This window comes from Hemibagrus wyckioides, linkage group LG05 (genome assembly GCF_019097595.1).
Source record: "Hemibagrus wyckioides isolate EC202008001 linkage group LG05, SWU_Hwy_1.0, whole genome shotgun sequence".
In the NCBI taxonomy this organism is placed as follows: domain Eukaryota; kingdom Metazoa; phylum Chordata; class Actinopteri; order Siluriformes; family Bagridae; genus Hemibagrus; species Hemibagrus wyckioides.
In genome coordinates, this window is record NC_080714.1 from 17,508,591 (window position 1) to 17,652,769 (window position 144,179).

The 144,179-nt window shown below is 37.8% G+C and overlaps 8 protein-coding genes across 24 annotated transcripts in view; 3 read left to right on the forward strand and 5 right to left on the reverse strand.

The window, feature by feature from the left end:
* Positions 1-12,100: 12,100 nt before the first annotated feature.
* Positions 12,101-36,403, reverse strand: kcnc4 (potassium voltage-gated channel, Shaw-related subfamily, member 4). 2 transcript variants are annotated; one of them, XM_058389240.1, is made up of 5 exons: positions 36,230-36,403; positions 35,055-35,848; positions 18,955-19,891; positions 18,675-18,851; positions 12,101-13,569 (listed from the first exon to the last, which is right to left on the reverse strand). In XM_058389240.1, the coding sequence occupies exons 2-5, from the start codon at positions 35,670-35,672 to the stop codon at positions 13,502-13,504; spliced, it is 1,800 nt and encodes a 599-aa protein (XP_058245223.1). In that variant the 5' UTR covers positions 35,673-35,848; positions 36,230-36,403; the 3' UTR covers positions 12,101-13,501. The 2 variants fall into 2 exon arrangements, with proteins under 2 accessions (XP_058245223.1, XP_058245222.1); XM_058389239.1 differs by having other exon boundaries at positions 36,204-36,403.
* Positions 36,404-38,971: 2,568 nt separating this feature from the next.
* Positions 38,972-62,672, reverse strand: ahcyl1 (adenosylhomocysteinase-like 1). 6 transcript variants are annotated; one of them, XM_058389251.1, is made up of 17 exons: positions 62,165-62,671; positions 50,856-50,970; positions 49,724-49,867; positions 49,034-49,134; positions 47,903-48,005; positions 47,493-47,587; positions 47,235-47,341; positions 46,920-47,036; positions 44,827-44,890; positions 44,627-44,715; positions 43,552-43,622; positions 42,431-42,525; positions 41,646-41,744; positions 41,490-41,558; positions 41,313-41,391; positions 41,105-41,225; positions 38,972-40,189 (listed from the first exon to the last, which is right to left on the reverse strand). In XM_058389251.1, exons 1-17 carry the CDS (start codon positions 62,342-62,344, stop codon positions 40,183-40,185), a joined length of 1,656 nt encoding a protein of 551 aa, XP_058245234.1. In that variant the 5' UTR covers positions 62,345-62,671; the 3' UTR covers positions 38,972-40,182. The 6 variants fall into 6 exon arrangements, with proteins under 6 accessions (XP_058245234.1, XP_058245232.1, XP_058245236.1 ...); XM_058389249.1 differs by having other exon boundaries at positions 50,856-50,973; positions 62,165-62,670; XM_058389253.1 differs by lacking the exon at positions 62,165-62,671 and adding an exon at positions 55,230-55,365 and having other exon boundaries at positions 50,856-50,973.
* Positions 62,673-65,000: 2,328 nt separating this feature from the next.
* On the reverse strand, positions 65,001-74,359 carry nfyal (nuclear transcription factor Y, alpha, like). 8 transcript variants are annotated; one of them, XM_058388854.1, is made up of 10 exons: positions 74,232-74,359; positions 73,380-73,476; positions 70,706-70,789; positions 69,398-69,544; positions 69,109-69,240; positions 68,909-69,011; positions 68,017-68,171; positions 67,413-67,589; positions 67,159-67,266; positions 65,001-65,872 (listed from the first exon to the last, which is right to left on the reverse strand). In XM_058388854.1, exons 2-10 carry the CDS (start codon positions 73,452-73,454, stop codon positions 65,810-65,812), a joined length of 1,044 nt encoding a protein of 347 aa, XP_058244837.1. In that variant the 5' UTR covers positions 73,455-73,476; positions 74,232-74,359; the 3' UTR covers positions 65,001-65,809. The 8 variants fall into 8 exon arrangements, with proteins under 8 accessions (XP_058244837.1, XP_058244836.1, XP_058244838.1 ...); XM_058388853.1 differs by having other exon boundaries at positions 70,703-70,789; XM_058388855.1 differs by lacking the exon at positions 70,706-70,789.
* Positions 74,360-74,578: 219 nt separating this feature from the next.
* On the forward strand, positions 74,579-79,983 carry ngrn (neugrin, neurite outgrowth associated). 4 transcript variants are annotated; one of them, XM_058388862.1, is made up of 4 exons: positions 74,579-75,117; positions 75,360-75,596; positions 77,026-77,136; positions 78,513-79,983. In XM_058388862.1, the coding sequence occupies exons 2-4, from the start codon at positions 75,379-75,381 to the stop codon at positions 79,117-79,119; spliced, it is 936 nt and encodes a 311-aa protein (XP_058244845.1). In that variant the 5' UTR covers positions 74,579-75,117; positions 75,360-75,378; the 3' UTR covers positions 79,120-79,983. The 4 variants fall into 4 exon arrangements, with proteins under 4 accessions (XP_058244845.1, XP_058244846.1, XP_058244844.1 ...); XM_058388863.1 differs by having other exon boundaries at positions 74,579-75,026; XM_058388861.1 differs by having other exon boundaries at positions 74,580-75,026; positions 75,340-75,596.
* sort1b (sortilin 1b) lies at positions 79,296-97,322 on the reverse strand. Its single transcript, XM_058388850.1, has 20 exons — positions 96,750-97,322; positions 94,798-94,857; positions 94,054-94,127; positions 93,803-93,905; positions 93,389-93,550; positions 91,654-91,727; positions 90,153-90,202; positions 89,217-89,344; positions 88,900-89,044; positions 87,890-88,045; positions 87,660-87,766; positions 86,718-86,820; positions 85,109-85,277; positions 84,096-84,286; positions 83,556-83,745; positions 82,802-82,918; positions 82,504-82,612; positions 82,305-82,423; positions 82,067-82,196; positions 79,296-81,460 (listed from the first exon to the last, which is right to left on the reverse strand). Exons 1-20 carry the CDS (start codon positions 96,993-96,995, stop codon positions 81,446-81,448), a joined length of 2,448 nt encoding a protein of 815 aa, XP_058244833.1. The 5' UTR covers positions 96,996-97,322; the 3' UTR covers positions 79,296-81,445.
* Positions 97,323-103,518: 6,196 nt separating this feature from the next.
* On the forward strand, positions 103,519-110,123 carry sypl2b (synaptophysin-like 2b). The gene is made up of 6 exons (XM_058390624.1): positions 103,519-103,755; positions 103,943-104,017; positions 105,100-105,221; positions 105,365-105,575; positions 107,397-107,588; positions 108,627-110,123. The coding sequence occupies exons 1-6, from the start codon at positions 103,531-103,533 to the stop codon at positions 108,714-108,716; spliced, it is 915 nt and encodes a 304-aa protein (XP_058246607.1). The 5' UTR covers positions 103,519-103,530; the 3' UTR covers positions 108,717-110,123.
* A 1,979-nt stretch (positions 110,124-112,102) lies between these two features.
* On the reverse strand, positions 112,103-118,214 carry amigo1 (adhesion molecule with Ig-like domain 1). The gene is made up of 2 exons (XM_058390725.1): positions 117,694-118,214; positions 112,103-117,321 (listed from the first exon to the last, which is right to left on the reverse strand). Exon 2 carries the CDS (start codon positions 117,203-117,205, stop codon positions 115,724-115,726), a length of 1,482 nt encoding a protein of 493 aa, XP_058246708.1. The 5' UTR covers positions 117,206-117,321; positions 117,694-118,214; the 3' UTR covers positions 112,103-115,723.
* Positions 118,215-138,486: 20,272 nt separating this feature from the next.
* gpr61 (G protein-coupled receptor 61) overlaps positions 138,487-144,179 on the forward strand; it is a 7,907-nt gene continuing 2,214 nt past the window's right edge. Inside the window, exons 1-3 of the mRNA XM_058388979.1 lie at positions 138,487-140,932; positions 141,126-141,311; positions 143,510-144,179. The exon at positions 143,510-144,179 is cut by the window's right edge and continues 2,214 nt beyond it. Of these exons, the coding sequence (XP_058244962.1) occupies positions 143,802-144,179 (378 nt within the window). The 5' untranslated portion in view covers positions 138,487-140,932; positions 141,126-141,311; positions 143,510-143,801. The remainder of the gene's footprint in view (positions 140,933-141,125; positions 141,312-143,509) is intronic.

Genomic DNA, 144,179 nt, shown 5'->3' on the forward strand with positions numbered 1-144,179 from the left:
ACCTGTATGTCATGATTTTCTATAATCAATAAAGATCTATTATCACATCTTAATCATATAACCAAGTCAAGTGGGTTGCTATTGTCATTCCTCTGTATAACTTGTAGATAACAACGTGATTTATCCCACACTATAGTACATATAACACTACTGTTACTTACCTTAGACCAAGGGGGTCGTAGCCGGTAATAATTAGAGTAATGCTAAGCTGGATCACTATATCAGTAAAGAAAAAAGACAATGAACAGCAAAGACATAAACTCAGGCTTTGTGTCTAATGAGACTTCTTCGCTTTTTTTCCTCATTGCACAGGGGTCAGCATGCACACACCTTTCTATCAGAACCAGCATTGACTTCTTTAGGAATTTGAGTAACAGTAGCTCGTCTGTTGGATCGGATCACACGGGCCAGCCTTCTCTCCCCACGTGCATCAATAAGCCTTGGCCACCCACAATCCTGTTGCCAGTACACCACTTTTCCTTCCTTGGACCACTTTTGATAGATACTGACCACTGTGGACTGGGAACACCCCACAAGAGCTGCAGTTTTGGAGATTCTCTAATCCAGTTGTGTAGCCATCACAATTTGGCCCTTGTCAAACTCGTTCAAATCCTTACGGTTGTCCATTTTTTCTGCTTCTAACACATCAACTTTGAGGAAAAAATGTTCTCTTGCTGCCTAATATATCCACTAACAGGTGCCATGATGAGGAGATAATCAGTGTTATTCACCTCACCTGTCAGTGGTCATAATGTTATGCCTGATTGGTGTATGTGACTATTGTTTCCAACGAAAATAGGCACCACCTAGATTTATAAGTTCCATTTCTGTGACCTAATAGTTTCAAAACTTTTACTTTATACTTCTAGTAGTCTAAGGGTAGTCCTTGCTATTGTGATGTGTAATTATTATTTTTAGTAATTATATCATTATTATGACCTCCATTACACTGACAGTACGCAAGACTTTGTGACATGTGCAGGACAATAAATACACAGAAAAGAACAACAGATAAACAGGACAATAAATATACAGAGCATGGGCTGTAGTCTGTAAACTATTGGATTAAGCTGAACAATCTTCTGTATTTCAATAGTCGCATACCACTAATCAGCTGCAAAACAGGGACTTTTTTCCTTTTTCATTTTGGTGCCCAAACACAGAACATTGTCAGAAAAATGTCAGGGAAAAAAGGCAGCCTTGACTTGGTTCAGAAGTTTTTGTTTTGCACTGTAGCTGCATCAGATTTGAACTTTCACATTTTCCCCTGTGTTCTCTTTGAAGAACATCCTTCTCATTATATCCTGTAAAAAACACCTCTCTCCACACATGCACACTATCAATCACACTCCCACAAACACACATGCATATCCTCTCTCTCTCTCTCTCTCTCTCTCTCTCTCTCACACACACACACACACACACACATACAAACACACACATATATAATACACTATCAAACTACGCACATCCTTTCCAACCACACATCCTTTTACTCACACACTCACATACACAGCTGCAATTGACATCCTGGTAGACTAATTAAAGCAGGGGATGCGCTGGATTGCAGGTTCCTTTGTACATGTTTACTTGGCTAAGAGGCCAGTGGCAAAAGAGGCCACTTCCCCTTTTCCCACCATTGGAACCTGATTTAGCAACAAACATCCTTCTGATTCTCAGGCTGCCAGCCTTCACATCACAAACTAATTCAAGTATCCTGTTCCTTCAGTACTAGTACACTTTGTATACACAAGGTTATATGTCCATGTAGCATGAGGTTATATTTACCATGAGGTTCCTCAACTGTTTCAAGCCGCCTTGGCATATATTTTTAAATGGAGGGATTGATGCATCATTCTTCCGAATGCTATTCCCTCAGTTGGTGTTTAGATAATTCTAGCTGAAAGTGCTGTCTAACATGTCACTCATGTTCACCTCCGGTGAGATCTGGTAACTTATAATGGTTTACATCATTTTTATCTCATCAAATCTTTCAGTGAGCCTTCGTGTGCTGTGGATGAGGACTTTTGCTATTCTGGAAGTGACCTCACTCATCAGAATAGAAATGTTTCATCATAGGAGAAAGGTGATCAGTCAGAAGAGCTTTGCATTTATTAAAGTGAATATAAACCATGCAGCAAAATGCCTCCACAGAGCTCAGCCGTATTATTCTAAACTTTCTGAATAATATTTAATGTGTATCCCATGATACATGATAGAGTTTGAGGTCAGTTTGACTATGACACACAGTCAGAGGAGCTTGATGAAATCCATAATTAATTCTCTTGAGTATAGTGAGTAACTTTGTTGATATTGATATTATTGTTTACTGTATCTTAATCAAACTAACAAACTAAGGATAACTTACTGTACATTTGGCCACTGGATAATGAATAGCAAAAGGAGCCAACCACTAAGAAAAGCTGTAACACTCTGTATGAGTGCTAAAAAGCAGTGTAACCTACTGATGTGTCAATATTAATAGTGGCAGCATGGACCGTTTCAGACTGTATCTCCCTTATTCACCATTAGCAGGAAATCCACAATCATATCCGTCTCTCATTACAGTATTTGATATATTTAATCTTTCCTTTTAATGGTCACTTCATTCAACTAAACATTCTGTTTGAATTAGATGGTTGTCATTTTTTCATGACATGCTCTCATCAAGCTGATAATAACAGCCAGCTTGATTTTTAGGCTACCACTCACTGTCTCAGTCAGTGACATATCTAGGTCTTTCAGAAGGCATGCTATAATGTTTTGCTTACAAAATGTTCCAACCCAATGTAAATGACAATATTATTATTCTCTTGCATAAGTGAATACCTTTATGCAAAAAAAAAACAGGGATTATATTATATTATGCAGAGCTATTTAAATAATTCAGTAAGTAAGTAACTATAAAAATCTAAACTTGTTAAAGAGATTTAGTTAACCAACAGCTAGGTTTCTGATCATGCTGTGACTAGGTTAAGGATGGAGGTGAGAAACATTTAACCCTTAAACAAGGAAAACAATCAGCTCCAGCCTCATTGTAGAAATAAAATTAACTCACATGTTATGATGAGGTGGAATGTTTCTATATTGTGATAACAGAGCTGAATGTAATGTGAGGCTCAAAGGGACATGGCCAGGTAGGCAAACCAATTGTAGAAATTGTGCCAGTAAAATTATATAAATATTTTCCTGAGCTCATCATCTCAGGTGGAGCAGGAAACTTACACAAACTACACATAAGCTGGCAGACTACTGGAAGTTCGATGATCTCAGGAGCTGTTGTTTTCAATCTTGTCCCACACTCCCCTGTCATGCTGCATAGCTGAGTCCCTAAGTAGAAAAGGAAGTGAATATTCCTGACCATACCATGTGGTCACTTCCTTTTCTACTTTCTACATTAGAGTTACATATTAGCAAGACAATTTTGGCTCTACCTCACCTTAAATACAATATTTGAACCTTTTCAGCTGAAAAAAGATCTTGTTTCACAGCAAGTAATTTGATTTAAATCTACAACATTTCCACAAGCAAAAGTTACAGTAAATAAAGAGAAAGTATAAGAGCAGCCAGTTTATCTATGTTATTCAGAGCCATTTCTGTTCTAAGATAAATCCCAGTTGGGTTGAAAACCAGTTTACTGGGGATCTGGAATCTACAATTTTCTGTAGCAGTCTGATTCAGGTTTGCTCAGAGACTTTAACAAGAACATTTTGCATGTGGTCCGTCTAATATGAGTCCTCCTTGGTAGCCCTTATTAAAGTTCTTATTACATATGTTTGTGAAAGATGGTTGTATAAACTGTAGTTGACAGTTTGTTGTGTAGTACAATGGAGCAGTGTTAATTGGCCGGCTTAAAAGCCTGGTGTGTTGTCAGTGGTAGGAGGTGGGTGCTAGCAGGATAATTGGTGCACTACAATCTGTGCTCTGTAGTTTTCAGTCAGTGTAGCATACAGTTTGATGACAGTTTGATTATAAAACACAGGGAACCATAATGGTCAGGGAACCATAATGAAACGAGTCCACAGTGCATTTGGTCTTTTGGTGCATGTGCATAAACTGTGTTCATACTTATTTCTTCTGCCAACACAAAACCAGAATATAAGTATGAAAGTAAAAAAAATATTTGTTTGTGTCTTTTTTATATAAATATAATTGGTATTCTAGCATGGTGCAATAGTATTTGAGAATTGTTAAAGTGTAAATATGAGTTTAAAATTCACAAAATCCTCACAAGATGATTCTCTACCAGACATTCAAACAGGATTTCAGCTCTGTAGCTGCTTCACTAACATCCACATGCTCATGTAACGTTTCACAAATGCATCAACTGTACCGCATCTTTACCCACCTCTCCGATTTATGGCTGAAGAGGATGCATATGGAAGCAGCATAGGAGTCATATTGAAGCTGATTTAGATGTTAATCCTATGGAATAAAACCCACTCCTTCTTTAGCATCACAATCAGAGACTGATTTTATTAAACAGGTGCAAAGATAAAGACATTAATTGTGTTATAACTGCACATCATTTTATATAATTCTGTATTACTGATTATACCAAATATGTTACTATGCTGTTCTAAGAATTGTAAAAAAAAATAAAAAAAACTTTGTAAAAAAATAAAATAAATAAATAAATAAATAAATAAATAAATAAATAACACATACACATGATATTTTTTTGGAATGTAGTTTGGTGAGAAATTAACACACAGCAAGTAGTGTGTGTGTGTGTGTATGTGTGTGTGTGCGCATGTGTGTGCGTGTGTGTGTGTTCTTCACTTAAGTATGTGTTTCCATGGAAGTTCTCTTGGCTGATGGTGGCTAGATTGGAGTGGCTACTGATTAAATGATTAAAACAGAGGCAGTGTTGCTCCATTCTCTCCCTCATTGATTTTAATGCTACTGGGACTTTCCTCCCTCCTGTAGCAGAGGTCATTACTGAAAATGCTAGCTGCATTCCACACATGGCACACTGATTGAACAGTTGTTTTCTTGTGCCATCCAACAAATACTATTACCGCAGTGAAGTCTTCAGTCGAATGGGATCGAAAAGTGGTTTGTAAAGTTGATCAATGGAGAAATTATCTGTATTGTGCTGTGGAAGCATCTGGTATAGATGGGTTAACAGGGTTAAATCCCTTTTGTCATTCAAAGACTAAAAAGATATCTGTGTAAGGTTTTCTTTTTGGTATATACATCAAATTATTTGCTATACACATGTTAGGTGAAACCAAGTGCAACAGCAAGTGGAAAAACAGAATAGTATGAAGCGGGGCTGATTTTCTGTAGCTCAGACTGTAGCAGGCTTTAAAAGGCTATCATTATACTTGGAGAAATATCACCTTGATCATCATTCAGTCTGATCATTTTCAGCCTTTGCCGCCGTTGCACCACAATCATAGTCACAAAAGTACAGAAGACAGAAACACTGGTATACTGCCTTTTATACGCCACCTCAGCCCCCAAACCTCCCTCCATAAAATTATTATTTTAGCCCTTATATGTATTATAATGACCTGCCCTAATTATCTGGTGCATTTTTTCAGAGATAGTTCCTTTCTATCCAGACTTTCAATCAGATACTTATCGCACAATTTAAAGTCTTTTGTAAACCTGTGCATGATGCCCTTGTATTGTGTTGTACGTCACACCATGACCTGGGAGGCGCAATGTATTTTTCTTGGCTTGTTTCTTTGACTGAACTCAACACAGTGTTTTTAAATGATTATGTATGTCAAACACCTGCCCACTGACAAAAAGTCAAATCCGCTAAAGGCTCTCAGTTCATTTGTAAATAATTTTACTTCCAGCCATATGTGACAAACACCACTTGGACAAGGGCTGGCAAATCAAAAATGATATCAAGATATGATATAAAAAGAACAGGGCAGGGTAATAGTGTAGCAGTTGCTTGCTGACAGAGGAACCAACAGTTCGGCAATGTTTCTGGTGACTAGGGCGCACACACACACACATAGACACAGAAATAGAGAGAGAGAGAGAGAGAGAGATGCAAATAATAGCACAACAAGTATTATTCAGCTCAGGTGTGGGGTCATGTAATTGGCTTTGAAAAAAATGTCTCCTCAAATGTTAACATTTGGCAATGGTATTAACAATTCAAATCAGAAAACTGCATTTAAATTGAATTAGCTTAAAATTATGTTATTTTGCCTTATTTTCATCCTACAGTTTACAGTAAACATGATGCAGATTAAATCCAGCACATAAAAAAACAAGATGCATCAGAGCAAAGTCTGTAAGGCAGATGAATCATGTCTCTTTCTCTTAGTCATTCAGATTGTGTAGCCATTTCCATCTGAATAGATCCATTATTTTGGCTTTTGCTTGATTTATATGTGTAAAAAAATTCCTCTACACTGATATTTCTATATTGTAGACACTTTCGCTCACTTCTTTTATATCATATTCTCCCATTGCACCTGGGCCTTCAGCCAATGTAATTGGCTCAGCCACTGTCATGCCCGCAGCAGGCATGTCTTCTTGGCCAAATCAGGCACCTAGCAAAAATAAAGCACAGTTGGATTTGTTTATGGCATTCCATAATGCCCAAAAGGCCACACTATTAACGGTAATTGCAATTCATCTCCTATCAGCATTCATACTAATTAATCTAATACTAATCTTATTTTATTTTTAAACTGATTGTAATACTTTAAAAGTTTTAATGTAAGGTGGTTTATGATGTTCATTTTAGAATTGTTGTAAATTGTTGTATAGTAATAATAATAATAATAATAATAATAATAATAATAATAATAATAATAATAATAACAATAATAATAATAATAATAATATGAAGAAGAAGAAGTATTATTAGTAGTAGTAGTAGTAGTAGTAGTAGTAGTAGTAGTAGTATAATACCAGTACTCAGCAGCTATTTTTATTAATGGTTTGCAAATGTTAATTGGCTAAAAAATAAAGTTTAGTGATTCTGGGAAGTTTACAGTTAGATACCATGGAATGCATCAGATGAAATCAAATCACGTCCCATTCGTACACAAATGGTAGAATGAAAAAGAGAGACACAAGATGTGAAGGAATGTGTCCATTAGTCTTTACTGAACATGGATCATTCCCACTGGGTCTTGTTTAGCACCAGCACCACTAAAGTGCATGTTGCTCAAGCTCTTAATGTGTCTTTAATGCCTATAGCTCTAATAGATTTTCTTCAAGAAGCACACATCCATTTGAAGCTTTTCAGTCATCCATGTCTTTGGCCATGTCTAGTTGTTCAGGCGTCAAGGAGCCTGCATGGATTTGCATTTGCACATTGCGTTGTGCCAATCACAGAGACTGCACGCCTTTTAGAACATTACGAGATATCTGGAAATGACAGAAATCTTTGTTTTTGAACACAAATGCAACAAAAGAGGTCATATCTTTTATGACTGACATCTTTGCATTTTCAATGACATAAGCCATTACCTTAAAGAATCAGAAAAACACAGAACAAGTATGGCTTTTGTGGAAGGAAGGCAGGAAAAAGCACTTTATATTCAAAAAGAATGTAAAGCTGAATTGAATGTAATTCAATTAAAACTTAGGTTTTAACTGCAAAAAGCAGTGACCAATTTATGCTGAAATTTCCCCTGGATGAGATGTCAGGTAAAAGCAGGACACAAATCTCTCTCTCTCTCTCACACACAATTTTGTGGACAGTTCACATACCTGCCTGCTTCTGGACAGTGGGAAGACATCTGAGAATCCAGAAGAATCCCATGTGCACACTGAGAGACCCTGCAAAGCTCCACACAGACAGTAATCAAAGCTCAGTATTGACCCAGGGACCATGGAGCTGTGAGGTGGCAAATGCTACCCATTACACCAATGTGCCACACCTCAGTAATATTAATGAAGCATGTACAATATGTTATGTATGCTTAAATATGAAAATATTTCATTTTTGGCTTGTCTTTCATTATAAAATGATAAGTCCAGAAAAGTTCAGGCGCAATATTGTTCGGATTAATGAAGCCAAGGTTGAGATGTTTAGTCATCATGCACAGCACCATGTTTGGTGAAAACCAAACACAGCTTATCACCACAAACTCCTTATACCAACTGTCAGACATGGTGGTAGAGGGGTGATGATATGGGCTTGTTTTCCAGCCACAGGACCTGGGAAATATGCTGCATTGAGACAAATGATGAATTTTATACCACAATATTCCGGAAACAAATGTGAGGCTGTCTAGCAGCTTAAGCTGAACTAAAATTAGTTCATGTAACAGGACAATGACATAGCACATCAGAAAATCAACATCTGAAGAAAGTAAAGATCTAAAGAAGATAAATATGAAGGTGTTGGAATGGAAAAATACTGACCCCAAATCCCAGAGAGCTGTGCATAAATGAATGCCCTCAGACATCACTGATCTGATGAAATGCAAAAAAAAAAAAAAAGTGGGCCAAGATTTCTCAAAAACAATGTTAGAGACTGAAGAACAGGTCCAGAAAACATTTATTTTAAGTTATTGTTGCTAAAGGTGCTCTACATTTTACTGAATTATAGAGTGTACTCATTTTTCCTTCCTGGATTATGAACATTGGTCTACTTTTTGGGTATAAATGAATACATATTGAAATCTGTTGTTGTTGTTGTTGTTGGCACCTGAGATGATTTGGTTGTTTTATGGAAGTTGATAAAGACCACCAATTCTTATTTTGGCCCTGTTGAATAAAAACATAGACTTGATGGAGAAATTTCTTTTCAAGGTGACTATAGCTGCCAGAGTGATAATAAGAGCTAATTTAATTTAATTTTTTATTTAATTTAATTTAATTCTAAACAATATATATAGGGAAGGATGTAAATTTTCGTTTGGAAATGTCTGTCATATAAGAGAAATTAAATACTTTGTGAGGTGCAGTTTGAAAATAATCAACTTTGGGGCAGTAACCTGATGTTAGGTAGCATCCCACCACCCTGTCACTGATTATTTGCCTATAATAGCATGTCCCTAATGTTTTATTTCTTACTTAAATTAGAATTAATTGAACATAATACAGATACAAAAGTGACATGTAGAAAAAAATAATCAAGCAGGCAATAACAATCGAATCCTCCTGATGAAAGAAAGGTGCTCTATAAACAATATCAAAAGCCTAGTGTGTATAACACAAGCATGATGAAATACTGAATCCCAATAACCGAAGCTCTTCACACATAAACAGAGAAGCTAATTAAAGAAAAAGGCAAGAGCTGACACCATTGACTCAGCCAGACTCTGGGGGATTGTGGTAGGACTTGTCTTTCGTTATTCTCCGAATTCTGAAATGACAAAGGGTGAGGGAACAAGAAGGGGGGGTTCAGATGTGGTGGTGGGGGTTCGGGGGTACAAAACATTGACATTGCCATGACAACCCTTTGTGCCACATTTTTGTTCATTAGTTCTTAAGGACACAGAGCAGTGCGAATGTCTTTGATTAGCAATTAAGAGTCCAACTCTTCTACCATCAACATGCTTCATTTACAGATTATTGACATGGCAGATCATCCGTCATGTCAATATTTATCAACCCTAACCTTATGTCATTTCGGAAAGCTCATAACTATCCAATAAGCCAATAAATGCTCTAAACGGAGATTGTCTACAGACTATACAGCTGGAATGATTTAGTGTTTTGTTTTGTTTTGTTTCCTCAAATGAGACAAGTTTCATTACAGTCTATCAGTAAATATTATGCAATCTATTCGGAGCAAACACTCTTCATTAAAATAAAACATGGAAAGTGTCACACTATCTTTATTCGAAAAACACTTCTGAATAACAAACAGAAGTTACTAGGGAGCTCAAATTGTTTAGCAAGGCCTGAAACACAATGTCCTTGGCTTCAACAGAGCTGTAACTTTCCACACTCTCTCTTCAGCCGCAAATACAACTAAATAGAAATCTTTCCTGATTTTTTTTTACCTTCCAGCTGGCCATATTCGTGACCCGGTTGAAGAGGCAGATGAGCATCTCCCCATGGCAACCGTGTGCTATATTGCCATGACAACTGGGTTGGTGGGGTTAAAAAAAAAAAAGACAACAAAAGGTGGGGTGAGTGGAAGAGACAGCTGATCTAACTGATAAATTTAACCATCATGTTCTTCCTGTAAGCTTATTTTGTGCATGGCAGGGTCGAAATCCTCGGCCATACTGCATGCATGCTCTGTGTTCGTGTTATACCTTACACCTGAATAATCCTTAGAGACACTAGTGATAATTAGCCTATTAGGTAACTGTTGTGCTCCCAACAAAGTAAGTGCTAATCCGATACCTAAATAATAAGTTCTATAATTCAGGGACAAATAACACAAATATGCGATTAGGAGAAATTATATGGAATATGAACTGATGTGGGAAAATAGTTATAGTATTAATAAACTAAACAAAAGACAAAGATCATTAATTATTATAATATATTTTTTGACATCTTTCAACCCCAGTTCTAAGGCCCAACTGAACTGCATCATCTTGACAGTGAATTGAGATGCTCTTCATGGAAGCAGTGGACAGAAACTGAGAAACCCTTTCAACTGTTAAAGCTATTTGTTTTCAGAATCACTTAATTCATATATTTATTAAAGGGTTAATAATAATAGAAATAACTTAAAAATAAGTCATTTGTCATTTGTAAATGGTGTAGTCAGTTATAAATAGTTTACTATCATTTCATTGGTTTAATAAATAACATTTTGAAGGCGCTACATTCATTCCCTTCACATATTCATTGTCCACTTTATCCTGGAATTATCCTGGATACGATGGCACAGGACACCATTCACTCTCTTTCCCTCTCTCTCCCTCTCTCTCTCTCTCTCTCCCTCTCTCTCTCGCTCTCTCTCTCTCTCTTGCTCTCTCTCCCTCTCTCTCTCCCACTCTCTCTCTCTCACACACACACACACACACTCATATACCTAGGAAAAATACCTAGAACATCTCACATACCTGCATGCTTTTGGACAATGGGAAGGCATCAGAGAACCCAGAAGAAACCCATGTGCCACATGTGCCACACCTTAGTAATAACATTAAAGTATTTGCAAGTTTGCTTAAATATGAGTGGAAGTCTTTTATTATAAAACGATGAACGATGCTTTGGATGTTTGTTTATCATGCACAGCACCATGTTTGGTGAAAACCAAATACAGCTTATAATTATAAATATTAATTAATGCAAACATTAATCTCTTACCTTGTGTATTAATGCTGAAGGAAGTTTATGGTTTGGTCATTTTAGTGTAAGAGTGGAATGAAGAAGATTCAAAGTTTTGTTAATCATATTTTGTAGTTATGAATGGACTCTTGTTTTGACTGGAAAATATTCTAAGGGACTTTTATTTTTGCTGAAAATTGAGCAGAACTGGGGGGAGCATCAGTGACTTCTTGGGGGGTCGGTATTATTAAAAATAAAGAAAGAAAAAGGCTATGCATGAAGAGCTCGTCATGGTCTCCGTGTTTGATTATTGTTAAGCCTCCATTAACACCCATAACACTGTAACTATTACACTAGTAACTAATATCAGTTAATAATAATGCAACTGACTAAGAACTAGTTGAACCTTAAGTGAAATATTACCATAAAATATGATAAGTGTAGACTTTCAAATTAAATTGTATTTATTTATATTTAGATATTAAATTGCATTCTATTACACTTGAAAAGACTATCAACAATGTCGCCATTTAGTTCTCAGTTACATTGCTTTTCCTTTGGATTGCTGTAAAATGTGACAGTGTCCATAAATAGCTCATGAACCCAGTTACCATCATCTTTCACTACATGAGACAGAGAGACAGATAAAAGAGATGCAATGAGACAAAGCAGCAGAGAGTCAGAGAGAACAAGCGAGCTTAACAATAATTAGAAGGGCTTATTTATCCCGATTGCCATGGTGACGTGTGTGTATTCTGCTGCGTTGGGTGTCTGCATGTGGCCAGATAGAAGAAGGCTTTGGCATGGCCCTTGTTTTACACAAATAAACTACAATAATGTACCAAAATACACACCAAGGCCAGCTGTTCTCTTGACACTGCACAAGGAAACGCTTTATAAGGAGATTATTCTTTATAAGAAACATTCCAGCTTTGCAGATTAGGGAATATTTTATTTAATTGTATTCCAGCAGAAGTGCATAGAAACATGCCTACATGATACAAAATGTTAAACAGCTTCACCAAGACACACATTATACAGTTTTATTAAGAGTTACTGCACAGTACCATACAAGTCTATACGAGAAGCCATTTCCCAAAACACAGACAGTAAAATCATAAAAAATAAAAATAAAAAATCATAGAAAAAATAATCTCTGTTTATGGTTTATACACAGATACCATAATGTGATATAATGCATTTGTGGCATGATTATGCTAACTCTATAACATATGCAATGGCCTAATATACTGTGCTACATAGAAGTGTGCTTTTATTTACAAAGAGGTTTTTTTTTAAATGTAGGGTTGTAGGTTAAAATAAAAACTAACATTTGTTTGGTTCATAAACATAAGGCAACTATGGCAGACTAATAAGAAATAAAAGACTAAAAGACTTCTTGCACCTATTTTAAAGACTATACTTTATATACTTCTGTCCATGGGTCAAAATATTAATTTGTTTCAATGATTTTCTCCAGTACATGACAGTAGGCACAGCGGGAACAGAATACAGCACATATATAGTAAAGGAGGTTTAGGTAGTCCAGTAAGGGTGCACGCACGCACACACACACACACACACACACAGTAATGATGCTTGGTCCCCTTTCAACCAGTGACATTATAAAATGAAGCAATAAACTGTTTGCATGTTTATTAATATAAAAAATGCTATTTTTTAATTAAATTTTGATTTTATAATATCCGTAAAATAATCAGAATCAAAATGTTAAAAGGAGAACAAACACCTTGAATCAAAATAACCTGAAAATGGCTACTCAAAGTAAATGATTAAACATTTTTCCAGACAGCTTCCTATGAGCACCTTCTTTCATTTCAGTGTGCTCTGCTGTCTCTACAGCAAACCTCTGGCATGATGCTAATCAGATACAGACCTGGAAATGTTATTCTTTATTCAAAACAAATCCAACCTCCCAATATGTTTGACAAGGAGGTTGACAATTTATAGAGCTACACCTACTACAGATTTATGAAACTTTCGATTGTTATTTTGGAAAATATGCAGTTTGCTGCAGGTCAGTGAAATTATCGCTCGAATGAGAATTATGATTTCCATAATGTCGTTGACAAAGTCACTTCAGATAAGATGACACACAGTACACACAAAGTTTGAATGTGCCTAAAATATTAAGTACAGTTGTCATGCAACAACATGCTGGGGTGCAGACAGGTGTGTTGTACTTTAGTGAAGGGGAACGTGTGTTGTGTGTACAACTGGGACTGCTGGATGAATGACTGGAGTCCAACAGACACAAATGGATAGTATCTCTGATGGATAGACTCTCTCCTGTTCATCTAATCATGTCACTTCACGTCATCGTAGTCACTTCTGTCTGGCCGTAGCTGGCAGTGGTTGTGAGGGTGTCTTTGCAAGTCTCTGCAATGTTAAAAAAAAAAAAGTGAACAGTGAAATCTAAGCTTCATCTCAGCCATGTGACCATTATATATATAACCACATAATTCCAGCTCAGTTCAGCTAAACAATAAGAGCCAGGTTTTTCAGACCCCAAACAGGTACTTGCAAGTTTGGTTTTATTTTTCAAAACCAGCCAAAAGATTTTTTGTAACACTTAAATTGTTCAGCAAACTTTTACTCGACTTTATGGTGAACAAAATAACATTATACTTCAATCAATTTAATTCTTTTTACCAGAACATGGGCATTTCATTCTGCCAGCAGAATGAAAATCGACTTATGGAACATTTTCAATCAGCCTAAGCAAACGAGTTACTTTATCACCACAAGATTAATATAAAATTAGTCAAGACACTGTTGGCTTTCAGTCTGAGATGTGTTTACCTCGGTTGGGATAACCTTACACAGAATTTTAGTGTTTGAAGGTAGCAGCTTCAAATTTTAGACGTTTATGAACAAGCAGGGCATCTTAGAGAGCAGAAATGGGTTTGATATCACTATTTGCTTTAAAGATATGAACATTTGTGGGGGAAAAAAATTCTGTATTGTTGTTGTTGATGTTTTTAATACTTATGAAAACTAGAAATTCTTCAAGCCCGAGAGTCTATTTTTATATGAGCAAAAGTACAGTCTGACATGACAAAGAAATTCAATGCTGAACATGGGCACCCTAAAAACTGATTTTTTTTTTTCCTCTGGTAAAAAGAGATAAATAAATGTAAAACCGGCTACATATTTGCAGTGACATATCTAGTAAATATCTCTATGTTAATATTATCATGCTGTTTCATTCAATGAGAATATTTCACAGAGAGTCCTCTCCATTTCTTCATTGCCCCAATACACTACATAATATAACAAGCATCAATGCAACCATATCCTTAAGCTGCTTTATTCACACACATTTTAACATTGTTGTTTCCAGTGGCTTTAACTGTTATGCTGAGCCAAGCAACTCAGATGTTGAAAAGATTCAATTAATGAATTTCTGTCACAGATGCAGTGTAGCAGATTAACTCAAGCAGAGTCATAAACACAATATTTTAATGAACTTTCAGCAAAAGAATCTGTTTAGATTTGCAAAGAGGCTGCCACTGTTCACCAAAAGAGTGGACACATCACTAACTGGAACAGACAGCATAAGAATTAGCTTGTTTACTGAGTCAACACACACTTTAATGGTCCTATTATGCATAGAAATAACACTCGGATATGCACGAGTGTTATTTTTTAATAAAATATCACAGCAAGATTTTGGCTGTAAAGCTGTGCAGTGGTTTCACGCCAACCGTCCACATGTTTTGATCTAAGAGTGTACACAGAGATACACCACAGTTCTGTGATTTAAACCAGACCCCTTTGGATCTCTCACACACCCAGCAGAATCCCACCATACAGTTCTTATTAAGGAAGCCTTGAGGCTCACCAACGCTGCTTATGAAAACCTATTAGCAGCAATTAGTGTATTAGAGGGATGTCACTGGGGACCAGGAGAACATCCGTAATTCACATCTGCTTGGTGGTGATGCTGCTGCTGAATTTCAGAACTGACTGTCTGCCCTGCCACATCATTATACTTCCAGCAAAAAGCAGGCAACCTAAAACTGACAGCGCCGCTCACAGCCAGACGCTAATCAGGCAGGTTTTATATATAGTATATAAACCAGATGTGAGTTATACAGTCAGCTCTGGAATTATTGTCACCCTTGGTAAAGATGGTTACAGATAGTTATGGAAATAGTGTTAATTAGCTTAAGCTCAATCTAAGGATGTTAATTCTATTTAAAACATCAACAGACAAAAAAAATTATCAAAAGATAACAAAGCAAAAGACTCTTGAATTTACTTCTACAATAAATGTCACAGTAGCAAATCATTGCAACCCTTACACCCTGGAGACCCTGTGTGAGTGAAACTCAATAGCAAAAACAGATGGATGACCGTCCAGGGTACTGTAAGCCATCATATTGAACAGCCTAGGTCCTGCTATATGTCAACTGACCAAGGAGAATTTCAGAGGGACAAATAACTTCAGGCCATTCCTTGGGATAGCAGCTCACAACAAGATCCTTCTGATGGCACAATGGAGGCAGACAAAGGAAGACTTCCAGCAGACACCAGTGAACTTATACTGGAAGTTAAATCCAGCAGCTAAGTCCTCTCACCTACACCTGTCGCAAGTGTGTGTAATTTAAAGCCAATGTGCTATTAGGGATAACACGCTGGACTGGAAAAGAACCTTTACAATAGACCCTTGCCTCACCAAAATACTGAGTCAGGCCTGAAGCTAACCAAATATAAAACCAGATTCAACAAAACATAAGTTGCATGTAACTCTTAGTTCATTTTCATTTCTTTTGTGCATTTAACAGTGTAGCCTTGATCGAATGCAGTTGCAATATTTTGACTAATCACATTTTCAAAATTTTATAGCTTTGTTTATTTCTCCTGGAGAAGAACCAAGCTTTAAAAATGGGAGCTGTGTGATGAATACTGATTGGTTATTTCATAATAGTGTCATCCTATGCATAATGTCTCTATACGGATGTGATTCAGTAAAAACAGGTGCTTGCAGACATCTTGAGGGTATTTGTTTATGACATATTGCACAGTACATTTGATAACGAACAGGGGTTGCCAGGTCTGTTTTCTCTTCTCACTGCAACACTTTTTTGCCCAAGGGTAATAATAAAAAAAACTATTTTTACTTTTTTGTGTGAATTGCTGCCCTCATTCTCTATACACATTTACCTCTCAAACACATATGTAATAGAAAACAATATACTTTTATGTTTAGAATTAGGTGGGGTTTTTTTTTATACTGCCACAATAAAAATTGCACCCTGTTACTAGTTAGTATTAAAAAATATTTGGAGTTAAACACTGGCTTTCAGAAAGAATGGAATTGTACTGGATATTTTTGATCAGTGGACTAGTTTACATAGTCTTAAATAGCTGTGGTAACCCTGGTGATGACATGTCTACTGATAAAACAGCATACAGAGAATTGGTCATGGAGCCTTTAATCGCTGTTCATTTTCTGCCGAGGCCACAGCTGCCACAGCTGCCATTTTTACTCAGAATGCATCTTTCTCAGCACTGGCAGGGGAAATTACACAGCTTTTCTAGTAGAGAAATCATCCATCACAACACATCTGTGCAGGTTGCTTGCCCTATGCATGAGTCTAGCATGAATGCTGAGAAAATGCAGCATGAAGAACAGTGCAGCACTACGCATGTTTTCAGCAGGAACTTAAATGAGTATGCTTATGCTGCACCTTCCTCAAAGACCACTGTACAAACACCTCGATCTAGCTGAATTCGTTTCACTGGGAGAATTCAAATTGCTTTTAATTGATATGGAAGCTGGCTCTATTAGTAAATCTCGCTTTATATAATTGCTCTTTACCCTCTCTTTTTAAAACATAATACTAACTGTACTGTATAGGTGCTTTGTCTGTTTGTTTGTTGAAACGTTGAATGCTGCTTTGTATGCTGTATCTTAACCAGGTCTTTCTTGAAAAATCTTAACAAGACTTTGCCTGGTTAAATAAAGGTTAAATAAATAAAACTCAAATAAACAGACACCACAGATATTATAGAATATTATTTATTGGTTTCTTATGTTTTAAAGTTAGAGGTTAGAAGTTACAGATTCAATTTTATTCAGTTTATTTGTATAGCGCCTTTAACAAAGGACATTGTATCAAAGCAGCATTACAGGAATATAGAAACACAGAACCAAAATTATAAAGTTTAAATTAAATTGCTATTTACCCCTAATGAACAAGGCAACGGTGGCAAGGAAAAACTCCCTGAGATTCTCAATTTCTGTGTGTAAATAATTCTGTGTTACTTACAAAGGGCAAGCTACTCAGTATTTTATACACTGATTATTTGGCTCAGTTGTGATGAAAGAGAATAAGAAAATGCTGGGTTCATGCACAGGATTGGGAAACATTGGTCTCCAATATCATTGTTTATAAATGTTTGTTCTCTTTTAATTATTTTAGTTTACAAAATGAGACATCTAGGAAGCAATGTTTCCTTAAGCAACAATTGTTCAGTGCAAAAAATAATACCTTAGGAGATAAAAACTTGAATAAAGGCAAATATTTTTTAAGTTAAAAAATTATGCATGATTATTAAGCATATTTCTAGATTTTTATACACATTTGAAGCATAACATTGTTATAACATTCTATTGTTAGATAATTTTGCTTATTTTTAGTGTTCATTTCGAGAAATAAGCCAATAGAATAAGACCATTTTAAGCTTTAAACTTAATGTTTATTTATATATATATATATATATATATATATATATATATATATATATATATATATATATATATATATATATATATTAAAAAAAAGCTTCAAAAGTGCTTTTTGCACTTATCAGCACTTATCCTTTATTAAAAACCTTCAAGCATCATTTCCAGAGACAGCCTTTCTACAGCCTATCAGAGTCTAGCCGATCAAGCTGTGAGGAGTGTAATGGCTCAGACGTGAATCAGACAGGCAAAAGAGGTCGACCTGACAGCACCGGGTAATAAAGAATGTCAAGTGAATGAGATGCTTTATGCACACACTTCTTCATCCTGCTTTTGCTGCTCATTCACTATTATATTGGATGTATTATATTACTGGTAATTAGCTGTATGCAACTACAATGTAGTTAGCATTCACCATAGGTTCTCTGTTCTTGGAAACTTTTTAGGAGACTAAGCAATCATATGGAGTTTATATAGAAACTGGTCAAATTTTATTCTATGCATTTATATGCATTCATAGTAGAATTTAAAGGTATATTAACTAGGTCCAATAGAAATAAGATGAGGTAATGTTCAATGTTTATGAGAAAATATTGTTAATTTGATGATAAGACGTGTATAAAGTTATAAACGTTTTAAAAATTAACAAATACACTTCTCAGACAGCAGTTTGATGGTTTGATGTGGCTGTAGGCTCTTGAACCCATAATGTCTATGCCACTTTTTTTTAAATTTATTAAAGGTTATTTCTCTTTAAGCCTGATTGGTGGTTATGCTCTGGTTTCTGTACCTGTACAGATGGTGGGGTCAGTGCTGCAGGAAAAGTCTCCAGATGTCAGGAGGAAGGAGGTACCCTCTTTCTTGCACTTGTCTCGTTTGTGTGAGCGGCGGAGGGACCACCTCTCACTGGGAGAGAGTGGCTCATCCTCTGATAGAGCTACATTAGCATCGCCATTCTGCTTTGAGTCTAACAAAAAACAAAGCAAACAAAGGACACAATTGTCCAGTTCAGTTTCTATGAATTTTTTATGGTTTCAGTGGTTGTCGAATGCACAATACAAGTGTTTTACCTGAACGGGTCCTTGCAATGTTTTCCTCAGGTGCAAGAGGGCATGTGTCACTTTGGGTGCTATTTCTATGCGAGTTGCTCTCAGATTTTCCAAATGAGGCAGAGTCCAGCACAGTGTCAGGGTTTCTGTGGTGGCGTTTCCTCTTCTTGGGCAGCTTTTGCTTTGCCATGGCCAGGGAGTAGTACATACCAAAATTGTTCACAATAACAGGGACTGGCATGGCAATGGTTAGAACGCCTGCTAATGCACACAGTGCACCAACCATCATACCCAGCCAGGTCTGAGGATACATGTCCCCATAACCCAGTGTGGTCATAGTGACCACAGCCCACCAGAAGCTGATCGGAATGTTCTTGAAATGAGTGTGGTTGTTCGTGTATGGATCATCAGGGTGTCCGCCAATGCGCTCTGCATAGTAGATCATTGTAGCAAAGATGAGGACACCAAGAGCAAGAAAGATGATGAGGAGGCAAAACTCGTTAACACTGGCACGCAGTGTATGGCCAAGCACCCTCAGCCCTACAAAGTGACGGGTCAGCTTGAAGATCCGCAGGATCCTCACAAAACGCACCACTCGCAAGAATCCTAGCACATCTGTGGCAGCTTTGGAGGACAGTCCGCTCAGACTAATCTCCAAGTAGAAGGGCAGAATGGCCACAAAGTCAATGATATTCAGCATATTCTTGATAAAGAGCAACTTGTCAGGACAGCAGATGATGCGCACCAGGAACTCAAATGTAAACCACACTACACAGATGCCCTCCACCAGTGTTAGTGCAGGATTCGTCACCACCTCCAGACTGAACACCACTTTGGTAGCATTGCCATCAAAAATCATTTCGGTACGGTTCTGGATTTCATTGAAGGCCTCATGGGTCTCAAGGCAGAAGTTGGTGATAGACACCAAGATGAAAAAGAGAGAGACAAAGGCAACAATCTGCAAGATAAAAAAATGACCATGTTACCACAAATGTTCTCTTCTCTAAGTAAACATATTAGTTACAAGAACACTTGCGGAACTAAGAAACATTAAAAGTGACAGTGAACATCAGTCTAGATTATTCTAATCAAAAACATCCAAAAACATCATCATAGTAAGGCACTTGAAAGGAAGAGAAAAGAAGAAGAAGAAGAAGAAGAAGAAGAAGAAGAAGAAGAAGAAGAAGAAGAAATTGGAGTAGCTGAATGGGAGGGAGTACATGCACATATAGAATACTTTCAGCATAGTACATAAAGTTTTTTGTGAAATATATGGAGGTTGGCAATGTAACTTTAAAACACACGTTATACAGCTATTCAATATAAACAATTGCTTTTTCTTGTACATTACAATGTGTAATGTAATACATAAGGTTTTGTGTGTAATATAGGAGATTATAATAATTATGTATCACATAGTGTTTCAATCAAAAGCTAGAAATGTCCACCACAAGGTGGTTTTAAGATCAAATTCCAATAAAACTGAGGAAAAAATCTGGGAAATCTACTAATGACAATAAGCCATGACAAGCAACATAATAAGCCATAACAAGCAATGACAAAATACACCATGCACCCGCTGTTCTTAAGACACAATGTCATCATTCAAACTAAAGCCCAATCTTATCCTGTCAAACAATTAATATTGTTTGACCTTGAAAATAGCAAAATAAACTAATACAAATGATACAAATATGCTGTGTGGAAATAGATCTCCATTAATTGGAACAATTGTGGTTTCCTCAGCTCAATTAAGCACAGCAGGCTGGCCTTCATTTCAGCACAACTACCATGATAAATACCACAAAGGGACAGACAAGTTAATAATCATATGAACAATTTAGGCATGAGAAGCCTGGGGGACCAATAAATCATTAGGTAATTAATTATCTTACAGATTATATCAAAATTTATCATTTAGTATTACGTTGCTTTATACTTTATACATAATATGCTGTCTGTTTTCACTCCTATTAATCCATTTTTACAGAGCCTTAATCAGACCAAAATCAGTACTCCAGCTTGGCTGCTATTTGATTTGTTGGATTTTTTACTACACATAATATAAGAAAAAAAATAGGGCTGAAAATTTATTCCTTGATTTGAAATATGACATTTGCTTGTATTACATTTGCTTAGAGATCCAGGACATATCACAATTCTGTAGCACTGCCCCTGTCCTTTGCTTCACCTTGCACCTCATAGTGCAATTAATCAGCTTGCTTGCCTGCAAATAATAAGACATGTTTGGGTCACTTCTGGGTTCGCTTGAAACCATGATTGCTGTGATCTTTTGCTCAAAATGAACAGTGAGCACCAGGGTTTTACACACAGTAAATACTGCATATGTAAAAGCACCAATGCACAGCTTTTTAAGCTGGCCTTGCACACTCCAATGAAACATTACATCCTATTCAAAAGACAGCATAATGATTATATTTGATGGTAAATGCTTGCTCTGACTAAATAATTCCACTAAGCAATATATTTACAACTGTAAATGAACATACGTTATTCTGTGTTGCATAGATTAATTGCACACATTGATTTTGATAACTGTTGTTGCCTAACCTGTGTGGCAGCCTACAGTATGTAACATGTTAGCTGGCATTAGTTACCTATATAGCTAGCTATGTCACCTACCCATAGATATAAGAACTAAAAAAAAAATTCAAGACTCCTAAGCAGGATAGCAAGGGAATGGCACAAGTAAGCTTGTAAGCTAGAAATGTTGGCTCCAGAGGAAGACCAGAATGCATTGTTTACCGAGACTCCTTTAGGATTAATATGCTGCCAACAAGACAGACACAGGCTTAAGTGGCATCTGTAAATATTGTAATATGGATGAAAAGGTAAAGGAGTTTATAATGTAAAATGGATATCTGACACCTATCCAAGAAACCTTTACAGACAAAGCTATATTACTAAATAGGTTAACAAACAAGAAACAGTTGTTAGCCAATTAGGGGAATACTAAAGGAAGGCAGGGATGAATGGGATGAATGAACAAAGAAGTAAAGGAAGAGAATCTGTCTGTCTAATGAGGATGACAATCCAACAAGCCAAGCACAGGGGCTCATTGTGATTAAGTTTGTTTGTGTCCTCATAGTGGAAGAATTCCAACCTCCAACCCTGTTTATATATACTTGTTTCATATAAAATTTTAATCCCTAAAAACTTATATTTAGCTAGGCAAGGAGCTAGCACTTCAGATCACAAGGTCAGCAGAAAGATATATATATTGGAGATATACACCGATCAGGCATAACATTATGAGCACTGAGAGGTGAAGTGAATAACACTAATCTCCTCAACATGGCACCTGTTAGTGGGTGGGATATATTAGACAGCAAGTGAACATTTTGTCCTCAAAGTTGATGTGTTAGAAGCAGGAAAACTGTGAGGGCTAGACGACTGGATCAGAGCATCTCCAAAACTGCAGGTTCCAGTTAACAATTACTATATATCAGTGTAGCACTTTATGTAATTTCTATATCCCCTGAAAAATACACAGAATTTAATAAAGCCAGAATTAGAACCATACTGTGTATATTCTCAATTACTTGCATACATTTGCATTATTTATAAGCAGTGGGAGGAAAATCTACTGGGACAGAATAACCTTTATTAATTATAAGCCTACAAAATGCAATGACTGAAAATATGACACATTCATTTAACAGACTTTGCGTAATCCCCATAATCTTTGGTAGCAGGTGTTCTCATCGTTTCTTAAACTAGGTTAACTTCTAATGGGAACATAAAATGGAATCGCCTTCTTCTCGTATTTGGAGAGTACAACTATCTCTGTGTTACAATTATCTAAAACCTTTACAGGTGAAATCCAACCACTATATGTAGTTTTTAGAAGAGTTTACAAATATATGAAAATGATACACACTACATTGGGATACACTAAATATAAAATACACTTTTATATTAATCTTATATATCTGATAAGATATAATAATATAATTTACTAAGGAAATAAATAACACAAGACTGTAATATGTTGCCTAACCTTTGCAATCATTTATGTTCTCTTGTGTAAAATATATTTTTAAAAATGTTTAGCAACATTAGCAACAAATTACAGCTGTCCTGTACCGAAAGATAACCATATGCTTAACCTCAGCAACTAGAAGGAAACCTTTCAGCTCTTTTAATTTTTTGTAACTTTTTGTATTAAATAAAGTCTTAAAAAGTCTAAATAAAGCAGTTTTTAGGGGGTGAGAAACTGGTTTCCACACACAGACAAGCCGAATGTCTCGATAACTGTCATGTATTTCTACAAGTATCTGGTTCCCACAAATATATGAAGACATGTCCAAACACACCAACACACACAAACACAGACACATACACACACAATAAGGACAAGACTGACATGTCCTGGTGTATCTAATCTAGACACATCAATAGCACTACTATTGTAACATCCACAGCAGAGGCTCCAGACGTGTGTGTGTGTGTGTGTGTGTTAGTCTACAGACAAGGCTACACACTGTCTCCCATGGCAGCTGTTCATTATGCCTCACTCAGTCTTTGGAATATTACCAAGCAGGTTTAGCACCTGTTGCTCATTCTGGGATTCCTGCTCTGTTAATAAGATTGGCCCAATCTGAGTTAGACTTCTGGGAAAAACAATATCCAATATCACTCAAATGCATTAGCCCTTTCAACCCTGCTGTCTAGCCAGCAGGATAAAATTCCACTCATTTACAGCATTACTGCTTCTCAGCTCCCTGAGCAACCAGGACACAATTTGAAAACACAATTGTACAATTGTACATGATACACAATATAATACTAGTTAATTATCTTCACATTATAACAGAAAAATGGACAGGTTGTCTTACATCTTGTGCATAGCTTGCTATATCATTTTGTTTTTGAGTTTGCTTGTATGTGAAGTGCAGAATGGTGATAAAGACACCTTTAGGCCAAATTTAAGGTTATCCTTATTGGCTTATTAGTTGTATTTTGTAACCTGTGCTCCCAACATAAGCAAACTCTTGAATACTCAAACTACTGCAGTGTACACTTGTAAAACAAAGGGGGAAAAAGTTACCGGGCAAGTCATCCCATCTGCTCAGGGTTTTTATTGCTTGTATAAAAATATATCCTACAATACAGCAGATCTGCAAATCCCCAATAGACCTGTGTGTGTGTGTGTGTGTGTGTTTGGGGAAAGGGGTTGAATGGAGGTACACACAGTAAACAGCAACAGGGTAAACAGACAGCACATTTTTCAATAAAACCCTTTTACAAATCCTTTGAATAATGTCCTTTTACAAAATATTAAACGTTTTCATTGTAACTGTTAATCTGTCTGTGTCTGATGTGGGAGACCAGGAAACAAACAGCTGTTTTAATCATTTTCTAATTATCTTTGCCAATACAAGAAACCATAAATTTGGGAAGTAGGTGTGGCAGTGGGGGTTGTTTTTTTTTTTACTCTTTGTAGTCAACTAATATGCACTAAGAACTAAGCTGAATTTTTCACATTAATAGACTCAAAACATTCTCCATTTACCCTGACAAATAGTGAGGACACTGCTCCAATGCTTCTTTTTTTATTTTATAGGTGGAATCACTGAAGATGAGAAATTTGTTGATTGGCTTATATGTAATTTATTTATGATAAAAAAAAAGAAGCATCATCTTTTGCCATGGTATTGAGTGAATTGAATTGAATTGAAATGAAATGATCACTTGTTCTAGCATAGTTCAGAGCTCAAAATATGTAAAGGTCTGCTACAGTCATATAAATATTTATTTTCTGTATTCCATCTTACCCTTCAACCCCATCCCACACACACAGTTTGAATACCTCTGCTTCAGAATGTCAAGTGACTGATACCAGTCCACTTACAGATAAATATAAAGTCTAAAAGAAACAGAGTTTCATGTGGTTAAAGAGGTACTAGATGACAAGATTAAAGACAAAATCTGTGATCTGCTACTATATAACTTCTAAAAAGGTCAATTTAATAAATATCTGATCTTACCACAGCTTTATTAATAATAAAGGACTTTCATCAGTGTTCAGAGTTACTACAGAACTAATACAGTATATCTACACATGCACTACATTGCCAAATGCATGTGGACGCCTGAACATGGTATCCATATGTGCTTAATTGTGTTCCAAAAGCATGAAAATTATGCCCCTTCACACTTCTAGGAAGGTTTTCCACTAGATTTTGGAGTGTGGCTCTGGGGATTTGTGCTCATTCAGCCACATGAACATTAGTGAGATCAGGCACTGATGTATGGTTTGGAGGTCTGGGGTGCAGTTCACTATCCAATTGAGTTTTCAGGGGTTGAGGTCAGGGCTCTGCACAGGCCAGCTGATTGCTTCTAAAGCAACCTTGGAAAGCATTGTCATGCTGGAACAGGTTTGGGTTAGACTCCTTAACTGCAATCATAATACTGCAGCATAGAAAGACATTATTAGAAAATCATGTGCCTCCAACTTTAAAAGCAAAGGTTTGGGCCATATATTGGAAAACAGAAGTAAAACATATTTTTTCATTTAAAACATATCATGCACAAAAAGATTTCTTTAATGCAGCCAGCAAATCATGAAACTGTAAGAGTTATAATTAGAATTAATAATCCTATAATATACGTACTATTTCACACTTAAATGGCAATTCATTATTTTTAAAGCACATTCTATTTACAAAGTCCAAAACATACATTTCAGTGCTTACATCTGTTAGACAGTTGTGCAGGACTTAATACTGCTCCTCGCTCGAATACTGACATTAAGCCTTGGTGATAAATAGCTTGGCATCATTTCGTCATTTCTTCAAACACAATATAGGAAATAAAAATAATCTGCTGAATCAGATCTTCTATATTGTTTAAATGGCAGATAACATTGGAAGAAATTGTATTTGAAATCAATAAAGGTTTTTGTTTTTGTTTTTTCTGCTGTGGATAATGTAATGTTCTTCTCCTGCTTTTGTGAATCAATTTGCCATTTAGACCACCAAATTGTGCGCAATTATGGAAAATGTATCTGAGTGGTGAGTTAGGTGAGAGCTATTAGTCCAGATTTTATCTCAGTTATGATGTCAGTACTTTGCTTGAAATCCTATTTTGGTGTATTTTTTTATGTTTTGCAGGACTCAGTTTCAATTCTGTGGTAATGATTATTATTAGAAATGTCATTATTGTACTACAATATTTAGTATGTTGCCAAAATATAAAATATTAAACAAAACCTTCAAAATAATTTAAATGAACTAAACACACTACCATACCAATATTTTGGTTGCCTAAAAAACAGTCCACCAAATGAAATATCAGGCTCTTCACTGGGAAAAAAACATTAGTGAAACTGGGGGATTACCAGAAGAAAGGCAGGATACAACCTCAGCTTTTGGTTTACCTAAATGCTGAATGGTTTATTCCAGTGCTAAACAGTCAGGGCCAGGCCTCCCACAAGCTTTTCCAAAGTACTCTGGGATTGATGGTGACAAGCTCCTGGTATACCAAGAAGACACCAATGTGCTCATAAAAGGCCCTTCTGAGAACTAATCATAACACACTGTACACAAAGGACTTTTCAGGCATCTGTGTGTGTGTGTGTGTGTGTGAGAGAGAGAGAGAGAGAGAGAGAGGAGGGCAGGAGGTAAATGACACAGGGGATTGCTGTATGTGTAGTTACGTAATTGCCATCAATGCATCAATGCAGCTGTTCGTATCATCGTACTATTTCACATGAAAAGTTACCAGCATTCATCTTATACTTAACAATGTTGTCCTTTTATATAACTACATACAACTAATGCATTATAAGTTACATTATTTCCCTCCTCTTTAGAAGGGGAAGATACTAAGGCTTTTTTTTCCTATGAAACCACCATGCTTTTTAAACTAGCTCAATCCCATTAACACTCCTGTCCGCTGTGGGACATCATGATCGGTGCTCCAGTGGGGCTGTAATTAGCACTTGTTGCGGTTCCCATTTAGACCGCTAGGGGTGTGGACTCGAATGAACAGCAATTATGGATGAGATAGATAGATAGATAGATAGATAGATAGATAGATAGATAGATAGATAGATAGATAGATAGATAGATAGATAGATAGATAGATAGATAGATAGATAGATAGATACTTCAATTGAACATTTCTGTCAAATTACCAGCATTAGTATCTGCTTATAATGACGCACACTGCAGCTAGTATAAAACTGTTCACTATTTTTTAGCCTTCAGGGACATATGGAAATATTTTTTGTGACATCTACAATTATGGACATATGTTTGCTTACTCCATGCAGATTTTTTTATTTTTATTTTGTACTGCTATTCAGAAGTAACATAAAATAATAACATTTTCCAGAAGACAAAATAATTTACACCTATCCTGTTCAAAAGTTTACAGCGCCCTGAGTCTTAATGTATTGGGTTCCCTTCTTGAGAATCAGTGATTGTTTGCATCTTTTATAATAGTTGTGTATGAGGTCCTCAACTGGCCAAACTGTGAAAAGATGTCAAAATCATATAGCTGCTGTTGGAAAGGGGTCAAATATACCTTAGATCCTGGAAAACCAAATTAGGTACAGGAACTACAGGATATTTTCTGAAGAGCAAGAGCAGTTTAGATGATCAGGACAAACAAGTTAAGAATCAAGCAGATATCAACTTTTGAACTGGTTCATTTGGGTAGATTCTATTATTATTTTGTCTTGTTGACCATATGTGAATATCTGCTATGTGAAACAGCTTACGTACATCTACTTAATATAAATAAGCATTTTTAAAGATCCTTCTTATTTCTTTTATTATTCTCAGTTTACAGATTCTACAAGGGGTATGTAAACTTATCAACACATATATTGATATACAATGTCATGACATTGTATATCATCACCTATTATCCTATTCATAATCCAGAATAGCCAGATCAGGTGTGTTAAATTGGTGCTGAAAGCTCATATGAGTGATATCTGTTTTTCAGGATTCTTTGAACTGAGAGCTGCTGCTGCCTCTGTAAGGCCTCAGCCTGGTTTAGATGTAATCTTGCTCGTTGATTACTGAAAATGGTCTGTGAAGACAAACTAATCTACACATCAGAAGCTGCACCGCAGGGTGAATTATCACAACAGCTATCAGTTTGAACCGAGTATCAGTTTGAACACAGTAACAATTAAGGGCAGCGTTCATATGGCTTCACAATGACTACAAATGGCCCTATGGGATCAACATCCCCGAAAGCAGAAGTTATCAAATAACTCATGGAGAAATTAGACATTAGAAATGATAATGACATTTACGTGAGTTTGCAGGAAGCACTTATGTAGTTGTTGTGTTACCAAGAAAGCTTAAGCATTGACACTCAAGCATAACTCCTCAGACATTCCTCAATGCATCATCAAAACCAAAGAAACTGCAAAGTTATATTCAAGTATGCACTAATGTTTGCTATAAAGACTGTTTAAAGTGGCTGTTAGTGACCCATACTGCCTTATGGTATTGAAGACATTGTAATCTGTTCCTCTTAAGGTGATTCTTACATATGTGAGACCATTAACCTCACTTCTCCTAGGTACCTAAAGCACTCTGAGCACACAATATAGATGTGGAGAGTAAATTGCCAGCGGATATTTACATTGTGGTCATATGGATCAGTTTTAAGATCCTGTCTTCTACGCTCCAGTTCTCCAGTCTGATGTAGTAGTTTAGAAAAAGCATAAATTTAACTACTCAAAGATGCAGCAAAAGCATCTGGCATTAGTGAACACTATAGTCCTTTATAAGAACTTAAATCATGTCTCATAGGACAGTAAAGCTAGGGAAATTCAGGCCCCTTTCATAAAAGCAACCTGAAATGTTAATTTGGATTTGGATTTAGATCAGACCAAAGAGGTTTTTTTGATGCCTGCAAATGAAATGCAGCAGTCTATTCATTCCTTTATTGAATGAATTGAATGAATGAATCAAGCGCATAACTGACAGGAACAGACACCTGCAAGCAGAGAGCAGCCAAAGAGAGAACGCTCCTCGTGCCTTAGCCAATTACCCAGCTAGTGATTAATTATGGCTGAGCCACAGCAGGAACACACTAATGATGAGGTAGAGCTACAACACACACACACACACACACAAAGTAATTCTTTCAAACTGTAGCACAAGTTAACAGAGTGGATCCAGATCACTTAAATGAGTCACAGAATGGTTAAAAAAAACCAGGAAGCTCATGTCTGAGCAGTGACATTTACCATAGCTCTGCATCATAGCAAAGTGCATGTCAAGGAGAAAAAATACACTCATTTCTATAATAGATGTAGATTGTACAGCATTAACAGCACAAGTGATGTGTGGGAGTTCTGCTGTCTAGAATCACACTGAGCTCTACATGTGAAGATTCAGAATGTCAGTTTTATAGGCACTGCTTTAAGTAAAGCCTGAACTGAAATTTATCACTGCAAATCAGTTCATCCCTGGACGTGGATTGATCTGCATGTGGAAAGCTCATACCCAATAGTACCTTTTCCCTTTCCCCTCTCTCCTCAGATGCTACACTTCTTAGCGATTATCCTCCTCAATTCTGCTCCTAACAGCATTAGCCATCCTGAGAAGAAGCTATTCAGGAAACATTAGCCCTCTGGCTGATAATGCTCTGAGCAATGACGGGAGACGGCCACAGACCACAGGAGGCAAACTAGCCTAGACCATGTTAGTGTCCAAGGTCCACTGGCTCCATAACATTAGAGACATTAGAATGCATTATACAATGTTGTGTATATCATAAGAGCTTTTTAGCTAAAGCAGAGGGAGTGTATCTGCTTGACCCCTCCCTTCCTGAAAGGCTTGTTTTCAAGATGAGCCTAAAGAGAAATGTCCTGGCTTGGCCATATTTGGAGTTGCCTTAGGCATGCATAGTGAGAGGTGAGAATATGACTTTTGGGGTGACTTTCGCAGTAATCAGACAGGTGCACAGGCGTCAGGTCTGTCTCAGTTAAACACAATTTAGACTACATATTTAAGCCCATTGTTGATGTAACCTTATTATATCATACAGAAACATGTTATGGATAATGTAAAGACACTAAAAATAGTAAAAAAAAAAAAGGCATTGAAGGGCATTATGGAATATGTAGATATGACATTACAAATTAATTCATTAATTAAATGAAGTATCTAGAGGCTAAGATTTTTGGTATGCTCACAGCAGAATAGAGGAGACATCTTCTTCATCTGAGACTATACTTATCCAAGGTCTGAATTTTATATGACACATTGATAATTAGAATTAAATTAAGAACGTCACTGAGATCTAATGTGAGCTGTAGCTGAAGCAGATGACTGCAGTGTCAGCTTGTCCATTAGCCTGTTACATGGACAAAAAAAACTGTGACCAGTTTATTCACTTCAGCCTTTTTTATTCCCGCCTCATGTTCACGCTTTCTGCTGCTGTCAGTAGTAAATATTAAGCTTTGTGTGAGTTCATCAGGCAAAAAAAATAGGACGTGCTATTTCCTAGGCTGGCAGCCAATAAATGTGAGTGGAACCAATATTGTTTAATTGAGAAAATTGCAATGATCTTGTGTTTAACATTACTATTATTATCCTGAATAGGATCCTTTCCACAATTAGTCACTATATATGACTACTATTAGATATTTATTTGTATCTGTGCCTCTCACTCATATATTACCATATACTATAAATCTATATTAAACTCTGTTTATTATTTCAGTTGAAATCAAATGAGAAAAAAGCAATCTTATATAAGTCGTATATGGAGATAATACCCCCTGCCATACTGTGCATAAATACAGACTGTGTGATTCATTAATTGGTTTAAGAATGGTGAAATGATAAAGAGAGAAACAGAAAGCAACAGGGAAGATAAGACAGTAGTATGGATTGTGCTGTATTGCAAATGAATGCCATATCTAAATTAAGTTGAAAGAGATTATGTAAACTTGATATCTAAACAATTAATTATGTGAATTATCTTTGAATCAAATAAAGAAAAGATTTTAAACCGCAACTAGTAAAACTCATGCATGTTTAGTGTGCATTTACAGTTACAGAGATACATTAAAACAGATTCATAACCCACACTAAGACATGGCATTTGATCCAAATTGAGTCCTTCATGATTAATGTTAGCTTAAGCGCTATAGTCTGTAGTGCACTTTATATACAAGTGCATGTAGTATGTAAAGAGTTTATATTTATATATACAGAGTATATAAAGAGAGACTTTATATACAGAGTAACAAGCCCAGCCAGGTCACACAACTGGCCACCAAAGTTTCCACAGCTTACAGCATGAGAGAACTGAACCAGCTGTTAAACTGCAGTAATAGTTGTAAAGGTTATAATCAACAGCAGTTCTCAAGGAAAATAAATATGCACAAGCTACAATTTGGCTTCAGGAAGACTTCACATAAATCAAGTTAGCTGTCCAATCACCTCAGAAAATGTGTTCTACATCTAATACCTTAAAATGCATTAGACTCATTTGATGTAGTGCTCAGATTGGGCAATTTAATGTGGTTGAATGCATTCAGGCAGCCTCCAACCTTGTGTACAATGTGAACAAGTAAGGGTGATGTATTTGGGTTGTTTTTTTTCTTGTAAATTCTACAGCTTTTCCATGCAAACATAAACTATCCTCGACATAATAACAATATTAATATTTAAACTGATTTCACATTTGGCAATAATAACATTTTATGGATTTTTTTTTTTACAATTTAAGAATATATTGACACTTGGAGCACCAGCATAGTGCACTGGCGAGAAATGTGGGTATATCATATAGATGTACTGTACAGGCTCTGATATAATGAGAGATAATCTTAATGATTTCATGACATTACTGTATAGGGGCCATACTGTGCCCACTCAGTTTATCTTGATCTGACTCATAAGTTGAGGTGGGCAATATAACATCTGATCATTTGTACATTCAAAGTCCCAGCAAAACAGTAGCATTGTATTAAATTCTTTCTCTCTCTCTCTCTCTCTCTCTCTTTCAGTTGTGGTCAAGCAGAATTCCAAGAGTGCTTATATTAAATATAACTGCACTGGGACAGTTGTGTTAGTAACATTATCAGCAGACATGGCAAACAATACTTTACAGGAATATAACTTTTGATTTAAAATATGAAAACAGGGCAGATGAAGATGAAAAGTAAGCAGGGACACATGATTTTACTTGAAGCATCTTTAACAGGAATGTAGAAATCAATGTGACTTAGCTAGCCAGTTACCCGACAATTTATAATGTGAGTGAACTTCTTTGGGATCTATTTGTACTAGCGGAGCAAAAATAAACAGAACATTAGGCCACATTGTGTCCGGAATATCACTTACTTACTTGCTTAGTATTAATTTTTTGTGTATTGAACTGTTGTATAAAAGTAACATTACACTTGCAATCATGTGGTTATACTGGCTATAAAAACCAAATCAAAGACTGGCCAATATTCAGTACAGCCTCATGATAGTAACTGGGTTGTTGCTTAAATATCAAATCAACTGTGTTCAAGTTCCATTCAGTCTGCATTTATTTAAAAATAAAAGTTTTTAAAAATATGTATCAGCACATCACAGCAGCATGTATTGTGACATAATTTCTAACAATGTCAACATTATATCATCGTATTTCACAGCCCTGCCTCATGAGTATCCTTTAAGCTATTGCATGCCCTCACTGACTGTCGTCTTACTCCCTCCCTTCTTACGTCTTAATTTACCATGGGGAGAGCTCCATGCTCCAAAGGCCAATGTAGTGGCTTCACCAAGGGCATTTACACTCACGCAGGTCTTGTTGATCACAAACAAAAATCAGTTAACATGAATATAATTCTTCAGTAACTGACATGTATGAGTATGTTAGTCAGCATTTATAATGCAAATCCAGTTGAGTATCATTATGATAACTAATAAATAGTCATCTTATATGTTTCATTAGTTTCTGAAGCAATGTGTGCTCTGCATGTTGCAATGTTGTCTTCTCCAGGTGTTACTGTCGGTCTGTGGTGACTTCTGTATTGCGGTTGAAATCTAATATTAAACACATCTTAGTATGGTCATTTCAGACAGTGTTAGCTATTTTTCTATAGGAGCAGCTGTATCACACCACCATGGTTTGGAATATGTTCCTATAACAGCACAATGGTTACAGTTTTAATTCATTTAGGAACAAAGGGCACTTTTGATCAATTTATAGTTATATTTTAATGTTACAGAACATCTGCAAGACAAATTAGTTCATGTTATTCTGCACTCTGTCATGGTGGAAAACTTTGACTATTGCAAAGCATCGGCACAGATACTTCTTTACATAAACGTGGCCTCAGAGAAAACGGACCCTTTTTCATGATTAGGAAGACATGATGATTTTTTACTTTGTCATTCTTTTTAATCTGCTTTTAATTAAATTCTGATTGTGTGAAGCATTTGTCAACAAAATTAATAGAAAAAAAATAAATCAATAAAATGAATTTCCTGATTTGAGTATTCAACCATGCTGTGGCATTATATTTCAGCAACTGCCTGAAGGCAGAGTTACACTAACCTATCAGAACCATATTAGACCATTATTTCTATCCAGTATGAATCATTGTGAGGCAGTTTAATTGGTATAAGGTTGTTTACAATACAAATGTTTTGGAAGGTTTTGGCACATGAACACCACCTAACAGTGTATATGTTTCTGTCTTCTGTTTGTCGTCTAGTCTGACGCACACCCAGGTACAGATCATGAAAATGGTTTGTGCTAGGGTGCTACCAAAAAAATTAACCTCAGACTCTTTCTACCCACACACGCCTAAGTCCAATCTAAATATAAATATTGACAGTCAAGCACTCATACTAACCTGCCACTTATAGCATTATTTCAACACTGGTACAGACATTATGTTGATTCAAACCAATTTCTAACTTTCCTCTCGTAATTATGGCACCAAAGTTTTCTTTTTGTCTATACCTAAAATAGACAACTCAATGTAAACTATGAACGTGAACAAACACTGTAAACATAATATAAAATATATACCGCTAACTCCAAACATGACCAATACTAACACATACATGTGCAATTCATTTATTTTATATTAATATGTTTTTCAAGTTAAATGTGACATTAAAAACATAAATCTGAGCTCTAAGACTTTGCTGATGTCTACTTTTATACAAATACCATATCTTTTTCTTTTCTTTTCTTTTGGTGGAGTTTGGGCATTTGCCATGTACTACATTAATTATAATAATCTCCTATAATTAACCTAGGTACACTATTTTTAGTGAAACCGTAAGTGCAAGGGATATTGCACGACATGTGTTGCTGTTATGATTATTCATCTGTTTATCTTCAGTAATTTCGTTATCGCAGCCAGGGTCACAGTGGATCTGAAGATGTTAATTATAATGTAGTGAATTCATGCAACCGGTCAAATGTAAGCACTGTAATTTGCATGTCATGTAAAATATACATTTATTTTTAGATTTTTTTCACAGTGTAAAACAAGAGACAATTTTAGGACCTTGATGAACGAGCTATAAAAAGTTTGTCTTGTACATGCATTGTTAGATTTGCTACTTTCTAAATAGTACAGCACATCTGACTGTGTACAGAATCTGTGAAGGACTGATATGGAGCTTTGGTATTGTGTTCATCTCATTCACTGTTATTCTAAAGCAAAACTGGCAACGCTGCTTCCTAATCTGGAATAAGGTACAAAATCTAATATGTACAACATAAAATATATAGTCAAATCTTAGAAATATAAGATAGATGTGAAGAGTCCAGTTTAAGTTTAAGTTAAGTTTAACCAAGTTTAACAGTAAATTGAACGCTGTTTAGGGCTATACCTGTTGCTATTGACTCTTTACGCACGGGACGCATGATGTAGTATGAACTTAAACCTTAACGAAGCCTTTATATTCTTATGTCTAAAGGGTCAAAGCAACTACCAGCCTACTCTGAAAATATTTTGTCTTTCTGTGGTTTAAATTAATCATTGATGTCAGTTTGTTATATGGCAAATGATGACTCCTATTAGACATTCATGACCTGGATGACTGAACACCGGCCCTGAGTGGACTAAGGACTGGGTTTTTGAAGGATTGTGCTCTTACCCTCGCAGCGCGGGACGAGTACGGGTCCTCGAAGAGAGCCCAGATTTTGGGCTGCCAAACTTCAAAGCAGCCTCTGGAGCGCTCTGGACAGTCTTCGATACCGAAGCGCCGCGGTACATCCCGATCATCGTCGGCATCCTCAGGATCGGGCGGCTCAAAGATATCCAGCGCCTCCTCAGCATCGCGGTGCTGCCGATAAGTCATCCAGCAGCATGGCTCAACATCTGTCTCATCGATGCCCCAGAAGGCGAGCTCCTCCTCGAACAGCGGGCCACACACGTCCGCTGGGCAGTGTAGCTTCCCGGTTCGGTAGTAGTTCAGCACGTAGGCGAAGATGCCCGGGTGCCTGTCGAAGAAGAACTCGTTGGTGCCGGGCGTTTGTCCTGTTTCCGCGTTGGCGTCCAGCTGCGCTTCCGAATCGGCTAGCCAAGCGAGGCGCGTGCCCGGGATACTCCTAAGCGTGCTCTTGTATGTCTCGTGGCGCGTGCCGCCAACGTTCAGGATGATCTTGTCCGAGTCCTCGGCCCTGGCCATCTCTTCCTTCAGACATGATTTGGACGGAGGTTTGTTGCCCGACTTGCGCCCGCGGTAAGACGAAACACACACCGAGCTGATCATAGATTTGGATGGAGAGGAGAGCCGCCGGTCACTCCCTTAATCTGATTTAGAGCATCACAAGACAAGTGGAACTAGTAGAAGGACTTGCTGTTATCAGCACCGGTGTCGTGAGTTCGACATAACGGTCGCTAAGGCCTCGAAGACATAACAACCCACCTGTTATCAAAGAACATCGCCTGCAACACAACCAGACGCACGAGATCAGCATGGAAACTTCGGGTTGTTTCCACACAACATGTTAATGGTCTAATAATCTTATGGCTGTGACACAATAACATTAATGTTTTTTTTGTTTGTTTGTTTTTTTAAAAAGGCAAATACCTCAGCCAAACAAATGCATCAAACGTCCATATACGGACATTTCACGACCTTCGGCTCAAATGCCGCGACAATGTATAATCCGTTTAAGTAAAGCAGAGATATCGGCGCGTGTGAAACTTTAACATAAATAGTTCCCGCGCATCCTTCCAGTTTTACGTTTTAAAGTGTCTGAGCAACTTGAATAAAAAAAAAATCATAAAGGACGCTCACCTGCATTTTGCATTGTCTCTAAATACCCAAAGGATGTGTCGAAGTTCTAAGAAATGCTCTGATTGCGATCACCAAGATCTTCTTCAACCTGCGTAGTGAAAGTCTTCTATGGTTTGGTGTTCAGTCTGTGTTGAAGCAGAAGGATTGAGTCGATGGCAGTTTGTTGGGTTTGAGATCTGTTGCATCTCCTCAAGTATCCTCCCTCAGCACAGCCCCAACCCAGAGGGACGGATTGAGCAGCGGCTTAACTCTTTCCCTCCTGTGTGGAAAGGGAGAATTAACATTAACCACTGAAATGTATAATAAGAAGTGTAAGGATCATCTCCGACACCTATGTTTATGAATCAGTGATGAACTTGTAGTCAAATTTATTGAAAATAAAATAATAACCAAAATATGTTAGGTGTCTGGAGCAGTAATTCATTGGCTTTTAGACAGATTTTGGTGTTTAAACCACCTCCTCCTTTTCTTTTCCATCTCCCGTATTTAATTAGATTTTTCTTCTTCATCTGCCCATTGAGCAGTCCCTGTCTTGGGCCATGGCGCCATGAAAATGATCCTGCAAATGAAATCCGATTTAATTAAACCATGGAATAAATGCAATGCAAATTAAAATGAAAACAGGGGGAAACAGATACATAGAAAAAAGAGATGAAGAGTTTGGGGAGCACGAATAGGTTTAAACCTGGTGAAATGTAATGTGTGGAAATTTGCAATGGAGAAAGCATCTGCTCAATCTAGTTTAATAGAGAGTTTTGTACAGTTTATAAAAAGCGTGTGTGTTATGTTCTTGCAAGGACAGGGATATCTGACTGTTTTGACTGCCTGGAAAACTGTTTATTTACAGAGAGAGAGAGAGAGAGAGAGAGAGAGAGAGAGAAACATAACTAAAATATTTGGTACCTCTCCAAATAAAAAAAAATGCAACAAGTAGCCTGCTTCTAATATTTCTACTAAAATAGAGAATTATTCACTAATCTGGCTAAGAAGGTATGTCTAAATTGTCCTACAGTGCCATCTAGTGTATAAAATAAATATTTCAGGATTAGTTGTGATTTAATTTCAAATGGTTTGGTTGAGGGAACCTATAATAAATATGTGACATTTTAGATTATCTTTGAATATAATTCGACATTGTTATTTTCTAAATTGTGCAAATTGCCATTCATTCATATTCAGTAAACAATTTAGGTTCTTTTCGCTTTAGGTCAAGGTCACAGTGGATCCTGGAACATTGGGAGTAAGTCAGGAGAAATGCAAGTCCATCACAAGGCACCATACACACATTTACAACTTGGGGCAATTTAGCATAGCCAGTAAATCTACTGCACATGACACTGGGAGAAAACCACTAAACTGTAGCTCTGTTAAGAGGCACTCTGTCTTGGGGAACTTTTAAGTTCCTTCTGGTGTTGCTCATACTCTTCTTTTCTCAGTACAGCCAGCTGATTGTTCTCCAACCAAATAATAACTCTCTCATGCAGCTTGTCATGCTTGAAGCTGCTTTTCACATTTATAAAAACATAGGATTCTAGTTTAGAGTTTTGGCATCTCCTCTTCTTCTCTGTATTTGTCCACCTCTTCAGTAGCTGCCATGTTTCTGTGTCTGCACTATGCTCTCATTTGCATTTTTTGCTCAAATTGGATAAGGTTATCAGTGATAACTGAGATATGGGTAGCAGTAGCTTAGTGGTTAAGGTGTTGGCTTCCTGATAGGAAGGTTGTGAGTTTGAATCCACTGCTGGGCTTAGCTCTCAGTTGTATGAAATGAGATAAAATGTAAGTTGCCCTGGATAAGAGTGTATGCTGTAAATGTAAATATTGTTCTCTTTGCAAGTGCTCTTGTCCACTGGTATCAGTATCAAAGATCACTTCAGTCAGTTCAGTACAGAATGCAGTTCTGGGTAATAGCTGTAAATACAAACTTGCTGAAGATTTGTGGTCATGGCTTTCTCACCTTCAGAGAACTGGATCAGTACACCTGGATGGTTGTCTGAGTAGATGTAAAAAAATAAAAAAATCTAATGTTTGTTGAAGATGGTCTCTCCTAGCAGTCTCAAAGGCCAGCATTGGCAGAAATAATTACCAACAGCAAGTCCGGCACATTATGAAGTTTTTTTTAGTGTGCCATAGGCTATGGCATTACCTGAGTTGATATTCTTGTCCCTCTACTAGTGAAGACATCCTGCAAAAATTTCTGGATCATAGGGTTTGTTGTGGGGCTACCAAGCAAAACAATATTATGAATCTGTTTATTTTTGGTATTCCTCGAGGCGTCCTCTAAAAAAGTGCAGTTCGTCCAAACATTGACATTTTTTTTTTATCAAACATTTTTTGATGAAAAAAAAAAATCAAGTTATTTTTCTTTGCTCACTGGCAGGCTATTACCGTTCTTGTGCTTTCTCTTCCTCCACAAAATGGTTGACCATGTGGTGGTTGAAGTCTTCTCTACGCAGATAAGGATCAGGATGCTTTTCTCCCATCTTCAGCCTTTAATGAGCCCATAAGCAACAGCAGCTGCTCTAGGCTCATTAATGATTCAAAACAATAATCACTCCAATGCTGTGTTTTGTTATGACATTTTTGTATCCTAGTGATAGACTTTCATTTTTCATTTTGCTGCCAATATGTAAAAACAGTGAAAAATGTTATTGTTTCATTGTATAACATAATGTAATTTATAGGAATAAGAAGAATATTTACTTAAAATCAAATCTTCCTTTTACAAAAAGTCAACGGTAAAATAAATAAAGACCAGAAATGACCGGTTGAGATTTGGAACAGAACAAACATTTAATGATAAACAAGACAAGGAATGTTATTTAATAAAAGATAATCATGTTATAACACATAAGAACTGGTACATAAATATGCAGGTCTACTCAATCACAGTGATATTTGTTTAAGATCTTTTTGTTTATTTTATATATTAACTTTGTGTGTGTGTTTGTGTGTGTGTGTGTGTGCTCTGCAAAATGTTTGCTAGTAAAATTTAATAAACTTTACCTAAAAATAGTAAAAATCAACATTAAAATAAGGAATTGCTTTGCTGATTTCTGTATATAGCCTAAAACATTATGACTCTTATGACTGATAGTGACTGTTTATTACTATTGAATATAAGTCATATGGACCTAATGTAATTAGGGAAAAAATATGAGTAAAGGTTTGTCAAAGGCCACCAAATATTATTTAAAAAGTTGGAGGAAGCTGTATAAATGTCATGCAGGTTATGTATTGTTGTGATACCCCCTGTGTGTATAACAAGTATACAGTAACTGAGCACTCTAGCCCTTGGGAGTAATATACATACCACAGCATATATATAGCAAAGACAAAATAGGCCTGAAATTATTCTGTAGATCTCTCATGTAATGTTTTTAAAAAATATTATTCAAGAAAAAAAATTGTTTGCATATTAAAATAATAAATTAGATGGAGTGCTAGAGAAGCAATTATTTGGAAATTAAAAAAAAAAAAACTCTTACACCTAAAGCTGACAAAATGCATAATATCAAGTAGATCATTCATAATTATGGATAATAATGGGTTCAAAATTCAGTGTGTGGTTTTTTTTTCTGGTTTTCTGGTAGCATAAAGATTAGTCATATAACACATATAATATAAGCACTGAAATGACGACAAAGTGAAAAATAGGAGAATTCCCCGAAACATGCTTCCGAAAACACTTCACCACTACCCATACATGGCACAATTTAAAATATATGGTCCTCTTCTAATGTGATTTAAAGATAATAATTCCATACAGAATAAGTTACTCTAATGAAGTGCTAGAAGAGCAGAATTATAGGTATTGATATAGATATGAGAATGGATTATTGGGTGTCACTATAAGAACATTCACTTAAAATCAAGTTTTTCTTTTAGAAATGGACTGTAAATAGAAAATAAATCTCTTGGCTTGTTGAATAATGCAGGTCTCTTCATCCCTGATGAAGGTCTTTGTGACTCATACAAACTAATATCTGAAAATGTAAACACATTATTATTATTGTTATTATTATTATTATTACTCCTGTTGTTTTACTCTGGTGCTGTGTATAGTTTAACTGCCTTTGATCCTTCTCCTCTAATATGATGAATTAAAAAATAAATAAAAAACGTTAAAAAAAAACAACAAACTTCTGTAATGGAGCTGATAAACAAATGAAAAAAATAACTGTAATTCAGTTAGTTTATTATTATTATTTTTTTAAACATGAGCCATCTCAGATCCTGTAGCCGATACTCTGTTTTGTTTTGTCAAACCCAATCACATGCATTTATGCAAATTATTTAGCAGAAGTTAGCTCACCAGCCCAGAAACTACAGAGCTAGAGCTAGCAGGTCCGACAGTGGAGAGTTTTCACAGACTGTATTTACATAATTTTCATTATATTTACTGTATCTGGGCTGATTATAGAACGGACACCACAGCTTGTTTAAAAAAAAGTTAAGAAAGAAATGTGTATTTATTCTCCCTGTAATCAAATCGACACTGTTGTTTTTCAGCTGTTTAGATTCCATGGCACTAGTCAAAAGTGGTATCATGAAGCACTACTATGAAGCACTTCAAGTGAAGCATTATTATCGCTTTTTAATTATTTTAGCCATAAAATAATTATTAACAGTTAAGAACGTAACTCTTGTCAAAATTTGTACACAAGGAATTTTATGTATCTGAACCTTTACCTTAACTTTAGATAAAAATCTCTTCAGTCATGGATAAAATTAAATTTCGTTAAAAGAAATTTTTTTTTTTTTTTAAAAAACAGTAGGGGGAGACAAATACATGTTTTTCTCTTACTGCTTTCTATGAAATGTTTATTCTAGTAATTATACTAAACAGAACTAAGAATGTTGTATTATTTGTGTTGTGTTCGTGGAATTAATGCTGTTACCTGTAGTAGTTTGGTTTAAAAGGTCCATTCTTATTAAGGCCCATATACTTGGCCTGTTCATCTGACAGTTCTGTAAGGTGAGCATCAAAGTTGGGCAGATGCAAACTAGCCACATATTCATCTGAAAAGCACACAAAGATCATTATTTCTTATTTGATCCACAGTTTAAATATTTGAATAAAGCTTGCCCAGTAAGTGCTGATTTTACCCATCTTTTTGGGCAGCAGGTAAACATCCTGTCTGTAGCGGCCCTCTGGTGCATTGTACAACTCTATTAGTGCAAGGGCCTGAAAATACACAGATATATAAATAACAATATTTAATCAATCAATATCTTTTAATTGCTTTGTTACTAGAATTCATTAAAAATATTTCTATATGAAACCTGTGTTGTGGCTGTGATGGAAAGCACAAATGAGGGCACAGTGGAGCAGCTCAAGTTCAGAAGGCGCCCCTAAAAACAGAATATAATGAGCCATTTCCATCATATCATGACATTTCTGGTACATTACTGAAAGATAAAAGAGAAATGATGAAGCACTTCTGCCAGCAGGATGACTCTTTTCCCATCAGGCCAGATGACATGGTCCACCTGAGAGCGCACTCTTTCCCATGTCAGCTCCGGGGTCCTGAGACTTGCCTGGACATAGAGAACATCAGCAACACACACACGTCTTACTATCCTTGTAAGAACCTTGCACTTATGTAACTGTAAATGCAGCTAATTAATTTTGTGATTATAAATAAATCACACCCAAACATTATCCTCGGTAAATAAAAGGAGATTATTTGGCTCTTTTAATCTTTCTCTTTTTATCTAATTAGTTTTTCTAAAAGCAAAATCAGTTCTCATGATCCATTAAAAAGTCCCCAAGAGATCAAAACCTTCAGAAATTCCTATCCTTGTGGGGGTATCTGCTTCACACCAAGACATAATAAAATGCCCCCAACACACAAATACTCACACATTAACAACTATTTGATCTACTTTATGTAAACTAAAAAAAACAAAAGTACACTCAAGCACACATGCACATCATATTATAATGGTGAAAAGGAAAACAGCCAGATAAGAGGCTTTCAAACTGTTTTATTAAAAGCCTCACATACACACACTTGCTTAGCTCTTGATGCATATTTCACCCACACACTATGCACAACAGGATAAACTTGGGACAATCCTTGCTGCATATTCTTCTGAATTATTCAGGTAAACCCAACAGGCATAGGATGGATGAGTTTTGAACCCGGTATAAAAAGTAAAAAATATGACATATGGAAAAGTGTAGGTGAATAATGCAATATAACGGCTTCTCTTTAACTCACCACATCAATCTCTGTGTTAGAGTGGCCCATATTACACACAATGCAGCCATTCTTCATACGATCCAGCTGCTCTCGGGTTACCACATTTTTATTCCCTGCAGAAACAAATACAGTCATGAACCTACTGAGGAAACAATATTATACATCCTTTAAGTGCTGATATAAGCAGCAGTGGCTTGTGATCATAACTTTTTTGGGATGGCGGGACATTAATAACAATATAGCTACAAAAAAATAAGGTGAGAGGCTACCACAGTTGGCGTAAGCCATAAGCTACAATCTAGTGAAGTTTCATAGTAACTCCATAACAGTATGTTAGTATGTTACGACAGCATTTATATAGTCAGTCTGCACACTGTTTTTGAGTAATGTTAGATTAATGTACCATTGTTCAGCTGTGTTCCAATACAACAGGTGCTGTTCTCATTAGTATGATCTTGCTGGATAGGAGTATTTTTAAACTTGCCCAGGATGGCTTAAAAACTGCAACCTTGGCAACTCTGCCATTAAGCTGTCTGCCTGCTGCTCTTCCCCAGAGTACGGGGCAACATAAATCATGCCACAGTGGCCTTCTACTGGCACTTCCCATTGTTGCAGTACCCATTTTGACCACTAGTGCACTACTGCTATAAAAGGCAGAAAAATAACAGAAAGATGACCAAACCACTGGATCATTTGCTTATATCTGTCAAATTGCAACATTTTTATAATCACCCAAAAGAAGTCATTACAATTCCAACAGAATTTGAAAAGTATAGAGATGTATGGAGAATGAGGACATTATGAAGATTAACATTTGCTGAACAGCTGATGTGAAAGATCTGCCATTGGATACAAATGCACACACTCTGTTAAGAATATAAAGTGCTTCCTTTCTCATCTAGCCTATACATTTGATACTCTAAAAGTCATACTCTCTTCACCTTTCACAGCTCATGACACTAAGAGCAAACACTAGTTTTCCCTAGCCAGTTCAAACAAACACTAGAGTCAGCAAGCACTCTTTAAAGGCTGGAAACAACAACATCGGGTGCTATGATTGAGCTCTGATTAAAGGTGCAAATCACAAGAGAACTGAATGTTGCAGGGGAACATGGAAAAACACATAAGCTGTTAACTACCTGTGCATGTGATCACCATGTCCATTTGGCGCACAACTTCATTCAGCTTGACGACCCTAAAGCCATCCATGCTGTAGGATAACATCACGTTAGATTTAGATTTGCCTTTAGTATTATTTAGTAGATACAAGGCAGCATACACTGTATGTTAAAATAATACATTTAATTTTAATTTATTTGACAGGTAAAAGCTGCATTTTTAAACCACATGAATTTCATGATAAACTTGGATATAAAAAAGTTTAATAACCCCTCTTAAAATAGTAGATTTTTCTGATGTAAAACCAATTAAACCAAGGCAAACCATTATAATGACAATCAACAAAATTCCAGTAAAAAGATATATATTTTTTTATTTGGCAATAACTCATTTGATTTGGCAAGTTATTCCTTTCCTTGCAAAATGCATCAGGTGTTTCAAATTGTAAGAGGATTAAAGTTTACTGAGGTCTTAACTTAAATCTTCTGAGGTCTTGACTATTTGAGCTTTGGGTCATTATCGTGCTAAATTTTCTCAGTCTTCAGCAGTCTAACAGAAGCCTGTAGGTTTTGAAGATAAGTAACCCCATAGCATGATGCTGCCACTACCATGCTTCACCATAGGTATGGTTTTCTTACAGTAATAAGCTCTTGTTTTTACACCAAACACATCTTTAAGGATTATACCCAAAATATCTATCTTGTTCTCATCAGACCATAGCATATTTTGGCTGAAGGTATGTTTATGTTTGTTTGTTTGCTTTTTTATGAGGAAAGATTTACCATTGACCCTGCTGCAAAGCCCATACATTTGGAGACTAAGAGAAATTGTTGACACATGCAGGGAGTGATCTCTACTTGCCAGATATTCCTACAGCTCCTTTAACGTTCCTACTGGTTTCTTGACAGCTGCTATTACACTATTGCAGCTGCTAACAGAGTGATGAAAACAAGCTGCTTCCCATTTTTACACCACAACTGACAGGCAAACCTTGCATTTACTTTATGCAGGAGGTGACATGGCCAAGATAGAAATTAAAATTTTCCAAAATGTCAAAGGAAATAAAGAGGGCAAGAAACACTGTATGTATCTCACCAGGCCTGGAGAGCACAGATAGGGTCGATCTCTGTTACACACACAATGGCTCCCAGAGCTTTCAGAGCAGAGCAGCAACCCTTTCCCACCTGCATACAGAAATATTGCATATTCAAACAAATATACCATACAGATAGCCAAGGTTCAAGAAAGGAAGTGCTTTTTGCAAGGCTTCTTAAAATGAGCTGGTGTTGACTCACCTCTCCATAACCACAAACCACCACCTGCTTCCCTCCAAACATCACATCTGTGGTTCTTTTAAGACTGAAATAGAGAAAATACAGATAATGATGTGCTGTCAGAGCAGAGACACAACAATGTGACAGGAAGAAGTGACACACTGATGATGTGCCTAAGATCACTCCCTCACTTTTATTATACCTTATATTTATATATTAAATATATATATATGTATATATCAGTGCTCAGTGAATTCCAGCGTGGAACTGTGATAGGATGCCACCTGCGCAACAAATCCAGTCGTGAAATTTCCTCGCCCCTAAATATTCCACAGTCAACTGTCAGCTGTATTATAAGAACGTGGAAGTGTTTGGGAACGACAGCAACTCAGCCACGAAGTGGTAGGCCACGTAAACTGACGGAGCGGGGTCAGCGGATGCTGAGGCGCATAGTGCGAAGAGGTCGCCAACTTTCTGCAGAGTCAATCGCTACAGACCTCCAAACTTCATGTGGCCTTCAGATTAGCTCAAGAACAGTGCGCAGAGAGCTTCATGGAATGGGTTTCCATGGCCGAGCAGCTGCATCCAAGCCATACATCACCAAGTGCAATGCAAAGCGTCGGATGCAGTGGTGTAAAGCACGCCGCCACTGGACTCTAGAGCAGTGGAGATGCGTTCTCTGGAGTGACGAATCGCGCTTCTCCATCTGGCAATCTGATGGACGAGTTTGGGTTTGGCGGTTGCCAGGAGAACGGTACTTGTCTGACTGCATTGTGCCAAGTGTAAAGTTTGGTGGAGGGGGGATTATGGTGTGGGGTTGTTTTTCAGGAGCTGGGCTTGGCCCCTTAGTTCCAGTGAAAGGAACTCTGAATGCTTCAGCATACCAAGACATTTTGGACAATTCCATGCTCCCAACTTTGTGGGAACAGTTTGGAGCTGGCCCCTTCCTCTTCCAACATGACTGTACACCAGTGACCAAAGCAAGGTCCATAAAGACATGGATGACAGAGTCTGGTGTGGATGAACTTGACTGGCCTGAGTCCTGACCTCAACCCGATAGAACACCTTTGGGATGAATTAGAGCGGAGACTGAGAGCCAGGCCTTCTCGTCCAACATCAGTGTGTGACCTCACAATGCGCTTCTGGAAGAATGGTCAAAAATTCCCATAAACACACTCCTAAACCTTGTGGACAGCCTTCCCCGAAGAGTTGAAGCTATTATAGCTGCAAAGGGTGGACCAACGTCATATTGAACCCTATGGATTAGGAATGGGATGTCACTTAAGTTCATATGCGAGTCAAGGCAGGTGAGCGAATACTTTTGGCAATATAGTGTATATATATATATATACACGTTATCCTAACGTATCCTATATATATATATATATATATATACGTTATCCTATACTGAACACTGTATAGGAGGCAGCAATAAAGGAGACATCATTCTGACAACACTGACCTGTGAGTACTTTGGAAACGTAAGACTCTCCAATCTGAACATTACAAATTACCTAGCAACCGGTATTAAAAGTGACACTTGCCCTATGTGGTCCGTTGAACATTTTGAATTTGCATGTGTCATTGGCCGCTGCAGTATAAAACCTGAACAAATACATTTTGTACTGAAAGAAACCACTATGCAGCATTGTGGTAGTGTAGAAGTAGTGTGCATTGGTTGTACATTGGATATGAGGGTACTGTGGTATTATATAATCCAGTGGCTCTCTACATTATTACAAATTTTATTGTCTTATTGTACTTATTACTTTATTTAAGAGGTCACTTGAAATGAAAAACAGGTCTGCATATAAATATTGTCAAGTTGGACCTCATATGTTCTGTCAGTGGAAAGTTAATATTGGCTCAATATAATAAATGGCTCCAATAAATTATTCCTAGATTATTACTGAAAAGATCAGAGTAATGAGCCTAATATTTGTAATGAGGTAGTTCCATGGAGTTTTATTTACAGATAAAGTTGTCACTGGCAACAAAAATGTTGAGAGGACTATCCAGGGAATTGGTCTTAATTTGTGTGAATTTGGTCAACACTACAGATGGAATGCATCGCAAATAATGATGAATGAAACGTTAGCCTCCGAAAGCCTCACCCATCCAAGATGGACTCCCTGCAGCAGTAAAGGTTGTCAAACTTCTGCTTAGTGACAGAGTCATTGACGTTCATGGCAGGAACACACAGTTTTCCAGCTTTAGAGAGCTGGTAAAGTCTGGAAACATGAATGGGTCATAGTGAAACATGGTGAATATATTACCATTACTTGTGATTGAAAGACAAGCAAAAGAGAATCATATTTCAGCTCAAAATAATTTACAGTTGTGAAAACGACAGTTCTGAAAGTGTCCAAATTTGCAATGTGAAAGGTTTACCAGACCACTACACAGTTTGGTATTGAGCAAATATTCACCTATGAACTCCAGTGACACTCTCCTCCACAATTCCTTGAATCTTCTTAAACACACTGGGGTACTTTTTATATACCCAGTGTGTGAGGTCACCACCATCATCCAAGATCTGTTAGCACAACATTCATTCATGCAATTAGTTCTGGAAGCTCAAAAAGACTATCACTAGGTAACATTAAGAAAGATAACTCCTACATCCTTGAAATCTTTGCAGCTCAATATAAAGCATTCAGCACATTAAGAAATTTAAAGCCGTGTACCATGTTTGCCTGCCAGCCTTCTGTGTTGACACAGCGATCAATGCACCACCAGAAATCATCCTCAGACTCCCCTTTCCAGGCAAATACAGCCACTCCTATTAAAAGAAGGGACAATATTTAAACAGGTTTACTCAAACATATAAAGTTGGCTACACAACAACCTTGTAATAAAACACACATATATTTCTTAATCCAAATGCAAGCAGATCCAATCCACAGAGCTCAGGCTACCACATGCATTCCATGTGACAGATACTTAAATGGATGTATAGGCAGAGAAGACTTAAAGGTTTTAGTGCAGTGGTGGTCAAATTCTTGTTACATGGAGCCAAAGGACTGTAAAGTTTAATGTTTACTTTGCTCTACTGCATGCAAATCAACTCTGCAGGAAAGTATAAAGTAGGCCTTACCCATTTCTGCCAGGGCAGCAGCCACCTCATTCTGAGTAGAGTAGATGTTACATGCAGCCCAACGACACTGAGCACCTAGAGCCACCAACGTCTCAATCAGAACCTGAACAAGTCACATGAAAGCTGGTTAGGAGACATCCACAGAATATCCATGCCTGTAAACTGGGGTCTAATAAAATAAGCAGTGTTGAGGAGTAGCTGGAAGTAATGATGCCACTAGTAACAAGCTACTTTTTTAACTTGACTACTTTTATGTTTTTACTAGCTAGGTATTTTCCCAAACTCTTTTAGATGATTGTTGTTTTAGAGATAATTGATGATAGCTGCAACTTACTTAGAGTGGGTTCAAAATAGAAAACTAATTCAGGTACCCTGAACAAAGCATGCAAATTTTATTTTCCGCAGCTTTTGCTAAGGAAAATTTCACAGTAGCTTGAAATATAGCTACTTTATCAAAATGGTGGTCTGACAGCAGCTTAGTTACTTTAAAGCTGGCTTAAGACTGTGGACATTCAGCAGTTTTTTAGGATTAGAACTTCTATGAATTCTATAACAAACCTTGCCATAAAGTTCTCCATGTCAAATTATACAATGAAGGCAGAGCCATGATTAAGGAAAATGACTACATCTGCTTATGTTATCAATCAGCTTGAGGAGGGGCTGAGGCTGAAAATGGCACTTTAGGGAATAAGGACATTTTTCCGTTCAGTAGAATGTTTTGCTTATGTTTTTTCATTGCCACTACTGTATTTGTAGCTGTCCTGTGAGCTTTGCGTACTCCTACACTGTCATTCCTTTGGAGCTTTTAGGCAAGCATTGTATCAGCGGTCAGTCAAAATCTGAGATTTTAATAAAGAATCTCTGACGTTGACAAAACTGTCACATGTCACACGTCACTACATGTCACATTATACATCGTAAGAACGCTTAGTCTCAACCACAGAATTATTTTTCAAAATGTGAATTTTTTTCTCTGACAAATCATGTCAGAAATCACAGTGTAAAGCCAGGTTAAACATTTATTAGTTTGCAAAGTACCTTCATCAACACTTTTCATTTAAAATATCTGAATAAAGGAGTGGACATAAGCTGAAAGTGGGCACTTTGCAGAAGCAGTGAAGCAGAACATACCGCTGTCTGTGCGGTGATGTGGGTGCAGCCAACCACTTTGGCCCCAGCTAGAGGCTTCTCTCCTTGAGCCCTCTTTCTCAATGAGATCAGAGCAGACATGTCTGCAGAAAAATTAAGACAGACCCGTGGGTTTTATGATGAGCCAGAGGATCAGCTGTAATAAGTAAAACACTAAGTACTGCCCCAGACAGATTTATGCATTAAATAAAGCTTTGACTTCTTTGTCCTGTTTACTCTGTATGTAAATGTGTTTCTTATTTAAGCTTTCAAAAGAGAAATTCATGTTCTAAACACGTGTGTGAAGACAGGGAGCTAAACAATAAGTAAAGCTGAATACTGCTGCCATGAGCAGCTGTTAAACAGTCCTGGTAGTTCACTAGAGAGCACTATAAGTCACTATAATTAGAAGTACAAGACAAATTTCTCAGCTTTTTTTAAAACCAAACTCTATTTTCCTCACAATTACTGAGGTGTTAGCATGGATGCTCAGCACAGTCCAGAAACAGAGGTGAAACAAATAGATATAACGGCCCATTATTAAGTTTTATAAATAGACAACAACAAGAATTTATCGTGCTGAAAATATAAATACAGATACATCGTTTTGCTTTATGTTCTATGGTATTTGTGTTGCTTATGCAGTGTACTTTTTAGAGACCGTTAGGACTAAGTGGGACACAAGAGACTCACCTTGCTCTGCAATCTCAATCTCCCTTCGGCCAAACTCGGCCTGTTTTATGTTTTTGACACAGAAGTCGCTGCTACCTTTGGAGTTGAGCTGAGTCTTCTCTCGAGGAGATGTTTCATCGTCTGAGCTGTCTGTGTACGAGGCAGCTACGGGATCAGCGCACAGGAAAACATAGCAAGATATGTTTTAAGAAAGATAGACAGACAGACAGACAGACAGACAGACAGACAGACAGATAGATAGATAGATAGATAGATAGATAGATAGATAGATGCACTATATCTATCTATCTATCTATCTATCTATCTATCTATCTATCTATCTATCTATCTATCTATCTATCTATCTATCTATCATCCTACACATTGAAGCAAGACTTTTTATTAGTTTAGTGTTGACATTCTAAAAGACATTGTACACTTCAGACACTCTTATCATAAATAATTTATTATGTTCAAGCATCAGCTTTGTTTTTAATACCTCATAAATATATATCAAATTCTATTAAACCCCTGTTGTCAGTCTTTGAAAATACTTATAGACTAATTAAGCCACAGCCTAACAGTGAATGTTTTAACATTCAATAACATTTAAAACAACTTCAGTGGCACATGATGCAATATATCTTTGAATATAATCCAAGCATTAACATTTATCTCATATATATATATATATATATATATATATATATATATATATATATATATATATATATATATATATATATAAACATATAGACATAGCTATGTCACTGTTCTCAATCCAGTTGTCATGGAGACCTTAAATTTGCATGATTTTGCTCTATCCAGAACAAAAAAACTGACCAAACCAATTCGTTTAATCAAACATACCTTTTTTGATCAGGTATTTCTGCAGATCCCAACTTGCAAAGAAACAAATAACTCTACAGATAAGCAGGTGCCAACTTGGAAAGGAAGCTCAAATCAGAGCACAGGGTAAGCATTAAAGGTGCCCTTGTAGTAAATAAAGCCGCAACAGTGGTTTTCTGTACTTCTGGGTTCTGCTTGGATAGAGCAAAATTTTATACAGTGTCTAGACTCTGGATTGGGAAACACTGTTCTATTTAATTCAGTGGCATTTAGTTTGCAGTAAGATATAAGTGTGTATAAAGACCAGAGCTGTAGCTGTCAGTGGAGGACTGGGAGATGGATCGAGACAGGGAGCGGCGGCCCGTCTTAGTTGGGAACTTGCTGAATTCCTGCTTATCCTCTTGGTTGGCGAACTGAATCTGCTGCGGGGTCAAAAAGCATTCCCGAGTTAATCAATGGACAAATGATCCTATTAACAAGTGACGAAAGGGTCATTATTTTTGTAAGTACCACAGCTAGAGTTATACATTGACAGCAAATGAATGAACTACTAGGTATAGTTTAGTATACAGTGGTGAAAACATGACCCGGAGTGTCATCTGTTCCATGTATTGTAATGGCTCACATTGTGTGGTAAAAGCGCAAAATATGGGTATTATTGGTCTTGAGCCAGTTGTTTCAGTTCCTATAAGTGTTTAAACAGTGATGCATACAGATCCATTTTGTATAAATATATGCCTAAGGGGTTTGACAGACTTTTCTCAGTTATTTCTTGCGGTTTTGTTTTGCTAGATGTTTATACTTCACCACCTGTACTCTATAAGCAGTTTCTGATTATGTCAGGTGCAAATAAATACACAGGTCAGCTGAGTTCTGAGAGCTGTGACCCTTATTACATAGCTGTTTGTCAGTCTGTTCATATACAATGTCTACACCAAAATCTAACAACTGACGAGCAACTCAGATCGAGAACATGTTCAAGCTGCAAGTGAAAATGATTCAAGATGTCAGGTCCAAAGACATGGGGTCCAAAATCCAACCAACCCAATCTTTGAAATAACTTTGAAACAATTAAATCTCTGTATATAACCAACGACACTGCTAGTTAGAAATAGTTGATATTTTTTTGCTGATATCTGCAGTTGCTTTGGTTTGTGTTTTATACTCCTATGTGAAAGTGCTATATGAGTCAATCTTATGATGACAATTCTTGTGCTTCGTTGTGAGATTTTTGAACTCTAGAGCGAAAGTCAGAGAGCAACTGAACATAGTGAACAAAAATGCTTTGTTAATGCTCTAGCAAGCAGAAGTCAGACATTATCAGCAAACAGTGTTAGAAGAGGACATGAAACAAGAGGACAACTTACAACACAAGCTCAAATTGAGGAACTTTTGCTTTTTTAAAGAAAGGGAACAAATGTCTATATTGTTGAACTCAACAGAAGTGCTTAAAGCAGTAGTTTGAGACCCTGAAGAGAGAGATGGAACACTCCTGAATAAGTCATGTCCACAACTGAAACAAAATTGATTCATCTCTCCAGGATATTCAGAGGGTGGAGCTTTGCAAAGCCACTATGCATCACTCTATCAGTCCAAAAGCTCCAGGAAGCTGATGATTCAGAACTAAAGCAAGTAAAGCATCTAAAGCAAGTGCCAGCTTACTGCAATGCTATTGCTAAGGGGAAAATGGCAATTAAAATTTAAGCAATATATTTAGCCCCAGTTGGCACCAAACATGAAAAAATTGCTGGCACTCTTGAGAAAAAGCAGAAACTTGATGAAAATGCAGAAAGGCTGGAAAAAAACCAATGCATGCAAAAATATCCCTGTCTATGAACAACCCACTTCAAATGCAAATGTAATGTCTGCATGACTGCAATGTTGACTCAAGAACATTGGGCTAAGTATAAGATCTTTGTGTTATTACTTGGCGAAACTGCCCAAATAGCTTCAGGCTTTGGCACAAATATTATTATTTACAAATAATTTAATGGAGAGTGAAGCTTGTCCCTGGTTTAGCACTAAACAAAAAGCTAGTTGTGAAATGCCCCTGTGAAACTAAACAGAGTTTCACAAGTAACTGCAAGCAGATGGGGAACCTGGCATTGGCACTGAAAAAGCCACTGTTTCCAGTCCCTCCTTGATGACGACGCCTGATGACCAAGAGTGTGTAGACTGTGACAAACCTGGAAACAGACTACAAAGAGATCCTGATTTAACCTCGTTCACTGATTTAACGGCTCTTCCACTTTTGAGGATGGAGTTTGACAGGCTGAAAGAGTGGACACATCTGACACCAACATCTTCAGGAAGCAGACCAAAAAGCAGAACTGAAAGACTCAATCTACTTAGCCTACTACAAACAAAAGTGCAAATATTAGAATATATGGATTCATAGTAAGGGTTGGGAATGGTGCATGATTTTGCTATGGAATCACACAGGTTTTATAATGTAAAAGTAAATGCTCAAGCAGTCTTTGATGCTAAACCTGCAAACCAGAGAGGGAAAAGCTTTAGTAAAGATGCACAATCAAGCCTGAATGAATGAAATTGAGCAACCCATTTCTGACTTCAAACAGATGCACAAGAGGCAGCAAGAGAGTTAAATGGAAAATGGAGCAAAGATTCACAAAGGTAAAGTTTTGGTGGTGTAAAACTAGACAAGCAGCCCCTGAATATCTTCTGCTCTGCCCAGATACACAAAGTCACTTGCTAGAACATATGGATGGGAACCAAAAGGTCCATTGTTGAGTGCTGAACATTCACTGGCATCCAAGATACACAAATGAAACTGACAAGACTACCGTGACAAGACTACCACTACTCAGTGTGTAGAATTGTAAGTGTTCTTATTCATATATTAGTCATTAGTGATCATTAATTAATCTCTTACAATCAAAAGGGGGTATTGTTAGAATTTAAACTGGATCTTGCTTGAATATATTCATAGATTCTGTGGTATCTGACACATTCCACACTTATTTCCTTGCTTTGCTAGACATTTTGCTATATGTACTCTGTAGGTGGAGTGCAGTTTGTCAGTTTGTTCATTTATAGAAGTACTTTTTATATACCAACATCTAACAGGGAGGGAGGGAGTTGAGACAGAAAAAGCTAAATACTGCAATGTAAAGCTCACATAGTACTAAACTATGATTTATACAACTGATTATGGCAGGGATTTTTTTTCTGCTAGTCCTGGGCAGGAATTACCTGTATAGTTTCAAAATCCTCGAACACATATGATTCATCATAATGGAAAGTTGATCACGGTCCAAGGCTTGATCCTGAGCTCGGGTTAGACTCTGTGTCTTATCTCCTTGTGAGTTTCTTCTGGGCTACACTACCACAGTGCTACAGAAATCCTAAACAGGATGAAGTGGTTACTGATGATGAATAAATGAATGAATGAAGAAATGAATGAATGAAAGCTTGAATGGCTGTGAAGAGCCTAACCAAACCAAATCTCCAAGCTGTTATGGAGTCATAAATGAATGTTTGATTAATAAAAGATTAATAAAAAGTTGATGAGATTTTGTAAGAGAATGAAACGGTTTGGTTGATGATATAACAAGGATAATTGTACATGCAACTTGTGAGTGAGAAACTTGAGAGTCATCATATAGGGCATGTGTTCATAATGCTGATCAGGAAAAAAAAAAAGTTAATAACATTAACTACAGATGACCATTGCAGCATTTGTAGTAACCACCATTAACAAAACCATGTTTAGTATTTCAAGTAATAGTCCATGTTGGAGATCTGTGACCTTAACATGACTTGTTGAAACCAAATATGAATGTGAGTGTTTTACCTAAACCAGTTGTCCTTATCTAATCTAATGTGGTATCTCTACTATAAACAAACTGTAGACAGTCCTGCATAAAAGTGTGGTGACTTTTCCAATTCAGAGAAACGTGTGGACAAGGACTTGAAGCGAAAGACTTCAGATATGAGAAATGACCAAATAGTGGAAAAAATTTGGCTTCCATGTTTGCAGAGTAGGAAGGAGGAAGAAATGGACTAAAATAGTCTAAAATCCAAGTAACTGTAAATAAATTTGTGGAAATATTTGGAATTCCATGGTGGATTTAGAAATTAGTCTAAAAACAAGAGACAGCTAGAGAAATGTTTTGAGTCAAAACTGCAGGCCATTTTATGCAGAGTTGACATAACATGCAGCTTAAGGCTTAAAATATCTTAGTTTAAAAAAAATCGATGCCATTGGGTTGAAGTCTGACGTTCCCGTGCTTAAAGAAAAGAAAGTTTTACTAATGAAGGAAAAACAGTCACAATAAATGACATCATATTAAAATGATGTTCACTTGAGGCATTCTGTTAAGCTTCATTAATCAAGTTTAGCATAAAACAATAGCTTTATGACTATAGAGGCATTTGACAAGGAAGAGGCATGTGATAAACGTACTATTACAGAGTGGTAATAAAATCTGCCTCAAAACAGGAAAATTAGGAAAATCTAATTTTAAGGAAACTGAAAATCTAATTAGGCTCAGCTCATCCAATGAGCCCTGACATAATCAATGTCTGTACAAGTTAGTGGACCGAAGTCTCTAATAATTAATTGTGATGCACTAAGTGCCTCATTCCTAAATAACTAGAAATATCTTTGCATTTCTACTTGCAGTTCAGAGATGCAGCACAAGATATCAGCACATACCTGCACAGGATCACAGTCATCCATGTTCCCTGCTGCAAGGTCTCACCCCCTGTACTAACTCTTGTATAGTTTTACCATTATATATAAACATGACGTTCCCACAGGGGGAGGTTCCTGAGGTTGGAAAACAATCTTTATAACTAAAAAGCATCCGTGGGAACTGAGAGGTAAGTATATACTATAGCTTTATTAAGTGCACTAGTTTCACCTTCTGATGTACTGTAACAGCCCCCAACCAAAACCACAAATACAAAACCACAAACATACCAGCTCTCACTTACCCGCTGTGGTTGTTCTCTGGTCTACTTCCACTATGTAAATTCTACGCATGTCAGTTTGTGGCAGTTGAGTGCCTTAGAAATAGTAAAACTCAAGCCTCTCCTGCTGAGCAGCTAATAAAAAAGGAATCAGGGGCAAATAAACCTTGTTGCTCAGAAAGCATTTCAATTGGGTCACATACACATGCGAGACAAATTTTTTAAATCTGGCCTGACTCACTGTGGTCTTATTTCAAATTCCCAGGTTCCAAGGTGTAAAGACAGAAGCTACCGATGTACAAGCAGAGAGCCATTGCATGTTGAGCAGATGCTCCAGAGTTAGTTACTGTGACCTTGTTAATATCTGCTACTGTTCTGGCTTTCAGCCATATCCCCTAATCCCATGTTTTGGGCTTTCAATGTAGAAACCATAGTTGCAAAATATATAAAAACAACTGATATGATTATGAAATATAGAAATGTCCATGTGGCAGCCACAAACATGTTGTGTTGTGGTATAGGCTTTGTACAATACTAAAGTGCTAGTGTGGGTAGAAAGCACAACGTCTAATGAATCAGCCTAATCTAGTGATTTGCATAGTCTGTTCACGCAGTAGACTACATGGCATTTTTTTTTTCTGCAAGTGGCTGCAAAAAGGTGCCTGCAGCATCAGGGTCATTAATGCTAGACTATACGCACATCTTCCCTCAGGCTTTCATGCTCTGCTGTGTCTTAAAATCCATCTAAGCAAACGTGAACTAAATTAAACTGTCATTAATGGCAGGTATAGAGATGCAGGTTCAGCTCATTGAAAACAATTAAGGTAAACAAACCACGGGCATTAGGGAATTCTCAAAAAACATAGGCTGGCAATCTGTGAAGAGACAAGATTTAACAGACAAAAGTCACAACTAGGCAAAACAGACAATGCAAACAGCTCTGGTGTTGAGGTAGTCATAAATGATTTAATGAGTGACTAATCCTTCACCAACTGTTTGTTCATCCAGAGCTTGAACAAAAAATTTGGAATGCTGAGGTTATCTAAAGGGATCTAAAGTTTTTGAGCTGCAAGTCTGATGTCCTCCCAAATTCCAACATTTGCAAAATTTCACTGATAATAATATGCTCTATTTATCTTTCCAACTATTATGTTACTTACCTGTATAATACATGGTGCTAATTATAGTGATTTAGGATTTAAGACACTTCTGCTGTCTACTTCACCCTGATGCTAGTGAACTTGATCCTAGTCTGTGTAATTAATGTGTATTGTGTCATTAGTTTCAGTTGTATTTGTTTTTATCTGAAACAGGACTTTCATTCACATACTACTGTCTTAAGAATTTTTGCAGTATTTGCTGTCTGTGGAGAACTGTGTATGGAGTGTCTGTGTCATCCTGGATATTACATCTTAGTCTTGCCTACTGCATACAAGTATATGGCAGGATGGCAATAAAAGTCTAACCAACTTGATTTTGTGCAAAATAATGATCCAAAATCTTAACGCTACTAAATCAAGTCTTCATGGAGTGGAAACAGTTAACCCAAAAACATGAGATTGTTTTCATGGTATTTTAAACTACATACAATATCAGAAAAAGGATCTCCTTAAGTGTTGTGTGTATATTTAAGGGTTTATCGTGGGTTGGACAGTTGTGCATTGGGTAGCACTGTGTTTCAGCTGCCCATGTGTTTTCCCCAGTGGGTTTCCTCCCACGGTCTGAAAACCCACAGGGAGGTGGCTATTTGAAACTGCCTCTAGGTGTCAATGAGTCTGTGAATGTGTGTGTACATGTTGTCCTATGATGGACTGGAGTCAGATACAGGGTGAATTCTCGCACCTTGCACCCAGTGTTACTGTGATTCTCTCTAGAAGCACTGCAACCCTGACCAGGATAAAGCAGTTACTGTGTGAGTGAATGTTCATTCCTAGTAGTTTCACTACTGAGAATTAAAGGGGATCCGGAGCCAACCCTGGTGACACATGGCGCAAAAGCAAGAGAATGTACCCCAGACAGAACACCTGTCAATCACAGGGTTTAAGAGCTTATGTACACTGTAGCTTAAAATAACAAATATTTATTCTAGCACTAATATTAAATGACACTACTTCCAAGGAATTATGATAAGGCTTTAATTAGAAGTGATCATTTTCTGTGGTATTTTTGTGGAGAAGCACATCATATGTTCTTTTTGGGTTTGCACTTGAAATCTTATTATTATTCGTTTATCCACTACAAAATATTATTCATTAACTACAATCACACTAAAACGAAAGGTATGTTGAGAGATTCAGGAATTTCTTGACCCACCAACTGGACTTTGGTTTTGGATAACACTCTCTTTGGTGAATGATTCTGTCTTTGCAGCTTCTCTATTTAACTCTGCTGCTTGAAGGTTATGCACGTTTGGCTCCAGTGCTGCTAGTCAGTCCTTTTCTGCCTCAGATATAAGAAGTACTGCTCACTATTGGCTGACCTCAGAGGTGATCCCTGAGGTACCAGCATCTTCTCTTCATGCCATGATTTCCATGGAACAGACTGAATTATTTTTCCTTCAGCAGTGATGGTGTATCACGACTAACAAGCGTTCAAAATGCTTTGCTGACTTCCCGGCATGTGAATTCCCAGAGCCACTGACTTGCTTCACTGACCCTGTTTTTAACCTGCAACCCTTGGTGTTTTGGCAGCCAGAACCTCGTCTATGTTCCCCAGGATTTGACATCACCACCAGCTTACCTCAGTGTCAGTAGTGTTGTTCACTACTTTTGTTTTGACTCTTCAAATACATTAATATGGATAATCTTTCAGTCTGCCTGCCAGTTAGTGTTTTCTATGTCTAAAACAGCTATAAGAACTAGAATGTCTAAAACAGCTAAAGAACTAGAATGTCCCTATTAGACATGCCATGAGTGAGCATCTACATCCTTTCTATTAGACCTGCACAATACATTAGACTTCTCTGTGTTCAGCAGTTCTGGAATTCCATGAATTAATGAAATGAGACCGGCTCTAGAACAGCTCAAATGACTACTTATAACGTAAAAGAACACTAATAGCTCAGTAAACCTCAGGTTTCGAAGAAAGCTCGAAAGTTTGAAACCTAATGCCCTTAACATAATAGGTCTATTCAATACAGATACATTGTTTCCTACAAACTAAAGAAGTACAATTACTGTTAAAATATTTTTAAGGAAATTATGAACTTTGTTTTACTGTTACCAAATAAAACAGACAATAGCCTAGAAAACATTACATATTAGCTTTGGAAGAGATGGACAAGCCAAATCTAATCTAATATCTCTAAACTGAGTTGATTTAGTTGAACAAGAAAACAAAGACACAGATTTTGGTGTTAGCAGAAAATAGCTGGACAAGGAGAAGACAAGGTCAATGATGAGATCTCAGTAGGTAGAGCTGGACTGTGGCCTTATTCCAACTCTCAGTCTGAGAAGTTCAAGGGAAAATGTTCCCATGTGAATCTGTGTGTCATATTTCTTAGTTCAATGCAGCACTCTCTCTCTCTCGCTCTCTCTAGCTCACTCTCTCTGTTACCAAAACTGCACCCTTGTTGAAGTTCAACTCATCCAAATCACAACAATACTGCTTATACTAAGACAGAAATGATCTCCCACAGTTCTTGTAATGAAAGAGAATAGGCCTAATGCTTGCAAAGGAAACAGTGCATGTTTTGTTTAGGCCCCTGTAATTTTCAGAACAGTGATGGGGTAGCTTTTTGCCTGAAGGCTTAAAGAGTCTTGGACTCCATGTTATTTGATAGACCTGTTGTAAATTAGTGCTGGTTATTCAGAGGGGTGGAAATGAAAACTTGGCCCTTCTATATGAGAAGGTAGTATTTAGTTCTATTTTAAAATACAAACACACAATGGATATGCCTAACCATTACAAAGGCAAAAGTCAAGCCACACATTCACCATTATAGTTCACGTGTAATACAGATATAGTGATTTAAGCAAAACTAAAAGGGATTTGGGTGTTTAGTGCTTTTGTAAGTGCTTTACAAAAGTCATGATTTATTCCGTTATTGATGCGGAGATAACATAAGATCACCTATATTACAAATAATGTCTTGTAATGTCACTTATAAGACTGTTGGTGACATTTTAAATATATTATAGATAAATTCACTCAGTCTGCAAACATGTGGCACTGAATGTTGAAGAGCAGCAGGATTCTGCTGTTGGATCAGTTGTGTAACCAGCTGAGATGTGAGTGGGCTGAGAAGTGGAGTTACTTCACCCACGCAGACACACGGGTGCGTGCGGACACACATACGCTCACATACACACACACGACCTTCTGGAACCTTGTTGCATAAATTTGTACGGTGTAATCAGAATCATTAGATGTCAGCAGGGTAATATTTTTGTATGCTTCTATCTAGCTAGCTAGCTATGAAAGAATAAGAAGAAAGAAAGGTACACTATATACTCTATACACAAAAGTTTGTGAAAAGTTTGTGACCATCATACCCATATGTGCTTTTCAAACATTCCATTCCAGATTTAGACCCCTGTTTGCTGTTATAATAACCTCCGCTCTTCTGGAAAGGCTTTCCATTAGATTTTGGAGTGTGGCTGTGGGGATTCATGTTCATTCAGCCATAAAAGCAGTAGTGAGGTCAGGCGCTGATGTTGGGTGAGGAGATCTGAGGCGTAGTTGGTGTTCCAGGTCATCCCAAATGTGTTCAATAAGGTTGAGGTCTGGGCTCTCTGCAGGATGCTCAAGATCTTCCACACTAACCTTAGTAAATCATGTCTCAATGGACCTCGCTTTATACACAGGGGCATTGTCATGCTGGAACATGTTTGAGCTCAAAGACTTAGTTGAATCCAGTGAAGGCAAAATGTAATGCTACAGCATATGAAGACATCCTATACAACTATGTGCTTCCAACTTTGTGGCAAGACTTTGAGGAAGAATCACTCATGGGTGTGATGGGTAAATGTTCACTAATCTTTGGCTACATAGTGTATCACAGATAAAGAATGTTAAGTAATTAAGGCAAATCTGCTTTGGTATTCAGTATAGTATGATCATATGACAAAATATAACACAAAAATATTAAATTAATAGTTAATCAATATTCAATTGTGATACTCCTCAGTTAAACGTACACTGCCAAAATCTAATTTTTTCCATTCTGTATCTACAAAATCTGCAAGTAGATATTGCACATAAAGGTCAAGAGCTTAATGTTCACGTCAAACATCAAAATAGCTCTGTGACCTTGATCTCTGTGATCTGTGTGACTTTGAGAGTGGCACAGTTGTTACTGCCAGATTGTTACTCCAATCTCTGGAGTGTACACAGAATGGTCAGAAAAAAATGAGTGAGTGACAGATCTTTGAGTGGAAATGCCTTGTTGATCAGAGAGGTCAGAGGAAAATGGCCAGATTGGTTCAAACAGCCAGGAAGGCTATAGTAGCTCATAATCACCCTTTATAACCATAGTGAGCAGAAAGCACCTTACAAAACATCAAACCTTGAGATGGATGGGCTACAACAGCGGGGGGGCCACGTGAGGTTCCACTCCTGTCATTCATGAACAGCAATTTGTGGCTATCATGGGCACAGACTGGACAAAACTGGACAGTTAAAGATAAGAGAAAATACTTTTTCTCACCCACAACAGCCACAGATTTATGCTCTTGGCTGCTGTTAGTATGACACGCTCAAGGTTTGGTGTGTTGTGTATTCTGAGATGCTTTTCTGCTCACCATGTTTGTAAAGACTGCTTATTTGAGTTACCGTATCCTTCCTGTCTGCTCAAATCAGTCTGGTCATTCTCCTCTGATCTCTCTCATCAACCAGGTGTTTCAGCCTGCAGACACTCCGCTCAAAGGATGTTTTTTGTTTTCCACCATTCTGTGTCTCTAAAGACTGTCGTGTGTGATCCCAGGAGATCAGCAGTTTCAGAAATACTCAATGCAGCACATCTGACACCAACAACCATGCCACAGTTAAAGTCACACACACACACACTTCTTAAACATTTCTGTGGACTGTTCAATTTCTGGAAGTAATATAATTAGTGATGTATTATTTATTTATTAACTGATCTGTCAGACTATGAGAGAGTGCACAGATGTAAAAAGAAACATAAGATTAGAAGTGCACAGGAACAAGTGCCCTGGTAAACATAGCTAGATAATTTGCATCGCAACCCACAGTCTTCTTATTATATGGCATTATTTGCGCAATCACTTGTTGGAAAGTTCTTATGTGTAAAACATTAATAGGAGGTCAAACCCTATCATTAAACAATCCCATGAACTGTCTTAAGAAAAAGAAAAAAAAAACTCCAGGTAGTATCTTTGTTGCGAAATGAAGCTTAACAAGTCGAACATTTTCGTCTTCCATTTTCTTCCGTAACTTCATCTCTAATCCATCACAAGCAGCAATGTAAAAATGAAATGCTCATCTGACACGTCTTCTCTGATTAATTGTTAGAACTAAACCGTGGTCAATCAAATAAATAAACACCCCATCAGCTGAGTTGCAGTGGCTGTAAGAAACTTGTCTAGGATTATCGTGAATGTTCTAGGTGTAGCTGCTGTTTCAGAGAATCATACCTCTCCCAGCGGTCATATCCGTGTTATGAATGAATACACGCAGTGTTTATAGAATAATAGGATGAGATGTAGCTTCCCTTACCTTCTTGAGGCTCTTGTGTGTGCTGACCGCAGTGAATGCGGCGGACAGCTCGCCGGCGCTCGCCTCGCTCTTTTTGCACACAGTCAGCGCAGAGTACTTCTCCGCCACATTTTCACTCTCCTTAAATTCTTTACTGGCCTGCTTTACCTCCGACTTCGCGTCCACGACGGAATCAGTCATGATAGTGTAAGAATTTCGCTTTAGCGAGTTAGCGCTTTCTAAGATGCAGGCGATCGCCGGTATTTCACAGCTTATTCGACTCGGATACTGTAACCTTCCGTGATGTCCTCTAAGCCTAATGTTGTAGCACTTCGAGGGATATAAGCTAGATGCGAGCTTACGCAAAAAGCGAGGTAGAAAGACAAAATTAAAGGTTGAATCCTAGAAATACTGATATGTGCCGCTAGATCTATTTATCTACAAAGTGATTTTGCTTCGCAAACGGAGCAGATCACAGATTATTCCGTCTGAGTGTCCGGCTCGCGATAGGCAGCATCAGCTGTGGGCGGGGCTTAAAGGCAGGGCACCCAAGCACCTGCACGCAGAGGAAGCGCGTGGGATGGGCGTGGCTTTCCATGACCTCACACCATAAGCGAAAACGTTGCTGCGAGTTGAGGCCTTGTCCCAAATAGCGTGCTAACGCTCTGCCGTCATATAAAAAAGTGTGCACTCTGCTGACGTCAACAGAGTGCAAAGCTCACGTGAACCTTCGAGTCCTCAAGGGGCCATGTGAGTTTAAAAAGCAAGCATTTGGAACACGGCGCACGAGAGTCCGTTCAGCCTGTGAGGCTTCACACCGCCCATAATATGAACACAGCCAATCTGAACAGGCCATCAAGACCCTGAAAACATTTCTTTCAACACAAATGCGCGCCATGAAACAGTATAGTGTTTTAAATAAGGTCTGAAACAAGTTGCGATTGGAAAATAATCATTAATGGGATGATGTAGCCTACAGCATACTCTTCAGGTTAATTAATTTCCAATAACTGTATATCCCTGTATATATGAATGTTAAATCATTCTTCTACCGCAATTTCCCTACGATGGCAATTATTTTCAGTAAAGGATGAAACACCCAACTCTGTCATTTGCTATAGTTAGGTTTAATGTTGTGCAACGTCCATCACTTATATTATAGCAGTTAGAAAGAGTCGTTCCCGCACTTTCCCCTGAAGTTCATGAAATATGAAAACGCAATCAGTTCTAAGACTTTCCAGGGTGGTAACTTAAGGCTTTACCTCCGACTGTAACCATTGTGCAGACACTGGCGTATTTGTAATAATGTGAAATAAACATTTTCGCACAGAAAACCTGTATATTTTAGCAATACTGCACGCGCAGGAGTGTGGTCCTATTGATCGCCTGCATGGCTGTAACTCGGCTGGAGGTACCACAGCACAGGTAATGACAGGTACACACGTACACTCTAATTCTAATCACATGATATTATATGTGATAGTGCTTTTATACAACCTTTTAAATATGATTTTTTTAGTAATTGACATTTAAGACACATTATGGACAAATAATGTGTTTTATTTTTGTTCCGCACAGAAGCACCGATAGCCTGTCGACTTGCTTGCTAGCTAGCGCAATGATTTGTACATTGCCGTTAAAGGAGCATCCTATTAAAGGTGGCTTTATTTCCTATATTTTCATCTTTATCTGATAACTGATATCTGATAGCTCTGATAGCTCATCTATACCTATAGCCTACAGTCATAATGGTTTCAGTGGGACCCTTACAAGAATTTGAGATTTACGTCACGAACACGGAGAAGCGGAGTGATACAAACAGTGACACGTCTCAGTGTAGTTAAAATAAACATAAGCACGCTTGGATCGCCGCTCATCAATGATCAAATGATTGAGCTAGAAGTTTTTTATGAAAAATATATCAATGACTGCATGTTTGTTATTTTCTTTTATATATACACATCCCAGTATAAGTGGCTGCCATAGGAAAACACCGTAAATTAGTTCGTGCTTAGTCTTGCAATTGTATATACAGTACACCAACCAGGCATAACATTATGAGCACTGACAGGTGACGTGAATAACACTGATTATCTCCTCATCATGGCACCTGTTAGTGGGTGGGATATATTAGGCAGCAAGTGAACATTTTGTTCTCAAAGTTGATGTGTTAGAAGCAGGAAAAATGGGCAAGCGTAAGGATTGACGCCATATTGTGATGGCTAGACGACTGGATCAGAGCATCTCCAAAACTGCAGCTCTTGTGGAGTGTTCCCGGTCTGCAGTGGTCAGTATCTCTCAAAAGTGGTCCAAGGAAGGAACAGTGGTGAACCGGTGACAGGGTCACGGACAGCAAAGGCACACTGATGCAAGTAGGGAGCGAAGGCTGGCCCATGTGGTCCGATCCAACAGACGAGCTACTATTGCTCAAATTGCTGAAGAGGTTAATGCTGGAAAGGTGTCAAAATGTGCATCAGTCCAACACAATATTAGGGAGGTGGTCATAATGTTATGCCTAGTCAGTGTATCTACTCATACACAGCTCCTGCATGAATCTCGAATTTCACTCATAAGCTATTTACTGGCAGTAATTGAAAATTTTGAATATCCATAATGAATTGTTGACATACAAAAGTACCCCGATACTAAACAGGATCAGTCTTTTTCATGGTTAACATTGGGCTAGCAGTGGACCAAAACTGTAAAGAACCTGGTGCACACATTAGTGAACTAAAATCTCTGCTTTCGGTCCACAGAGCTAAGCTGATTAAAGGACAGAGCTGAACTTGATGGAATTAAGATCATTTACAGCCTCCAACAGTGTAAGTGCTTAGAGTAGTGAAAAAAAAAAATGATTACACAAAAATTTGCACTGTTCCACTGCATAATTTAATCAAAATTTGAAAAGACTTTAGTGTTTTCATCAAAAGAATATATAATTTTCATCAAAAGAATATATACATATGCCTGCCATGACTCAAGGTCTTGTTTAAGTGAAACGGGAAGACATGTAGTGCAGGCATACTGGCTAGCACAGATACTACAAAAGGCCTTTCTCAGATTACAAATCCTGGTAATATCAAAATTTGAAAGTTACAAAGTCTTCATGTTACAAGCAATAATGTACAAGGCTGAAAGCCACAGAATCAGAAATCCCCTGACAAATAGACTAATTTGCAAAATTCTTTGTTTGACCCACCCTTCATTCACCCTTTGTCCCACCGAAACAAAGAAAAGAATCTACTCACAGCAATTTTCAGTTAATACGATAAAAGGATAAACGTGGTCTCAGACTACAGTTTAAATATATAAGAAATTAAAAACTCCACTAAAAACACATTTCAAATTATGCAAAACACACCAGATGGAATCATAAAACTACAACTACTAGAAAGTAACACTTATACACTACCATGTATAAAGGCTATCTGTACATTTTGTCCAATGGTTTAATATCAGAAATAAGTCACATGTGAGCTTGTCTCCTTACATTCACCTCACAGCATTGAAGATCAGCAAATTATGTTCACTAACATAAAAAAAAGTTATTTATGCTTGTCACTAGTGTTTATGGCAAAAGGAAGGAGGAGAGAGAGACACTGAATTGCCCTGTTGATCTACAGTTGCATTAAGCAGTTATGTACACAGGAAACATGCCGTTTCCTGCTATGATACCCGTATAATCTGGGCCACTGTCTCTTCTGTTGCCTGATTCTGCTCCTGCTGCTCCTACAAACAAGGAAGGAGGGTTGTGTAAGCAGTTTGATAAATTTTTACACACATACACAAACATTTGACTCAGCGTTGGTGGTTTCTTTACTAGTTAACCTTTATGTGAACACATGGCTGTGCATTAAATGAGTTGCAGCAAGCACACACTAAGCAGTTATGCAGCCTAATAATTAACAAAATGTTTTATCCTATATTTACTCACTGGTTTTTGTAAGAAGAGAAAAAGCAATTTATCTAAAGTTTTTGAATCCAAGAATGAACATTTCTATAGCCTGTGGTTGATAAAATCCATCTTTATAATCATAACATAAATAAATGATATAACAGGAAACCAGACAATGGAATGCAACAATGCAAAAGAAATGTTTTATGAGAAGCCAAGAAATTATTGAGCGCAAGCTGTTGAACATTTTACTGTTCTGAGTAATTTATTTAAAAAAAAAAAAGATAAAATCACAACACATGGCAACAGAAGCATAGTGTAAGAAACAAAAAAAAAAAAAAAACAGGCAGAAAACAAAAACCAAAGAAAATGAACAGAATACTGCAGTATGTGATGGATAAATCAGACAGGCAGAAAGTCATTTCTTTACAGACACTGCATGGCAAAAATTCTCTGTGCTACTGAATTCTCTCATGGTGCTCTTAACATAACTGTTTCTATAATAAAAGGTTACAGGATCCCAGATGCTTTAATACAAAGCATCTCTATAAGCATTCTTTATGCAAAATTCATTTTTATTTTCTATATAACATAACTGATTATTTTTTGGTTTAACACCAATGCTTTTACTTGCAGAGGGTTTTTTTTTCAACATTTGAACAAATATCATAACTCTGTAACTGTACACTATATTTAAAAGCACGATGTGTTGTAATAAAGTGGACTGTGTGCCCTTGGCTGCTACAGAGCTGACTAGAATCCTGTTTCACCAGTATGTACAAAAAGCTCTGCCAACCTTAGCTCAGCAACTTTTGCTTTCAGTCTAATTGTCCCATTGCCTCATGAAGCAGCATTTTAGAAACGAAAAACCCAACACCACAAATGCACCTATGAAAAAAAACAGAAAAAGCAATGCTTCGGCTAAGCAAGAAGGGTGGAGGTGGGTGCAGGGCTGCCGATGTGTGCATAAGCAAGGGAGGAGCATTCAGCAGCCAATGAGAGCAGAGAACAGCAGCTAAGCAAGAGGCACAGTTTGCCCAGGTAGCCAGTGTGAGCTTGAGATTTCGACGGCTCTGTGGAAGTCTTCCTGTTTGACTCGGTCCTGTTCCTGTGGTCTCACCTGCATGGCTAGAGCCATTTCTTCTTTATCTTTTGGTGAAAAGAAGCGGCCACCATCACCACGCTTTCTCTGCATGGCATGCCTGTGCCTTGACTCATGAAGGTATTTCTGCAGAAATAAGAAAGAGAATTGGGTCTAATAGGCTTGGGTTTTGGAGCTCATTATTTATGTTGGAGAACTCCAAAATCATTAGTCAGACACTAGATCAGCAAACCTCTTCACTCTATATACTGTTCCAATCCTCTGTCACTTACCCTCCTTTCTTTAGGAATCTTGCCCTCAGCCTCCAGTTTAGCACGAGCTTGTCTTCGTTTCAGGATGCGGTGGTACTGTTTGGCGTTGACATATAGTGGCTCCTCTTCCAGCATCTCAGCACCAGGGAGAGGAATTCGTTGGATGGTGGGTATCGTGCTTCCTCCACCAGGCACCATCTGATACACAAGCCCAAATGGGCCAAAAACATGTCAGTACAATCCACTACCAAGAAATAGGATTTTTCTGGAATTTTGGCAAGGACAGGGCAGGAAGCACCATCATGTGGCAATGACACCCACAGATCGGCTGTGTGCATAATCTGTTTAAAAAGATCAGCACACTTTCCCGCTCATTTCATTCTTATACACATAACGCTGCAATATGCGAAAAACGAGTGACGGTTCTGTGATATCCATACTAACAGCAAACAAATGAAACCAACCTACCACAAACTTCCCAAAAGTTTACATCACAAAGCCTCTTAAATGATGGAATACACATAAGGTACACAGAGCAGCTTTAGGGTGAATTTTATGAATCCATATAATAGAATTAAATGAAATCAGTGCAGTGAGTAATAAAGACACGTATTGCAGCACTCACCATGACCATCCCTCCTGTACTGACCACATTGCCAGACACCGGCAGCGTGACCGTGACTGTGCCTTGGCCACTGTTGGTGGTAGACGTGTTGGCGCCCCCTGCTGCCTGAACGATCTGTGTGCCAGACAGTGTGCCTGCCGGGATTGTGATCATTCCTGAGGAGTTACACCCAAACATCAATGTCAAAGTATCAAAATAGAAAGTCAAAGTAATACTCTCTTATTTAAAAGGATTATATTGGTATAGCCAGGCAGAATAATATGCGACCAATCTTAAGATAGGAATAAAACGCTGGAGTATTTTAACAGGTTTAATATTTAATTAATTCTCGGGTACACATGTACTACTACTCAGACACAGTGATGCTCTCGTGTTTTATAGCATGCTTGTCTATATATTCTCAGACCTACCACATAGATTAGTAAACTATGATCATTCTTCAAAACAATTAGTCTAAACTGAGCAGCAAAGAATCATCACAGGCTTTACCACTGAAGTACACTTGCTAGAAAGCAACAATCCATTAATTCTTCAAAAGCAGCTGAGGACTTATGCAGTGCTAATATAATAGGGAATAAGGAATGGAGACTACAAGAAGCAGACAAATAAGATCAGGAATAAAAAATAAAACATTGTTTAAATTAATGTTTGACCCAACAGACTGTCTAATTTCATATGGTAGGCCAGACAGGACTTTTGAGAAGCAGAGTAATAAAAACAATTTGAAGCGCAAACTGCCACAGGCTCATTAACATTCATGAGCTCACTTAATTTTTAACTGATTGTTTAACAGTCATTAAATGAAATTCAAGTAGCTTCAACAATTAGGACACACGCTAGCATGCGTGCACAGACACACACACACACACACTGAATGAGAGAGAGAACATACCCTGTTGTAGCACAGTGCCATCTGTATTCACAGGCTGGTACACGATGGTCTGGCCTTCAGCAGTCTGAGCAACCTGTTGGCCCTGGACTGTAATCTGTTGGCCCTGTCACACATACATAACATGAACATTTCAATACATTTTTCTATGACCACTTTGTAACAAAGCACTATTTCATAAGAAAAAATAGTGAATGTCTGACCTGGTTCTGTCCTGCAGTAATGGCTGTCTGGGGCTGCTGAATAATGATCTGTTGGGCCTGACCCTGCTGCCCCTGCAGCTGCAGCGTCTGCCCTCCCTGCAGCTGGATCTGCCCCGGCTGCACCAACTGGATCTGAGCACCAGCGTGAATGAAGCAGGAGATTATAACAGGACGGTAACAATTGTGTTAGCAAAACTGACTCATTGTACACTGTTGAACTGAAAGTATTCTGGTATGGAGACATACAAACTACAGATATTCTGCTTTAGATAGTTCTTGTGTCTGTTACCTGCTGCAAGCCCTGAGCTCCAGACACAGGCACCTGCATAATGGTCTGGCCCTGGCCTCCAGACATGGCCTGTACCATGATAGGCTGCCCTGAGGAGGTGATCAGCTGACCTCCGCTCACCTGCACCATTAGCGGTTGGCCTTGGACCTACACACGAGCACAAGACACACAGTTAGTTTGGTGCACTGAAGAGACCTTTCCATGCATTAGACAAAGACTTTTCAATCTATGACCTTTTCATGCATTAGACATATTTAGGTGGTGCATTTCTGTTGACAGTGACACAGCTTACACAGGTTCACAACTCTGATACTGGAGTGTCCTGCATAGTTTATCGTTTTGTCCGATCCAATCAATCAGCTAACAAGGAGACTCGGGTGGGGCATTTAACCAGGAAATAACCAAAAATGTACAGGATTCCAGAACAAGTGTTGGAAAGCATGAATTATTCATAACACTTTAACTAAGTTAGTAATCCAAGTAATTATAAATGTGATAGTGATACACCAGTTAAAGGCAAAAGCAAATAAGGACACGAGATGGGAATGAAGACTGAATGAAGGACTGCACTGTTCACATGTTTGGGACAAACATGAGCAATATTAGAACATGCTGAAGATGATGCAGTAGCGATCCATTCAACACAGCTTTGCTGTAAAGTTATAGGTATAACGTTGTACTCATACACAACATGGAATCTTCATAATAGCTCATTAAGCAGATGAAGCACCATGCAATGTACTGCAAACATAAAAATGCAGTTATAAGAACAACAAACAGTAATGAGAGAAGGCTTTCTGTGGGCCTCCCTTCTGACTGTTTGCTGGATGTACACCTGAATTTAAAATACAGTATACATTAAAAAATTATTTACAAAATGCAAAACATTGCCTCACAACAGATCAAGGCCGAGTTTCCAGAAAGCACTGTTCTTGAAGCAACTTTATAAGAAAGAGGAAAAAAAAAATACCATGAGTATGCAATTACAGGAGCAAAGTGGTGTAATGCATCACCACACTGAAGCTTGCTGTGTTTTTTCCATCAGATTATAGTATTGTTTATGGTTTAAAAACATCTGCAAAACAAGTTCTCTATTTTTATAATAATAACCTAGTACAACCAACAGTGCTGTAGTATAACAAAACCAATAATAAATGTTTCCAGTGTCAGTATTAGAAACAAATGGCTTTGGAAACTGAAGCTTGGTCCATTATGAACAGTGCTGAGGCATGCTGGTCAGCGCACAGGGACACAGACACAAGCTGCATGCAACAGTGAAGATTATGAGCTCAGAGTTCTCACAACTACCTGGAGTGTCTGCACTTGCTGACCGGCTGCTGTAGCAACAGGCGCTTCGGTCTGCAGCTGTACAGCTGTGACTGTGCCCTGTGCCTGTAAATAAGCCCATATAACCAGATCACTCCTGATTCACCTCTTACACCTGTTTTTGGGGTTCTACAAACTAGTACTTGTGCTGGTGAAAAGGTATGCTCATGGATTAGTCTTGAAAGCAAATAAATAAAATAAATAATAATAATACAAACAGGTTCTGCACAGTCTCTGAGCACTTTATAAGGAACAATACACTAATACTGGGTAGGACCTCCCATTGCTCTCAAAAACAGCCTCAATCCTACGTACAGCTACTAGAGAGATGGGGGACTGCAGCCGATCACCTTCTCAGCAGAGTGGGTGACACCCTGCATCAGGGACAAGGCCAAGATCACAGCCGACCCCTCTCATCCTGTAAAGGAACTCTATCAGTCCCCCCCTCTGGCAAGAGACTCTGGTCCATCAGGACCAGGACCTCATACCACAAGAACAGTTTCTTCCCCACTGCAGTCAGCCAGCTGAACAGTGCCCCACTTACCCCCAGTACCCCCCAAAAAACAACTTACGGACAGTCACTGTTCATGCAAACTCGCACTTCTGTATACAATATTTATTTCATTCTAGATTGTGTACATACTTCATATCTGTATACATGTTTGGACAGTCACTTTCACTTTACATTCTACTTCTCATGCAAAGTCACTTTCTGTATACAGTACTTATTTAATTTATTCTAAAATTGTGTACACATTTCATGTCTGTGTACATGTTTGCACCTGACACCAAGACAAATTCCTAGTAGTGTAAAGTGCTCTTTGCTGTACCTGGCAATAAAAGTTTTTCTGATTCTGATCCTTCACTGAGGATTTTACAAGATGTTGGAAACATTCCTTTGAGATTGTGGTTCAAGTTGACATGATTGCATCACACAATTCTTGTGTTTCAGGTGAATTTAGATGCTGTAAATCCCCTGTTCTACCACATTCCAAACTGCTCTACAGGATTTAGATCTCGTGACAATGAGGGCCAATTAAGAACACTGAACTCGTGTTCATGTTCATGAAACCAGTCTGAGACAACTTTTACTCTGAGATTATAATTCTATGATTATAATTTTGTGAGCATTACAATTCTGGAAGTAGCTATTAAAATGTGGTTAAATTGTGGCCATGAAGAGATACACATGGTAAGAAACAATACTCATACTGGCAGTGCAATGCATATACCAAAGACAATTAATTGGTATTAACAGACAAAGTGTTCTAGTAAAACATTTCTCACACCATTACACCATCTCCACCAGTGTGGACTGTTGACAAGGCAGCATGGATTCATACTGTTGATGCTAAATTCTGTCCCTACTATCAGTGTGCCTCGCCAGACATTGTGATTCATCAGACCAGGCTACGTCCAGTTTTGGGGAGTCTGTGCTCACTGCAGCCTTGGCTTTCTTCTCTTGACTGGCAGAAATGGAACCCGATGTGGTTCTCTGCTGTTGTAGCCCATGTGCCTCAAGGAGCAATGATTTGTACATTCTGCTCCTCACCACAAGAGTATAGAGTGATTATCTGTCTTACTGCAGTCTTTCTGTCAGCACAAAACAGTCTGGCCATTCTCAGTTGATCTCTCATCAACCCACACTGTGATGATTATCTGAAGCTGCTGGCCCGTATCTGCATTACTTTATACACTGCACTGCTGCCACATTATTGGCTGATCAGATAATTACCTGAATGATTACCTAAAGTGTTCCTAATAAAGTGCTCAATGAGTGCATGTTGCACATATTAAACTATGACCATAATCTTAGGATGCACCAGGGATGATACTAATACACATGCCGTCCCATAAGAGGAATAATATGTAAATCTCTTGCATAATGTCCCAAATAATCACTTCTAGTGGTCTTTGTTTTTTTGGTAAAATGTTACATTTGAAACTTTTTTGGTCTCATCCTCAAAAATATAGATCCAAGTCATTGAATTCAGGTGTTGTTTTTCAGGGGGTGGGTTTGGCCACTTAGTTCAAGGAACTCTTAATGTTTCAGCATACCAAGAGGAGTGGAGGAACTTCACATAGGACCTCAACCTGATAGAACATCTTTGAGATGAATTAGAGTAGAGTCAAGTTCCTCCACACTAAACTCGCTCATCCATGTCTTTATGGACCTTGCTTTGTACACTGGTGCGCGGTCATGTTGGAACAGGAAGGGGTCATCCCCAAACTGTTCCCACAAGTTGAAATTGTCCAAAATGTCTTGGTATGCTGAAGCATCAAGAGTTCCTTTCACTAGAACTAAGGGGCCAAGCCTAACTCCTGAATTCAATGATCTGGAGGGGGGTTCCAAAACATTTGGCAATATAGTGTATCTACTCTGATGTGGGAATGTTGACAGATCTGCATTAACCTAAAGTGTTGCATATGTATTAAACTGGATTTGACATTACGTCCTGATCCCATCCACTGAAGGTCTGTTCAAATCAAGTCTATTTATATTCATTTTGCAGTGACAATTGAGGGGAAACTGAGTGATGCATCCCTGTGATCTGTGTTTGTACATAACAAGCATACAAATTTGTCATTGTACTAGCTTCAGTCAGTCACATTAAGACCCCAGACCATTAAGTTGGTCCCTCTTGTCCTTGCTTACCTGCTGCTGGATCTGTCCATTCGCCGTCTGCACGACTATCTGCTCCCCACCGCTTGTGGAGGTGTACTGCTCCATTTTCTCCAACAATCTCACCGATCTGAAGTAAAAGGAGCATTTAATTCTTGCATCGTGCAGGTATGTACACGGGTCAGACTTTTACTATATATATTTTGTTAGTTCTTTAACCAACAATCCGGATCAATTGCCGAAAAAATCCGAGCTCAATGTAGTTACAGCTGTAGGACATGAACTACATGTCTAGTACATTGTCTAGTAACAATAAGACTCACTGTCCTGTCTATCGAACTCATGGAGCTTGTTACACGTGTTCAAAATCATCATATAATATTTAACACTATATTTGTGTCTCGCTTTAAATAAATAACAAAAAGAAGAAGCCAACATGCTAGGAATAAGCGACACTTCAATACAACTGATTGCTCGCAGCATGATAGATAGATAGATAGATAGATAGATAGATAGATAGATAGATAGATAGATAGATAGATAGATACTTTATTAATCCCCTGCGAAATTGCACTATAGTATTTTGTAAAGGAACGCTAGCTGGTTAGCGTCTTTGTTCGCTAGGTACAGAAACTAAAGTATAAGGCATAAAAAGCTAACCAGCTAAGTCGGCTCTTTGTCATGAGTTACGAGCTCTAACGCCAGCGCTATGTCCAACACAACGTCCTCCATTTTATCCCTGTTTACATCGCCGCTGTGTCGCTTGTTATTCCCCATGTTACCGATTTGATTTCTGTATTTATGTCGAGTTAGTAATTTGGTTGGTCAATGACAAACCAATGGGTGTAGTGAGGAACCATTCCTCTGGAGCCGCGCACTCTTTACCGTTTCTCAGCTGTCCGGTTCCCTTCTGATTGGCTCCAGTACAGAAGTGAAAAACCCAATCACCACAGCTTGCTGACAAAATGGCGCAAATGAACGACGCTGAGGGGAAACGTTAATGATTTCCACCGTATTCTAGAAAACCCCGCCTTCTGAACCAAGATTGGCTGCTCACTGATTGGACAGATGGTGTGAGCCAATCCTAGATGACAAGGCATGATACTGTTAGCCAATAGCGGCTCCGAAGAATACAGGTGGGGGAAAAATACTCAGAAAGAAGAAGAAACTGCTTGTGAAATGGAGCGGAAACGCAATAAGCTGGGACGGGTTTTCGAGGCTGAGCGTCAACTCTGCCGCCATTTTGGATGGGGATACTTTTCATGTTTATTTGAAGGATTCATGGTTTGCGGATTTGTGATTTAGTACTAAGATGCGTTTGTCTGATTTGTTTATTACTGCGTAACTTATAGTAGCTATTATTATTATCATTATCATTATTATTATAATTATCATTATTATTATTATTATTGTTGTTGTTATGCTATTGTAATATTATTCGATAGCAGTCATACTTTTGCTCAAGCCTGGCACGTTGTACATTTAGCCTACCACTGTTGCTTTCAGTATTATTGACAGTGCGCACAGACATATATGAGATATTTAATGAAGCAAATTTTATATTGTTATAGCTTTGTTGAGTTGTAACGTGCCCCTTCCAATATGGCGGGTGCTACGCGCGCCGAAATAAGGACGTGAAGCACTTCCGGTGCAGCTACCGGAACGTGGGGACGTGTTGATGTAGGTGCTTTCTCACGTGTTTGTGTTTTTCCTACGTTAAAAAGCAACTATTTAGCTTTTTATGGGTTTTTTGCCATTTTGAGGCATTTTGGTAAGCCGGCTCTTTATGTGTGTTTTCTTTATTATTAACACACGCTTCCAGACACTCAAGATGTTTGTTATAGTATGAATATGTTTCAAATCCCATTAAGAGTGCACAAGCCTTCATGGTTTCTTTGCTTTATCTGCTGTGATCGGTGTACTGCATGACTAAGACGCTTATATCATTACTGCTTAAGAAAGATTATAATTGTTTTTGTATGCCCTGCTAAAGGTCACTGTCCTCTCTGCCAGCCTCTGTTTGTGCGTCAGCATGGTCACTCCTCTCAGGCTGGTCAGCTCGGTGGCGGTGAAGCTGGCTTCTCTTCCATTACTGATTTGTCGCCATGCCAGTCGCAGTGCCAGGGGCTGGACGGGTTCCGCTACTCGCAGTAATCCCCTGTCAGGAAACAGAAGGACTGAACAGCATGAAATTTCAGAAGACGACCTTGACATGGATGAAGTGGAATCCAAACTGGAGGCTCTTGTGAAGTGAGCACTATGGCTGTAATTTGGGATGGGGACACAGTAACTCACAGGGCGGCTGGTATAAATGAACTGGCATGTCTGTGACAGGGGTCATTCAAAAAGCAGGGTCATGTTTCATTCTGTCCAGGATGTACCTCACCTTGTGCCTCCTGTGACCTAGTAGGATAAGCGTTGAAGAGAGTGGATGATTTTTGTCATCAGTCAGATTTGTTTGCTGTTAACAAATGTTTTAAGGAGTTTTTTTTTTTTTGGAACCAAACACCACAGCACATACAAAGGATATGAAATAAATACACAGAATAGGCAGCAGTGGTAGCTTAAGTGGTTAAGGCACTGGGTCGATCAGGGTTCCAGCCCCAGCACCGCCATGCTGCCACCTTTGGCTCTTGAGCAAGGGACCCAACCCACCCTGCTCCAGGGGTGCTGCATCATGGCTGACCCTATGCTCTGACCCCAACCCCTAAGGATGGGACATGCAAAGAAAGAATTTGACTGTGCAGTAATGTATATGTGGCAAATAAAGACAACTTAACTTATGAAGATGCAAGGCTGCAGCTGATGTCTGTCTAGCCCAGAGTGTAGATTCATACAACTCATCACTGTCAGTGACACTTTCACATACCCTAATGGCTAATCCCAGCCTATTCCTGCAGTTACATTTGTTTGTACCGAACAGTACCAATATTTCAATCCACTGTGATCATGACCAGAGCTACCGATGACATGTGGAAATGTGATATGTGATATGTGTAAGTGCCATATACGCTCTCATGTATATGGACATGGCCTTTCTTTTTCCCTCAAGCTCTGTGTCTGACCGTCCAGTCCCACCTGTAAGAAATTACAATCCATTCTTATGTGACTATTTTGTTGGTCCCTTATAGGATCCCACTCCTGTTGCACATCTCTAAGACAAATCAAAACATCTAGATTTCATATCCATTTGGGCTGATATTGTTACATCAGTACAATTTCATCAACAGTAATTGAGAATGTAAAATATATAATGCAAAAATACAGTAAAATACAGTCATGGGTGTAATGTATTGTAATGTAGATTTTTTTTCTTCTCTCTAAAATATCTTTGAAAGGGAAACAAAGACTGAATAAGCATCCATTCTCTGTACCACTTATCCTACACAAGGTTGCGGGGAACCTGGAGGTGGGAACCGGCAAAAGAGCTAACCACTAAGCATATAATTGTCAAATTAAGGAACAGGTTACCCAAAAGACCAGTCATTTTACAAAAAGTTAGAAGCCATGAATGTATTACTTGGACATTAGAGGTCAAGTAAATGTGTGTGTGTGTCAGATTGTTTACCTCACATTCTTACATCATTGATGACACTGTAATGTTAAACTAGTAAGAAGTTGTCACTGATCATGCCCTCTTCCCACACTGACGTGTTTCTGCTATCTGTTTATTGTGCAGGAAGGAGAGGAAAAGGGAGAAATCTGCCAAATTTCACAAGATCAGACAGAAACTGGGTAGCCCTGGAGCCCCTGAAAGACAATTAAGTTGGGACGCCATTCAGCAGATCAGGTAGTGTTTTCTGTAGAGTCCTTTTTATTAATGTGTGCAGAAGGATACAGATATGTACTGTCTAGCATAGCTAAGGCAATCTTGTCTGTCTTTGTGTATAGTGGGTTAGTCATTCAAATCAGATAAATGATGGATGTACATCAGGTCTGGGGGTGTTGATGTCCGTGCACATTTAAGATGAGAGCAAAACAATGTAACATTACCTTTGAGAGTGTTTCTGGGAAATATCATCAGATGTCGCTGTGCCTGACAACACCTTCCAGCTCATATTGGGGTTTTAGCCTTAATGTTTTTTTCACTTCTAGTAACATATTTTAATATCTCAACTTTAAGAAACCGTGAATATCATTCTCATTTACTCTGTAATGTTAAGTGTGATTTCCTTACACAGTGAACACACAGTGCCATGCTTTGATATAGAGTTGTATTGTCCTGTTTTATTTAAATAACTGAGTATAATAATTTAAAGTCAAAGGTTAAGATGTAAGCTTAGGTTTTTCAAGTCTTTAGGGTTGAGGGTTCTGAGACATGACAAGCTGGGGGTTTTTTTTGTCATCTTATCTTCAAAACAGTGATAGGAACTAACTTGTTTGATGTTTTTTCCTTCTTTAATAAATGATGAGTGTCCATGCTGTTATAGCAGATTAACTGCTTAACAAGTTACACCAACATTTCACATTTTATTTCCTTACTTCATAAGTTTGCCATTCATGGTCCTGGAGAACCATCTTTCCTTTAGTCCTGCTCTCAACATGCCCGATTCAACTAATCAGTATAATTAACAGGCTGTCCCATGTTGAAGATGGTTTGTTTGTTACTGCAGGGAAAAAACACAAACTGTGCAGGACCTACATCACTGGAATGATGAACATCTGCATGTAAAATGAACACAGTCTCAGCATCTGATTGTAAAGAACCAGCAGACCAAACTTGATTTGGTTGAGAATATCTGGTATTAGGGAACGTTTAGGAAAAAACATTCTATTATTAATCAAGGTTTTATTGACCATTTTGATGGAATAAAGATGTACTTTTATTAACCCCTCGAAAAGAATCTGCAAATATATGTGCAATATCTGTGGAATGACAGTGAACCATTCAGTGTGTGTGTATATACATCTGTCAGTGGAGTAGGAGGCATTGGGTACTGTTACATTGTGGAATCTGATGGGTGGTGGCATGAAAGACCCCCCCTCCCCCTCCCCAATCTAAAGGCACGTGGTCTGATGGCTGAACGTACTCCTAATCTGCCTCCAGCTCAGCATAGAGAGGATGAGAAGGATTATCCATGATAGCTTTCAGCATTCCTCTCATCCTTACCTCAGTCACTGCCTCCTAAGAAGTACTGACTTGAGAATCTGTTGATCTGTTTTCAGATACCTAAAGCAGGAGTCACCTGAGGAATGGACGTTGCAGAGATTAGCCGAGGGTTTCTCCGTCAGCACCAACGTCATCTACAGAGTCCTTCGCAGCAAGTTCACCCCTCCTCCAGAGCGGAGGCTTAAACAGGACACCAAAGTGTTAACCAAAGTCAGACAGCTTTCCCTCGAAGACGGTAAAACCATCCAGTCACGGAAGGACCAATCACAACTGCCTTTATCCACCGGCTCTGTACCAGCTTTGATTTCCTCCGGGACCACAAGCGTAGTCACTGCCCTGACCAGTGGAGCTCTGACACCTGCAGAGTGTACGACAGGACTGGTTCCAGCTGCTGCTAACGTTCCATCACCTTCAATAAGGACAGCTCAGATATCAACAGTGGCTCAGGGGACATTACAGGAGCAGCCTGCTGTGAAGCATGAGCCTACTGATGTTAAAGAGAGCAGTGTAGAAATGGAGGATGAAGGGGAGTGGGATGGAGTGGTTTTCACAGACGAAGAACTGGAGGAACTCGTACACACACTGAAGGAAAACCCCAGTGTAGTAGAACAAAAGGGCAGAGAGTTTTACGACAGCGATGGCAACTTCTTATACAGGGTCTAAACATGTTTCTTAAATGAAATATTAAATGCACAGTCAGGGAACGTTTGGTCTTGTACATGTTTGGAATAAATAAATGAATAAAATATTAACCACAGAAGTTGAATGTGAACTTTGAATAAATTGTAAGCAAAATAGCAAACATTTCATAATTGTGGTGTTCAAGGAATAGAAAAAAGAAACAGGTGGTATCTATTTATTTCATAATATACAGAGCAAAAATGGCCGATACAAAGGTAAAGCAGTTTTATATTTACAAAGCCAACTTCATGTTATTTACACTGATTATCAAAGGCAAGAAAATTATTACAACCCACAAAGCAAAACAGCTTTACTTCAAGTAGGAAACTCATGTAGTCTTTGTGCTGCAGCCGCCGATTCAAGCTTTTAACCCCAAACACCACGTGAGTGTGTTGTGACCTAATTGCAAATATAGCATGCATAGAAGTACGCGGTTACATTGAAACCTAAAACACAGAAGAGAAAAGGTGTATATATATTCTTTTCCAAAAGTCACTGTTAAACCCCAGTTTGTAACCGATCAAACATCATGAGAATTCAGCTGTCACACATGACCCACACTGAAAGTGACACAATCAGTTCCTCATCATGACCTCTGACTTCCAAGTAAATTATTAAAAGATACAACAATCTGCCTCCTTAGTGTTAATTCTTTAACAAAACGGGCTTAATAGTTCTTCCTGAAGGCACACATACCTTCACGTTAGGCACTTGAATGAACATACACACCATTATTACTTCATTTAATAAAAATCTGTGTAACTAAGAATAAACTGTTATATATGAGAAGATATTGTAGTTATCTTAGATTTTTTTTTTTTTTTAATACTAAAATGAAGAACTAACCTACAATGCATTACTTCACAGAGGATTTCTGCCAAGGTTTCATATTGTCACTAAAAACAGCCAGGTGATTGTTACACCGAGGATCTCATAAGAAGCTAAAATCTACCAGACAAACACTGAGGAAACTAGATCTCGAAAAGCGTCACATGTTCTACTGATTTGAATAGTCAAACTTACACAAACTGTGAAAGCTTTAGCCTGGGATGCTTAGAGGAGGGGGAAATCATTCTTCGTTCCAAAACACAATGACGCTGGTCTTTACTCAAAGATCTCGCGTCTCACGATCAGCTAATCATGACAAGATATTGCTCAACTTATTTACTGGAATTACTGGTCATTTCACCTGAGCATATGAACCAAAACGTGGAAAAATAAGACGTTATATTTGTGCTACTTTGAAGTGTAACTGAGTTTCCTTCACATTTACCCTGATTGGATATTTAAAATGTTTTATGACTGCCATCTGTCTGTAAGTAGGGCTTTGGAAAAAGTCACGTTTGTGCTCGTAACCGGGCGTTTTACAAAAGCGGCCGTCGGGCCTTGTGTTACGGTTTTATATTTCACAGTGCAAAAACTGCTGAGCATCACAAAAATGTCAGAAAACTATCGTCATCTATAAAACTAACAGTCAACTACAAATTTATCTCAGGACATATACAGTATACTTACAGATACAACCACAACCTTTCTTTACACGTTTCCATGTTTAAAAGTTCCCCTTCCGATGGGTAAAATAAGTTAACCTTCTAAATGACGGTCTATAATCTATACAGCCACAAGGAGTATTATAATAACCGTCTACACAGTAGCATTATTTTAAGTAAACTAAATAGTTCTTTCTCCATTTTTGAGAAACTGAGAAAAGTATGGCCTATGAGTATGCTGATACATGCAGATTCGCTGTATCGATGTACGGTATTGCTTTCTGATAAATGAAATTCAGTTGACAGGATTATACTTTCAAATGATAGAGTTAGGGAGATACATCTAATATCAAAAATATATCTATTACAGTCATGCTTCTGTCAAACATTGAGGTGATGAGATTCACTGTTAACCCTGGACTGTCTTCATACGTGACACACAGTCACACCGATTCTGCACTGCATATATTACTAAAGAAGGTAAAGTATTGTGTAGAAGAGTTAAGCGCCATGACAAGTAACCCACTGTTAATTCTGAAATAGTGTCCTCCTATAGAGCCTGCTCCCTAGGCAAGATATCGTCTAAGCTCAAGTCATTTATCCACTGGCTGCACAGCTAAATTCACAAGATGCTTTTAGATCAAAACTGCAATTCACTCCTACTAAAGAAGCAGGAACTAGAGCGGAGTTATTCGAGGTCTGAAGACACTCGAGGCTGGGTTGTGCTTTAGAGCAGGAATAGAAACAGCAGCAAAGATGCCCCAGGCATTAAAGGAGACTGAGAGCTCTCGGTTTCTGCTGGCGCTGACTCACTGCTGTTATTCCAGAAGGTCCTGTACACAAAAAAAATTGATTTCAGAGTGAAGGATTCATCCCAGAATGCTTTGAATAGAAGTGGCAAATGCAAAAATCTTCCTGGAAACACTGCTTTGCATCGGTCATAGTGATATTATTAACCCTGAGATTCCAACATTGCTAACAAGAATATCCTAGCAGGCAGAGAGGGGAAAAATATTTATGGCATAATGTCTTTTTTATGCTACCAAGCAACAATATCTGAAACCAGTAAAGCAGAAAACGACTGGTCTGACCGCTAGTTAATAATAAGCAGTCCCCCCTGTTTTTCTTTTTTGTTTTTTCACAGGATGGAGGCTTGTGAATTCACAGGGCAGCAAAATAAAACTGTCGTGAAGAGAAAGTAACTGCAACCAGAAACATCCGACATCTTTTATACTTCAATGAACTGTCTTTTCTGCCAGCAGAATTTTAGTGAAGTTTAATTTGACAGATGCTTCTGGCGCCTGTGTCACTGTACTCAAAATAATAAAAGCTGCAAATGACCATAAACTGTTGATATTAGCGCAATCTTAGCACAGCATTGTCTGTCTTAAGCCTTTAACATTTGGTGCATTGTCCATATTGCAAGACTGTTACCGTACCTCATCCGAGTCCTCGTGGAAGCTGGTTTTCGAGTTTCCTACCACGTTTGTGTCCAAAGGCTCATCCACTCCCTCTATGCCACTAGCCTCGGCATTGTGCTGCAGGACCGAGTACCTGTGCACCAGGAATCTGCAAACCACAGCAAAGAGCCATTACTATATTTATTACTTATTCATGTGCCATAATAGCATAACAAGTTTTATTAAGAGAACAATTCGAGAAAGAAAGCGAACTGACCTTCCACCACAGACATACTTCTTCACAAAAACAACTCCAGCTATGCAACTGATCAGCAGGACCGCGATGACCACCACGATAATAAGGGCAGAGTGTTTGGGTTTCTCTGCTTCCTGAGTCTAACAGAAATGTTGGATCAAAATACAGTTCAAATATGATTTGACAAACACATTCAGCAGCAATCTTTCAGTATTCTCACCTGCAGTTGTGGATCCAGAAGATCGCTGACGCACTTTTTTCTCATATCAATCTCTTTTCGTTCAGGGTTCACTCCACCCTCACACTTGTCTCCTGGAATCTTCCGATATCTGATGAGAGTAAGAGTTATTATTGCAAAACAGTAAGGATCAGTATCTGCTTCCATCATCAACCCCGTTAAATATCAATTCTGTCTGTCATAAGTACAAAAAAGATTCTAAATATGGTAATATAGTACTAAATGAAAGAACATAGGCTGGTAGACCAGTGCAGTCAGTGAGAGAAAATAGGAGTGTTACCCATTGGTCTGTAGGTGTTCCTTCTTGCCATGGATGCAGTACTCCAAGTCATGGCCTTTGAGCTCAGCCTGCTCCAAACACTCTGAGCTGTTTTCTTTACGGTAATATCCAAAGTCACTGAAAGACAAAAGTCATTTATAAGCTTTAATTATTTATTCAGTTTTTCTTTGAACACAAATCCTGCAGGGTTAAATAAAATGAGGTACTGGCTCTTATAGCATTATTCTCATGGTTTAGTCTAACACATTACAGTAGATGTGCACATCACAACGGTGTGTGTGAACCATCAGTTTTTACGTCCACACGACCAGATATGACGAAAAGCCATGTTCGTTAACAGATTCGTAGTGGACACACAGGGTGTTATGTTCAAGTTCAATCATTAAGCTTCACTTTAGGCTCACTGTGGTAAATCTAAATCCATTTATTAAAATTTCTCTGAAATCTTCAGATTTTGAGAAATAGAATTAGATTTTGAGAAACATAACTGGTTAACTAAAATAAAAAAAATAAAATAAAAACCTCAAGGCCAAGACTTGATTAAAAAAGTCCCAGTCGCAACGCTACATTACACCATACAGTATGTTCTAAGCTACAAGTTTCATGCATCCATGTACAAATAGACTGAAAACGATGATGTTTACTGATAAATGATGAAAATGATGTTTACTGCTATTTATATAATATTTCTGCAATTACAGGCACTAAAAGGTGAATCTTTGGGCAAATCTGTAAATCTAGTGTGGACACTGACCAAAGGAAGTCATCTAGTGTGCAAGGACAAGGTGTGGGCTGCTTGGTGACGATGTAATCACGTCCATTCGCACACACAGAGTCCTTCTTGAGCCGCAGAAAACGCTCCTTGTAACCCAGCATGCAGCCATCGTTAGGATCACTGATGTCATCTGAATGTGCCAGCCATGACACATAGTCATTATCAGTACCTGACAACATAAATGGCACGAAATAGTCAAGAATAACGTATGTTTTTATACTGAGGATCATTCAGACAACAGTACGGGTTGACTTTTAAGCCCTGCATCAATTTAGTCTTAGCATGATGAAGGAAAGCCATTTAGATAGGATGTTACAACAGACTGCTCACTATAGTACTGACTGTGTTTAATTTTGACACTTTATATGAGTGACCACATCAATTCTGAAGAATCAGCATCCTACAGACGTTATTTCCAACAGACCAGGTTGCTGCTAAAGGCTTTGATCAACCCAATCACGCATGTTTAATAACTAAACTCTGCATGGCAGTTCTCAGAGCAAATCGGGAATGACTTACAGTCACGAGTGAGCAGCTCTTTGAAGTCAATGGTGACTGAGACCCAGTACTGGCTTAGCAGGTAATCTCTATAGCCCCAAATGCTAACGTTCATGGAGTGAGCCCCCGGCTCTGAGGCGAGCCCAGTGAAGTATATTGGCTCCTTGGTGAAGATGTACTCATGCCAGCACTGGCCCTCATCTGTGGAAAATCTGATGAAAGAGAAACTGTTAAGAACATAGGTTCCAAGCTTTTAATGACTCATGTCTCACACAACAGAGTGCAAAATTTCCCACAGCCTACATTAAACATGCTGAATAAAATGTTAGAACACAAAACATATATTACAAATTAAACAGAAAATGCAATAAACAAGGACAAAATTGCTAATAAAATTTTCAATAATAATAGATCCAGTCCAGAATTATATTCAGCAAAAAAAGTGAACATTATGACACATGGTTAGAAACACTCCTTCATGTAGAATTTTCATCTATTCATCACTATTTAATGAAGAAGGCAGGGTTTAATTCTGAGACTGATATGAATGTAGCAAAGAAGTGATTTTATGTTGCTGCATCTGCATTGGGCAGCTGTTTATCTTTTTATGGGTTAGAAGCTTGTTTTGTTTGGTCCATGGTGGTGGGTGACAGAGGGGGTTTCACATTTGTGTAAATACATGTTTAATGGAAACAGGAAATGTTTCACTGCAACAACTAAATTTAGAACAATGGAAGGTAGGGGTATAGGGCATGATGTTTTTTTCCATATATATCTTTAAAAACAGTTTTAATGAAAAACTGATGACATTCTGAAATGTTGTTAGAGCAACGTGAAAATCATATGAGTGTAAATCATTCTCTTGCAGCAATGCTGATAGGCTGATAAGATTTGCTTCAACCTCAGCCACTGATGAAAACCACTGCATTAATGAGAGGAAAGGCATAAGTTTCATGGTTATAAGCGAGCACATGAATACCTCATCTGATGTACATACTTTTTTATAAACTGCCAAATTTAATTAACGTACTCACTTGAGCTTAGAAATTGGTTCTTTGTTCTGTTCCACAGCCACCAGCAGACCTCCTGAGTCCAGGATGGCGTAGTGATGGGGGCCCTCAAGAGCACGCAGCCATGTGTAGCCACCATCATCAGACACGTACACATCGGGAGTCAGCATCGAGATGGCATCGCCGACGCTGCCTGAAAGTGAGAGCGGTACTGTCAGTGTCAAATCCAGCGTGAATGTAGGACAGACAAATATTGTCAAACACTAAACTGTAAAGCACTGCTAGTATCTGTATTAGTAATTTATTATGTATAAAATAATACTACTAATAATATTAATAATATTAATAATAATAATAATAATAATAATACATTTAATTTATGGACACTTTTCAAAGCACTCAAGGACACCTTACAAAATAGCATAAAATCAAGCAAAACAATAAAATACACAAATACAATTAGAAAAAAAAATAGTGAAGAAAATAAGAAAATACAAGTATAGTAAATTAGTTTACCATTAAAGTGAAGGGTTTTGGGCAGGGATTATGCATATTATTGAATGTGAAATATGTGTATTATTTTAGAATATCGTACAATATATATATTATTATCTATATTCTAAGACTTTATACAATAGAAAAATACTCCTGTGCTAAATCTTGGCAGAATTATTAAGCTGGAATTATGATCGACAGACTTCTTAGCTAAAACTTGTGCCTTAGTTTGCTCATTCTAGTTCTTCAATTCCACTCAGAAGTTAAAGGGCGTCATCGTATCTGACAAGTACACAAGAAATATATTTTAGGAATTTATGGTTAGTATCTGTTGCTGCTATCTGATTAGCTTGAGGTTGAGCAACCATCAGACTAGGATCATCCCTTTTCCAGTGACACTGTGCCCAGTCAGTGCAGGTTTAGGAAACCCATCCATTCATTTTATGGGTCATACAGAACCTGGAGTCTATCCTAGGGGACTTGCGGCACAAAGCAGGTACCAACCCATCACAGGGCACAATCATACAAACTCATACACACCACAGACATATTAGAGACACCAGTCAACCTACAACACATGTCACAAGACACACAGAGACAGGAACTAAACCCCCAACCCCAGAGGGGTGAGGCAAACCTGCTAACCCCTAAGCCAACATGCACCCTAGGTTCAGGAAACCAATTTTTTTTTTTACACAAACCACCTCAAGTTTCGAATTATTTCAAAGCCAAAACATTACACAGTTCACACAAAGATACAAGATACTAGCTAATGCACAAAACAATAATTATGAAACATGCTTTGAGAGATTTTTCTCACTGAAGTTCCATATAAAACACAAGACAACACCAGAGACAATGATTTGAGACAAATTTAGGCTTAAAGAAAGTTTTGTTTGTTATTAGAATTAGCATTAGCAATGCAGATCCTATTTTAATTTACTGCAAATGTCAGTAACACGGTCATTTCCTCCAACACCAACACCTTGTGAGTGGAAAGGGAGCTGGGAATCTAGCTCAGTCTACTGAGCATGTGTGCATTAAACAAAATGTGAATTTACATTTTGCAATGGAGCTCAACCAAACTCTGTGTGTGTGTGTGTTTGTGTGTCACAGACAGAGAAAGAGAGAACAGTACCATGAGCAATTATCAGTCCCAGAGCATTAGGCTCAGTCAGAGGCAGCATTGGAACATTCAGCTTCATGGACATACTGTAAGAAGCATGGATATGAAGACTACACTGTAAGAGGAGAAAAAAAAAAGTAGATTAATACTCACAAATATACTGAATATTGTAATTGTACATTGTAATATTTTAGAAAATTCAGTTCTTCCATGCAAACAACAACAACAGAACCAGACTTAATTTAAAGCTACAGTACAGTGCATAGTCATTGTTGTTTAGAAATGAGGGCAGACAAAGTACTTTATTTTCCTGAGCTGCTGAGAAACTGTGTCAACTTGGGACTGGCTAAAAGTCTGTATGCATATGTCATAAGCCAGCTCAGATTTATCAAATGTCATCATGCCACAGAAGAACATCGGCAAGCACAAAGGACGTCTGACTGTAGTTTCTGATAACTCAGAATGAGCAAAGTCACAGCAGAGTCTAAGAACTAAGAACTAACCGGCTGATGGCAGACAGAAGATAGTCAATGAAGTTATTTTATTCTTACAGCACTTCAGGTATACTGAGTAAACTGGAGTCGCAAATACTTGGGCTGCATCCCAGACTGAGTACTACTATAGTATATATGATGTCACTACACAACTATTACTATTTCAGTGTACTACTTAGTGTGTACTGTATGGTGTAGTTTGTAGCACAGCCATGAATTCCATCTGAATATGGAGTTGTGATTAATACACACATTGAAGGAAGAATGCATTGCAACCCAACAACATGCGTTGAAAGGTTCTTCTCTAACTACTTTGGAAAGAGCTTTTTTTCATCAATTTTTCCATAATTCTAAAATCTTACATCCTCCTACATCTTTAAATCATTTCCTCCATATTTCTCTGATGCTGTAAAGTGCTGTTTGGCGTTTTATTTACAGTCTGTGTTTCACTGACCCTTACCTTATTTTTATCTTTAGCAGTGGAATCACACTTGCTGTTTTCTGGTTTCTTCAAGGGCACCCACTCTCCTCCCTGATCGAACGTCACCACGGTCTGCACAGAGTTGTCTACAAGAGCAGAAGAGGAAAGTTAGGCAGTTTCTAAAACTGTACTAGTTTCACTAAGCATGCCATCATATATATATATATATATATATATGTATAATCATTTTATATGATACACTGTCATACCTTCAGCGAGTACACTGGTTATGAACACTCCTCTGAGTGACGTGACATTCGTGAAGTCGTTGTCACCTCCTGTAGACGTGTAGAGGTGGCGTTCCAGAGATTTGGAGTACACCATGCCCCTGTCGTCAGACACATAGATGGTGCCAAAGCCGGTGTCTGAGGACAACAAGATGATGTATGAGCTTTAATAATGCTACATCGTATTCTTAATAGCATTATTCTGTGATAATCCTTCATACTGTCTTTTCCTCACTTCAACACATTATCACAATACAAAATTAACTGTGCATCTAGTCTCAAGACTCAGCCTCAGATGTCTCATGCCCAAACCGCTGACTGAACCTCTGATGCAAATGGCACACAAAATTGGAAACACTTCAGGAGGAAACACTTCAGACCAAATCTTCTGCTGTCAGTCTGAAGGTCTGGCTTTGTGAGACTACTGTGCATCAATGCATGGAGCTAGACAGCTCTCTAACATAATGTAGGCCACTGTAATATTGATAATAACGCTCTCTTGATAATTAAAGTTAAGTATATTTACATTTCTGACATTTAGCAGACGCCCTTATCCAGAGCAACTTACAATTTATCTCATTTTATACACCTGAGCAATTGAGGGTTAAGAGCCTTGCTCAGGGGTCCAGCAGTAGCAGCTTGGTGGACCTGGGATTCAAACTCACAACCTGATCAGTAGTCCAACACCTTAACCACTAAGCTACCACATCCTCTATTCCCCCTTAAGTGTATATGTAAAACATCCCCCTTAAGTCTGTAACTGGTTGCAAAGTTAAGTTGCAGCTGCTTAGTGCGCTGTGATTGGGCAAAGCTACCTGCACTCATGCTCATCATGGCAAGAATATTGTCGTACTATCAGAGCACTTATTTATTACACTACTGTGCAACAATGGACTAAGCATTTCTATGTAGTATGTATTACAGACATAGACATTGACATGTCCCTGTTTATAGATCATTTGTGAAGAGGGAAAAAACAAAAAAACTCTCACCCCCAGGTTCATCTACATGCATAAAGACCATTTCATCGTTGGCTGCCAGTATAGAGTAGAACTGTTCATGGCCAACAGGAGGAAGCTGAGCCATGTTCCACTCCTCGCCCTGGTCTGTGGACACATGGATCATCCGCATCATTCCCTAAGTGAGACATATGCTTTTAGTCCATGATTTTTACACACACTCACATACACCTCACACCATGTACAACTCTAATTGGAATTAAATTGCACATGTGCAAGTACATTACTGCAAATGTTACTGAGATCCTGACATATACAGCATCTTCATACTATAAATGTTTAATGCTTACTGTTCCAGTCATGACTGAGGCGAACAGGAAACGGCCGCCAATCCCAAAAGAGTAGACCTTTTCAGCGACTGTCTTAAATGCCTTGCCATAGTTTACTGTTTTCACCACGATAAGCGTCCCTCGGTCATCTGAAAAAGAAAAGCATAATTTGCTACATAAAAACCACATGGATTAATGTGGTAGATTTTGTTCCAACTATTGCAAATCTGCATGCACTGACATACCACTGTGACTACAGTGACGAGTATGCTACTAAGATAACTGAGCACTGGTTTATTGCAATCTGGCCAAATAGCAGAAATGCACAAATTAGCCCTATTCATTTGGGGCTATTTAGGTTGAGAGTAATTTTGTCTTTTGCAGATAATACTGTGATCTGGATCAGCAGTATAGGGGTTTTACTATCTCCCTTTGTTAAAATTCCAGCACAAATTATCTAGTGATTTTCAGCACAGTGGTAATATTATCATGTATAATCTGGATACAAATCTTTGTGATTTTACGACAGTCTCTTACATTTCTTGGACAAAGATACTTGCCATGATTAGGCACATTTGTGTTTATTTTTAAGAAAAAACTACACAAGCACAGGTCAGTGTAAAGATTTAGTTGGATCGTGTCACTTTGTCTCATACACCAGGAAGAATTTTTAAAAGGTGACTGAAATTGATCATGATTAACCTGCCCATTATAATAACAGCTATAAAAGCACAAAGGCTCACTTTACTATTTAAACCAGATTTAACAGATTCATGAGATCATATCGTCCTGTTACATGCCAACACCTGGGTAAGCAAATGAAATGTTTAGAAACTCCTTTATAGAACATTCATTTATTGCCATCCACATAGAAGAGCTTTCCAATAAGGAAACGATTTCACACATTCCTGTCCCACCACACCATGGGTCAACACTGCTACAATAAATATTACTCACAGCAGGATCCATTCAGGTTGGTGGAGAAGAAGAGTGTGTTGTCTTCTCCCCTGAAAAGACACACACAATCCAAAGTGTTAAAGATGTGACCTGCCCTTTATTTTAATATAAACAAATGTCCTGAATTTGGCTTTGAAAGAAACAGTAAGGAAATTCTATGCTCTTCTCCAGGGAGAAGGAATTATGGGCAACAAGCTTAACTAATGGACTTGGATGCAATTCTAAGTTAATAAATTATTTATTTGCAAGCAGGTTTATTCAGCTGAGCTTACTATAACTGTAGCTTAAGCACCAGTGCAATATTGCAGGCGGCTTAAGTAACAGGGCTTCATTTTTCAAGTTATATGTGAATGTTTTCATATATTAAACCAAACAATATTAAAGCAACATTCACAGACATGTCTGCAATGCTTATTTTCTTTATTTGTGTGCGTTAATAAACGGTAATCACCCATATATCGACACAGAGCTTGAGTGACTCCTAAACATAGCATGTGCTAAATCTTGCAGTAATGTAGCTTAGCAATTTATTTCAGATTGCTTTCTAAGTGAAACAACTTTTAAAACAAATAATGTATTGTGTGTGCAACTGAAATAAATAAGTTATTTAACCTTATTAGTATAATCCATATTGACATTTGTGCTCATTCGTTACACTTACAGGATCTGAGTTTTACTTTAGTTTGACTCTAAACACAATTCTAAGGAAACAAATATTATTATCAACTAACTGGATTATTTTAACCCATACAGTTCTTGTGTAAAAGCTCTTGCAAATGATTTCCAATTAAATGCAGCTTGTTCTCTGTAATGGAGATCCTCCACAGACAGATCTAAAAGAACTTGGCAACTCATTCTGACGTCTCATCTCTGAAATGCAGAAGGATACATGAGCCTTCTCACACACCTGGGTGTCAAATAGTCTTTTCAAAAGTTTCCTTAGCGCCGAGCCTTGTATTGGCAGAGCTGACTACCTGATCCTGACCTATTTTACAAGCTGTTCTAGGCAAGGACGCGCCTATCAGTATGTAGAGTTTGCGTTGGCGACAGGGCAGTTTTCACTGCGGAGGTTAACACACAGAGAAAATCAAATGTACACGGTGTTACTATTGGCCCTTTGTCTGATACATAAGCAAAACAAAGACAGCAGTTAAACTTGTCCCTGACTTGCTCATATTAGTCAGCTATTTTGCAAAACATTCTTTTAGAGTATCAAATGTTCATCATGTTCCTATTAGTATAAAGGACATGACACTTTTAAGGACATGACCCTTTAAAAATTCTTTTTCTGAACTGAAAAGTTTATACAATTCCTCTGAACAGGCATGGAGCCATTTTTCTTGAACAGACAGTTTCAGATGATTTAACAAGGATGTGTCAAGCAGGAAGATGACTTCAGCAAACGGCTCTTGCACGACAAGAGCTATATTGGAAGGTTTATTTTTGTAACTAGAGTCAGGGCTATCCAGGCTCAAGTTTGCAATGGCTCAAAGGCTCTTACCATTTCACCACACACACATTCTCGTAGATTTTACTCCACGTCGTAGCAAAATCCTCTGAAATCCAGAGTTCGTTCTAAAACAGGAACAAAAAAAAAAAAAAAAAAAAACACTGAAAACACTTACACTGTAAACTTATACATGAACAAGAAACATTCACAAAGAGTGAATTTGTGAAAAATTTATTTCACTAGAAGCTTAATATGCAAAAAAAATGTTGAGACAAGCTATTATAAGAAAATATTTCACAACAAATTGAGGATGCTGAAACTAAGCTGTCACTGCAATCTAGATTCTTTTCCAGTAACAGCAAATGTTTTATTTCTCCTAAGCCACAGCAAACTTTCAATGATTACAACATTTAAAGCTTAAACAGTTTATACACTGACCAGGCATAACATTATGACCACCTGCCTAATATTGTGTTGTTCCCTTTTTGCTGCCAAAACAGCCCTGACCTGTCATGCACTGTGTATTCTGACACCTTTCTATCAGAATCAGCATTAACTTCTTCAGCAATTTGATCAACAGTAGCTCATCTGTTGGATCGGATCACACAGTCCAGCCTTCGCTCCCCACGTGCATCAATGAGCCTTGGCCGCCCATGACCCTGTCGCCGGTTCACCACTGTTTTTTTCTTTGGACCACTTTTGATAGATACTGACCACTGCAGACCGGGAACACCCCACAAGAGCTGCAGTTTTGGAGATGCTCTGATCCAGTCATCTAGCCCTCACCATTTGACCCTTGTCAAACTCGCTCAAATCATTACACTTGCCCATTTTCCGTGCTTCTAACACATCAACTTTGAGGACAAAATGTTCTCACACCTAATATATCCCACCCAGTAACAGGTGCCATGACAAGCAGATAATCAGTTTTATTCACTTCACCTGTCAGTGCTCATAATGCCATAATTATGCCTGATCTGTGTATTTGCCTTTAATGTTGTGAAACATCTATGAGACAAGTTAGATCCTGTTATCACTTACATTGTAACAGCTTATTGAGGTTAATTATAAAAAACACCACACAGCTTGCCATGTTAGCAAGAAACCGGGAAAGCCTCCTGAACACCTCATGGTGGAAGACTTGACATCCAAGACCCCAAAGTTATATACACACATCTCCTAACAGAAAGCTGAGATCTTTGTTTTAATCTGTTTATTATTAGTTTTAGATTATGTGATGAATATTGTTTGAATTACATCCAGGATCTTCTGTCAGAAAAAAAATTCAACACTGCCTGAATATCGTGTGTATCGAGACATTAAAAAAATACTATAAGTGGGGAGAAAAAAAAAAACATTTTAAGTCTCTATAATGAATGCCGGACTTGACTTGCTTGGAGGAAATTGGAAAAAGTTGGAAATCTAGGGCAAGTCTGTTACTGGTGCTAAGGCGTTTTAAAGGACACACCCTATAAATTGGTGCAGAGCATGCTGTAGCTCTGTAGAAAATTTGTTACGAAAAGCATTCAAAGTATTCTCTAGGCTACTCTCGAATGAAAGGGAGGGTGAATTGGGAGGAAGGGAGGTGGTGGAGAAGGAGGGGACAGGAACAAGAAGAACAAGATGTACAACAACAATCCCAAAAGTTCTCCAGCACCATCTGTGCTTGATAAGGAGGAGAACATATATGTATGATAAAGCCAAGAACGAAATCTGTCAGTGAACATGAAGGATTTAACAGGTAAAAGGTTTTAAAATGTGTGCAGCATGATTCTCTTTCTCTCACCTTGACACTGATGGTCACAAGGACATTGGAATTTTGGGGATTATAAATAATCTGCATGCGAGGGTTGAAAGACAGGTCTGACTGACTAAAGCTCTCCCCGAAGTCAGTAGACAGGAAAATCCTGGAGCCACCGTTATCAGACATATCTCCTGTAAGGATCACCTACAAATAAAGAGCACAATTTAAATGACAAAAAAAAGAAGTAACATTAAAACCCTCCCTTGTGATTTTGTGCTAACATTTAAGCATAAAAGTTAGCATTTGGATTTAACAGGCAAACCTGTTAAGCCTGCCTACATATATAGTGTTTAATGTCAAATGAGATGAATATTTGATGAATGGTTGGTATTAATGAATTTTTAATCGTTTAAGATTAGTTACCAAATTCTTGACTTTACCAGAATCATTTCTCACCTTCCCAGAATTTTCAGGGCCAATGGCAATCCCAAACTCAGTACTGATAAACGTGTTGTTAATAAGCGATGTGATGTCCTCGAATGTCTTTCCATAGTCCTCACTGATCCAGATAAAGAAAGTGAGATACAGACATGCAGATGTTAAAAAAAAAAGAATTTACCAATAATAGAAAGCATGTGAAACTAAATCACATGCAGAAATGCAGTTAAATGACAAACATGCAAACAGAGGCATGAGATGTAGCTCACCTTCTGTAAAGTTTGGACTGGCCAAATTTTAGCAAGAAAATGGGCACCTGAAATGTAGTCAAGGCCAGCACAACCTGGCAAAGAAAAAAAAAAAAGAGAGAGAGCTTAATTTGCACTGCTAAGGAGCAGGAGTTTCCAAATCTCCATACCACTGACACAATAATACAAGTCTTATGATCTTCCATGAAGAAAAAAAAGAAATGCAGAAAAATAAGTGTAATGAAGCTATAATTGGATGACTATAGCTACACATGAAAATGACACAGGACACTAAAACTATATAAAGCTAACAGCTTTCTATATATTTCTATAAAATAAAAGGAACTGTAAAATTTAATGAATGAATACAAGTTCAATATGTATAAATAGTTTTCTATTATCTGTCTGTAGCGTAAGGCTCAAACAGGAAGCGATTTGTGGTTAAACATTGCTAATCCGATGACCTGCCAGAGAAAGCTTTCATTTTGTGAAACAGCCAGTTTTCTGAGAGCTAAAACAATGACTCAGGTTATTCACAAGAACATTTACTAGCAACACCACAATGTTCCAGTTGAGTCAAAACGTGTCTATTCATGTCAAGTTGTGGCATGAAATTAATCATCACTAGTACAATCATCACCTGAGCATGTCGTATGAAAAACTTCACAAAGCATCTATCATCTCATTAAAAAAACTTAATACGTATATTAAAGATATTCATTAAATACATATTAAATAGGAATAACATAAAGATTATAAACTCACCCCTGTTCCATCTCCTATCCAGGCCAGAGACACTGATCCACTGAGATCATTAAATGTGGTCTGCAAGTTAGAAATAATTTACTAATTATACTATGCACTGATTAAGGCAATAGCAAAACAGATAAAAACATTATCCTTGTGGTAAAAAGGGTGGAGAAAGCAACACATTGTACACTTGCTACCAGTTAACATAATCAGTTTCACTATGCTTTTAGAAACTGGACAGGTTTACATAAAATGTATGCCGTAATGTTATAAAGTTTCATAAACATCTAATCTAATCTTATTCAGGTGGACTTAAATGGTGAACGTGCTTGGTAGAACTCTAACATCTAAAACATCCTCATGCTAGTGCAAATAGGTCAGAGTCTATGAATACTATCAAGCTCAAACACTGCATTACCAGAAATAAAGGTCCCAAACTATTTTTTTCCCTTGTCGCTGAAGTGGTACCGCACGCCTTTTTCTTTTAACCTTCAGAGTGTATATGTGTGTCTGCGAGTGAGTGAGTGTGTGTGTGTGTGTGTGTGTGTGTGTCCTTCCTTACGTATATGTATCCTTGTTGGTTCCATGCAAATAAAGGAATTTTTTTACATAAATAAATAAGGGATTATCACTTTAACTTAATCAATCTTTTTGTCTAACAAATGAAAGGTTTTTAGCATTTACACTCATTATGAGTTAAAGCATGAGGTTATGGTTTAAAACCATGTACCTAAGACTAAAATACTCTCTTTTTCTCAAGCCAGAGGGCATCTACGTCCATGAACACAGCAGCTAAATCCTCTAATCTCATCAAGCGTCTCCCCAGCTGTCTCAAGTTGACCACACAAAAATTACATAAAGTGCGCTTGAAAGTCAGTCATGTGCATCCGAGCAGCTCAGAAACCATGGCCGAACCGAAATAGAAACTAATTTTATACCGGAAAGCAAACAGTGAGAATGTTTTTATCATTATGGTTGATGTGTTCATGTTTGACAGATGAGCTCTGAGGCAGAGGGGCAGGTTTGAAGAGTTGCAGTGCCGGTTGCTCCAGACTCTGATGGGTGGAATGCAAAAAACTTCACTTCAGGTGTAACTCATACTTCCCTATGCATATAAGCAGTACATAACATCACCTGTATTAACCCACAGCTTGCTTTTTGCTCTCTCTTTTTTAAAGCTTTGTTTAAGTGAATTTTCAGTTAAAAACAACCTCAATCAGAAAAGAAGGAAAAGAAGGTGGCCCTTAATATTGTGATGTAAACTGAAAGCTTCAAGCCTCATATCCTCTTAATGATGATCTCACATTTCAGCCTCTTAAAGCCTTTTTAAGCTTTGTATTTTGTGGCTGTTCTGTGCTCTTTAAGTAAGTTAACATAAACTGACAGGCAGGTAAACCTCGAAAATCCAATTCCCCCGTAGTGTACTGCGAGGTTATAGATTTAATTGAAGCTAAAAGAAAATACGCAACAAGCCTTTGCTCACTTGAAGTAATTCAGCAACCAGAGCAGTGTCACGCCTATCAGTGTGAGCTAACGACAGAATGAAAAGTAAACCTATACAGCGTTGTCTTGAATATAATATTTAATACTCAACAATGTGAAAGTAATACTGTAGATATATTATAAAGTGCAAGGGAATATAGTGAGAGGACGAGAGAAAACAGCAGGAGAGTCTGTGGAACATTTCGCTTTTCTGCACAGTTAAAACAGAGCGCGCGCACATTAAAGGGGATCATAAGGAAATGTCTATTTTTTTTTAAATAGATACCAGTTATAGAATAACAGATAAAAGTTAGACAACATTACAGCAAAAACAAACAAGACAGCAACAGTATTAGCGCATCACTGTATTATTAACGCACAATAACTGAATGTTAAAGAGCCTGGACTTGGAGAGTTTGACAAAGCTCAAAGGTTAAATGACAGGCGAGTCCCGCGAGTAACTGGAAGAGCTGGTTTAAACTTACACTGTGAGTGTTGTTGGATAATTTGTTTTTGTATCCCTGTAGACCATTACAGGTGTCTCCCCCGTCATCTGCGCTTCTCCTTTTTCTGATATGATGATGATCTGAAAAATCCACCGCGGATCCGATCTGACCCACTACATCCACATTAAAGTGCGTGTTACGCGACACCCTGCTTCCACCGAAATCCAAGCTCAACACCGCAGGAAAGAAGATTAATGCTAAAATAAAGTGACACTGCCGACCCATGTTTTGATATCCTGTAGCTTTTGCACTCGCCCTGGTTATTTAGCCAAATGGTCAATTCGCGACAGTCCCCAGCTCCGCCGCCGACATCAACAAAAATACACTGGCTGTGACAATGAGCTCTCTCTCCTCATCGCAGTCTCAGCGGGCTTTCGCTATAAAAATTAGTTGGGTTTTGCTGCACTAATAAAAGTCCCTTTTTAAAAAAAATCCAATTAAAATGATTCCAAATCTACAAACGACTTATGACGCAAAAACAAATACAATCGGTAGAAACTACTGCACTCGGACCTCCAACTAGGTAACGACAAGGTAGAGCGATGAAAGTAGCTATGCACCTTGCAAAGACCTTGCGCTGATTGGATGATGTGGAGAAGGACTCGATTCTGATTGGTGCGCACATTTGCGCTCAGGTTCGTTTGAGCATTGGTTTGGTTGAGACGTGGATCCCAAGCGCCGCATTCACTTGAATAACAGGACAGACAGAATCCTGGTGCCGTGTGAACATACGGGTATCTGAGAATAACAACATAACAACATTTAATAATGAACCAGCATGAAGCCATCTGTCCACCTAAAATGTTTTAAGAAGCTTTTTAAAAGCGTCATTAGATCCCTTTTTGTTGCAGATGACCACTGAATGTTCAGTTGCATTGGCACTGTCCGTTTTGCCATACCTGGTTTAATCAATGAATTTTCTGCTGAACATGTACATGCTGTTTGGATAAACTTAAGATATGATGCCACCATTAAACTACCATTTAACAGTGGTCCTTGTGTTGCGGTGCTTTTTTTGGAAAGCCCGGGCATGACAGTTTCACAAGAAATATAAAGAAAATACTCATACTTTGAGGGAAATTAAATACATAAAAAGCTTAGTTTACATTCAACAGATTGCAGTCACGTCCAGAATTGTTGACAGCTTTGGTGTAAAGAAATCAAGAAACAAAGAAAGAGTTAAGCACTCAATATGAGCAGTGTTTAATCTTTAAGTAATCTAAAATATATTTTTTTTAAAACAAAGCCAGGTTCAATATCTCCCCTAAAAATTCTTGATAATAAAATGTATCTGAAGCATGCACCCACTTTTCACATCAGTATTTCGGCTGTCTTCGGCAGTCTTCCATGACTTGATAGGAATGTAACTATGAGTAACAAATAATCAATAATTTTGCTGTGATGTGAATTTATCTTAAAGTCCAAATTTTTAAATGTTAAGCTTATAAATTCAGTAAATACAATGAATTCTTTTACTACATTTCCCAATAGTTATGAGAGTGGGGAATTCAATTCAGTTTTATTTGTATTGTACTTTTAACAGTGGACATTGTCACAAAGCAGCTTTACAGATGCATATAAATTTAGGATAGATTGTATGCCTAATTAGCAAGCCAGAGGCAACAGTGGCAAGGAAAAACTCCCTTAGACTATATGAGGTAGACTCATCCTCATCCTCATCAGGGTGCTAGTGCGATTCTGAATAATTCCCTTCTATAACTGTGTACTATATGATTAAAAAGTGCAATTATGTATCCAGGAAATTCATTATCATTTTAACATGAAGTGTATTTTGTTGCATTATCACTTATGGAGACTTGGCAATTGCCAAACTGTTCATGGCAATTGCAGTCCTAAAGCTATTATAGTGATTGTAGTCTTAATCCATTATTGCAAAACTGTTCATAACAATTGCAGTCCAGAGATACCATCCACAGAATATCATGTGTCTTTAGCCTGTCCATGTGAGGCCATCCTCAGAAGCAGTGAGTAGTATCCCAGTGATGACAACTCCAAACAGAAGTAGGGCATCAGGATGAATCAGGCAGGTCCAGAGAGAAGAAGAAGTCAGGATTACTTTTCTCTCAGGAATATCATGTGTAGCTTGACAAAGAGTGAGAGCAAAACACATTATCAGCTGTGTGTATATACATTTTCTATGGCCATCATCAAGATAACAGCACCACAAAATGGTGTCTATCCTCAATCCATTACCACACATTTGCTTTTATATTAATTTATCATTGTCATTATCATTGTCCACTTCAAAGTGGACATGGCAACTTCTTTCCCCTTTCTTCTTTGCACTTTTCTTGACCCCCAGAGTCAAGACAGAGCTCACAGTTGGTTACCAGCACCCACTCAATCTTCTTTTCAATTAGCAGTGTGTCTTATGGATAGCTTTTGAACACATCCTACCTCAAAATATTCTATATAACGAACAGCAGATATGTGAATAACATACTTATGTTACATAACTTAATTGTACACTCTCATATGTTCTGTTTATTTCATGAAAGTAATTGTCTTGCAAGTACTGGTAGTAAAAAGAGGTAAATGTGGCACAGATAACTTTACTAATGTAATCACAAAATGTAAATAATAATAATAATAATAATAATAATAATAATAATAATAATAAAACATTTTGTCCAGCTCAATGTACTTCTATCCAAATGTTCTTAGTTCTATAATGTCTTCTGGTATGAGATTTTCTTATTTGATGCGTATTTATTCATGCTTACTCTCTATTCAACTCTGTACAGTGACCATAAAAGAAACGCTATATAAATAAAACCTACTGCAACAAATACCCATCAAACCAAATAGTAGATGCCAATGGTGATTAGATTGCTTGTGTGCATGTGATTTGCAAGCAGGCTCTGTAGCATGGGATATCTCATGACTTCAATCATGTGATTCTCCATAATAGGAACCATTGTGTGGTTGCCACCACAAAGTGTTCCAAAGAACTTATTTAGTTTTATCTAAGCTATGAAACTGGATCAGTGAGGATTCAAGTGTCCAGTAAACATTTTATAGTTGAAAAAAACTATGACAAGCATCCAGTATATAAAAGATCATCTGAAGACACAATATAGTTGATTGGTTCAAAGGCAAAACATAAAAGTGCTGCCACAAAATAGCTCTGTTATGCAGCTCAGCCTGCTAAGTAAATAGGAAGATGAGTTAATGTTGCAGAAACAGACCTTTATATAGGAGGACACTGAGCCTGATTTGTAAATATTAAAATGGACCTGAGAGATCTAATGGTCAGCAGGGGTGTTGCAGGGTGTGGACAGGAAAAACTAGGGATGTGAGCTTCAGATGAGGATTATACAAATAAAAGCAGATTATCTGCACAGCAAGGACATCCAGTGTTGATGAAAACAGGGTCATCCACATTCTTGTACAATATTGAAAATTATGCATCTTTATAGTGACACTATGCTTTTTCTAAAGATTAGGCTTAGGATTACAATGTCAGATGAAGAATAGTAAACTAAACTAATTCTTTAAACAGCATCTTATAAGATAAATGTGTATCACTAGCTTTCCCCCTTTCTTGTATAACATGTTTTGCTCCATACTTTTGTTTCAGTCTGGATCTGCCTATCTTCATTCGATTAGATTTACACAAGCAAAGAAAAGTGCACAAAAGTTTGCAGATGTTTTTTTCCTTTCATTTGTCCAGTGCATTTGAGTTTTCTCATATTCTATTTTATATACTGTCATTTCAGTATACAAAAACTATTCTGACGATCTTCACACCCATAAGAAGTTGTCATCCCACAAATGCACATTCAGTGCAAGCTCCATGCAATATATTTCATTTACAGTAGAGTAAAAAAAGGTAATGAATCAAATGTGTTGCATCTTGTTAAATAATTAGCCGCATACAGTGTTACATCTGGGTGAAGCAAGAACAAAGACATGCCCATTAAACGGGCTATGAACCAAGCTTTAACAGCGTTTGATGTGGTATATCTTTTTGAAACAGGAAGCAAAAGCAGGGCCTTGCTGAAGGGCTTGAATAATTTCCATAGTGACCAATAGCATTAGAGATCACATCTCGCACTGAATCCATATTAAGTGACTTGACTGGGTGATGTAGCAGTGAATTAAAGCTAGTTTTCAACTGTGTTTGATATCTTGCTGCAAATGTATTGCCCATTGCAAACTCAAATTGGACTGGTACTGGACCGCAGCAGTTTCTTCTTCTTTCTAGCAGTAGTAGCAGGACACTTCCTTTGAGAGAACAGACAGTTGGGTAACAGCTCTCTCTCTCTCTCTCTTTCACAGACACACACACACACATATGCCCACATGTTGGCCTGGTGTGCATGTTGGAGCCAAGATCAAAAAAGATCTTTTCAACATAAAAGGATGGTTTAGAAGGAAATAACCAAATCTACACGAAGGACCCACATTCTAAGCTAATGAGCAGCTACTGTAGAAATAATTCAATTAAATCTGATTTGTATAGCTCTGTATATATGTATAATAGACATTGTCTTGAAGCAGTTTTACAAAAATAAAAAAATATAGAATAAATAATATTCATAGCAAAAGTATAATAATAAATTACTGTTTAAAAAGAATAACAAAAAACTATTTTTCCAAATTGTTCCAACTAAACCATGAACCATAATGGGGACCTATATCTATGTGTGTATCAAAGAAGAATCTCATAGGCATTTTCTGCCAACATCTTAAGCAGGTTTTACACTGAATGATATTTTGCTGTCAAAAAAATGCATATTTTAATAGAATTATTTGGTCATTAGTTGAGACCAGCAGGTGAATACTATTGTGGTAATTCTAGTGTTGTCTAATGTTTTTTTAATTATTTGTATAGTGCAGAACATTAGAAACAAAAAAACATAGTGGAAAAAGTCCTAGATGTTAGAAAAAATCATCCCTAGTGAGCAAGCCTAGAGGTGACTGTGGCAAGGAAATGATGGTATGAGGAACAAACCTTGAGAGGAACCAGACTCAAAAAGGAACCCATCCTCATCCGGGTGAAACCGAAGAGTGTAATTATAAATTATTCTAAACACTGGAGATGAACAATGTCCTTTCTGCAGTTATGTACAGTCAGTTGTGTGATGCAGATACAGCATATGTAGAATGTTATGTGTGTATTAATTAAGAGGAAGTCCACATAGGGTTTGCAGCGTTGCTTTGAATACCCAAATCTTCACGAAGCAGAACCCAGCTGGAGCTGGTCCATCTCTGGATGCCTCAGGATCCTCGCAGGGTTGGCCTCTGTCTACAGGAGCTGGCACAATCTCTAGGTGCTTCGGGATGGGTAAAAAAGGGAACAAGTGGAAAGGAATTAGCGTAGCTGCTTTTCATTATATTAGCAGCACTAGATGATAGTGTGCATTGAATCAGATGTACTCGAGTTCAAGGTTATGGGATGTATTATGTGTATGCCTGGCCTTAGTTTAGGAGCTAAATATGAAAATGCTCTACCCTCTTTTGTAGACTTTGATATTCTGTGAACTACCAGAAGTCCAGAGTTTTGTGATCTCAAGGAGTGTGATAGATTGTAATGTGTTAGAAGACTGACTAAATACATGAGAGCTAAACCATTTAGAGCCTTGTAGATATAATGTGTTATTAAAATCTCATTGTAACAGCTGCTACTACTTGGAGTACTATTTCTATACTCATTTCATACTATAGGGCAGTGGTGTCCAATCTTGTCTACAAGGAGCTGGTGTGGGTGCAGGTTTTCATTCCAACCAAGCAGAAGCCACACCTGAGCCTATTGAAAGCCAAGTTGATTAAACTGGTGGAATCAGGTGTGGTTCCTGTATGACTGGAATGAAAACCTGCACTCACACTGGCCCTTTGTGAATAAGATTGTACATCCCTGCTATAGGGCATGGGATGATGCTAAACTCATAGGATGGCTAAAATATGGTAATGGCGTATTTTCTAAAGGTGAACATAAACGTAACATGCGCAAAGCACTGAAAAAAACCCACTCTTATTACATCAAGCATGCGCCCAGACCGTGCTAACCGATGACTTAAGCAGAACGTAGAAGTTTTTAACCACAGTTCTCTCATAATTACACAGCCTGTTATAGAATTTGTCCAATATTTTATTGGGATCTTGCACAGTATGACTTTATAAACTTAAAATCTAAAAATGTATGAAATGAAACTGTAAACACCTTTAACCAACAAGCATTTTGCTCTTTTACGTTAAGAGACATTAAGAAGAAGAAGAAGAAGAAGAAGGAGGAGGTGGAGGAGAAGAAGAAGGAGGAGAAGTAGATGAAGGAGGAGGAGGAGAAGAAGAAGAAGAAGAAGAAGAAGAAGAAGAAGAAGGAAGAGAAGGAGAAGAAGAAGAAAAAGAAGGAGGAGGAGAAGTAGATGAAGAAGGAGGAGGAGGAAGAGAAGAAGAAGAAGAAGAAGAAGAAGAAGAAGAAGAAGAAGAAGGAGGAGGAGAAGAAGAAGGAGGAGGAGGAGAAGAAGGAGGAGGAGAAGTAGATGAAGAAGGAGGAGGAGGAAGAGAAGAAGAAGAAGAAGAAGAAGAAGAAGAAGAAGAAGAAAAAGAAGGAGGAGGAGAAGAAGAAGGAGGAGAAGTAGAAGAAGAGCCTACCAAATAAATTAATACAGCCGTCATATTGAATAGTTTGTGAGGCGCATGAGCTAAAACAGCATATATAGTTATAGTTTATAAAAATAAAAATTAAATATAAAATTAAATACATTTACAAATGATTAATAATTACAATAAAACGATGATGACCACTCAACGTAGTTTACAGAGTCAAATAAATCACAGACTTGTGGCTCACTACCCAGCTAACAGTCTAACTTGCGCCACCTTTCTACAAGGAGGCTTTAACTTTTGTCCAGCCCTCGAGCGTGACGTCAAGAATTACGTGACCGCCTCTGTTGCGAAAAAAAGTGAAAAAAAGGAAAAAGTGACAACTTTGTGCATCTCTTCTCTCGGACATATAGAGGTATGTCGGGTTTTTTCTTTAATAAATCCCGTCTATAAAACTAATCTTGGGAATGCTTGTCAAGTAGGTAGCTAGATAAATTACTGTGGGGGGGGAAGCACGCCCTTGAGGTGGACCGGGTTGAGATATAACCTAGATAAAGCTGCGCGAGGAAGCTGACACAGTTGATAATATATTTCTCTTTCAGAAAATAATGTCAGCTTTCTGCTTTGACATCAGACCTTTAAAAGAGCCGCTGGGATTTATACGCATCCTGGAATGGGTAAGTAGAGATTTTTCGATATTTAGCTGCAAAATTCGATCTAAGTTATCTAAGTGTTTGATGTTTTGTTAAATCCAGTATAAACTCTGATGCTTTAGGCTTTTGTTCTCGAGGAATAAGCTGCTCACGAAATGTGAGGAAAGTGCGCAAAAAAGTACATTCTTTGCATTTCCTCAAAACGTGTAGTTCAACCACAGGAGACTGGCGTCAAATGATGAAAAATCGTACCTAATACAATCAGTGAAGAATGGGTTTTTTTTTTTTTTTTAATGAAAAATAGACCAAAAAGTATTATACATTTTAACATGTATTGCATTGTCAAGTGCTGTATAAAATTACAGTAAAGAGTGTTATGCATTACACCCCAGAAAACACACAGCATGCAACAAACCATGCATTGACCTACCTCTTCCTCTGACTCCCACATGTTTATTATAAAATCTGAAAAGTTATAACATATATATATATATATATATATATATAAAAAAAAAATAACACAGTGATTATATGCTTCCTACTAGACCTAGTGTAACGGCTCTGATTCAGTAATGGAACATTTGTGCTGTGTATTTTCTATTGTGATGTAAATTCATCTCTTTCTGTAGGCCTGAGTTGCGGTTTCTTTACACCTTCAGGAAACGGTGTACTTTCTGTCTCTGTCTATGATGCTTATTAAACACACCGGATTTTTTTTAACCTTTCTTGCCAGACATACAAGTATGAGCAAAAGTATATGATACACAAATGTGAGCTGTATTGTTATACTTCCCCTTTGTTACTCTAGATGGTATTTCAGGCCTAGTTAGTTGACTTTTCACTTCTCTGGAAAAGTATTCTTTATTTCCGTCGATTTGTTACTCTGTGGGCTATCTGCCCACGCAGACGGAAATGCTTATTCGGTTACACCTATATCCTATACAAATGTACATAATCAATTGAGGAACTTTGACATTGTTATTATTATTAAATATGGGTCATTTGGTTACATTTATCCAGAGGCATTTGTCCAAAGGCAAAGGCTTCTTCTTTGATCTTGTCTCTTCTGCTCTTACTATGTTTGTTTCTGTGCACTGTGTCCACAGGCATTTGTCATATTTGCATTTGCATCAACTGGTAATTATTCCGGCACTACCAGCTTTAATATCCAGTGTCAAGGGATTGGTGTTATCCATGAGATCAATATCTCCTTTGAATACCCTTTTAGGTAAATGTTATTAAGCATTATTACATTTTGTACTGAGCTCTAATAAACTACTAGGTATCAATGAATATATTCAGTTTGACTCTTTATTTTGAAAAAAAAAAACAAAAAAAAACACATACCCCACTTTGTCTTATCTCCCACAGACTTAATAAACCAGGGTTTGATGTACCAACCTGTGAAGTCAACAAAACATCACCAAAAACGAAAAAGTACTATCTGACCGGAGACTATTCATCTTCAGCTGAGTTCTTTGTTGCAGTTGGAGTCCTGGCCTTCCTCTACTGTACCAGCATACTTGTGGTGTATGTTGGCTACTATCGAGTATATAGCGAATCAAAACGTGGACCTATGATTGTGAGTCTCCTTTAGCGCTTTATGAATTGAAATCTGCACTTAGCTTGATTTTATTAACTACATTAATGCTTTAAAGTGCCTGCATGTTGCTTAATATTAATAGTCTCCGTCATTTATTTGAAACAATATGTGGTTTTCAGTTTTGTGAGCACAGTGTTACCTTTCATTTGAAAGTAAAACTTGTGTTCAATAAGTAGGTCTGCATTTATAACCTCTGGCTTACTTCCTGTTTGTAATTTATCATTGTGCAATGGACATGCGACTAGGAAACTGAACAAAATGTGGCAATATAAAAAGAACCACACATTATTTGGGTCTTTTTGGTCATGTGACCTGATTGAACCACATGATGTTCAAACCTCTGGGCAGCTAATGCTGCAGTAGAAGTTAACATTTCTCACTGATGTGTAAATGAAAAGTAGCAGGGTGTGTTTTATAGACAGAAGTTGCAAGAGGGGGAGTAACAGACATTTTGAGAAGCAATGGGGAACTAGCTATACAATCACCATCCACTTTATTAGGAACACTTCAAATAACCTCTGTTTACATCTGTGGTGGGCAAAATCTTAATATTCAACATGTTACTGAAGCTGTTACTGAAGACGAATTAATGATTAAATGAATGAACACCCTACCGACGTGCCATCTTTCTGTTGTCAGAGAAACCAAAAACACTGAAATAAACACTGAACTACACAATATGCCCAAAAGGATGTGGACACCTAACTATCACACACATATTAGCTTGTTGGTCATCCCATTGCAAAGTAATGGGCAAGACTTTCTACTGGATTTTGGAGTGTGTCTGTAAGAATTTGTGCCTGCTCAGTGAGAAGAGTATTGGTGAGGTCAGGCATTGATGTTGGAATGAAGAAACCTGGCTCACAGACAAAATTCCAGTTCATTCCAAATTCTTCATTTGGGTTGAGGTCAGGACTCTAAGCAGACCAGTGGAGATCCTCCAAACCAAACCCATCAAGGGACATTATCACACTGGAACAGGAAAGCTGAATCCATACAATTGTCTAAAATGTCTTTGTTAATGCTGCAGTTCACAATTATCTTATCTGTTATCTGGAAGTAATTGACTAAAGCCCAAATCCTGAAAAACAGCCCCCCACCCTTACTCCTCCTCCACCAATCTTACTATTGCTGCTGTTGCATACTACACATCTACCAAATCCAGATTCATCCATCAGCCTGCTGATAGTGAAGCATGAGTCATTACTGCAGACAAGATGTATCCACTGCGCTAGTGTCCAGTGGTGGTGTGCTTTACATCACTCCAGCCAACGCTTGCCATTGCTTATAGTGATCTTGGCCATGGAAACCAATTGTATGAAGCTTCAAATGTGATATTGCTTCCAACTAGTGAGTGCTGCACATAGAATAGGTGATTTTTAACATTACATGCTTCAGCAATTGGTAGCTCCATTCAGAGTCGCTTTGTAGCTGAGTTGTTGCTTTCATGTCTCTATCATTGCACGTACAGCTGACTGGCACTGATCTACCAGAGCAGAGGTCTCATTCAAAGTGGCATCTTATGACCGTGCCATGTTTAAAGTCACTGAGCGCTCCAGTTACTGAGCTCATCATTCCACTGGCAGTGTTTGTCTATAGAGGATGTCTGCGTGCTTGATTTTAGACACTTGTTAGCAATGGGTGTGATTGAAGAACCTGAACAAAACAATTAGGAGAGGAATCAGCATACAACTGACCATGTTTGGTACAGGTAGACATTCATGTGAAGCCAAGCAGATTATATGTATGCAGCAATCATTAATGTTATCATTCATGTATATCCCTGCCTTCATTCCACAGGATCTGCTAATAACTGGAGTCTTCACGTTCTTGTGGCTGGTGGCTTCTTCTGCCTGGGGAAAAGGCCTGACTGATGTGAAATGGTCTACAAGTACAACAGAACTTATGTCCATAATCACTGTCTGTAAGGGTCAGTCAAACAAGTGTACACCGGGTGCCATTCCTCAATTCGGCCCCCTCAATTCTTCAGTGGTAAGACTGCTTCGATGACTGTAGCTAGTGTGGAGTCCTAAACTTCCGATGGTTTTACTCTGTATTTATGGATATCATAAATATGAAGTAAAATAATGTGATTTGTTATCACATGACCATTTGTTATCACACATGACCATATGTGATCATTACTAGCCAGTACCAAACAAAAAGTCAAGAAAGAGTATACATAAACTATCAGGCTCATTTAGATTAAGAAAAAAAAGCTGTACTGTTAACTGGCCATATGGTATTTTGTGCATGATCTTATTTACTCAACTAATTAAGTGCTTTCAACCATCACACAAACGAAAAGAGAGATTTATTTCCATGCTTTCTAATAACTTGTGTGCTTGACGGCTTTAATATATTCTAACAATTCCATTCAATGATATAACATTTAATTTAGCAGTGCCTTCTGTTGTGTAAATGTGCACTTCCCTTTTTACTCCCTAGATACCATTTTACAGCCTAAGATCAAGACCACTGCAAAATTAGTTGAATTAATTAGTGCCCTCATAGAATGTTTCCTGATGAAGTAGTAAAAAAATACAGCATATCAATACATTTCATCAAGGAGCTGCAGGTGCTATTACTTATTTAGCATGAGAATGACAAAAAGGAAATGATGACAGTATTTTTTTTTTTTTAGCCTGGTTTTGAAGAGATACTGTATCTGCCGTTTCTGAGACATATGAAAATACCAGTTGTAAACAGCTGTCCATCTCAGGCATACACTGTGTTTCTTTTACAGTTTTATTTGTTTTTTCCCCCAAATAATTCTTACATTAGTGTTCAGCAAGACAGGTTAATGTAGGTGTTTCAATTGTTGACTTGATAAGGCTGAGTAATGCCATTCTACATGTCAGGTGAGATAGTTACACATATTCAGGCTGAACAGACTGTTTGCATTTTTGTACTTCTACCAGAAATGACATGTGAATGCAAATTTTGTAAATTTGATCTATTCAAAAAGTGCACCTAAATAAAGATGCTTAAATGTCTTTCCCTAAAGAACTATTTCTGCACGTTTTCTAGATTGCTGGGTTTCTGAACCTCATCTTATGGGCTGGAAACTGCTGGTTCATTTTTAAGGAGACACACTTCCATACTCCTTCACCCAGTTAGCAAGGAACAAGAAGACAGCCTTGAGGAGAAGAGAAAGAGAAACGGCTATGCTCACAGTTATCGTTTGCAGTTCTGACAGTTGTGTTTCAGTCACTAAACTTCCTGTGTGACATTTACAGGAAGCAATGGTTTGGTTTACAGTATCGTTGTTTAGTACAATCGTTTGAAAGTAGTATATTATCATTTTCCCTGCTCTAAATTGCTGTCAGTCTGAAGAAATCAAGCGTAAGAAGATGAAAATATATATAGTCATATACATGGCTCATAAATATGATTTAAACATGCATTCAAAAGAAATCACACATTACACACCCTCCATGGTTTTAGTAGGCAATAACCATAGTGACCTCAGCCTAGAGCTTCCTGTTTTTGATGATTAATTTTGTACCCTTTTGTACTTTGGGCCTTTTCTTTTCACAAAACTTTAGGCATTTTAAAAAAAAAAAGTATCATGTATATCTTGGGGTTTAGATCATAAAAAATACCTTGTCAAGAAAATTTCCTAGTTAAGCTTTCTAATGACCAGTGAACCATGAAAGTAGCTTTAGTTGCGGTTAGATTTGGGGACATCTGTTACAGAAGGAACTATGCATACAGTATGAATTACAATATGAATTTGTGCTGCCTTTTTTTTTTTTTTCTTTCTCATTTTACTTTTTCCTACAGGCCTCTCATGAAACAGAATAAGATTTCATCTTTGTTTTTTTTTGTTTTTTTAACTGAGGTCAGAATTATATATATATATATATATATATATAATATATATAAAAAATTCAGTACCACTGATGTTTTTATTGCTTAACTCAAGTAATGTCATTGATTTGCTGTTATTTTTGATTAACCTAATTAAATGATTTAGAATGAATGAATGGTTTCCTGTTCATGCACATATGACATTAGGTTTTGTTCACTTGTTATGCATGTACGATATCCAAATGTGCCTTGGCAAATTGTATTGTTTTTATATTTTACTGTATTGTATAGAAAACAATAGTATTTTGTTATTTGTATGCACTGATGAACCTGTTCATAGAGTTATGTGGTTAGGAATCTGTTAAACCAAAGAAAAAAAAAAGAGAAAAGATTTAAATAGTTTTACTGTGAAATTAACTTTTGACTTTATTGGGTGATTGTAAGACCTACATGACACAACCATATTTTAATTAAAGGAAAATCCCACTGTGAAGCACTTTAAAATAAGTATATTGACATGTGAGGTACTTACTGATTCTGGTGGTAATTTGTTAGTTGATGCTGTATATTTGATATATTTATGTCAAGTGCATGTGTGCTGTGGTAAGTGCCTCTCAAAGATTATTACTGACCACAAAATCGGCCATTTGCAGTTGAATTACATCCAAGAATCTCCTGTCCATGGAATGCTTTCAGTAAAATGAATGAAGTCAAGTTGTGTTCTGTTATTTTTTTTTTGTCAACACCCGCCCTGGATTCAGTTCCAACTTTCTTCTTTAAACGGGTATTTGTCTCTGAAGCACAGTTGTAAATGTAGTAAACAGCTCATTAGCATCAGATTGCCTTCCAGACCCACTTAAAATGGCTGCTACGAGACCACTACTCAAGAACTACACAACTTGTAATCTTCCATCACACGTAATTACAGCCCAATTTCCAATCTGCTTTGCCTTGGCAAAATTATAGAGAAAGCTTCTCTGTGTTTTTCTCCAAAATAACATCTATGAAACATTTCAGTCAGGAATTAGACTAGGTCAAAGTATTCACCCCCCTTGAACCTTTCCACATCTTGCAGTGTTACAACTGGAATTAAAACTGGATGTTTACATGGTTGTCTGGATTCATGCAATATAATAGTTTTATAGTGAGACAAACATTAATTAAACAAAAATAAATAAACAAGTAAACAGAAATTTGTTGCAAAAGTGTTCACACCATAAGATTATTACTTGCACTTTTTAGCAACATCATCTACAACTGCAAGCATATACTAGTTTTGCAGGGTTAAAGATGTATGTATATATATATATATATATATATATATATATATATATATATATATATATAGATAGATAGATAGATAGATAGATAGATAGATAGATAGATAGATAGATAGATAGATAGATAGATTTTGTAGGAATGGCTTCTGAGGTGTTTAAGGACCAAATAAAAGTTGAGAAAGGACAGTATATATATCCATATATACCTAGTCCTTTCTCAACTTTTATTTGGTCCTTAAACACCTCAGAAGCCATTCCTACAAAATCTGTGCTGTAGTGCTGTGCTTCCAAAGTGGTATAAGGTCAGTGGCTTGTGATAGTCAGATTTATCATCCATGAAAATCAGTAGACTGTCTACCTTGTACAGAATCTCAGGTTTTACAGGACTGTACACTCGTGTAGTGGAGGTTCAACTGAATGTCTTCACCACTGCCAAGTAGCCAATACAATCTCTCTGGCAGAATGGTATAGCTCCCTGGCCCAGTATGTGCTGCCCCATGGCTGACTTGAATGCACAGAATTCAGCAATGGCAGCTATGCCACAGGATCCAGCTTACAGATTATTGGCAAGATCACATTCCCACTACTTAGAATCAAGAAGTCTTAAAACTTTGATCCTTTCCTTATTTTTCAATAGCCAAAGATGGTAGCCTTTAAAACTCCTCATACAGCGCAAATTTCTGTGCACAGGTAGAGCATATGACCATAGAAATGTTTCAGGTCTTACCAAATTTAGCTGAACAGCGTTCAGGTATAAAAATAATTGCACTTAATTAAGTTTAGTAGTAAGTACACTTAAAAACAATTCCTAGCGGTCATACATGTAGTTATGCTCTGTGACCAGGAGATGGCACTGTTTTACCACTGTATATGTCATACCCAAACGAAGACCTGGTCTAGTAGTCCACATGATTCTTAACATAACCATATTTTTATATATATTTAATCAAAATCCATGCATGTGTTTATTATGTGTGTTATAAATGACATGAATATTTCAGAATATAGTTGTGAAGGCATTGGGCTACTAATAACTGGAACATTATCCCTGCAACTACTTAACTGTATCCTGTCTCAGTTATGGGTAGCTTTGGATAAAATGTACAGGTAATCCACCTACAAGTATGATTTGTGTAGTGGGATTTAACCAGAGATCCCTGAAGAAACTCACAAATACACATGAAGAACACGTGGCTCCAGGTTACATTACCTATCCTGATTCTCTAAAACCTAATAAATGCCTAATAAATATTGCCTGCAAGTGTCAGCATTGTTCTGCTGCTGATAAATGCGTAAATTATATCTTGATTAGAAACTGACTTATTTATTGACGAATTTAAGTTTCTATATGAACTCATATAACTGGAATAATGAGTAAATGCTTGAACCATAAAAGCAAAGCTGACTCCAAAATGAAGCTGTAACCATTTTATTAGTTTTGCAAATCATTTTACCATCATAGTAATTGTCTATAGCCTTCCCCTTCTCTCAGTCAGTCTGCAGTCTACCATAGAGACTCGATACAGCAGAACGTCTCTAGCTCTGAAACGGGACCAGCACTATGCAGCATCTAATGGATATTGCACTCATAATATGCTTACTGAGACACAGGCCATGTTTCCACTGTGAAGCTATTACTACCTTCAAGACATTCACTTTGCACTAAAGTGATTTCCGGGAGCCGGATATATTTGTCTCTTTGTTGTTTTTTACTTTCACAAAAACTAAAGACGAGCACGTTTGTTGAAATGGTTGTGACATGGTCAGTGTATTTCTTATATACTAAAAGTCTTTGTATATCCAACTGTAGACAACAGACAGACACAGCCACTTTATATCAATAGTCTCTTAGTAGCCAGAGATTCAAAACTAAACAAGATAAAATACTTGACATACAGAGTTGTGAAATATTACATACATGTTACATACAGTATATGGCACTTAAAAAAAAGACAAAATGACCAGGACATATTCACAAACAGGATTAAAGTGGCTAAGTAAGAAATAGGTACACTGATACACAATTTAGTGTGCTTACATTATACATTATCCTAAAGAAAGGTATTAGAGGCGCATAATGTAAAGTCAAGGCAGATCTCTGGGTTTTTTTTGTCACAAATGTCTCTACATATAACAGTGTATTCCTGAAAAAGAGCATGTAACCTACTGCTTAGTGATACAGTGCTTTGTTGCCTCCATAGGTACAGTCTGTAATGGCTTACTGAAGTTTCTGGTCTATTTACTAACTTCTTAATTGAATATACAGACCTATTGAGACACATTGTAAACATCTCTTTAAGATTTCATATGACAGAAACATAAATTACAACAGATAACGTCATAAAATGCTTAACACCTCAACTTTTGTCACAAGTGGAATTCAGACAACAGCATAAAGAACACTATATAAAGAAGAAGGAGGCCAATATGCTCCCTGTGATCTACTTTCCCACAAGTTATTTTCAGCTTTAACCCACATGATCAAACTAAACAGGCTCTTCAGTACCTTCTGCATATCAGAGCCAGCTGTATTAAATTGATACACCTAATACGTGACAGTATTAGAGCCAGCAGTATTAAACTACAGGAGTGACTGGGGCACTTCTAATAGAAGTACATGGAATTTAGACAAGATGACTTGCTGGTTAAGAAAACAATGTCTTCTAGGTAAACATTTTAAACAAACACAGAAGCAACACACAAAAGCACAGATGTACCGCCCATTAAATGCTCAATGATAAACCGATTAATAGAATACTGCTGCCATCTAACAATATCCAAGGACTGATACTAAAGGAAAACAAATGACACGGGGCTAAAAAGCCATTAGATCTTGTTTGGGTGTTGTGTCTCTTGCCAGTGCGAAGCATGTTTGAAAGCAACAGAGACACTGGCCTTTTCCCATAGAGATCACGATGGTGAGGACGTCACAGGATTTTGGCTTCAGCTGAGGAGGCGTTTAATAGGCCTGAACTGCCCACTGCCTGCCGCTGTCCATCATAGCTGCTCTCATTTTCTGATACTTTTTTTCCTGAGATGATGCTGTGCAAACCAGATGGGCTCTCCCCTTTTTCAGAAAACAGAATCTGAGAGGTTTTAGTCCCTTATTACACAGATTGTAACTGGAATGCTCTAAAATACTTCCATTGCTAGTATCCTCGGTATAGTTTTTACCATTGAGAATCAGTGTATTTTGAATTAGCCTGCCTTTGACTTCACCCAAGCGGGATTGAAAATAATGATATGACTGTCAAACCACCGTCTTATCTCACTCAAGGCAAATGTGTAGCCAGAGAGTTGAAACTATTATGGTGTAGAGATAGAGTTACAGGGTATGACAGCTGAATGCTACATAGAATGCATGTTATGTGAGAATAGACGTGGAACCACTGCTGTAAAATGTTCATTTTGTGTGCTATATCTGAGGAACCCTTCTACTGTGTTTATCACGTTCATTAAAGCCTACTGTATGTGACACTGGGTAGTGACATGCATAATAAATACGTCAGAATAGACTCTCTCCTTTTTTTCTCGAAGAGCTTCTTTTGAGGGTTTCAGGTGTAGTTAACGATGAGGCCAATCATTTGGAAAACATTCTGACAATGGGTGACTCAGCAATGACTAAAGCTAGCAAAATATGCAAATAACCCTGAACTTGAGAAGGTTTGAGAATCAGAGATGTCTGAAAAACAGTTTTGGTGTTTGCATTATGGACTGTCCTGGTGTACTAGAGAAAACCCGGAGAGATGCCTTATTCTATTTTAAGAGGTTATTAGAATTCAGGAAATGTCTCTCTCTCTCTCTCTCTCTGGTTGTCATGACAGACAGCCTCATGCAAATGGCATTGTGCAAATAATAGGCCATATTTCCTGACAGAGAATGGCAGTCATAATGTGATTACGTGTCATTGTTTAAGGTATATATTTGCTGTGCACACAACATGCTGATTTAATTTACTCTTAAGCTGGGGATTACAAGAAATGCTATTGTGCATCTGGCATCAATTTTCAGTGATCCTTGGGGATCATGGCAGCTGGCATGTCAGTTCTAATTTTTGGTGCTACAACTACTCAAAACCTTCATTAACCAAACTTGAACAGGATGCTAGATAATGACATCTATCTAACAGACGTTTCCAGCATGTTTTCTGTTCTAAAATTCATAAGCTGTTGTCCTGTGGCATTATTGCAAGTGTCTATGGAGATACATACAATGCAGTGAAGGTTAACTTTGGCTTAATGTCACCTATTCACTTTACTTTATCTTATTCCATAATTAACAACAAGAACCAATAGAAATGTAATCACAATGCAGCAACTGGACTTTCTCCAATTTGACTTTTTCTATTAAAGCATGTTTCTTCTAAGTTTTGACATATTGATAAGCTTAGAGGTGCTGAATTTCTATGAACACATTCAAACCTTTGCTACATCCTTTCAAATGCACTTGACAGTGTTCAGCATTCACCGTAATGGTAGTTAATGGCATGCCACTCCTCTAGCAATGACTCATGACAGAAGTCTATATATAAAGTGATGATGCTGGCAAGTTAACATTTGGGGAAGGGAGGAATAAATATTATAAGTATTAATGGCTACAGGACACAAAGCTATAATCTTTCTACTCTCAGCAGTCTAAGAATCCTAATATATGGTTTATATGGTTTTTATATTACTAAATAATAAGGCTTGCCAGGAGAAATTAATTTTGCCATGTTGCCTATCAGTTTCCCCACTTGTCAGTGACATGTTACTAAAAGTCCACTTACTGTATATGGCGAGACCTTTTCACAGTATATACTTAAGTGCTACAGATTAAAATGCTGGAAAGGCTTCTCTAAGTTGTCCTTGTCAAATTCACAAAGGAAAGCTATATAACACTGTCTTTAATTAGCCACATGCTGAAGGGTGCAAACTGCATTTCTGTTGCTCTTTTTCCAAAGACGTCTCAACAACTCATTGCCTTTGAACAAACCTCACACAATTTGCATCCATCACAGAAGGCTGCCCAGCTTCAAATCTGGACAGGATCCATTCAGACCACAATGGGTGTGTCAGAGAAGACTGAGCTAATAGAGTCTGCCACTGATTTCTTTCTCTTTCCTTTCCCATGCTTAGCCTCATCCTCAAGCTCCTCCTCCCCATTGCGATTCACTTTCCCATTCTGGCCCTGGAGGTCCTTGGGATCTATGAAGGCAACATGCCTGTTGGGCTCTGCTTTGCTTGCCAGATCCTCGTGAGTTGGCGTGGCGCTGAGCATGGATGAATGAATACTATCCTCATGATTGTTCTTGGACTTCCCTTGTCCTGGACAGCAGAAACACTTGCAAGGGGTCAAGTACAGGTAGATGAGCACCAGGACCACACTGGCCAAGCATCCCACCAGAGTTGTGTACGCTGTATTGAGGGTCTCGCTGTTTCCATTAAGAGTGAAGTTATGCACCTTTACCCACACATACAGGGTTTCATTAAGGTATTCGCTTACAGCAAAACAGGTGTACTGACCAGAGTCCTCGAGTTTTATTGGACTGATCTCCAGGCTGCCATCTGCTAGTACTACAGCAGTCTGGTTGTTTCCAGATGATACTACTACATTGCCAGGTAGCATCCAAGTCTTGGACATGTCCCGATGCCGTGTGTCACATTTGAGGACCAGTGACTGCTCTAAAAAGGCTTCCTCCACTGATTCATTATATGTGCTGCAGTTCATATGCATGTTTAGCTCAAAAACATGCAAGATTTTCTTATCTGGCCCTGGCATTATGCAGGTGTAGTCATCTTTGAAATCCACAGCGGAGTTCAGTCGTCGCATATACCAGTGTGCCATCAAGCTGTATAGCTCACAGTCACAGATAAGCGTATTATTGTGGAAGTATAGTCCATTCTTGAGCCAGGCTGGTAGGTCCTGCAGTTCTTGAATGGGGAGGGATTTGATCCGATTGGAAGACAAGTCCAATAAGCTCAGCTTTTCCAGTCGCGTCTTGTCCTTAACCAGCTCCAGTGGAAAGCGGGACACCTGGTTCTGGCTCAGGTAGAGCTTCTGCAATTTGCTGAGGCCTGTGAAGGCAGTGCGGTCAATCTGGGAGATGTGATTGTTGTAGAGCAGAAGCACCTCCAGATACTCTAGCTGTTCAAAAATGTACTCATCCAGTTGGCGGATGCTGTTGGAGGACAGGTCCAAGTAGCGCAAGTGCTTAACATAAACAAAAGCTTCAGTTGAGATAAAATGCAAGCCATTGTGGCTCAGTAAAAGGTTGTGGAGTTTGGGGAGCTTGTATGTGGTCCATTCTGCACGTAGTCTGGTGATGTCATTATAGCTCAGATCAAGCACTGCTGTGTACTTGGGCAGGTCAGCTGGAACAGTAGTTAAGTTCATTTTGGAGCAGCTCACAATGTTACTGGCACATATGCACGTTTTGTGAAAATTCACTATTGAGCCGTCAATCCCTGGTATACGGATAAGAACCAGGGAAGTGCAGACAGCCCACTTAATGAACAGTTCCATGGAGGATGGCATATCTTCCACTCTCTCAAGAGTGAGACCTAGTTTTTTGATGATATAAGTTCTGTACGACTTCCTTAAACACAATGAAGAGATTAACTGAGTGCTCTGATCGATTCGCTGAGTTTAAGCTGAAAACAGAAAAACAAAAAAAAGCAGATCATGTACTGTTGAAATCAAATGGAATTTTTTTTTAAACATGCATACAGACAAACCAAAGGTATTTAAACATCTGGCACATAAAGGAGATCAATTTATGTGCACTGCCGTTAAAAGCAAATTCATATTCTCAGTGAAACGTCCTGCAAACAACGATCAATAAAAACACTTTCCGAAAGGAAAGGTGAGATGTTATGGCCTGTAGTGCTCCTAGACAGCAGCGTTGCATTGCACCATTTCCCATAAGCACTGTCCCATCGTTCAACGTGTCTATGTAATGCAATGTTCTAAAACAAAAACCAAACCAAACAAAGACCCAAATTGTGCATGTAATCCTACATTACCTCCAGAAGGTTTCGCCTCGGGTTACAATACATCAAGGTTTGTATGTAAATAATGACCCGAGCTGGCGTTTGTTTATCCATTGCCCATCACAGTAACGTGCCATGCTTTTCCCATTCAGAAACAAAAAACAGAAGGAGATACACCGATAGAAAAACGGCTTGTTCCAACAGGACTCAAAAAAAAATGCCCCGAGAACGTTTCAAGAACGATGTCTTTTGTTTTTTTTATTATCGCAGTTGAAATCGGCCAAGGATAAATGCGCAAATAGTTACGACATTACGTAAAGAAAGGACACGCTCAACACCGGTCTTCATATAATCCGCGAGACGTATTACAGCAGATGTGAATAAATCCATTTCAGATCTTAATTGAGCCTAAGCGTCCGAAGATCCATGAGGCTTGCAGATGCAGTGTGACAGAAGGAGAAATGAGCTCTGCTCGACCCCTGATCAGACGCCACACTGACTATCTGATGAGCAGCATCTCTTCACGCGCACTGACTTGGCGGGGCGCATGAGCAGTCGCGCGCTTTCGCTCAGCCTTTCTCACGCGCATAAAAACACTCGGGTTGCGCCCCGGATTTCATTCACACAGCCTTCTGGACAAACGTTTATCTTTTCCCTGAAATTATGCAATCCTTTCCAAATCCTACGATACGCCATTAAATTCTGGCATGAACATGCTTATTATTCTGTTAGAAGGTTTTTTAATTGGTCATCATCTATTCAAAAAAAAAAAAAAAAAAAAAACCGCGTTCTTACGACCATCCATATTGATTTTCATTCAAAAAATTCATGCAGTACTTAGAGCATGGGTGTCAGGCTCATTTTAGGTACCAGACCACCTTACACTCAGTCCAGTACGTCACAAGCAACACATCACCAACTGCTCAAAAATGAGTCCATTTATCCGCTTACAAAACGCATAAACAGACTGCAAATTCACACCCAGAATTAATGATATGCAGAACTCATTTTTCGCCCCCCTGATTTCATCACCATTTACAACGTGTTACAACGATGCAATTAAATGGACTTCATTTGGCTAATACTATATATCAAGACGCTGCAGAAATATGCCTATAACATGCATTTAAAAAAATAAAAATAAAAATAATCAGCATAGTTTTTTTTTCCTGTGGAAACTTCCAATTGTTACAGCTTCAGATTTTTTCTATACTAATAAACAATTACATGTAAGCAAATTAGTTTTTCCACTAGCTGAGTTTAAGGCCCTAATGTTATGGATCTAGTGGAATGCAAGGACTCAAGATAACATTAACTGACTCATTATCAGAAACACTTCATCTGGTTTTATTGTAGTGAAATCAGAGCCTAGACAAGGAACACAGGGGGTGAGAAGCAAATACACCCTTGATGCGATGCCAGGCTGCTGCAGGACTCAAAATTACAGAGAATCAGATTTTTAAACATTCATTTGTGGTCCACAAGATAAGCAAATAATAATAAATTCAGTTGCAGGACTCTATGTATGATTCCATGGTTTTAAACTCATTCAGCCACAATGTATGCTATACACTGACCAGGCATAACATTATGACCACCTGCCTAATATTGTGGTGTTCCCCATTTTGCTGACAAAATAGCCCTGACCCATCATGCACTGTGTGTTCCAATACCTTTTGTATCAGAACCAGCATAAACGTCTTCAGCAATTTGAGTAACAGTAGCTCGTCTGTTGGATTGGCTCACATGGGCTAGCCTTTGCTCCCTACGAGCATCAGTGAGTCATGGCCACCCATGAGCCTGTCGCCAGTTCACCACTGTTCCTTCCTTGGACCACTTTTGATAGATACTGACCACTGCAGACCGGGAACACCCCACAAGAGCTGCAGTTTTGGAGATGCTCTGATCCAGTCGTCTAGCCATCACAATTTGGCCCTTGTCAAACTTGCTCAAATCCTTACGCTTGTCCATTTTTCCTGCTTCTAACACATCAACTTTGAGGACAAAATGTTCACTTGCTGCCTAATATATCCCACCCACTAACAGATGCCATGATGAGGAGATAATCAGTGTTATTCACTTCACCTGTAAGTGATCATAATGCTATGCCTGATCGGTGTATATACCATTTAGTACGCAACCTGATGAAGCCGTACTCATGGTAAGAATCAGGGCACTCAAGCTTGACAAAAACAGTATAGAACAAAAGGAAAAATGTCACTTTGCTCAAATACAGTATGAGAGTAATGTAATAGCTATGGATTGCTGCTACTATAGCTTAGCTCTTGATGCTCACCTGGAATAAGATTAGCTTCTTTTAATGATCTGTCTTCATTATGTAAACGTGTTAGGATGCTCTTGAAATGAAAGTAAATCATGAAAGCAGTTAACTCTCCCCAGCTACTGGATTGGATTTAAGAGAAGGAGTTCTTTTCCCTTCACATTAGACAGGCCCAGCTGGGGAACAGAGAGTAGCTCCCACAGCTTGTTCACACTCACTCTCATGGGGGGTTGTAATTACACCCTGGGAGACAGCGTTATATTAGGCTAAATTCGGCCGTGGGCTTTGTCCAATGCGTTCTGCCCTCATTTCCAAACGTTTCAAATGTTTATCATCCATAGCACTGGCACAAATGTCAGTAAGCTTAAGAATATCATTAATTTCTGTGAAGTTGTAAAGGTTTTAAACTGCTCTTTAAGATCAAGTACAAGCTAGAAGTCTCTCCTGGGGACAGCTGGTGGTGAAATGGCACTCCAGTTATGTTTTAAGCCTAATCCTTAAAGGAAAAACGAATAATTATCCCAGAAGAAACTTTATAAAGCCTTAAGCTGACAAAAAGCTGCTGAAGACCAATACTTACTCAGAGTGACTATTTCATAAGAATAACTCAATCATTTATGATAGTTTCTAAATAATATTCTTCAGATTAATTAATGACTAATAAGCAGGAGTTCTATGGTGTATTGAAGTTCTGATTTCTGAAATAAATGCAATGCTGTGGCTTTTCTCCTACTTCTACAAGCTAATCATTTTCTTGACTTGATTTATTAAATCTCACTGTTTTAGGTCAACACTAATGTTAATTGTTAATGTTAATTAACTAACTGTTAATTATTTGAGAAATATAGTATGTCTAATTGACCAGGAGTTTTTTTTGTACACACACTTTTTAGAGCACTTCAATACAGATAATTACGAGGCCATTGTGAGGTAGGTTTTAATGCAAAGCTAGTTGTCATGGTAGCCTTGGTCATAAACCACTGTTGGGGTTAAACGGTTATTTAGAAAATAAAATAAAAAATAAAAAAAAGCACCTGCCAAAAGCAACTATGTCTTAAAGTGCTTAATGAACACATCTGTTTCAGCATTGTATTTTCCTTGAACTTTCAGTGTACCTGAGATGACTCTCTGTGGTTTGTTACTACACTTCTCATGTTCAGTTAACTTGACCATGTAAATGCAATGCATTTTAAATGATTAATGAGCTTTTGGAATCCAGCTCCTATTGTGAATGGGATATTGTTGCCTGGTAACTGTTGTGATCGTCCGTGTGCACTGGTTGTTGGATAGTTTTGTCTTTGATAGATGATGCGATGTCTGCATGGCTTGAGATGGTTGGGAAAAATGATGTCAAAGGATGCTTGTCTCTACTTTGGCACAAGGCCTTATATACTGACGTTCTGGCCTACTTTGACACTATAGCAAAAACCTCATCTTCCTCCTTTATCATGCCTTTAATCTTAGCCTTCGTTATTCTAAATCTACTATAAATACCCATATGCTTACTTGATTCATCGAGCTGAAATAGATATATTTAGCATCCAGATTGAATTGCATCTTTGGAGAGGATGCATATGATTGGAGCTCTTGAAGACAGCTGTACCAAAGAGAAGATTACAGCAATCTGTAATTTGAACAAGGACATAAGGACATGATCTAGGGTTTTATGTTAGCTGAGATTCATCCTAAAGTGGTCATCTTACTAGTGAAATATTATTTAGAATGATATTTGAGAAAAATGGTGGAAATTACCCATTTAAATGTCCATTTACTGAAAGGAGATCGTGTTTGAGATTAGCATGAACAGCATAATGATGTGTAATATCGTTTATGGTTCAACAAGAAACCATCAAACACGGCAACAAACACAGGAACAAAAACATTCAAAAATAACAATTTTCAGCGAAGCACTCTTAATTTAATTAAGATGTGTTAATGTAAGAAAAAATGCTATATCTATATCTATATATATATATATATAGTATGTGTGTGTGTGTGTGTTTTTGTTTTATGTTCACTGAGCTGGTTGTATTGCTGTTATATGATCCTATATCAGTGCACCTGTCATGAAGACAATGGGAATAATGTACCCAAATGGCTCTTAAAAGCATAAAACAAATGCTGCTTATGTCTAAAAGAATTGTATATATATATATGGTTTTCTTCTGGTGGCAATTCTCAGAATACTCATTTGAACAGAGGTCTCTCTAACAGTCATAACCGAGAGATATGTATGTGTTTGTGTATGTGTATGTGTGTGTAGAGGGGGTGGTTTTACAGGGGGGTTATGGGATTGTCTGTAACATAAGCAGGGAGGTGTAGATGTCTAGTGTTTCAGATCCAGCTTTATGTATATAGTTTCTGCTCAGTGGTATTTGATATCAATTTATTTGAAATCAGTTTGAATTTGACATTTCAGATGTAGTGGCAGAGTTGCATTTGGCTATTAAATACTTGAGTAACTGTATTTCCTTCCTATACTTAAGGACTAATTTGGGGGCGTTTATGCTTTAATTGGCTGTTATTTAAAAAATTGAATAGTTCTCTCGCTTAATTACATTTCCAATAAAAACCCTACATTCTACCATACACTTTCATTTAAACCTTAAATACTAGTTATAAATGTCATCCTGCCAATGACTGTCATCCAGCCAATGACTATATTCATCATATTAAAAAACACCAGTTGAATCTGCTCAGAAACCTTTTATTTGCATTTTTTATGTTCTAGTTTAAAGCATGCAGTCACATTTATCAATGTAGAAAAAATATATATAAAAAAATATGAAAATTCATCATTTGTGATGACTAAAAATGTAGCAATTTTTGACTAACACACCAGTACAGTTTAGCTGGATAATTCTTCTTTTAATTGAGTAGATTTTCACATATCATTGATATTTTCACTTGAGCCTCCTGGTGGTCCAGCAGCAGGATCCCTTGCTCTCATTGCTGTGGTTAATGTTAGGGCATATTAGAGAAACTGTTCCTTAAAATCAATCAAGTTAATGCTTTCTCGTGGAAAAAAACAAAACAAAAAAACTTCCAAAACCAGAATCTATAGCACGTTTTCTATAGTGTGACAAAAATAAATTAAATAAATAAATAAATAAATAAATTTTCCAATTTTCTATTTGATATGACTGAAAGCATTAATAAATATGAGCATAATCACCAAACCACACAAGCTTCTCAGACATAGATTCTTTTATTCTATGAGAACAGTTATTTATGGATTTGATCAAATAAATATTAGAATGTTTTTAAGCCTGCATTGTTTTAAATGACAGTGTTGCTCATTTGCTTACTTTAAGCTTTTCCTCTTTCCTTCTCTGTTATGTTTTAATTGATTTTTAAATAGTTATTATTGAAAGATTAACATTTACTATGTTTTGAGCTTTGCATTCACTTTATCCTCTATCTGTGAGATTTTGAATTGTGAGACCATATGTTTCTTGTGCTTGTATGAAGAAATGCAAAAAGCCCCTACTGTGTGACTTATCAGACATCAAGCAAGAATTCATTAGAAATTCTCAGAAACAGCTCTATTTTTATTAATTTTTGGTCAAAGAAAGCCTAATGGCCACAAGGTTGCCCAAGCATATTTCAAGCATAGTTAAAGTGTTAAAGTTAAACAAATCCACCAGCTGCATCTACAAAAGTGATATGAATGCAGCAAAAACTTCACTAACTGGGTAGAAACCTCCTGCTGATCCACCAAAAAAACAGCCAGGCAGCTCAACAGGCAATCTTACTAATCACTAAATAAACAAAAAAGCACAGCAAACAAAATCCATAACCATAAAACAGGGATACATTTTGGAGGCTTGGAGATACTCAAAGCTACTAGTTCATGTTGATCAACGACTGCTAATTTATCGAATGCAAAACAACATACTGTATATGAATAGCTAATATAATTGGGCTTAGAACATATTCAGCCCTTTGTTTGTGTCCTTTAACATTCAAAGTGCTTAGCAACAGAAGTTGGATGTCCATGCCAGACATTGGAGTTCTATGTACTAAGCCGTGTAAAGGCATGTAATGTCAATGTCTCATTTACTTTCATCACCACATGTCTCTGAATCCATCCTGTCAGCTGAGTATTAGGTGCATTCTGTCATAAACAACAAGCCTATAGTCACACACCACTGTGCTACCACAAATGTAGTAGCTGAGGCTTCTGTCCTCCATCTGCTAATTCCTTATTACATTTTGTTTTCCAGCAATGTTCTTTCCGGCCGAACAGATCCATTTCAGTCCATTAGTGAGTGCAGATAGGAAACCAGCGACTGTGTCTGCACTACCAGCCAACCAGTCACCCACATCCTGCACTAATAGCTGAAATTGTGTCAAAGGGAACAGAACACGGCACATGCTCTAATTCTCGGCCTGTGGTTGAAGATAAAAAGTGACGTTACTCTAGTAGTGGAAATATTCAACCATATTTTGAGGAGACGAGACTTTTTTCGCTAGTTAGAGCAGAGACAAGGCTGAGAGTATAAACGAAAGGAAATAGTTATCTGACCCTTTGGAGAGGATTGACATTGACATTGTAGTTTGAAGTGCTTATGGTAAGTAACCATTGTGTATTATTAGAGATACTGCTCCATTTTTATCATTAAGACAAGCCTTAGCACACTGGAGACATGAGATGTAATGAGACTTTCAGGAGTCTCTTGACTGCTCTCTACCCAGCTAGCATCTGTTAAAGGAACTCATTAAAATTTTGCATTTATGTTGTCTGGTTGTAATAGTAATCTGGAAATGAAATTATAGGAATAGGCTGGGGTTTGAATTTTGTAGTAATATGGAACAGGCATCTAATAGACTGGCAGGTTGCTGTTTAAGATGTTAGACTTCTGATCAAGCAGTCGTAATCCCAAATCCCAGATCCCAGTGCTGCCACTGATGCCACTGTTGCAAGCAAGGCTTGGAACTCTCAGTTGTACTGTACAAATAAGATACACTTAAGTGCCTTTGAATAAGGACATCTGCCAAATAATTTAAAATGTAATGATGATTAGAAATAGTATACAAACAAATCTATAAGATCAGCAGTTGACTTCTGGTGAAGCTCAGACTGAATGGTTCAGATGTTGGACTATGAATCAGCAGGTTGTGAGTTTATATCACAGGACCACTGCTCCCAGGGCCCCTTGAGCAAGGCCAAGGCAACTGTCAACTGGTCAGTTGTATGAATAAAATAAATGTAAGTTGCTCTGGATAAAAGCAGCTGCCAAATAACCTAAATCACAATGTAATTAGTTGAGAAACTGTACAGATGAAAAAGATTCATGTCCTTAGTTGATGGGAGAGGTACTTGATGTCCAGGTTTTGTTGCCTCTCTGCATTTTGTTTTGATGTGTTGTGTGGTATCTGGTGCTTTTTTTGTATGGTTGTAAAGAGCATTATTTGAGTTACCATCGCTTTCTTATCAGCTCAAACCATTCTTCTCTGATGTCTCTTGCCAACAAAGCATTTCCACCTGCAGAACTGCCAGTCAATGAGTGTATTTTTAACCATGCTGTGTAAACTCTACAGACTGTTTTGCATCAAAATACAATTTTCCTTCAAAATTATCCCCATTCTGATGTTTGGCATGTATCTACCTGAGTTTATGCCTTGAGCTGTTGCCATATGATTGAATGATTGGATAACTTCCAAAGCTGGGATATGCAAAGAAAGAATTTCAATGTGCTGTATATGTGAGAAAATACAGGCTTCTTCTTCTTCTTCTAACTGCATGACAGAGCACATGTACTGGTGTTCCTATTAAAGGGGTTGGCAAATGTGTATAATAAATTCATTTACATTATGAAGCATAAAATAGCATCATTGTTGTGTAATTGTTGTGTTCAGTGGCTGCGCGCATGAAGGTAAAGTAATATGAGAGCATCTTGGGCTAGCTTCGTGCAGTGTTTTCCTCTATAGCACTAAAGAGGCTTAATGATAAGGAAGCAGCTGTTGGTCAGTGGAGATTTATTAGCATGGTGTGTGTAATTCAAGATTCAAGAAGCTTTTATTGTCATTTCAACCACATACAGCTGGCGCAGTACATAGTGAAATGAAACAACGTTTCTCCAGAACCTGGTGCTACATAAACATACAACTACTAGTACAATACAAAACAACAAACAACACCACAGAGCTAGGACAGAAGTTTGTCTTAGCCACGTAAAGTGCACAGTGTGCAGCTAGGTGCAAACAGAGCATAGACAAGACAGTGCAAAAAAGACAATAAATACAATAAAGACAACACAAAAGAACACAGGACACTTAGCGCTGAAAGGAAATAAAAGAACGTTTACTGGAATGTAAGTGAAATAGAATAGATAAAGTGAAATGATGTAGAAAAAAAGTATTGTGCAAAAATATTGTGCAAAAATACACAGCAGCAGTTGAGGTAGTGCAAATAGAATAAACATAAGTATAACTATAGCAGTGGATGACAGGTAGAGGTAGTGCAGTAAGTAATGACCACATCACTAATGTTGTGTCACATAACAGTCATCAGCAAATTGAAGCCCCAGTGACCTCTGCATCCCTGCCAGAAGGCACACACACACACACACACACACAAACACACACACACACACACGCGCACACATACACACACACACACACACACACCTTGTCATGAAATTAGCCTTTCTGACCTTTATGTATTCAGCACTGTTGCTAGTCAGTTCTCTGTTTTTCTGCCCATAGCTAAATATTTTACATGAATTCATGTGATTGACTGAAGCCACAATCTAGGATCTGTTTTTCTTTGGAATTTTCAAGTATCCTGTTAAGTCAACTGAAATATTTTGTTTGGTCCACATGTGAAACATGCCCCAGTTGTAGCATGTCGCACTAAGCTATGGCATACATGCTAAACTTATAAGATTGTAATGTTAAGTAAGTAAATCATTTTAAAACTTGATGTGGTGGTTCTACCACAGGGGTAAGGGTGGCAAGGCACCACTGGTTATATCAGATAAATATTAATCTCACTAAAGTCCTGATTCACTTGAACTCCTGAGAGTTATAATTCACACAGTGGTCAATATTAGATATCTACGGGGCAGTGATTTTCCTGCCCCATGCTTGCTCTATGAACATTTTCAGTGGAAGGGGTCGATTAGACAGACAGTGAAAGGGTAATGATAGGGTTGCCAGATTGGGCTAGTTTAGAAAGGACTCTCTAGTTGAGTCCCAAAATCTTATGAATTGAACACATTTGATTGAACACATTTGACAGTACTAAATTTACCCACAGAAAGCTGCTGGTCTATGTTAGATGACTGTATGTTATCTACTGCCTATTACGTGTTACTGTAAAAATCTCGCAGATAGAGAGGATGCCCATCTGACCCCTTTTAGTAAGTACAGTCAATTATGTTCCTTAAATAAGAGGCCATGGATGGCTGTGGCATTATCTGGATTGAGTGACACAGTGATGAGTCAGGCTAAATCAATCACCCTTCACTTATTATCTTTATTACTAAATGCAGGCCAGGGCTACTGATATCTGGAGTCCTCCATATTTTCAGAAATTACAGATGTATTCCGAGTAATGCAAGCTAAGACCTTCCTTCCTCTGAGTTAATAACTCAGCAAAATATGTTATACTGTAAAGTTTTGCTCCTTCAGACCCACTGCTGACAATGATAGATTATTTGAGAGAGAAAATATGACTGGGTGAGTGAAAAAGTGTCTGAAAGAGGAATTGATTAGTAGAAATAATGGCCTTGTGGTAGGTCCAACTGAGAAAGAACATAAGAATCTCATACAATATTAACAGAGACCATGGCTCTTGGGCTTCCTTTTGGAACTGTGATGGTGGCCTACAGCACCACTGTTAGAAATTATGTTTAACTGAGACACAGACAATGCATTATTGAGCATCACAAATGATAATCTTATTAATATTCCCACCACAGGTGAATTGTGCTAAAAGACAATATACACTGTAATACTTTAAAGTGCAGAGGCCATGTGCTCTAAATGTTAACTGCTGCAGTTACATCTGTTTTTGTTCCTCATATATGTCCATGTTTGCTACATGCAAATAAAATGCATTTTCTCCAAAAAATTTGTCCTCCAATTTCCACCCATCATCCAGTTCTATGCTATTGTATATGCTGACTAGAAGGGTGTGTTTGGAGTTTCCATAGCAGGATGGGTTTGGCTCAGTTAGCATTTGAGTATAAAGAAATGATTCAATTAGCATGTGGGTTTTAATCTAATGTATGCACAGTGCCCAACTTCCTACTCATGGACAAAATTCTAAGACAGAGCACAGGCTCAAATGTAAATGAACATGGTTTGTGGGAAAGTTTTTTTTTATTTCAAAAACATTTTTTTTTGCATTTTGGATAAAATAAAAGCTTTGTAGGGCCTCTTTGGCCATACTTTTACTCAGTTCCAGTTGGTTTCATAAATGATTTATCATGATACATATTGTTCATCATACAGAAATTTTAAAATATTGTGATGTAATAACTTTTTCATTTCATCCAGCAGTTGGACTGACATCCTTGGAAAAAATGTATTTAAAATCTTGATAGTTGATAGGTAATAAAACACAAAAGTAACAATCAGGTAATGTAAAAATGAGACATATATGCTATGCTATGCTATATATTGTTCAGATAAAACTACATGGCACATCTGCTGTTGTATATTTGTTTTCATGAAGGGTGCCAATAATTCCAAACACCAAAAACTAACAGCAAGGTGAAGACAGTGACAAAACTGTAAGACTCCTAAGCGCATGTGTCCCCAATTCACACACAAGTTGCTGCCATTAGGCACCACATAGTGTAAATATAAACAGTATCCCTCAGTGTCCTTAAAAATCAATTTGCAGAAGAATCATCTCCGAGCTCAAGACAAGGGCACAGTCTGTTCCTGACCCACTAACAGAGCTTACGTAATGAGGACACAGACTGCATAGAGGGAAAGGTTTCAGCTGGGATAGTTCACAGAATTTTTAGGCTGCCCTTTTGCGAGTTTCACATTTACATGGATATATTATTCATACTTGGGCAGAAAAGAGCAAGACTTTTTGTTGTTACTGATCTATCAGCTTTCATTGCAAGAGGAGGAGAAAGAGTGCACTTTCTTCTGTTCTGGAGAAATGAAACAGATTTGTTGTTTGGAATTATGGAAAGACGAGAGTATCTGCAGTAATCATGCACTCAGCCTTCAGACCTTGCAGTGAGCTTTAAGGGATTTACTGGCATCCTCTGCACTATAAGCTTTCTCCATTAATCTGAGATACCATGCAAGAGTGCTTGGGCATTCTGAACAGGAGGTTTATTGTAATAAACACAATGTTTCACACTTGTAATACTAGAGAAACATACATAAAAAAAAGCTATATCAAACTACATGCAAAATAAGTCATGTGTATGGCATAGCAAATAATGAATATAAAAACTGGATGTAACGTATTATTCTGTTATTAGATAAAATTGGATGAACCCTTTCACCTTTTCCATTGCATTTCTTCCTCTCTGGCTAGTATCCTCTCAGCACTGTAGTACTGTTAGAGATGAATTTCCTGTTTGGAATCAATAAGTATTTTACTACAAGCAGTGTGCTTCTGGGTTTGTTTGATTTTTGCTAGTAAAGCGTGTCATATGAAATACATGTGACATAAATACCATTAAATGATACTCTTTAATAACATGGAAAAAACAAGGGTGCAACTTCAACCTCATACTATGAGGCTGATAGCTGCTTTTGCAACATGGGAAGCTGTATACGCATGCATGTGTGTGCATGTTTTCACCGTCAAGACACCAGCTTCCTCTGCACCATGCAGCACTGCAAGTGTCAAACCAGGAACACATGAAATATCACACACTCATCTTGTACCTTCCTTCATTATTAATAGGGCTTGAGCACTGACGAGGATGCTGGAGTTATTTCCGTCTCTCACGTGTAAAGGCATTTAACGACCAGCCGGCATCCAATATTGCCTTTTGCCACTTATACTTTTAGATTAATTCATTTTTGCAAATCATTTATTAGATTCAATAATTTAATGCTTTAATGTTCCATGCTACATGCTAACAGCAGAGCTTACCTCATCACTGTATGTCAGAAGGATTCGTCCATTTCTATCTGTAGAGGCAACTCGGGCTTTTTCAGTCCCTTGTCATTTCAAGACTGGACTGCTGCAACTCATTCCTGGCAGGTCTGACTCTCTGACCTCTGCAAACGATCCATAATGCAGCTGCATGACTTATTTACAACCTTCTCAAGTTCTCTCACACCACCTCATTGCCCACCTACCCTAAAAGAAATACCCACCTACCTTAAAGCACTAATCACACCCCACACTGCACCACAATCCCTCTGATCCTCACTTCTTGAATGAACCCACCATCTCTCAAGGAACATATACCAAGGTATATCAAAGCTCTTCATTGTTCTTAGGTGAAATGAACCTCATGTAGATATCCGAAGAACAGAGTCACTGGCAGTGTTAAATTGGACTCAGATTGAGAACACAGGATGCAAGACTATCTACTGTTCAACAAGAGATTTTTATTTTTTATTTTATTTATTTATTTTTTTTACATGTGTTTACACTATTGCTGTCTTTAGACACTGTGACTCAAGCTGAATTAGACCTTATTATGACTCATCATGGCTCATAGATGTAATTTACAGGCGATTAATGCATATCCAATTGACTTTAATGAAGGATGGGTTGCTAAAGGGCTATTAAAAACCAGCAAGTCTCCCATTGCCACCGCACGTCTCACCTCCCATGTCATTAAGAACAAATAGTCACATTTCGGGTAATCACAAGATTCGCATGTCTATTAATCACACATTTCTAAGTAATCAGATCGCTGCTGTTGCTTTCTCTCCAATCCCCCTTCTGTCTGATACAAGACATCATATGTCACATACTTTTGACCTTACACTAATAATCAAGTAAGTCTAAATAAATGATGTGGACACTGGAGCATGACATCATACATGTGCATTAATACTGCTTTTGTGCATCTACTCTTCTGGGAAAGTTTTCTACCAGATTTTGGAAAAAAAATGGCGGCAGGAGTTCAGCTATAAGTGCATTACTGATGATGCTGATGTTGAGCAGTAAGGCCCAAAAGAGTACAACTTCAGCATGGTTCATTCTCATGGTGGCTTCTTTTCTGAGCCAGTGGGTTTTAAAATAAGAGTCAGACATTGACAGCTCCATGTTGAAATTATATGTACTAATTTTATTGCATGAGTAAAGTTTTTAATTACCCAATATATCTCCTGGTTCATCTGCATTTTCACTATTATATAAGTAATCTAAAATACTAGAGAGATATTTACCTTTTGGGATAAAAGGGAACAAACTTATTGTTAGAACTTTTGTAAAACCCAGAGGCTTTTTATATGTAAAACTGTAACAATTACACTGAAAGCATCACACTTTACACTCTCATGTCTTCTCACAAAAGCAAATGCACACAAACACCATTTGATAATGTGACTTTTTACAGAACATAACTTAATTTATAACATTAGCACGGGTGTCTGAGGGAGAAAAGAACACATAACCAGGGCTAACTCCAGTGAGTGTCAGTAAACCATACAACAGAAATTGGTAAAGTGCTTCAATGATATGAAAAAAGACTGAAATCATTCAGTGAAATCTATTAGATAAGTGGGCTGACATTAAATGTCCAGTATAATGTATGTTTAGGATTCACTGACTGATGATGGCTCTCAAAGAATGAGGTCTGACGTTTTAATATAAAATGATAAATATTTCTTTAAAGTTCAGTATAGAGTAATTACATGACTGATCTAATGTCTAATTGGAACTGTATTAAACAAATAATCTGGACTTAATTAACTACCAGATATGTGTCCTTTAAAGTGTTATAGATTTGTTGTACTATCTGAGATGACTGAGATGTGCCTCATATTTTGCTTGCTATGTTTTACCTATTTCTTTTGCTTGATCCTGAATCTTGATTGCCAAACAATCAATACTGAATAATGTTACACACACACCCAAAGAAAAAAACAATAAACCTAAATAAACTAAATAGAAAAAGACAATTTGAATAGAAATACAATCAGAAAAACTAGCTACATATGCAAACTATTGTAAATAATATTTATGATTGTAAAATCAGTTAAAACAAATAGATTATAACACCAATAAAAAACCATTATATGAATAATAAAATGCTATACAATAGTCAAGAGCATGCAACAAACAGCTTTACTGAAGGCTTTTTTTTTTGGATAGTTATGAGTTCTTATTTGTGTTGGTTTCTTACTGTTCCCCCAAGGGACAAACAAAGATGCCTACAATGTTCTAGATATATTTGGGGAGCACAGAGAGCTAGAATAACTCTATTCTTTATAGGTGCTAGTCAGGGATTTTATTTCTGTCTCTGTTTCTTCTCACTTCCCGTAATAAATACCTAGCCTAAAAAACATACACCAGTTTTCCAATAAACTAATCACTGTGATTTTAGAAAACAGATGTTAGCTCTGGTATTGGGCACTACATGACTTATTTAGTGCCACTGCTACATGCCTTATTAATGGTCTTTGCATGTGTCAAGAAATCATGAAATCATGAAATGACATGTGCTTTGGGAGAGTCTCTCTTGTAGTGTATCTGGTCTGGATCATATCACTGTGTCTCCATTCTGTCTTCACTGGGAGCTTACTGGAAGAATGAACAATAAATAAAAACAAGCATGTGGTCCTGAATAATGGGCTATTGTAATAACTTGTACACTTCATATTCACATATCATGAAATTTAATGCGTGATAAATGAACTGTAAATAATCCAAAGATAACTATGATCACGTAAGACACAACATCTGTTCAGGAAAAAGAAACATACTGACAGTTTGGTCAGTTTCTGTATGATTGTCTCCAATCCAGATGGGAAAGTATGTTCTTACAGAGAGTAAATAAATAAAATGAAGCTCAGCATAATCCTTTTGACTAAAGAGTCCAGTGGAGTAAATGGCTTTTGGCTTTTTATTCTTAGCACTAGTATGAATGTGTTTATAGTTCAAACATCCAAATTTAATGTTGCTATAAAAATTGAAAAAGCCGCTCACAGGAAGCTGCACTGGTCTTTGGCCTGTGTCTACTTCAGAACAGCTTCATTACTGAACTTATGAAATATTCCAGGCCTTTCTAAGGGTCAGTGGCCTTGAATCTTCATGAAACATGAATGCAGGCAACCTTAACCCTCCATGTTCTTCCAGATTTATGCTTCAGGCCAGGATACAATGATGTACTGTTTTCCAGCCCTTGGGAAAAAATCTGTTGTACCTATCCATGCTACTGACAGGCTTTAATATTGTGCCTTTGTTTTTGCATGTATTAGTTTTATAGCTTCCTCAAAATCCCTCTCTACATTACACTACTCTACTGTTTATTATTACTGTCAGGTCGTCTGATATCTGCATAATGTGCTTTGTTTTTGCTTTGTGAGGGCTGTGGAGTTTGATTCACTGCTGGCTCTAGGGCATGCCGGAGACTTTCCTCACCTGGTCATTAGTTACAATGACAGTGGAGTGTGGAAGGCCATGTGAACATTATTGTCTCTTGCTTGCTGCTGTACAACGTTGGATCTGAAGTGGCTTTATCTTTATTGTGCAAGGACACAAAAGCAGGAAGGAAAACAGAATGCTGGGAAAAAGATACCTGACTCACAGATATCAGATACCTGACTCAAGTCCTATATAATATGCACTTAAATAGCAAAATCACAGTTATGAGATAAAATAAGCTTTCAGTGGTTGCCATATTTTCTTCTCATTTATATGATCTGAGTTTGCTTATATTTGTGCAGTGCAGCTTCTCCAAATATAACAAATTACTCAGTTCACTGAACCACATGTAGGCACAAAGAGTGTAGCAAGGTGTCTTCTGATATTGTAGAGTTAAAAGAGATAGAGGATATCTTAGGACACATCCTATGCAATTTAAACCCAGAGGAATGTAACCTAGCCATTACTTTCAGCTGAATTATGACATGATGTGCATTGATAAAGCATGGGATAACATCTTTATTAACCTCTTGTGTTATTGCGATTCTTTACTTAATATTTGAGCATTTGTATTTAAATCCTGTATATTTAGTATATTTAAAGGCAGCTAAACAGAAGCACCCTTTCTTTTTATCTTGAGCATGTGAGAAGAGATCTGGATGTAACTCTTTCTTTCTATGCTAAAGAGTAGGTTCTGGTTTATCTCAGCATGCCTGTTAGCATGTTCAAGCTGGAACGACCAGCATTTGTTATATTAACACATAGCCAGCAGGGGTCCATGAATAGTGCTGCAAGCACTGGCGCCCTCTAGGAGAAATATGTCCCTATAACGGTCATTGAACTTTTTACAAATAATTTATTATAACATATATGTAGTCTGTAAATTCATGTATACCAGGGGTGTCTAAAATAAAAATAAAATCTTGTATCTATAACCCTAGATCTCATCAAAAGGCCATTTTACATTACATTTACAACACTTGGCAGACACCTTTATCTAGAGCAACTTACATTTTTATCTCATTTTATACAGCTGAGGGTTGTGGTGGCTTAAGTGGTTAAGGTGGGTTGTTGATCAGAGGATAAGGGTTCAAGCCCCAGCACCACCAAGCTCCACTGTTGAGCAATTCATCAAGGCCCTTAACCCTCTCTGCTCCAGGAGCACTGTATCATAGCTGCCCCTGCACTCTGACCCCGACTTCCATAGCTGGGATATGCAAAGAAAAGAATTCCACTGTTCTGTAATGTATGTGTGGCGATAATTAAGGCTTCATGCCCTCAGTTCATAACTGGGTTCTATAACAACTGCCCAGTGGTGGCGGCTTTGGCGGCCCTAGACTTCAAACTCACAACCTTCTGATTAGTAGTCTAACAACTTGCCCACTAAGCTAACACATACCACACCCCAGAGAACTGGTCATATACACTTATAACTATATTTATATTAGCGTTTAAATTAAATTAGAGCATATGGTGCAGATTTGCAGCTTTAATTTAATGGCATCTACATCCAACTCTGAGGAAATTGTGGAACTTTTTGTTCCTCCTATTGTAGGGGCCAAAGACAATTGATCAAAGTAATATGTTCATAAATTACATTAAAAAAAAAATAAAGTCATTTTTATCACTTGGCTGCACAGCTGCTCTAGGTAAGGATTCTTCCACAAATTCATAAACATTTATTAAAATAAGTATATAATATATCAGTAAAAAAACAAAACAATAGGTGACCAGCTTGCTTTATTTACAGGCTTGTCATTATCATTTATATTTACAATAGGCTACACATACCATAAAGCAGAGAGGGTTTACATGAGTCAGATGGAGGAGTAAGACAGTGTAAGGTTTTGTAGGGGTTACTAGCCACATGGCTGAGTCAAGAAGCATCAGCAAATAAACTAGAAGTGTCATTGCCATTCACTTTGCCTACGTCTGCCAAAACTGCATACAGCTTGAATTATCCATTCAGTAAACATCAGTAACCACTTTACCCTGGTCAGTGTTGCAGATGATCTGGAGTCTATCCCAGGAACACTGGGCACAAGGTTGCTCATTTTCCTTTTTCCTCAGCATTAATTATACAGAATATAAACATGGTTGGTCATATTCTGTTTTCTGGAGGCCTGTGTCATTTCCCCTGTACGAAACGTAAAAACTTAATAATTTCCTGTTTTTTGGCTAAATGTTGTTAGGTTTTTAGGCACCACATTATTGGTCCTGTTATTGTGTACTCACTGTTTATCCCTGTTCTCACCTTGTTATGTTACCACTGTGCAGCTGATTATTATCCAAAAAAACAAAAACAAAACAAAACCAACACATCCCAAATTGTTTATTCCTCTTGTTCAACAGCAATTTGCCTATGATTATTTTACTGATTAATTAAAGTACAGTGTATATTTTTTTATATTTGTTTATAGCTAAATTGTGAAATGTCTGCAAAATAGCGTCCTGTTACCACTTACAATATAGCAGCCGTAAGTCATACCTTCACCACCCTGTCTTTTATTCTCTCTTGAAGTTCAGTCAGCTTGTCAAGTTTTCTCCTCTCTAAAGGCTTTCCTGTGTTGGAAAGCTTAAAAGAGCTGCGTTACCTATAACTTTTAGAATTCACTGACTGTAGAGATTCCTTGCAAAAATGTGAAAACATAAAACATCTCTACACAAAAAATAATACTAATTATGTTTATGTTGAATATTCACCATATAAATAACAGTGTAGGTTGTTACTGTAGAAACTCTATAATATATTACAATGCGCACATTAATATGAACCTGTGATTTGCCACAATTATTGGCCGGGCTGCTGTTATAGAAAATTAATAAACACCTTCTGACCATACAGAATCACGCTTTCAACAGGGATGTGGGATAATCATTAATTAAAAGCCTAGCGAACATTGCTGTAGAGGATAGTCAGGAAAGGATTTATTGTTATTGTTGTGTTCTATTAGAGGATTGGATTATATCTGTTTTAAAGGAGTGTGCTGTCTTGAGAGGAAGCATTAGGCGAGAGAAAACTTGGTGCTTAGTTAAAAGCAATCAGCTAACAAGCTTATAGGTTGAGTGCCCTGTGTGTGTGTTTGTGTGTGTGTGTGTGTGTATTTGGATGTGGGGTGGGTGGGGGGTGTTAAATTGCTTTTCGCTGACTCTGCTGCAGAAGCTGTAAGTGGGTCAGAGACTTGATCCACAGCTCTTCTTACTTCTACACAGGAAAGTGTTCAGCATCAGCAACAGAAACCCTGTGGCCTTTCCACTTAACATGCCAGATTGTGGCATATTCATAATGGACTTGTGTGTTTAAAGACACTCATCTTGTCATCACGATTCAAATGCATCCTACTTGCTTGGCTTTGCTATTTGTGTATATGAGTAATTTTCTTCTGCATATCATCAGACCCATAGTAATGATCCCAGCTCTTCAGACCTATTGAAGAATGATCTAACTCTTATTATCTTATTCATCATACTAGATTATTATGATGCTTTTTGTAGCTTTGAGTTGTACAGATGTAGTGAAATTCTTTTTATTCTATTGGCTTTTGATAAGTCCCTAATGATAAGTGAAGCCTAATCAAACACCTGTCTACCTTGATGCAGCACTAAACTAGCTATAAGTGCAAATAAACGCTAAGCCTGCAATGTCCTCCGAATTACATTTACCTTTTAATTGTGTGTGGAGTTTGCATGCTGTCCATGTGCTTCAGCGTTTCCTGCTGTACTCTGATTTTCTACCTCAGTTCAAAGACATGCACTGTAAGCTGATTAGCATCTCTAAATTGACCATAGTCTGCAAATGGGTGTGTTAGTGTGTGCTCCAGTTTCCCCACAACTGTGTGCTGGACAAGCGGTACAGAAAATGAATGGATGGATGGACATACTGAATATATTTTCTTTACACATACATGTTGCAAAACAGTGTATTTTTTGGGGGTAACTAATACTCTATCAGCTTATTTTAGTTTAGGGTTGTTGTTTTTTTTTTTATTCTTTTGTATGATACAGATGAGTGACAGTTTCAGATCTGACTGGCTTATTAATGATTCATTATTAAATTCCCAACTAGAGACTACAGTGACTTAAAGAGCCTATTTTTAAACACCACAGCAGCAAAGCTTTTTAGGGAAAAAAACACTTTAACTACTCCATATGATATGTTTGCTTGCCAGTCTCTTTATAAACTGTGATTGTAAGGCCTAAATTCTTTAAAAATCCTTTTAAGATATAATCTTCTCTGATATGATATGATGCCCACTGGTTCTTAATAACCACATCCCAATGAAGCACAGTCACAGGACCATGGAGCTTGTGATCTCAGGGGATTTGTTCTCTGCTATAGCACCCTGGTGTGACAGTGCCCCCATCTGGTGGTTTAGGATATCAAGTAAAACTGAAAGATAGAAAAAGAAAGTGGCGTTTTAGCTTAAGACCAGACCAGACCAGACCCAGACAGTTCTGTAGCTGGAGTACAAGGAATATTGCGTTGATAAATGTTACTGTTATGAATCAATGTCACTGTCAATGCATTTTCAGCGGAGTGACTGTGTGTAGTGTTTGCATGCAATTACCTGGAAATCAATTAGACCAACTTGCAGCAAACAGAATCGGGTTGAAATGGATAGAAATTGTTATTGGAGCAACATCCCATCACTGTGTTCTTCTGATGTACAGGGATCGTGCAGGATGAGTCATGTTCTTCTGACGGTGTGTGTGTGTGTGTGTGTATGTGTGTGCGTGCGCGTGCTTATTTTGGGATGGTCTTGCCACATTTATAGTTGCGTATAAGTGGCTGTTGTGCAGGGAGACGGATGAACGGTTATTTCTCGGAGGCAGCTCCGAGTCTATGGGCTCCCAGGTTGTCATGGAGACCATTGTATTTTGTCTCTGCCATGATTGGCGCTGCTGGGGTGAGCAAGTGCGTGCTATTTCTGTCTTTATTCAACACCTTCAATGCGTGCGCGCGCGCACACACACACACACACACAGTCTAATTCTCTCAATCTCTCTGTCTTTTTAATCTCACATACACATACACACCACACAAATGTAATGGTGTGTGTTCATCTTGAAATGTCATTTGTCATCTGAAGTGTCATTTGTGATTTTTCTGTCGTTTTTGTCCCCTTCACCATGCATTCTCAGGAATGTTAGTCACTCCACGCACTTCCAAGGGCCTGTGCATGAATCTGCAGATAAAACATTGGTGTATAGGCTTTATCATGATGTCCTTGCTGCCCAAGACTGAGGAGGATCAGCTCTAATGAAGTTCCCCCCTGAAAAAAGCCGAGCAGCGGTGAGGAAGAGAGTGAAGATGTAGCGCTGCCAGATGATCCACTTTTCACACCCTCTGGGTGATAAGTGCAGCATTACTCTGCAACATCACTCTAAACCAATGCCTCATGAGCAGTGTCACACACTCTGACTTATGCATGAAGACAGCAGAGCAGCTCAACATTCTGTCAACCTTTAAATGAGACAAAGAGCTTCTTGTTTCTCTAATTAACAGTTGTATTCAGGCATTACCAGCTCCTTTTTCTTTTTATTCACCGTTTTGACTTGGTTTATTTTTGTGATGGTAATACAGTAAAATAGCACTCTGTTATTGTGACTGCAGCTATTTTTTTTTCCAGACAAACCTTTTTTCAATTGAAGCACTGATTTACATATGAAAAATACTTTATACACTAACACTACCTTTAAATGATTCTGGATAATGTGATTATATAATATGACCTGCGACGATAACAAAAATGTCTTTGTTAATTCCTGGGGCAAACTAGTCCCAGCTTTAACAGCTCTTTGATAACTGGCATAGTAATAACAGATGAGTATTTGCCTATATTTAACACTGTTCATATGTAGATGTCTCACTGTTTTCTACTGACAGATACTCACATTTGATCAGTAGATTAAAGATTTGTATTTAATCTGAAAGAATCTTGCGAACATGCCTTGAGAAAGTTAAAGAAGTATTTATTTTATATAGACTTAGTAGATGGAGGAGTGTGCAGGGACAAATAATACTAAATTATGAAGATGGTTAGGAATATGTGGCAAGGCTATGTAAAGATTAATATAAAAAAAAATTGTAGCAAAATGTGTGTATACAGTATACACACTGTTTTTTCCTTTTAAATATACTTTGTTTTTTCTATTTTGTTTTTCTAGATTACATCTATATTAATATTTTAGTTGTTTTTGTCACACATTCCTAACCGTTTTGTGCATGCTGAGATGTTATTTTGTTTTTGTTTTGTATTTTAAGCATGATTATATGAGTTACTATATTCTTACTGCCAGCTTGGTTAATTTTCCTCTCATAGATCTGTTGCCTACTCAGTGTTTTTTTTGTTTTGTGCACCACTCTGTGTAAACTCTCACACAAGATCAGCAGTTTCTGAAATATGTATCAAACCCATCAAAGTCACAGAGATCACACTGTTTCTCCATTCTGATGTGAACCTGTGCTGTTGATGTCCGCCTGTATCTGCATGATTTTTTTCCCATTGTGCTTCTTGTGACACGTATATATACTGCTTTTCCCACCACTCCAGGGTCCCTGGTTTGATCACTGGGTTGCTGCCTGTGTACTATTTATGTGCATGTTCTCCCTGTGTCCATATGGGTTTCCTTCCACCTTCCAAAAACATGCCAGTATCAATGCAGATTTGCCCCTAGGTGTTAAATGTGTGCAAGGTACCCTGCAAAGGATTGGTGTCCAATCCAGAGTGTATTCACACTTCACAACTAGATCCACTGTGGCCCTGACCAGGACAGTGAAGATGAATGAATTAAAATTGTCTCATTCTGTGCAATGGTACTTGCCTTCAATTAACTATTCATACTGACACGATTTATCAGTTTTCCAGCCTATATAAATAAGCTAAATTATGGATTTGTCATTCTTTTATATGGGTATTTGAGATGAACAGCTTCCATTGCCATTGTCATAGTTAAGTGCTATGAAGATTATTTTTTCCATAATCTTGCAATTTTATTTCCACCTGTATGTAAGGAATGTTGACCCCATTGTGTTTGTGTACAATTGTGACTGGATATATGAGAAGGCACTAGGACCCTGTGAGGAGTGCCTCGCGCCTGCTTGCCTGCCTGCCTGCATCCCTCTCCTCTACACACTGATCTGCAATTACCCTGTGTGTGTGTGTGTGTGTGTGTGTGTGAGTGTGTGTGTGTGTGTTGAGAGAGAGAGAGAGAGAGAGAGAGAGAGAGAGAGAAAGAACACATGTTTATGCGTGGATGTGTGTGTATGATAGAGGGGATGTGTGAGAGTGTGTATGCGAGTGTGTGTGCTAAAGGCAGATTTCTAAGCAGAGAAGATTTCGTCGGCACCTCTTTCCACTCATCGGCTCAAGCAGCAACCTGACCACCTGGACCGCTTGCCTGCCTGGAGCACAGCTTAGCGGAGGAAACATCTCGGCGATCGGCAGAATGGAATGGTGTGTGTGTGTGTGTGTGTGTGTGTGTATGGGTGGGTGGGTGTATAGGTGGGTGAAGAGGGGGTAGCAGTGAGATGAAAGGACCAGGTGAGGAGAGGTGTCGGGTGCCTCTCTCTCTCTCTCTCTCTCTCTGCTCTTTCTATCCCCTTTTTACACTCTCATTTTCTCTGTGCCTCTGCTTGTGCAACACCAGCATCAGGAGCGTGGAAGAAGAACCTCTCTCTTGGACCTGCACTCCATAGCAACCTCCTGGAAGCTGGGGTATGTTCCCAATCCTGTCTCTCGCATCAGCTCTGCCTCCCCCGTTTCCAGCCACATGGGCCGAATCTGCACGCATCTGAACTCACCTGGTCTCCAGTGCTCCTCCTGTGAAGGCAAGGTAGTCTGGACCTCTCCAGCATTCTTCTGCATCACTTTCCCATACCACAAGCTTTAATTAACCATATTAACTATGCAAACTATGTCAACATTTCCACAGAAGGCTAAAGATATGTCTGAAATAGACTAAAAATAGGCAAGTCCGGATTTGTGTAACTGGTGGTAGATTGTAGATGAGCAAATGCAGTGTTTGTTCTACAGATTTGTCATATTAAAAGCAGTGAATTTGGGACTTTGCTCGGATATTTAACGTGTTTGGTGCAATAAACACAGGCCTCATATTATCATGTTCAATGAGGACCAAAACAGTAGGGCTGTACAAAAACATTTCTGTAAACCAATAAGCACAGCACATCTCTTGGGGGAGGGGGTAGCTCAGGAAAAAGAAAAGGCTAAAGAAGTCAAAAACCAGGGTTGGTTTTAGTCATGTGCATTTAATATATTTCTCAGCTGGCAGGCGGGGGTGTTTTTTTTTTTTTTTGGTTGCAGCTTCCAAGTTCAGAAAAACACAAGCTTTATTTTGAAGAATTATTTTCATGTTTTGCATGTGCATCATGTGAACGTTTTTTGATCACATCTTATTCCCTTCATCTCTCAGTGATTTTGGTGATCATTTTCTTGTTACACAGCAAATACAAACTGCTTAGACAATTACAATGGTATAATTATTACAACATGCTGCTTTGATTGATATACTGATTATTAATGATTTGATGACTTATTCCCAGTAAGTTATCAGAGATTTACCAGACTGTGAGTTGAATAAGAATAGTACAATATTTATATATATATATATATATATATATATATATATATATATATATATATATATATATATATACTGAAGTCAGTTTTATGTATTATATTTATAGCACTTGTATGAAATCTCCAAACGTCATTTTATAGGCTGCATTTATGACACCTGTAAGGAGATTGAGGACAAAATTTAATATTTTAGTCTAGCTGAGGACATCTAACTTGAGGGCCTCCAGAACTGTCTGCCAGTTCTATATAAATTATCTGTGAATTCCTACAACATTCTTGTTTTCCTTTACTTGTTTTCTTATTTGGTTTACTACTTCATGACGCTACTAAACTTCAGGTCTAAAGTAAAACGGAGGTTTACAAGGTTGGCTCTGCATGTTGCTTTCTGTGATGTATGGTTTTTTTTTTGGTCACATAAAAGCACACAGTTAAAGGTGAACTTAATCAACTTTTAGAAATTGGTGTTTTTTGGTTATTGTGAGGTTGTCTTTGAAAGTCACTGTGCAGTAAATCAGGATGTAATAGGTTATTGGCCATCTTTTTAAACCCAAAGTGGGTCAAGATGGCAGTCGGACTGTGTAGAGCTGTTGCCATTAACCTATGTTTGATTTTTCTCAAATCGTGTTCAACTTAACTGCAGATACTGCTTCACTTTCCTGCAAATGCTGTCCCACTTTCCTGGAAACATTTGTTATTTCGTATTTTCTAATAATAAAGATGAAGAGGAAAGCTGCATTATCTTTTGTCATTAATATGTTGATCAATTTAATTTCCAAATTAGTTACCCTGCCTACAAAAATAGAGTCTATCCAGATTGGCCTTTGAGCTCACATTGAGCACATTTGCTGGGTGAAAAGGGATATTGATGTGTTTTTAATTCACTTATTACAGTATGGAATTGATTGTGGAAAAGTTTTTGCTGTAAAATATCCAGTTCTAAGGCTGCAACATCTACCCCAGGCTTCTAGCATTTTGTCATTGATATGGCCAAAAACTGCCTACGTTCACAGAGACAGGGAATTTGGCTGACCTGAGGGATAACCAACCACAGATCTTTTCACATAGCCTGTTTACTTACTACCAACTGCTTCAAATAGAGCTTTTAAAGATGAGATTCCATTACATTGGTGTTCAGGTGTTAGCTTTCCCATTGGACACCAGGCCACTGAAGTGCATATACATGGAAGTATGGAGAGTCAATGTGATTTAACTGTCTGTGTCCCTGAAACTGAGACTACATGTGCCCATGTATCAAAAGACGTGCAGTATTTGTAAAGTAGTTTTGTTATATGCTTTCCTGTAGTTGTCAATGTTCATTAAAGTAAGGCAAAAATTTTGGACAAAAATAATTGTACAATATGAGAACACATTGCAAATGAGGAAAAAATAGTGTATACAGGAAACCTAATTTAACACTTTTCTCTCATTCTTTAGGTAAAGCATATCCAGTTAGAAGATACTGGACATTGATTAGGATGAAGTCTCTGCCAACATGGAGGCAGACCTAAAACGATGCTTGAAAATGAGGTAACCAGGTGTACCAAGACAAATCTATGGGATTGTTCAAACTCTAAGCTAAATATTGCGCTTAAGCTCCATCATCATGTCATTATACTAATAACACAGACTCTGTTAAGCCCTCTACTTGGGCTTGTCTCAGGTAAAGGAGGATGGGTGATAGGCCCATGAATGTAATTTTTGACCAAACTCCTCATCCCATCCTCACATGGATCCTTCTGCCTCCCTCCACATGCCGAGGAACCTCACAAGCCACGGTCAGCTCAGTAGTGGGTGGGCCAATGGCTCAGGAGTGTCTCTAACCAATGATGGAACTCTCTTCCACATGCTGGCCCTTTGCACCATGGTCTTGATGGACATCCTGGCTGTGGTAGGCAACCTGACCATAATGGCAGTCATTGCCAGGGCACCGCGCCTGCACAAGTTCATCTTCGTCTTCCACCTATGTCTGGTGGACCTTTTGGCTGCTCTAGTGTTAATGCCTTTGGGGATGTTGACAGAGCAGGCATTCTTTAATGAAACTGTGTGTCAGGCATATTTGTGCTTGAGTGTTGGCCTTATCAGTGCCACCATCCTCACCATCTCA

Bases quoted from the DNA above. Each gene is read 5' to 3' on its own strand.
- kcnc4 (XM_058389240.1), bottom strand. From the start codon at position 35,672: ATGATCAGCTCGGTGTGTGTTTCGTCTTACCGCGGGCGCAAGTCGGGC. The intron at 19,892-35,054 runs GTAAGAGCACAA...TTTATCTTGCAG, and splicing joins ACTCGTCCCGCGCTGCGAGG to ATTGTTGCCTTTGTCTCTCT. The intron at 18,852-18,954 runs GTAAAACACTTG...GTTTTTTGTTAG, and splicing joins CATTGCAAGGACCCGTTCAG to ACTCAAAGCAGAATGGCGAT.
- ahcyl1 (XM_058389249.1), bottom strand. From the start codon at position 62,344: ATGACTGATTCCGTCGTGGACGCGAAGTCGGAGGTAAAGCAGGCCAGT. The intron at 44,716-44,826 runs GTGAGTCAACAC...TTCTGTATGCAG, and splicing joins TGGTTTGTGGTTATGGAGAG to GTGGGAAAGGGTTGCTGCTC. The intron at 41,392-41,489 runs GTTTCATATAGA...GTGTATTTTCAG, and splicing joins CCATCACAGCCACAACACAG to GCCCTTGCACTAATAGAGTT.
- nfyal (XM_058388852.1), bottom strand. From the start codon at position 73,454: ATGGAGCAGTACACCTCCACAAGCGGTGGGGAGCAGATAGTCGTGCAG. The intron at 69,012-69,108 runs GTCAGACATTCA...TATGTGTGACAG, and splicing joins TTACTGCAGGACAGAACCAG to GGCCAACAGATTACAGTCCA. The intron at 68,172-68,908 runs GTATGTTCTCTC...GTAACTCCTCAG, and splicing joins TGGCACTGTGCTACAACAGG to GAATGATCACAATCCCGGCA.
- ngrn (XM_058388862.1), top strand. From the start codon at position 75,379: ATGGTCACTCCTCTCAGGCTGGTCAGCTCGGTGGCGGTGAAGCTGGCT. The intron at 75,597-77,025 runs GTGAGCACTATG...TTTATTGTGCAG, and splicing joins AAACTGGAGGCTCTTGTGAA to GAAGGAGAGGAAAAGGGAGA. The intron at 77,137-78,512 runs GTAGTGTTTTCT...ATCTGTTTTCAG, and splicing joins GACGCCATTCAGCAGATCAG to ATACCTAAAGCAGGAGTCAC.
- sort1b (XM_058388850.1), bottom strand. From the start codon at position 96,995: ATGGGTCGGCAGTGTCACTTTATTTTAGCATTAATCTTCTTTCCTGCG. The intron at 89,345-90,152 runs GTGAGTAATATT...TTTCTTTTTCAG, and splicing joins CAACCTGAATGGATCCTGCT to ATGACCGAGGGACGCTTATC. The intron at 89,045-89,216 runs GTAAGCATTAAA...TGTCTCACTTAG, and splicing joins CCTCAGTCATGACTGGAACA to GGAATGATGCGGATGATCCA.
- sypl2b (XM_058390624.1), top strand. From the start codon at position 103,531: ATGATGACCACTCAACGTAGTTTACAGAGTCAAATAAATCACAGACTT. The intron at 105,576-107,396 runs GTGAGTCTCCTT...TTCATTCCACAG, and splicing joins CAAAACGTGGACCTATGATT to GATCTGCTAATAACTGGAGT. The intron at 107,589-108,626 runs GTAAGACTGCTT...CACGTTTTCTAG, and splicing joins GCCCCCTCAATTCTTCAGTG to ATTGCTGGGTTTCTGAACCT.
- amigo1 (XM_058390725.1), bottom strand. From the start codon at position 117,205: ATGCCATCCTCCATGGAACTGTTCATTAAGTGGGCTGTCTGCACTTCC.